General features: G+C 47.5%; 2 protein-coding genes across 2 annotated transcripts; both read right to left on the bottom strand.

Moving 5' to 3' along the window:
- Positions 1 to 13,865: 13,865 nt before the first annotated feature.
- Positions 13,866 to 17,524, bottom strand: EDN2 (endothelin 2). Its single transcript, XM_075173841.1, has 5 exons — positions 17,461 to 17,524; positions 16,924 to 17,068; positions 15,652 to 15,771; positions 14,764 to 14,868; positions 13,866 to 13,977 (listed from the first exon to the last, which is right to left on the bottom strand). The coding sequence occupies exons 1-5, from the start codon at positions 17,522 to 17,524 to the stop codon at positions 13,866 to 13,868; spliced, it is 546 nt and encodes a 181-aa protein (XP_075029942.1).
- Positions 17,525 to 60,133: 42,609 nt separating this feature from the next.
- On the bottom strand, positions 60,134 to 127,554 carry HIVEP3 (HIVEP zinc finger 3). The gene is made up of 6 exons (XM_075173727.1): positions 121,900 to 127,554; positions 117,675 to 117,820; positions 81,547 to 81,722; positions 72,847 to 72,945; positions 64,314 to 65,374; positions 60,134 to 61,441 (listed from the first exon to the last, which is right to left on the bottom strand). Exons 1-6 carry the CDS (start codon positions 127,018 to 127,020, stop codon positions 60,548 to 60,550), a joined length of 7,497 nt encoding a protein of 2,498 aa, XP_075029828.1. The 5' UTR covers positions 127,021 to 127,554; the 3' UTR covers positions 60,134 to 60,547.
- Between the last annotated feature and the right edge of the window lie 16,625 nt (positions 127,555 to 144,179).

Raw genomic sequence — 144,179 nt, 5'->3', positions numbered from 1 at the left:
TAACAGCCTTAGTCACTTTGGCTCCTCTTTTTACAAGGGGATGACACGGTCAGAGCACACCAGTGTACCCACCATCTCCAAGCAAAGCAAGGTGCATGTGAAGCAGCAGACCTTCACATACACTTCAGGCAGTGCTTAGCCCCACTTGCACTGCCATGTCTGGCCTCAGAGTTGATGCACTCCCGTGGCAACAAGGAGGGATATCTCCTCTCTGTATTTAGGACATGTAAGGGTGCTTGGTATTTGCTTAACACCTTTTACTTCAGGCTTTCACACATCATACAACACGCTGGAAAGGAACAAGTCCTGAAGGGGCAGAATCTGACTGTCCAGCCATTCACTTACAAGGCATACTCCTCTGTCCAAGGGACTTCTGCGTGCCTGTCACATCGACCTCTGCTTGTGCCTGCACCATCCCGTACGGGATGTTCTTCAGCATTTGTATGCGATCCCACAGGAAGAGCACCTGGGATATCTATTTCGGTTTACAGGCTTAATAAGAGCATCCAATCACACAGAAGCAACAGCAATGCAATCCTGTGGTCATTTAGATAGAAAGAAGGAAGGACAGACAAAGACAGCAGTAGCACGCTGAACAACCCCAGCTCTCTATCATCTCTGAGGTCTGGTGGGAGTCTTCCCCAGGTCTACATGTTGCAGGGATCCAGGGTGACTCCCTCTTTCCTCCACAGCAAGTGCAAGGTTCCCAGACCCATCTCTGAGATTCACCATTCACTGGCTCTTTGCCTCCCCTTTCTCTTGACTTGCACCCTCAGATGCCTCAGTTCCTCTGTACAAGGGAATTTGTGCAACTCCATGCAGATGCTCAGTGAAGGGCAGGTAGCCATCAAACTGTTTCGTTGTTTGTGCTGCCTTTTGGTGGTCTCCTACACGCTTGGTATCAGCTAGTGGTAACAGAGGGAGTGAAGGAGACCTGTGGCTCGACCCAAAGCCCAATTATAACGTATTTCTGAGCATTTGGAACTGGAAACAGCTGTGCACAAACTGAGTTTCTCTCCTAGGAGTGATGATGCTACAATTCAAATTTTGCCTGTCTATGCTTAGAGTGCATTGGTGGAGGGGGGCAGTTGCGTTTAGAGCTTGGACCTGTAGCTTTTTGCATCTCTACGCTCATTCCCTTGAGCATGTGTGTGCAAATATTCCCGTGCCCCCCACATGCCAAATACACAGGACACACAGAAAATTGTCCCCAGTCTCCTGCCTGGCAGTGAGAACAGACATGAAGGCAGCCAGCCTCATCGGCTTCCGAATGCTGGGCCTGGCATAGCTCCAGGTGTGAGCTGCGAGCCCTACCTATAACCATTTTCACAAGAGACCTAAGTCCTCTAATTGTTGCTTTAGCAGCTAAGAAAAATGACGATCTCCTCTCAAAATAAATAATTCAGGCAGAATGAAACATCAGCTGTTCCGCCAATAGGCAGCAGCATTCTGCCCAAAGTGTCCATGGGGGGAATGCCTGCCTGTCCTGCGACGCTGTGAGGAAGATGATGACAATGACGAAGTGAAAAACCCATATCTATCCTCAGGCTTTAAGGCTGTCAAGGGCTCTGTTTTGGTCAGTTTTCCAAAGAAACTAGGACAAAACTTTGCGGTAACAGTCCTGGCTCTGCAGCTGCTCCTTGAAATCTTCCCCCAACCCCTGTAGTCTCGGCATGTCGCCTTCTTACTCGTGCCTCTCTGTCAAGAGCCAAGAGGGATGATTGTTTGCCAATTCACTCCATCGTCTCCAAAATTTCTCTTCCATTCTCACCTGCCTTTGCAGTGACACCTGAGAGACTGTAAGGTTGGAAGGGCCCTTTTGAACCATCTGGTTTGACACCGTGTCTAGCCCAGGCTGGAGAATTGACCTTATTCCCTGTCACGGCTCCTTGCAGTGCCCTATGCTGGACCCAACACTTGTCATAAATCTTTCCCTCAAGGAGACTTTGTCAAATTCTCCTCCAGACATCTCAACGAGAAGCCCACGTCTCCAAGTCTCCTGTCCACAGCCCAGAGAGGCTGTAGCTGTGGTATGAAGTCCCTTTCCGCTGCACAGGCTCCAGTGCACAGCACACCACCCAGAGCTGGGCACGGCTGCGAGCAGACTTGGTGTCACCTTCCCCTGACTACTCAGGGGACTCCTGCTCACATGGTTCTTCCTCAGAGCATCCCTCCAATGTCGTCTTCAGCTGGTTTATACCAGCTATGTCTCTGCTGTCAGATGCATCAGATCACCCGCTCTGAAGCAAAGCAGATGTGGTTCTGGGGACAATGTGCTCCAGGGACGGCTCCCCGCAGGCAGCATGGATCAGGCTGTTCTCCATCCCCATCTCCCCCAGCAGACTGGGTGCCTACGAGCTCTCCCCTATGCCCTTCCGCTGGGTTTTAAAACACACAGCACATGTCCTAAGCATTGTGCTACAGAAACATCATGCTGTGACAAAGCCATCATTGTGACCTGAGAAACCACTACAAAACCAATAATATTTCAAAAAAGCTCAGAGGACAGCCACTCTGAGAGCTGTGTGGACCCAGGCACTGTGCCCTGGAGGAACCCCCCTGAGCAGTGGGACATGAGCTGCTCATCCCCACTGGGTCAAGGGATGAGAATCTGCCTGTGGGGTGGGTGTCCTTAGCAATATGGATGTAGATGCTGTGACAAATTCATTTCATTACTTGCCCCATAAGCGTGAGCTGACATTGAGCTTCCATTTCATGTTGCTTCTCTCTCTCTCATTGCCCAATGTCTCCTTTCTTGACATCTCTCACCCACCCCTTTTCTTGCCCTGATGTCCTCTTTTTGACTTAAATCTAAAAATTCACCTACTGTGGAAAGCAAAATAGAAGAGCAAGGAAGAGCGGAGAGGAAAAAGTGAAAGAAAAAAAATGGAACTAATCATGGTGTAGTCATAACAACAAAAAGAAAGATAAAGAAAGGGGAAGGAAAAGCAGAGCAGGGAACCATAGCCGTGGGATGGAGACAGGGAAAGATGTGCAGAGAAAGTGTGGAAAGCTTCAGTCAGGGAAATGTGGAGATAGAAGAAGAAAGGAGAAGGCCAGCCTGACTGGGGAAAGGCAGCCATCCATCAGCGAACGTAGGGGAGCACTCAACAGGGCAGTACTGCACAACACAGAAAGTGCGATGGGCTGGGACACACACCCCCTGCACACAGCAGGCACACAGCTAATGCTTCACCAACAGCAGGTGCCCAGGTGGGCACAGCAGCACAGTGAGGTCTGAAAGTTTCCTGCAGGTGAGACCAGGCTGGAGAGCATGATAGCAGCCTGCCGTGCACTGGACAGGACTTCTTAGCAGATCATTTCCCCCGTTAACTCAAACACCTTCAGCCCCACTGGCCCAGACTGGCTGATTCCTTCTTTGTTCACAATTTCCATTTGCTTTATCAGTCACTGATTTTGCTGGTCTCCTTCACATCCCGTCCCTCCGAGCTGCTTGGCTGCGCTTCCCCTCTGCTGACATGTCTAGGAGAGAAGCGCAGGGTCTCAGGCATTTCTGCTCTATCAGTCACTTCAACACCATCTCCTAGCGAGCTTCCCCAGGGACGCAGTGACAATGCAGAGCCGAACTGCTCCGGTGCAGGCAAGAGAGATGCTCAGGGACACTTCAGAGGCTGAGGACCACGCGTCCTTGCTAGGTCTTGGTGGCAGCTCTGTAGGAGCCAGGGTCTGTAGGACCTGACTTCTTACCTGCACCAGGGCTGCAGTGTGGCTCCCTGATCGCACCTCTGCTCAGGACTCTGCATCTTAGGGGCTGGACTACAAACACGGTGATGGAGCCATTCCCACCTGACATTACCCCAAGGAGGGCAGAGAGCAAAGGTGCTTTGATGACTGAAGAAGCCACATTTTTAAATTAAGTCTCCAGCCCTTTGCTTAAACTATGACACATGTGCACATCGTCGCACCGTCCCCCACGGGCTTGGAGCAGAAGTTGCCTCTTGTACCTCTCCGGCAGCTTTACTTGGGAGAAGAATGGTTAGCTAATTAGCCTGGCATGCACGCGGCCGCATCGCGGGAAGGTTTGGCGTTGGGGCTGATCCCAGCACCAGGGTGCCGATGGGAAGGCGGGCCCCACCCTTCGGACTGGGATAATATTTTTCTAATGCCTTGCAGTGGTTGGCTTTTGTTTTGCTGAGCTGTTGCTATGTACCTGAGGCTCCGCAAGGGAAGTCGGCTCTCTAGAGGAAACAACACTGGCAAAAAGTCACCAAATCATTGTTCTGGCTGCTTTCTGTGTCATGGACAAACACATGAATCTGCACTTGTTTATCGGGAGGTACAAGGGCAGGATTTTGCCGGTTATCCGCAGAGGTGATTTGTCTATTGGACCTGCTAGTCTCAGTGGCAGCAGTTAGCCCCAAAAACAAAACCAGGAAGAGACTAAGTGTTCCCATACAACTTCCAGCACAATCAGCAGCCCTCCTCGAAAGCGACTTTGAAACAAGAAATGGGAGAGGGAAAAAACAATTAGCACCAGAAACTTTACTGAAAAAAAAAAGAAAAGACAATTCTTCCATTAATCAGACACTTATCAGCAGCAAGGTGATATAAAGCCAGGGTTTAATTGGAACTGAGAAAATGTGTTTGTGCTGGTGTGGAGAGCCTTGTCTATGCGAGCAGGAATGTGGCCTGCATCCTGTTTTCTTTACCGATGGGGGAGGAATCCGCTCCGCGATTCCTTGAAAGGCTATGGCGTGTTTTCCACCAGCTCCATGCTGGGTTTGTGAATTAGGTTCCTGCTTCTTAGCATCCTGGAGAGCAGCTTTGTGCTCAAAGGGATCCCAAAACACCGGCTATGTTTTGTAGGAAAAGAGCTGCCATCCTTCCGTCGATAGCAGCAGGTGCCTCGCCTCCAGGCACCCGCTGTCCCTTCATGCTCCATCCAATTCCCCCGCTGTCTGTGGACAGACGGACAATTCCCAAAGCAGGGAGATTTAAGATCCCAGTGTTGGTTTACTCACTGCCCACTGACCCCATTATTCACTTGTGCCTTTGCAAAGGGCAAGAGAGGCAAAACTTGGTTTGTAGAGGATGTGGGGGTCAGAGAGAAAGCCCAGTGTGGGTTGTGCTCCATCCTGCAAGAGCTGAGCTCTTCCCTGGGAGTGCTGAGTGCCCTCAGGGAGATCCAGAAAAGGCAACACGCAGGGGAGGATCCTCCAGTCCCTCTGCTCCTGTATCCCGTGAGGTACCTTTGAAGGGCACTTGATCATTGCCTTCTTCATGGTAAATACTCAGGGATGGTGTTCAACCTCTGTCAGCTCCTCGGCTCCATCCCCAGTGCTAGGAAGGGTCTCTCTGATTCATCCAGGCCTTTCCCCTCTGCCAGGGGTGCTTTCTGCTTCATCACATCTGTGCCTTTTTAGCATAGCACCTCCACCACCTCATCCCATGGTGTCGTGTTAGGAGCTCCAGTCACCCACGTTTAATACCATGGCATTAAATATTAGGCTATCTTTAACACTGGGATATATAAAATTTGTAAACACCTTTTCTCCTTTTATCCCCAACCTCTCAAAAAAGGAATCGCAGCCATGCTTCCATTCTGCTTTTTGTCCGTGCATTTACTGCCAGGATGAACAGCCCCAGCCCAAATTCAACAGCCTTTTCTGCAGCAAAACTCTAGTCAGCTTGGATGGAGATGTCACCTGCCCAAACCTCTTAGGACTATCCTTGGAGCACTGGCTACACAAATATAAAGTTTGGCTTTCCTAGGCAGGATTGGGAATGTCACCCAACAGCAAGTCTGCAGAAGTGTGGCAAATTCACCCAGCACTGCAGCCCAGCATAATTAAGCAGCATTCTTATTCACGTCATCCCCTGGCTTTGGCATAGGTTTTATTATAGTCATTACAAAGACAGATATTACTTTTGGATTGACTCACTTGGTGGGTTGATCAGCACTTTATTGTAGCCTCCAGTTATAGCACTTTTTATGGCATTCAGAAGAACTTAACCATTAGCACACTATTAGGAAGAACACTGGCAGCTGATTAAGTTGCTGAAGGTCAAAGACATTTTTCTTAATTGCTCCATGTGTGCTCCCTCCTCCTCCCCCTCAATGGAGCTGGAGGGAGATCATTCTGTTTTAATAATAAAGTCACAGAGGCATACCTCGTATTTCCCATCAAATCTCCAGGGAGAGGGTTATTCACCATTTAAGATCTTGTCTAAACTGTTATGGTCTCACTGCTGAAATGAAGTCTTGGAGATTTCATGGCACGTATTGAAAACTACCAAAAACAAAAGCCATCAGGGTGACTTATCAAATTGGTTAACACGTATTGCAAATAATGTGCTATTAGGGTCATAATACAATGAATGCATGGCTATGCTGAAGGGAGGTCTCTGTCTTTGCGAGGGAAGGGAAGATGATTTTCTAGCCTCTGGTAGACTCTCACAACTCCTAGGTATATTGCCAGAACAACACCATCACAGACAAGAGATCCTGGAGTTCGTGAAAGTCTTCCTGATCAGCCTTGTCATTCTTTCCTTAGGAGTGCAGCTCTTCAGCTGTTTTCCCATTAGTTCAGAAGGGAAGGCTGCTCAGCAAGGCGTTCACACCTGTCCTCCAGACTACACCAGCTACGCACTGAGCTGTACTTCCAGCGTGCTCCAAATGCACTACAGGAATGATGATTTCCAGTGCAGACTCTTTGAGCCAGTGGCATCCTCCCTCACCTTCAACAACACAACTGGAGAAACAGAGTTTGTTTAAATCAGAAAACAAGCAATTTTCTCCTCTGTGCTCCTTGTCTGCATCCTTTGGGATCACAGAAGAAGGCGAAAGGGAGGATACCCCTCTGCTGCATTGCTTCGAAACAAATCCACACCGAGAGCCTGGGAAAGCAACCACCAGCCTGGTGCTCCTGGAGAGGGTGCACGTCCAGTGATGGGACGTGGCTCTGTCTACTGCTTGCTTTGGCTGCAGGGCAAGTTGAAGGCTTCAGCTCCTTTCTCATACAGTGTGTTTCTAAGGGTGCTCACACCTCCCATGCTTCATCAAATTCCTTGTGGGAGCCAGGGTGGGGCATGCGCTTGTATTCATTACCCAGCACAGCTAACAAATACAGCTTTAAATATGTGATTACTTAATCTGACTGTGCCCATTTAAATTTTCTGCTTCAGCTTCCACCCTCTCACAGGCCTCCTGCTATCACCTGAGATGAGAAACCAAAATCACTAGAAACCATTTCTATGGTAAATTCCACCTGCAAATGCTCGATGGTCCTGGTGGCCTCCCACATTTCAGAGTCTCAGCCAGATATTTAGCTGCTCATGGGACATCATTTTTCAGCTCCAGACTCATCTGACCCAGCTGAAGCCACTAAACCGTCAGAAACCTCCTCCCTCACTTCTCCTGAGTTGGATTTCTACCAGCTCAGTTTGCCCACCAGGGTTCAGTCTATGCTAGGGGGGAAAGGGAGTTGAGGACTGAAGAGTGTAGGGTTGACCTAAAGCAGGCTGCCGACCTTGCCAGTTCAAGAAGGCTTTCCCTCAGGGAGGTCAGTGAAGTCATCTCACCTTTGCAGGGCAACCTGATGGAGCAGTGCTTTGAAGAGGAACACACCGTTTCCTTTCGACAAGGCAGTGGCTGTAAGCTCTCCTCAAAGGTCTTACAGAAGTTAGATGGGTGAGACACCCCGTTACTCATCAGTGGGCAGGTGTGAGGTTGAGGAAAGGACTTCAAGTGGGCTAATAGGCAGTATAATGCTCCTGCTGAGTGTCAGAGGAAGGTGTGACAGATGGAGATGTGCTTCACCCAACAGTTTTACACCAGCTCTGCCTGCCTCAGCTTTCCTACCAATCCCCTCTTAAAAGAAGTGATTTTAAGGATTAAACTTGAGACCTAGTTCCCATGGGAGGGCGAACAGTACTTCACTGTTGCCTGGATCAGATAAGACAGGCTGTGGTCTGTTACTGTGATGCCTAGACTTGGTCATGACATGCAAAGAGTCCATGCCGTTCCTTGCCCCACAGCTGAAGATGTGGAAAGCTCACCAGCCTGTGGCAGAAGGCGTGAATTATGGAGCTGACATCCACTGTAGAACCACTTGTTCCTCACTCCAGCCAGCTCAAGACAACCAGTCAAGTCAATAATCTTCATACCCAAGGATACTGGAGCTAGAGACAAGTTTTGGCAACTTTAAACACAGAAGTTTAATCAAGCCCTCTATTTCCTTGGCCAGAGCTACCCATTGACACGTGCTGTATCCTGCCATAGTCGGAAGGGTGCAAGCCAAACCACAGGGCTGCACTCTGGCCATGGCCGAGATGACTGGAGAACCTCTTGGTGGTGGAGGACACTGAGAAGATCCCATTCCATTGAACTATATTATTCTAAGCTTGGCATTACAGCACAAGTGTTCACAGGAGGTATTTCCCAGAGAGAAGACCTTTTGCAGAATATCTGCCTCAGTGGCTTGTAGCTTTGGCTTTAGTTACATACAGGAGTGAAAGATTTCTGTAATAGATTGAATCCTACAGATAGAGATGCAGCTGCTGGGTAGGCCACCAGTACTGTCTGGGGGTCTATACTGCTGGTCCATATTCAACCTCCACAGAGCCACTGACCTTGTAGCTCAGGCCAGAGGTGCTGAAGCCAAAGGCATGGGGAGCAGCTGCTGACCCATGGCAAAGCATCACTCTGCACCATTCAGTGTCTCTTCCCCTCCTGTTGCACCATAGGTCTTATTTTATAAGGCCCAGCTCTTTTGCAGGGTGATCTAAACCAAAGCAGGGCAAAATTATAAAATGCCAGGCAGAAGAATCTTCTAGCAAAGCAGATATCTGCCATGGACAGCTTCTTCTTTCCATGGAAGCATCAAAGGCTGGCCTTGAAAAGGCATCCACCCAAATACCCCTCACTCAAAGCATCCTTCTATTTTTATGTCAACACATCTCCTGAGTAGAACCTATCAGTTCAACAAATGTGAGACATGAACAAAGTCCCACCAAAAAAAAATATTGCCTAACCTGATGAGGACAGAACTGTCCCACAGTACAGAAGGAGAGTTAGCTGCCTGTGGGCCATCTATAAAAGCACTTCTTCAGGAACTCCTGCTGCAGAAAAAATGCCAGAGTCACATGCAGGGCACAAGAGGTCCACTTTTATGGGAATTGTCAATCATAAAAAGCACTGCTCAATCAAAAAGTTGTAGCTTAGGAAAGATATCCTAGCACTTATACTTAGAACTAGCTTTGGAAGTTGCCTGCTTTCCTGGATCTTCCTCTTTAATAAAGTTTTGTTATTCTGTTCTTTCCTGTTACGTGTGAGAATTTATAAAATATGCCTCCTTCAACCCACTTCAGCTAATCTTTATCACTGAATTCAATAATCTCAGAATAAGCTCGTCCTCTCTTCTCCTTTTCCACCCTAATTAAGATGCTCTTAAGCATCTCCCCTCTCTTCTTCCCTTGGGTGATACCTAATTAGCTCTTGTAATTAAATCTGTAACCGAAGGGCTGGGCTTTGCACAGACGTTGGCATTGTTCCAGGCAACACCATGGGGTTGCTGCCAGGCTCAGGTTGCTCCTCAGCACTGGGTGGGACACCTGAGGGGCCTTATATAAGATCCTTGCAAGGAGGTCTTCTGAGATTTTTTGATCGGGGCCTTGGGGGACTTTTCTGGATGTCTGGTTATCCAGATATGTTGACTTCCAATATTTCCTTCTGTAGTACTCGCTGGTGAGTCCAAAGTTTCCCCAAGTGAATGTGGACAGCCTGCCCTGGAAGATTTTCCATTATTCAGCCCTACCTGCAAATTTTCCCCTGTTCATTGATCTTAGGGCCAGAAAAAAAAAAACAACCAACCCACCCACAAATGGATTAGTTTAAATTTTCTCTCTCCTTGTTTGAATGTCTTGCTTCAAGTCCACATACTGTAGCAGGGCTGGAGAGCGTTTCTTATGGTCACACCTCCAGCAAACGCGATGCTCCCCTTGTGCTATTACTCTCACAGCTGGCTGGGCCACGAGCTGCCCGAGCAGGGATTCTTTGTTCTCTGAGACCAAGGCCTGACGAAGGTCATAGTTCTTCTGTGACTTAAGAAAGACAAATAAAAGACTGGGCCCAAGGCTTGCTCAACAGACATTCCAGATGACGAGGAAATCTTTCCTGGGAAATGAATGAATTTCCAACAGCTTCCTCATTCACACCATCTGAAATCAGTCCAAGCAGGACACTGTGGAAATTACCCCCAAACAGGCAAAATTTTCAGGAACAAGGCTGAGCAGAAGAGGGGAGAATTGCACCTTAGATATTATACGTAGGAAATCTGCAGTGTTTCAGGGTACCTTTTTTTCCCTTTTACCTGTAATTCAAGGTCCTTTTTATCATAGACTGTTGTGGTTTAACGCGGCAGGCAGCTGAACACCACACAGCTGCTCGCTCATTCCCCCCCAGTGGGATGGGGGAGAGAATCGGAAGAGTAAAAATGAGAACACCTACGGGTTGAGATAAGAACAGTTTAATAATTGAAATATAATAATAATAATAATAATAAGAAGAAGAAGAAGAAGAAGAAGAAGAAGTAATGAAAAGGAAGCTAACAAAAAGAGAGAGAAATAAACCCCAAGAAAGACAAGTGATGGAAATGAAAAACAATTGCTCATCACCAACCGACCAATGCCCAGCCAGTCCCCAAGCAGTGGCCCCCTGGCCAGCTTTCCCCTAGTTTATATACTGACATGGCGCCATATGGTATGGAATATCCCATTGGCCAGTTTGGGTCAGCTGTCCTGGCTGTGCCCCCTCCCAGCTTCTTGTGTATCTCCAGCCTTCTCAGTCAGTAGAGCATGAGAAGCTGAAAAGGCCTTGACCCTGAGTAAGCACTGCTCAGCAATAACGAAAACGTCCCTGTATTATCAACACTGTTTTTAGCACAAATCCAAAACATAGCCCCATACTAGCTACTACGAACAAAATTAACTCTATCCCAGCCAAAATCAGCACATAGACCTTTATCATTAAAGTCATAGAAACTATGACTTACTGTCATAGAAACATCTGAAGGAATCTGATTTTCGCACACTCCAACACCAAGTCACAGGGTGGAGGCTTGGCCATGGGGGGTGCAGCTCAGCCAAGAAAGCCGGGCAATAGGAAAGGATGGGGCTGTACCTCTCTGAACTACTGTTCCCACGAAGAAGTGCTATGGTTTCTGGGTATGCAGCATGAACAGCGCTAGCTATTACATTAATGTTTCTTTTTTATCCCCTTCTCACAGCTGCGCCATGAGATTCACTGAGTTAACTACACCAGAATTAACTATGGTGTGGTCTTCATGCAAAGACAACCATCAAATGGATGATGAATTTTTAACTGTACTTAAAAAGAAAAATAATAAAAACAATCAGCAAAACTCCGATTTAAAAGTTAGTGGGCGCAGGAAAGGGTGTGTAGTTGCTCTGTCCCTGCGATGCTGACACCCACAGTCACAGAGCTGCTAAGAGGATTTGAGGCAAAGGACTAAACCACGGGAAAACATTAACAGGATCCCTTGGCACAAGGATTCAAACTGGTCTCAGCATCCACAGCCCTAAGCACAACAGGTTGGGGATTATTTCACATCTATGTTCCCATAGACATCTAGAAAGTAACAAGGTATTTATTTTAAGTTAAGGAATGTTTAAGTCAGCTAGATGGATTCACTTTGAACTGAAGTTCGCTCAGGACTGTTCACAAGAACTCCCCATTCTCACCCAGCTTTGCTGTCCCCCTCACTTTCACAGTGCTTTTGGCCAACTGGGCTTCTTTCGCTTCATCCACCAACACCCAGCCATCAAATAAGGAAGAAAAATGGTATTGACTTTTGCCATTATTTATTACAAATTAAATTTTGCACATTACTGTCTAAAAAAATCAATAGATTTAAATAAATATACAGATTTCAGGATGCTACATATGGCATGTGTGCACTAAGTCACTTAAAGATGAGACATTATACACACAAGGAGATATACATAGGTCTTTACAGCAGTAGTTTTATTTTAAATTACTAGGCTCACATTAAACCATGTGCAAAGTTTCCTCTGGAACAAACCCTTTCAGGATTTTTTTTAGAATAACTCAAACCTTCAGAAGGTCAAATATAAAAAAGTTTCTCTGCAGCTTTGGGGACCAAATGATTAGTTTCCTGTTTCATTTACGATACAATCAGTTGGTTTCATTTTTCCCCCCTCTAGGGCATAAAGCAAAATCAAGGAAGTATTTTGTATGTCCAATGGGACTACACTTGCAACAGCCACAGATTTTGGTCCACCACCAACTTCAAGCAGACTTTTTAAATGCTCATGTGTAATACTGGATTGGGCAGCAAGGGGGACCCAACAGTGGTTCCAGGAGAGCAATTATTTATCTGCACGAACCAGACGACAGCTGCAGCCACCATTTATAATAGAAGTTAATCTGCCCAGGCAAACAAAAGTGCATTTGTGATACAGCTCCAGAGCCTTGAGATAGTGTTTGCCTACAAGATTGGTTTCCAGGTCCTGGGCTCAGTGCTTTTTCCAAATTATTCCTTCCCTCCTCTGGGCCAGCAGCACGGTGCAGCTCCAGGCCTGGGGAAGCAGCCATGATTCTGGCATGAGTTTAAATCCAAGCCTTTCTTCTAAAGCTGTGCAGACAGTGCTGTGCTCTCTTCTCAGCGATCCCTTTCTCCACATCAATCCCACCTGGCTGCCCCTTGCCTAACGCATTCTCTATTCAGGTTACGCTTCTCATAGTGACATGCTATCCATATACTGATCATTTATTATATAAAGTCTGACTCAGAGACCTGATCTAAGCGAAGCAGCAAGCAAGCCTTTGTGTGCTATTTTCCCACCACCCATCTTCTCTGTCCCTAGCCTTTCCTTTCAGGCAGAGCTAAAAGAAAGCTGGGATTTCAGGTTAAGAGCTGGAAGTACTCTACCCCACTAAGGCTATGTCCAAGGAGATGAGACAGATTCACAGCACTGAACTCATCCAGACTAGCAGCTCGGCTCTGCCTCGGACCCCGCGGGGCTCCCTCCCCCAGGCTACGCGGGGCTGCATGCACGGGGCTCCTGCAGAATTACAGCTCCACTTCATCCTCCCCACCCCTGCTGCTGCTGTGCCTGATGGCAGGGGTCATGCTTGGATTTGATGCAAGCTCTGGTGTAAGCAAATTATCCTCCACCTAAACAAGAGCCACTTAAGGATGGCCCTTCAGTGAATTTCTCAGCCAAAGAATGCCACTGACTCCTCAGTTGGCTTTCAGGCTTCTAGATGATACATATTCTTTTAATAAAAAATCGGGAGCTGTTTTACCATGGGAGTCTCATTCATAGGCACATCGCACTGTCTGACAAGTAAGAGAAAAAAGTGCAAAGGTGGGCTCAGGCAGGTCACGCTGGAGGCAGTTTATCCCCGCCAAACCACCTCTGAATGGGGCCAAGCTGGAACCGTGCTCAAACGTGGCTCAAAGGCAGAGCAGACCAGGCCAGTGGTACGGGCTCAGTGCTGCCAGGTCCAGAACTGCACAGAGCCGTCTGGTTTGTAAGTGACTCAACCGCCCAGCGCGGGCTGACCCTCTGCCCAGGACTCCAGTGCAGAGTTTGGCTAGTACTCTACCAGCAGGACCCTTGCCTGATCCAAAAAGGCACAATTCAGCTCCACGACACATCTATGACTGTATAGAGAGACAGTTTTCCCTTTACAACAGTCTCTGGAGTGCATGCAGTACTGGTTCACGCAACAGGAGCACGGAGACTTCCACTTCTTCCCCCTTCCATGGCCTTTCCTTCAGCTCTAACTACCGACAGCGGCGTTAGTGGCACCCACAGGACTCCAAATTCTTCTGGTGAACTTGGTATGCACCTGTTTCTTATCTCTTCTTCTTCCAGATGTTTTTCTTCCAAGGCAAAACTGTTGGCTGTGCGTTCCTCTGAGAACGGTGCTGATGCTTGCCGAACCGCAGGCTGGAGACGGCAAGATCCCTGTAAACAGAAGAGACACTACCTTCATTCTCCACTCCATTTTCCTACTACTCAGCAACAGCCTGTATTATGATATTTATTTACTCCTCGCCAAGCTTTTTTCTGAGGCAGAAGACAGGAGAAGGAAGAGGGGCAATTTCTAGCTGCAGCTGCATTAAGCCACAGCGGAGATCCATCTAGCCCAATATCCCCTCTCCACCAGTGGCCAGTGGCAGAGGCTTCAAGGACTCCTGCAGCAGGGCATGACCCAAGTGATGCTTCCCCAGATCTGCCTTTCAGAAATTGTTCCCATTGCATCTGATTTAACTGCCACCAATGGACCAATCCTCCTTCAATTTGCCAACTCCCTTTAACTCATTTACACTCCCGGAGTCCACGGTTTCTTCCAGCAGTGAGTTCCACAACCCACTGATGTGATGTGAGAAAAGCTATTTTGGTCCAAAGCAGTTGCCCAATCAGTCACTTTCCTACATGATGCTGTCCCTCCGTCCCGTCTTGTACATCACCCATTTGCCTGTCCCATATCAGAGGAACTTCCCACCCCAATCAAGAATTACATTCTAGTAATATTCCTCTAGTTTTGGAAGGACACAAGCAACCCTGGTTCCCTCAGCTGTCAGCCTTCAATTCTACAGAGAGCAGAAATAGTCAAGTCTGCTCCTTTAAAGGGAGACACAAGGGGGAAGTCAGGTCAAGTCCAAGTAGCAACTGCAGTCTGGGGTCACAACCGCAGATTTTAAAGTGCGTATGAGGGCAGTTCAGAGCAGGTTTAGGTGGCATGCTCACCTGAGAGCTCTCAGCAGGCCGTGATGGGAAGGCCTCACGCCACCACTCTGCGGAGACTTCATTGATGCTCCAGAGCTCACTGGGAGCTTCAGACTCTGGAGGTACCTAAGGAGCAAGAGGAGATGCATGAAGCACTCATATCCACTGCAAGTACCAGGGGGTACTGCTCTAACGTCACCAGTGGCAGACTAAGACGGTTGAATGCATGTTTTAGAAGGGTTAATTGCAGCTATTTGAGAGCTATTTATAGCTCACTTTTACTTCTATCCTCACTTTATTCACAGTCATATTTAATCATTTGGGATTTTAACTATTGCCTTGAGATGAAATTAATGACAGATCTCTACAGTGATTTTGCTCCCCATCTCCCCACCATGTAAGCACTCCTATACCGCTGGCTGAAGCGAGACAACTGAGAGCCCACGTGCACTGTAAAAAGAGCCGGGTACAGAAGATATTTGACTTCTGAGTCCCAGCTCTCAGCAGTCCTACTCCTGCAGCCTCTCCCACCCGAGCCATGCAGGAGACACTGGTGTCCCAAAGCTTCACACCTCCGCTTGTCCCTCTCCCAGCGTGCTGCCAGCTCCTCCCTTCCCACCAGCGCACCCAGCACTTCCTCAGCCTCCTGGCAGCAGGAGGGATGGAGGTAACATTGCTTCATGTCAGCTAGTAAAGACACTATTGTACCACAAAAACACCCTAGTGACACTTTGCCAGGGCCTCTTGGGAGGGGTATGAAAGCCACTAGACAAGTTCCAGCCGTTTGCAAAGAGCTGCGCGGCCGTCCCCAGGGAGGCTGTAGAGGTATTCCAGCTCCTCAGCTTTGTCTGTCTGCTTGCACCCTCGCTGAGCACCCCCAGGGACATCCCCAGGACTCCCCCGACTTACCCAGGCTTCACCTGGCAGAAGGTGGCACAGACGTTGTCCCTCGAGTGCGAGCACTCGCACCTGCTAGGCGATCTCTTGCGCCGCCTTGGCGGGCTTCCCAAGCCATAGGGAGCGGTGTGTCTGTTAAAAACAAAAGAAATCAGCTATGCAACTAACTTTTTATTAGCCAACAGGTTTATAGCACAGTCCTGGGAGGCAGCCAAGCCAGTGCCAGGATAATAAAAGACTCATCTATGGGCATAAGGTGAAAAGGTCACTGATATGTCTAAGCCTTTAAACTCCAGCTCCTCTCCCACCTACTGTTTTCCCCACCCTACCCCTCCCAGGGAGATTGCTGTGCCAGTATGTGCTGGGTTGCAGTTGGCATCTTCTCTTCTTGCAGCAGCCCAGGCGCCCGTGCAAGGGTCGCCACATGGGCTGGGCGAGCTGGCAGTTCACCTGGGTGGCAATGCACAGGAGGAGCGTGGCTGCCCCAGTCCACCAGCCCCACCAGCAGCCAGCAGCCAGCTTCCCAAGCAAGAGATGTCAGGGCTTTCCCTCCCCCCGCGGGTTTTAACACACAGGACATAGTACAAATCAAGATGTCTTGGGGCCATAACAGGTTCTTCTGATCACAGCATGCTTTCAGAGCTGTTAGCACATTCCCACTCCATCTTTGATCGCAATCTACTCTCCCAGAGGGTTTAGGATTGGCAGTGACTGCAACTATTCTCTGAGCAAGCAGTGAGTTGTAATTGCACGTTAGCGAGCATGATTATAACCACACCTGAGTGCATGTGTTTTGCTACGGTGTGATGGCCATTGGTCTGAAACTGCTCGGAAAGCTGCTTTAGCATTCTTGAGGGCAGGACTTGGCAGCCACGGGACGTTAGCGCCAGCCCACCACTGTCTCATTAACAATACTGGCAGTCAGGGTTACAGTTTGCAAGCGGGTAGAGTAACTTTCTGACTTGCAGCTATAACATCTTGGTGTTGCTTTCGGCTTGCAAAGGTACAAATCTCCGAAAAAGATGAACCCATGAGGAGGCAGTGCCCTGTGCTTTCACCCCCCTCCCCTCTGGGTTATACTGAAACTCCTGAGCAGAAGCAGAGCTTGTCCCTTTCTAGATGTTGGAAAGGACTGGACTTGCAGTGCTCTCCGGAGCAGGTGCTACAAGAGCCTCACAGCACTGGGACCCTTTCTCACCTTCCTCTAACCTAACCCCATCCTCGATCAGAAAGTACAGTGACATCAACAGAGCCACCCCCCCCGAAAGCTACGTTCACGCTTACCCAGGTGTGTTGACCCAGATGATATCCAGGTGACAGAAGTAAATGCATTCCTTGTCCAGCCAGCTGTTGCAGGAACATCGCTTGGTCCTCGGGTGCGCAGCGCTGGCTGCGGCCAGGTGGGACTCCAGCGGAGGATGGCCCATACCTGCAGCAGAAGGAGGAAGGGATGAGTCGCAGGCTCGGTGCGGAGCGCTGGAGTGCCCGTCGGTATGTCACCTCTGCAATTACACCTCCGGTAAGGATTACGGCGATTTCAATATGCAGGCACTTTTACAGGAGGTGCAGCCTTGCCGATTAGGCTGCGGGCTCATAAAGGACTTGCATAACCCTGGCAGCTGCAGAGGCTACCCCCGGAGCAAGGGCACGGCGAAGCCACCGTGCAATGCTCCCCACCCCGCAGCCAGCCTCCGGGCAGACCCGGGGCACCCTGCGGCACCCCACGCAGCCCCGCTCCCCCAGCCGAGGGGGCGCAGGCGGGTCCCCCCGCCAGAGCGGGCACCCTCGGGGCACCGAGCCCCGCTCCAGCCCGGGGCTCACCATCTTCCAGGAGGGCGCAGAGGGCGAGCGCCAGCAGCACGGCGCCGGCGGGGTGGCTGGGCATGGCCGCGGGTCTCGCAGGCGTGGGGCTGGGATGGCTGGAGAGAGTTGGAGGCTCTTGGGGTTTTTTCCTCGTTTTTTCCTCCTTTTTTCCCCCCCGCTCCCGGCTCTCCCGCTGCTTCTGCGTGCGCTGCTTTACCCGGAGCCGCCGCGATGCGTCTGGAGCCGGCGGGCGCTGGCAGGTGCTTTATAGCCCCGCCGCCGCCGCGTCACGGCCCCGCTCCGCCCCGCCGCGTGGAGCGGCCGCGGGGGAAACAAGCGGGGCGCGGGCACGCGTGGGGGGCGGTGGCGCTCTGCGGGGCGGCCCCCCGCGGGCAGAGCTCCGCGCCACCCTACCGCCCGCTCCCAGCCCCGCCGCTCCGCGGGCTGCGCGAAACACGCGTGGGCCCCCCCGACTCCTCGCGCTGCGAGGGGCAGGGAGGCGCGGAGTGGGGGTGGGGACGGTGCGGGGAGAAGGCTGCCGGGAGGTGGCGGAGAGTGGATGCAGCGTGGGGCGGGGGGCACCGGGTGCGCGCGGGGTTTGTACCCCGGGGAGGGCCACGAGTGGGAGCTGCTCCTGCCCCCGCGGCGTGGCCGGGGTCGGGGGTCGGAGCCTGCCGGCAGCAGGTGAAGGCAGGAGGTAGTTTGCAGCCGCTGCCGGCAGATGGAGCGGGAGGGGTACAGGCAGCGCGTGCCGCCGTGGGAGCCCGCTGGCTGCCTGCCACACGCGTGGGGATTGATCCCGGCCCCAGGCGCTTCCCCGCAGAGGGTCCCCCAGGCTGCCCGCAGCCCCGCGCTGCTCCTCCGGGCATGGCAAAAAAAGGGCAATTGAAACTACGCGTCTTAGCAGGCTAACTTGGTCTGCACAGGAAAGCTGAGTTAACCTGGGTAAACCAGGTAGAATTCAAGACAAGTTAAATTTCAAGTAAAATTGTTACTCAGTTCGAGAAAATACAACTGTTAAATGAAAGTCCCTGCTTTCTCTCTCCCTCTTTTTTTCATGAAATCAGTTTAAAGCCTTTTGCTAAGTTGAGTGATTAAAATTTCTTGCAATAAAACTGTCCAACAGCTGTCTGATTTTGCTTCGAAATTAATGATGGCATTCTCAACGCTATCTGCACATTTTTAGGATACAAAGAATGTGAAATATAGAAGTCACCTCCTGGCATGCACGAAGAGACAGGCAAAGCAGCTTCATCTTGCCCATCACGTGTGTCATGCAGAAGTAGGAAACTCCAGAGAAGTGTTGGGTACTGACCACAACAGGGATGGATAACAGCTTCCAGGCACCTCGTATCCCCTGGGGTCACCACTCCAGCTCAGAGAGGCAGCTCCTGGCTTCAGAAATCTTGGGTAAATCTTGGGAGTGGAATATGCCTAGGAGCACGAGCAGGTTAGAAGAGCCAACAAAGAACAACTGCACTTGACTTTCTCAAGATGTTTTTCAAGGTTTCTTAAGGAAAGGGAGTGTATTTTTATTTGTTTACAATGAACTTTTTAGGGTTTTATTGCACTGTTGTCATGAACAGATGCAAGATGATGGCAATTACAGTGAATCAGTGTGAGGTCTCATGTAAAGTGTAACACGTGCATGGGGAATGGAAAGAGAAATAAGAAAAAGTGCAGTGAGCCGGAGTGTGGAAAACTGCTTTCATCTGAGCAATAGCTTCTGCTCACAGCATCTCATGGAAGGAAAACGGGTTACGATTGCATTCCTGCAAACAATGACAAGAGGCTTTAACATTCACTCAGACCAAGCAGCAGTGTGAATCCCTCTCCGTATTCATGCAAAATACATGCAGAAGATGTCTGCAGGGGAAAACCCATAGTGGGATCAAAAAGATATGCTCAGGGGAAATTATTGCTCTATTCACCAAACAACTCTGACTATGACAGCAGATGAGAGCACAGATACTGTCAAGACCTCCATTTACCGAGTGGGGATGAAGTGAGGGGGCACAGTAGGCCAGAGCAGATGAAAAATGTACATCTGGGAATGGAGCTAAAATTGCAGGGTAGAGGACACGTTAGGCAGAGAAAATCAGGAATAGTGAAAATTTTATTTTAAAATAATAAGAAAGCAAAGATATAACTGATAAAATAAAGCTTCAGTGTGAGAGGCAAATAAGCAGAGGGAAGTTTTTAACCTCTGTACCAATGCAACGATCATTCTAAAGAAAATAGGGAAATACAATAGCAGCATTACCTGTTACAGCCCATATTCCAGCTGTGCCAAGTTTCAGAGTTATGTCAGAGCTCGGATACTATGTGACATTCCAGATGCCAGCTCAATGATATAACAAATCTCCCTTGGCTCCAGTTTCCGTGATCCTCATTCTGGTCACTGCAGGGTGAAAGAAGATATCCTCGACGTGGGGAAGGTAACGCAGCAGTAGTCACCCACACAGAGGAAAGGCTGGGGAATAAATGACATCATTTTGCTTAAAGAAGGGGCTTGCTCTTAGAAAAGGTGCTACCAGTCGTTTGCATGAAATATGAGGCAAAGCCACAGCAATGTGGCTTTCCAGGATTCACTTACTGAAAGGATCAGCAGAGAATGTTGTTACATGAAGACCTTTCACGTCTCCAGGAAGGAAGAAGAGCCTCAAATTAACCTGAGGTTTTGGAGGTCTGGGTTCAAGCTGTTTCCTTTACCAGACTCTTTTTGTGGCCATAGCTTTGTCACTTAGCTTACATTTCCAAGCAGTGCCTGAAGCTACATGTAGCTGTCTGTAAAGATCTCTTACTGTGTTGCTAGAAGACGACAAGTGCCCAGATATCTGCTAGGTATCTGCCTTTAATGCCAAGTGCAAAAACATCTTTACAAACCAGACCTTTCATCCAAGATTTCTCACTTGTTTTCTTCATTTCTCATAAATCCCAAGAGATTTACACTGTCACAGAAAATAGAGCAAGTGTTACACCCTCTTGTTCATATATGCCTACTGAATGGAGTTTGAACTAATTTTTTTCGCCAGGAAATACCCTATTGTGTTGAGCAGGCACAAACCTGACCAGCACACGTGTGGATGTTTGGCACCAGTGTTTCAAAGACCTTAAAGGATGTGGGGCTATGGACGAAAGTCTCCATTTGTGCAGGGATGCAGGAACCCCGCAGAGAAGAGGTGGGGTTGGGATTGCATTGATCAGAACTGCTTTGAGCTGACCCTGCTCTGAGAACTTTGTCCAGAGCTACAAAATTTCTGTGTGAAAAAAACGTTTTAAAGAGTAATTTGCCTTTAGGCTTGCGAAGAAGAACTTAGGGTGAAACAGCTGTCTCAGCATCAACCATCCCCACATGGTTAGATACCGTTACTCTGGTATCTAACTCTGGGGGTTTCAAGAGTAGCTACTCATTTTAGGCTGAATGTTCAATCCCTCTTCCTGCTATGGGCTGGGGGGTTCAGCTCGGACTGGGAGCAGTGGTTCTCCTTGACCTCCTAGACACAGAGAAGCTGCACTGCTCCTGAAACTGTCCCTGTTCCCCTGATAAAGAGCAGGGGCCACTGCTTCCCAGGGCCAGCACTCCTGGCATTATCACCACGCTAAAATCACTAAGAAAAACAACAGGCTGGAGCAGAGGGACGGGTCTGTGCTACACAAACACGGCTTCCAAAGAAGGAACAAAGGCGTACACAGGGTCCTAAATGCCAAAGATGGGCTTTGCCTCCTGCAGTTATTTTTTCCCTTTTGTTTCTGACTGTAGGAATACATTGTTCACTCCATTGTGAAGAGTTCCAGGCAGACATGACGAAAGGGACAAAACAGCTCAAGAAAAGAGACGTCCCGTGCAGCATTCATGAAATGCGTTGTTTGGAAACAGGGAACGAGCAAACAGGAAAGCGCTTTAACCATTGAGAAGATGGGATCCCAGCGTGTTCTTGGCACCGGTGGGAACAATGGGGTGATGTCACGAGCCAGAATTCCCCACGGTGGATGGAAGCCCAGCAAATAATCATAATTCTTGTCCCAGGACATTAGCAAAATTTTTCCACAGTTGGTCATACCCACTGAGTCCCTGTTAGGAAGTATAGGAAAGAGACATTGTCAAGTGAAGCTTCCTCTGGGAGACTCGTCGTCCCCCCTCCCTACCCCCGGATCAACACATCAGTTATTATAAATCACTGCTTTCTGCTGACTACAAGGAATTTCAGTGGTGGTGCTGGGTGGCTGAGCACAGGGTTGCCTGAAGAATATATTTCACACAGTGAAGAAGGGTGCATACAAGGGTCTGGATACTTGTAAGGGCACAGGGGCAGAAGACTCATTAGCTATCCCGTGCTTTGAGCCTACACAGCATTGGTAGGAGCGTTGTCCTTACCGATTCAAAGATGCTGAGAATGGCAAGGAGCTTAGGAGACACAGTCTTGCACAAACAGTGGTGTTTGGAGAATTTCAACCAAGTTTAAGGCTGCTAAATGACATAAGCAATATGAGGGCATCCTCCAGATCCCAGACTCTCTTTCTTATTTTGGCTTAAAGTCAGCTCCATGGAGAGTGAGCTGAAGTTCACTTGCAGCATCCAGGCACTTTCTGAAGCACTTCTTGAATTCTTCTTTGGCTTCTTTCTTTTGACAGGGACTAGTTCCATGGGAGGACTGCGATAGCCACGCAATCCTCACAGATTGTGATGGCTTTCACTCAGTATTGGGCTACTACTGAAAATCCAGACTGCTCTCACTTCTCCTAGATTTGCTCTGCAAGACCGCAGTCAGCTTCTCTGCAGAGCACACCAACTCTGGGCTGTCACTTTCCTTTTTTTGCATGAAAGTTAGTGTTAGTACGATGGGGAGGTGGGACTGCTTGACTGAGCTGGACGTGGGATTACTCTTTCAACAGCAAAAAGACTTCAATGTGTCTAAGTTAGTCGTGAAATGGCAGCCCTAAAGAAAAGAAGCATTAAGATCTGAGTATTTGCATGGTTTACTGATAACAGATTTGTCCCTGTTCTATGTTTGTCTGTGGTTTGCATTATCAATGACTGAATATACCATGAGGGGTTGTTTGCTCTGCTCCCAGTTTCCAGATCTTTGTGCGTTTTCCCCATCCTAGGAGTTTCCAGAGAAACTCGGTGTCCCTCACAGACATGAGGAGAGGCAGCCTGGCCCCAGGCACTGGGACTGCTATTGGAAACTGCTAGAGCTGCCCTCCTGCCCCCATTTCCCCCTACCACAGACACAAGGCTTCTCTGTTGCAAAGGCAGAAATCCCACCAGGAAAGTGATGGGAAAAGGTGGGGTCAGACAGGAAGGTGAAGACCATGTCCTGCAACCCCAGGGCTTGCTGTCTCCGTCCTTTCCAGTGAGGTGGGAAGGGGGCAGGCAGCAGCAGCTGAGCTGGCCTTTGCATGGACCACCTCTCACACCTAGGAGAGCCAGCCTGGTTGTAGCATCACCCAGAAAGTGTCTGCCCCCATGGCAGTACTGACCCCTTGGCAGGCTGCTGCCCTTTGCCTACTTCGCGTGTGCCTTGAGCCAGCCTGTTATTTGCCTGGCATCAATGAATGATCTCAGATCTATACTGCATGCGGAGGAGACAAAGCCATAAGCTTTGCTCTGAGGGCATGGTAGCACTTTCTTGCTTGAGAGTTTAAATTTACAGTGGCCATGAGTGGCTATGAGACAGCAAAGGGGGAGGGCAGGCATTGAGTAAAATCATGCTCTGCTTTCTGCAGTGCTTCTCTGCTTTAACTAGAGGTCTCCAAAGTCATTTGAACACAGCAAGTTTGCTGTCACTGAGGTTATGGCAATGATGGACTGCCTTGGGATGCAGAAGGAGGCCCCTGCAATGCTGCAATTCGGGAAGCTGCTAATGAAAACTTCAGGGCAGTGAAAGAGAGGTGTGATTCTCAGGTGATTTCGAAGGGGGAAAAATGAGTTGAATGTCTCAGAGACCTTTGAAATTGAACTGTTTGTCTGTAGTCTAAGATAATTATCACCCTGTTACACCAGTGTAATTAATTTTATAGCAAAGTAACTAGTCCTTTAGTAAAATAAAAGAGGGGGGAGGCAAGATTTGCCTCTAGGACACCAGTTCGAATTAAATCCAGGAAGGGACTGAATAGTGAATATTGTGAATATATGGATGTGTGATCAGCTTTGGAAGGGACATTCAACTTCATGCATCAGGGCTCTCATTATATTAGACCTGTATGAGACCTCTAGCAGGAGCAGACCATACCTTATCCCTTACAGCAAGACTTGTCCGCCTTCTTCTTCAGCATCTTCTGCTAGTTACTGCCACAGACCACAGACCTGATCTAGTCTGGTTTTACAGTTGTTATTTTAAAGTCATAATAAATGTGCTCCTGATGACACCCTTCCATACTGCTGCAGGAGCTCTTGCAGAGAGAGGCGCTGGTAAAAACTTGCAACTCTCCCACACCAAGAAATTTGCTGAATCTTTTCAGCACAAGCTATTCTTTCAAAAATGTAGGGACTCCAAAGGCTGTGAACTCATCCTATTTCTTCCTTACTACCTGGGAAGCAAAAGCATGTTCACCCTTTTTCTGTGGATGGAAAAGTTGTGCCAAAGGGAAACATTTGCAGGTAAGAAAGTTTTTTTATACAGTTAAACTGAATGACAATTACAAATCTGTCCTGTGTGCCTGTCTGATTACATACTTTCTGTGCCCAAAGGGCAAGAAAAGCGCAGTGTGTGTTTAGACAGCCCCATGGAGACATTCCTTGTACGTTGGGTGTTCATTGGAACACTTTAATATGGCTGTCTGCATTTACTCCACCCTGATGGTTGGACTCCTTCAGATTTCCAGAATGATGAGTGACCTGGAATTTATAATTACAATAGGTGTAATGCAATTAATCACCACCTCGGAGCTGTCTTCTATCGCTAACTGCTTTATGATACCAATCCTTTGCAGCAAGTGCATGAGAACAGCTTGTGTAACATAACTATTTCCAGCTGAGACAAGTTCAGTGGGGTTCCTACCACCCGGACAGGCGCGAATACCCCTTTCTGCAACAGCTGCTTTCTGCAAATGCCAAGGTGTTCCAGGTTGCAGACACAGCAGTATTCGGTATCCAGTTCAGACACCAGCAGATGACATATATGCTTGAAGTCCCCTTTAAACAACTAGTTTTTATTTGGCCAGCAGCTTATATCCATTCCAGATTTTTCTTTCTAGGTCATTCTTTTGGGGGGCATATTTGCAGTAAGCTGCAAAGATCGGTCAGAAACAGAAATTCATACAGAGAATAAGGCAGAAGTTAAATGTAGTTTGAAGAAAACCAAGAAAAACAAAGAAAACGCAAGTCTATGCCCTTTAAACCTCAGCACTTGTACATGTGGTTAATTATTAATTATTGATATGGTTTATTGATGTATTGATGTATTGATTTGTGCCACCTAGAGGACAGATCCCATTGTTCTGAACAAATGTACAAATCCATGACAGTACCTGACGAGTTTACAAAGGTTTTCAATGAGAAGTGCTGATGCGAGAACACTGAAGAATTTGAACACTGAGAATATCTCAGTTTTCCCCCTAAAGTATGGGTAGATTAAGAAATGAAGTCCAGAGCTTTTAAATTGGGCAGTTTGTTAAATTCAGTGAAATTATTTCAGCTCTCAGTCTTGCAATTTGTTGCAAAATGATTGAATTGATTTCATTTTATTTACTCAGGGGTTCAAAATGGTATGGAAAAAAAAATTCTCCTGTCAAAACACAACATTTTAATCAGACTTGCAACTTTCAGAAACATTGTATTTTTAAAAGAAATCAGAAATACTTCATTTGAAAAAAAACCCGAAAACATTTCCAGCAAACTAAGAAGGTAATAATTTCCAACCAGCTCTATTTGCAATTTTGGTAGGAGATGAGAGGCTCCAGTCTGCAGAAGCAGATCATTTAGGGAAGGAAACAACGAAAGTTTTACAAGAAAGTTTAATTAAAGTAGGAGTAATTAGGTGCTGAGGAATCACAACACAAACTTGGCAAGGGATCAGTCTATGCTACCAGTGTCTTTTTGCTGCATGTCTCTGCCCTTGGACAGACGTAACCATAATTTCAGTTACTGGTTAACCAGCTCACCATGAAAATTCATTCTTACGGGCTGGTTTATGCTATAACTATTGGTATCTGACTGCAAGTCCAGAGGGATCAGAGCTGAGGGTAACAACCAGATTTTCTGCTTCACTAGAAATTCTGCAATTTTTTATTTCAACATAAAATGACGTAAAACTATTAGGAATTTCATGTTTTAAAAAAATAATCCCGTAAGCAATATTATCTCAGGATGCAGAAAAGTATTATTCTGAACAAACAGTTGCCATTGTTTGGTCTTTTAAAAAGAACCTTAGCATATTAAGGCAAAGGCTTCACTTTGAAAAGCAAATTTAAACAGAATAGCAAAATAATCCATTCCAATACTGTAGACACGAGACACTGCGAATCCATAACAATGCTTAATTTTGTTAGCTTTGCTGCTAATTTGTTTGTTTCAGTACATTCAGTGTATTTGTAAAGGATGTTTAACAATACTAGCTGTGTTTGTATTTCACCCAAAGTAGTTGCATTTCTAATACTCACTTTGTCTCAATTTCCCAATTCTTCAATGGTGGAGCAGAGAAGAAAGGAGGAAATCTTGTCCTTTTTCTTGCCACTGGTTGTTTTGTCTATTTATTCCACAAACTCCTTGGCTGTCTGTGATGGGTCTGAGCTCTCCGACCCCAGCTCAGAGACCAGGTCTCCAACGGGAGCTGCTGAGCAGGGAGCACAGTGTGGTCATCGAGTGGTTTTGCTCTGAAGGCCACGCATTAGTTATGTCTGACACCTCTTGGATGCCACAAACCATCTCCTTTGTTACTGGAGATAAAAGAAAGTCTAGGAGAAAACAAGGCAGATGAATAGCAGAGGAGGTGAGAGGACTTGGCTCCCTGGAGCTGTTACTATTTATACCTCAGGGATTCCTCAAAATAGCCTCCTGTTTTTATGGAGTGGTTTCTCTGGCATGAATCATGCGGAGACGCGCGTTCCTCCTGCTCAGCGTTGCCCGCAGGTCATGGGGTCTCACCGGCTGATGAGGGAGCTCAGTCCTGGGGGGAGGCTGGGGAAGAAGGGTTTCATTGTCCTGTGTGGAAGGACACCCAAAAACCTTCTTAGCCCTTCCAGGCAAACTCCTCTCCTCGACCACATCATGCTGTCAGTTGGGAGTAAGTCCAAACCTGCCACCCACCTTGATTCATCCACTGTCCACTTGCAGCCCAGCTGATACCATGTGCTGAAGCTCCTCTGATAGGAAAAGCTCAGCCCCAAACATAGACACCAGTTCTCATCAGTGCAGTCTGCAGTGATGAGCCAAGAGGTGGCTGAGTGGGCTGGTCCCAGCCCATCAAGATGGCCCAAGGGTGCTTTTTGCATCTGATCAGGATGGACACTTTGAACCCAAATGCAGCTTATAGTGCTGGATGCAGGAAACAGCCTGCTTAAATCCCATCCTCACCTCCCAAACAGGGACATAGGCTGAGGAATTCAGCAGTCCTTGGTGTGGTCACTGCCTCATTTTTTCCAGGCTCTTACTAAGGAATGGTCTGGATACCTTCACTGAAAACCAGATAACAAGACAGCAAACTGGCCTGAGCCATATCTCCACCCAGCCCTTCCATAACCCCCGTAACCTCTGCTGAGCTCTCCTCCACTTGGCCGTGGCTGCACTCCCCCATGCTCCCTCTGCAGCTGCCCACCCCACCAGGGACCCAGCAAGCCCCATCCTTCCACCACTGCTTTCCCTTCCCCTCTCAGAGAGCATCTCTGCCTCCTGCATGGCCGCAAGTCAGTCCCCCTCACCGTTTTCTCCAGTGGGCTCGGATTTAGCGTGGCTCAGCCGTAAGTCAGGTGTGCTTCTCACTGCCCTCCCACAGACCCAAATTTCCATGCCCCTTCATTTCCCGCTCTGCAATAATCCTCATCCCTCTGCCAAAGAAGTTGTTCAGCTTGCTAAATTGATGACTATAAAGTACTGCAAATCCACTACATTGGAAAACTGAGTTCAGTCCCATTTTTCTGCTGCAAGCTTCCTCCAGGGCCCTGGGAGATGCCAAAACACAGATTTTAAAATTTTAGGCATTGTTCTGCCAGCATGGCAAGACAAAGATGCTTTAGAAACATGAATTTTCAGAGGTGCTTTTGTCTCAGATGGTAAATCCACAAAGTGCTGCCATGCGTAAGGGGGAGTCAGGAGTCAGAGAAGACCCAGTTTGAGCAGAGAGCTGCCTAAATTACTGGGAAATACAAAGAAGGGAATTAGGCAGCCAGGAGGAGTATTAACTGTGAAAGATCCCCAGAAGTTCAATACGAGAACTGGTCAGGTCTTTCCCACGATAAATGAGGTCCTGGAAGAAAAAGGTCTCTCCCTCCCTTCTCACTCTATCCAGTAGCCCACTTACTTCCAAGCTTCTACTTTAGCTAGTATTTAATTAGTTGTATAAAATACAAGGAAAGATATGAAAATTCCATCCCAGATAACCCCACTGTCTCCTACCAAAAGGTCTCTGTGTTTAACAGCCACAGCATAAAACAGGTAAAGTTATTCACACTTGGCCTCTCCCACAGCCCAGGAAAGTGCTGTAACCACTGGGCTTTGAGTCTACTAGTACACACACATGTCTGAGGGCTCGTCTCTGCTGTCTTTTGTGTGGGTTTGGCAAGCTCTGCACATGCCGAATGGATCAGGTCTTGCCAAAAAAACAGCAAGTGGGGAACGCCTAGTTTAAGAGTCTCTCCAGGGCTTGTGCACAAGCAACTCACCATGTCCAAAGAGCTAAATCCAGAGGGGATTAAGTGCTCAAGCCTAGCATGTAGGCATCCTTGAGAAACCTAAAACCCGAGCTGCCACCTAACACTGTAGGTTCTCTAAGTTCCTAGGTGCTGACGTTCCTCCAAAGGAGTGCACACAAAACTGTCTACACCCCAGGCCTTTTGACACTCATATTTCTGCTGCTGCACGGCACACATCCTACACGAGGTACGTGCACATCCCCATGGCATAAACATTCTCCACCGCACTCAGACTGTTCTCCTCTTTCCTAAAACAACAGAGTTGTCCCCGTCGTTTTATGACATTTTGGAAAGGAATTCAGCAGTATATTGAAGGACACATAACAGAGCAGGGACAAACACTGATAACATTGGCAAAGTGGCAAACAGAGTGGGTGTTTGATAGCTCCCCAAATACAGACTTCCACCCGCTGCTTAATGATAGGAAAAGTGTAGACAGGATATCCCTGCAGGGTGTCTCTTCAGGAGAGTTGTTGGCAAAATGTGTGTTTCTCTATACACGGTGAGCAAAGGTGCTTTGAGCCAGAAGGATTTTTTATTGTGTAAGAGAACAAAACAAGAAAGAACAAAACTAGTTTTCATGAGAGAAGTGTGTGAGTGTGTTTGTGCGTGTGCTCCCTCTGTAATAATCTGCAATGAAGCGAGCATAAATTGGCTGCCTGTGTCTCTAAATTGAAATCTAACATCGCTGTAGACATTAGCAGTCATAATACATACAGAGCTCCATACATGATAGCACTCATTTCCTTCCAAATCCCTTAAGAAATTCTTTAGCTGAAAGAGTAGAAGGCTAGTGTTTGCAGGTGTAATGCCAGGTTGGTTGGTTGTGGAGGACAAACTTGTCCCCACAGGGTTAGAGACAGTAAGGAGAAGTCAGTCTCGTGAGGGAATGCGTGAGAAAACACAAGCAGATGCTAAGGATGAAGTTGGTGTTTGTAGAAGGCCATGCATGATTGGACTGCACATTGAAGGTAATTGGGTGTTACCACTCCTTAGAGCTGATTTCTGGAGGAAAGATGGGCACATCTTCCCCTTTGCAGTCCCACCAGAGGGTGAGAGTGTTGAAATTAAAAGCCAAGGCCTTCCACTGGAATGGCATGTGCAGGACACGTTGTTCCTGGGGTCAGCTAGAGCTTTATTGTCTGTGAAAGGAAAGGGAAAAATTGGGTGCAGAGAAGAGTGATGTGTGTTATTACTAATTGCTCTTCAGAATCCAAGATTTTTCAAGAGCCTACGTCAAAGAGGGCCTAAGAGTCTGGACGAGTCTATCCAAAAGACTATCCACAGCATTGAAATGACTGAAGAGTCTGGCTGACATTGGTTTGAGCGCCCAGAGGTGGGGAGCTAGAGGGACTTGCCTTTAGAGGGGGTCTGTCACTGCACTCCAAACCCATGTTCCTCTAAAGTACTGGACCCAAGAATCAAAACATTTGAAGTTGTCTGTTGCCTTTGAAGATCTGTCCATTGTACAAAGTTAATTTCAGAAAAGTCTTTCCAAACTCAGCTTTGATCTGGCTTGGTATGAAAAGCACAGAAGGTCAACTTTTCCTTTCACTGATAGCCCTGCAACTTCCAGCACAGCTCTGAGTGCTCTCACCATGCTCTCAGCAGGACCTAATGCTGTTACCTATGCATAGCAAGAAGGAAAGGAGTCCATCAGGAACAGCTTTTGAACCTACTGTTAACATTTGCCCTGATAAGTTATGAGCCGAGAGGGGCTGTTAAATGCTTTGGAGGCTCAGCTCTGGCTCAGTCATCCTCTGCCCTGCTTTTGCAGCTGTTCAAATCACCGTGTTTTTAGGCTCAAACCTTTGTAATTCAGTGCCAGCAAGACAGGCTGCTTTGCACAGCTAATTGCACGCAGCAGCAGATGCCTCATTGTGCTATGGTTGTCTGGACATGATATAGCAAAGCCTTGGTCTAGCTATGTCAGAGGGATGAGCAGAAATACTAGGAGGATGATCTGCCCTAGGTTAATAGCATAATGAGAGAGGTGCGAAAATTATGAGTTGTGGCAGCCCTGGGAGGCATCTTATTTATCTACGTGGTGACAGATGCCACCTAAGGAAGGGGTATATATGCTACAGACAGATGATGTAACACGAATCTTAGTTAACATTAGGCACTGTTAACAATAACTATTCAGATGACAGTTCATGGAGAGCACACATTCCTGCAGGCAGCGAAGCTGCAACCAGGAGCGTACCCCACCCAGCTCTGCAAAGCAACCCTAAGGCACAAACCTACACAGGCACAAGGGCTTGCCTGAGAAGGGCATGTTGCACCCAGCCCTTCGTTGTTTCACAGCGCTTTGTGTTCTGGGCTGTTCCAAAGGTGATTGCGACCAGAAGCCACAGGCACAATGTCGCTGTTGGAGGTACTTCCTCCATGGCCATGTCACAGCAAGAGTAGACTACATACGTGGCGAAGAAGGCAAGATGTTCTAGGGGAGCATAAAGGTGTTCTCCCTGCCAAATCAAGGGTTGAGAATGACTCTGCTCCTGAGATCATTTGTCATGACTTCTGCAGCCATGGAGATGTTACTCTGTTATATCCTGTGTCACCATTGGTTTTGACGACTGTCTTCTGGATCTAGTCATCAGCATCAGGTGTAACTAGGAGCATCTCAGCTTCTCTAACCTGCTACCCTGTGCAAGCAGAACAAGAGCTCAGGCTGAGGTACAGCACTGTTTTGTGGGATATTGGCTCACCTCAGAAATGCATCAGCACCAGCTGTAAGAGTATGATTACAAATCTTATGAAAATCTTCCTTAAAATCCTGGGCTCTGGATTCCTGTGCCGTGAGAATTTCAGCTTACATGGTTTGAAAGGAGGTTTCTTAGTCTGAGTAGCTCTAAGCTAAAACTGGAAAACATCCTAACTCAGAAAAAACTAGTTATGTGGAGGAGCTTCCTATGATTTTAGAGAAGGGGCTGGGAATGCAGCCTGGAGATGATGACCTGACTTTCTTCTGGAGGAACACCTGTGGCTGCTGTAGTGATGCTACTGAGGAATCACTGCTGCAGAAACCTCACTCTATATATTATGAAGCAGGGGTGGTTTGTGATCTGTTAGACGTGAATACCTCCCCAGCTTGCAGCCCCACTGCCGTGCTGCTGTAATACGTGCTGCCTGTCTTAATCTAGGCTAGAATTGGGCAGTCATGCAGCAGATCTTGAGCAGCCAGCTGCACGGTAGCACCATTCCAGTATGATGCTTTGCAGCATGTAGGGGTGAAAAGGGACGTGGGATGCTTTCACGCGCCACGTTCCTCAACTGTCAAGAAGCAAATAGCTCCATCTGGTCAATCCAAAAAACCTGGATTTTAATCCACTGAGATGCCAGCTTAGTTTGGCCTTGACATAAGTGCTGAGAGACGATAAAAGCTTCTGGGAGGACAGGCCAGATGGGAGGATTATCTCCACTGTTTTGGGAAAGGCTCTGACTTTACAAACATTCACTCACAGAAATGAACAAAAACATCTTTTGCGGTAAGTGCTGCCTGCACTGAGCCTTCTCCCCAGCTCGCTGATATGCAAATCTCACCACACGCAGCTGGGCTGGAGCTTTGTGGTTGGCAACCTTTCTGTACCAATTTTGGTAATAGCTTTCTACGTGACTCGGGTATGACTAAGCAGAATGGAATTAGTGGGGACTCTTTGTTCTTGAAGCTCAGCCGAAATATGAACGTGCTGGCCTGACAAAAGCCGGCTCTTTGCATAAAGAAAATAAAGAGGTCTGGAAGGTTAATGAGTGACATAATCAACTCTCTGGGAAATGTGCACAGGCAAGGAATGAAAACAATGTGCAACTGAGATAATTGATTACCCACAGTGTTGCACTCACCTGTGGCAGCATGGATTCCCCAGCATGCTGACTAAACACAGCTCACGGGGGCCCGGTGATGAGGCAAAGCCTGCAAAGGGCTTGTCTGGGATCCTCAGCACCTCTGTCATGCTCAGAGGAGGAGCTCGGAGGAGGAGGAAGGCTGGCTCTGAAGGTGGGCTTTTGCAAACGGGCTGTTGAGGTGCAAAGTCTGTAGGTAGGCGAGGTGTGCAGGAGGAGTGGGGAATGCTGTACCCTTTTCCACCCTAATTTTAACCCAGGGTGTAGTCTGCTGTTAGGGATGGAAGAGATGTGAATTCCCCTTCTGGTCACCAAGTGCTTAAGTGAGTCTTTGAAACTCTGAGTTACTTCCTAATGCTGGAAAATAGCTCTTCACAAAGTCCTGTCCAAAAGCAGCCCTTGTTCTATATTTGAAATAAATGGCGTCTGCCTAATTTCAGGGCAGAGCTGTGCCTTTGGGAAGAGGAATTTTCCTGTAGCCTTCCTGCATCCCTACGGTCAGTGAGCAGCAAGAGTTGAGACACACTCTTCCTTTCCCCAAGGGTTGTCTCTAAGCAGTCTTCAACCCCTCAGCTCCACGGCAGGAGCCAAGCACCTAAATGTTTGAGGTTACAACACTCAGTGGTCACAGTGCCTAAATACCAGCATTGACCTGCCTATGCCAGAGCCTGGAATACCCCTGTGGGGTGGCAAGGAGGTAGAAGGAAGATGACCTGGCACCGCTGTGTGCTGTGGGATGTTGGGTTATAGCATGGAGCTGTCAAGCAAGGCATGAAAAAGAACTGGCAGCTGACTTTGGTTCAACAAATTGTATCTGTGTCATCTGTCTGACATAATGCTGCTTTTGATGACCACATGAATGACTGATACATGAGCAAAGCTTCCACCTACCTGCTGAGCGAGGATATGAACTCCTGTGCATCACTCCAAAGAGGTCTGCTGAGCACAGGAAAACAGGCTGTGCTGGGCTCTGACCTCCCTGGCCAGGTCCTTACGATGATGGATGAAACCCTCTTCTTGCTTCAAGTCAGACAGCCACGTGGCACAGGGAGCCTCCCACCCCAGGCCATGGAGACTGTCAAAGATCAAGAGGTCTGTGGAAATTATTTTAGCCTAAATACTTCAAACAGAAAGTGAATGCATGGTCAGGAGCAATACCTGCTCAAAGGCCAGGATCTCAGTGGGTTGCAGAAGACACGGGCCTGTGACTGCATGAAGGACTTGCTTCCTCTGCCGTGCAATGGGCAGCACACAAGGACATGAAGAGTCATGTCCCTAGAGCAATGAGTGCCCGGGAGGCTGGAAGGCAGGACACTATTGTTATCACCCTGACTTAAAGGTTTTGTTTGCTGTTCTCACAAAGAATGAGTAACAGATCAGGCTTGTTTCCTAAAAGGGTATTAATCACTTACGGCTGTTGCCCCACAGTCTGTTCTCTGCAGTCCCTGTAAAATGAGCTTCCAGGTCTGGGAATGTACATATCTGGGTTTTATTCACAGTTATCTCTACTGACATCAGTAAAGATTTCCCAGGAAATCAGAGCACTGAGTTTCACCTCTCTGGTCTGCCACAGCGCTGCTGGAGAGTGGCTCAGCTCCCCAGCTTCAAAGAGGGGATCGTAGCACTGCCCTTTCCCACAGGGTGCAAGGGAGAGTGGTGAGGGTGTCAGATGGAAATGTAGCCAAAACAGGGATGGTCATTGGCCTGCATGTCCTTATGGGGTTTGTATCTGTTGTCTACACTGAGCTTTGATAATTAATTGACCAGTCTCAGTGTCAACAGGGACATTAGGATGCTCACCTCTCAGCTCGTGCCCCTGGAAGCCATCTGTGAACCCACTTCCATTCACACAGCCTGGAATAGCCAAAACCACCCTCCTCCCAGTGCATGCTCTCATACATGAGCGCCAATGAACATTTCTACCTCTGGTAGCAGCTTCAGCTCCGTAGTAGATGGCTCATTTATGTGAAAATATGTGCAAGAGTCTTACTTTGGGTCCTGGGAGATGAGGATCTGGAGCACAAAAGCAAAACAACCAGCAATAAACTTTCCATGATCATGCACAGCAAAAGTTTAGTGGAGGGGGGAAGGGAACGGCGATCTCCATGCCCATTTATTGATGTGGCAGGGGATCATTTTAATCATCACTGTCCAGCTTTAGCCTCGCACAGAGTGGCAAATCTCAACCTGATTCTTATTCTCATTCAGCACCTTTTCCCTATTTTGAATGCGGATAATGCCATGTACAGAAAACACCTTTGCTGTTTGCTTTTGCTGTGCCTGTTCTACCTTGGTAAGCAGTTTTCCAGGCCAGAATTCCTGTGCCCTCCTGTGCTCTCAGTCCAGCAGCAGTCATCATTATTAATGCTTCAAACTGTGACGGTCAGTTAAATTGGGTGTTATCCCCTTTAGCATGAGATCAGACCACTACCTCCGCTGAGTCCCTGTGTAGGACTCTACGTGCCTCTGAAAGGCTTTCCTCTGACCTGCCTCCACCCTCTGAAGATGTCTCCTGCACACCACTGAAGCAAAGGCTGACTAGCTTGGACATAGACATCTGATTTTCAAAAATACATGCTCAGGCAGATTAATCCCATACCCGATAACTCTCCAGGCTGGGGAGGAGAGCATTTCTGGGTTTGTGCCATAGCACAGGCAGGCTCTCTGGACATGTCAGGTTTCCTCCTTCCAGCAATCACCCCAAGATGAAAGCCATTTTCCTGCAGGTATTCCTGTCTCACATGGGCACCGTGTGGGGGCTTCCCTGGCCGCTGGAATGCAAACTGTGGGTATGAATCAGCCATGTTTTCTTGAGACACCGCTTCTCTTCAGCTCATTGAACTAGAGTAGGGGGGAATTCTTTGGAGGCTGATAAATGGGACACACTTGAGTCCAAGCCTCATTAATGCTTGGGGTCATGAGAAGCTCAGAACAGCAGCTATAGCTGAAGGAATCTCAGGAAGATAAATATCAGTCCCCAGGGGACGCCCAAAGGAGGCAGAAGCCCACTGGCAGTCTCATAAATGCATGCCCAATGTTTTCTTTGCTCCTATTTGCAGCCTGCTGTTGGGACAGTCATTGTGCCCTGGCATGTGGTCACACTTTGTTCGTCAAGCGAGCCGCCTTGCCAAGATACCGATCGGCACACTGCTCTCCTCAATCCGGTCAGTCAAGTGTGGAAGTGTGAGGGACCAGGCAGGAGGGAAAAAGTGCATGCTGCAACTAAAAACTCAAATCATCTGTCACGATCTGGGAAATGTATTGGCAAAGGGTCAGAGAAAACAACGTTCAACCCAGTGGCCTCTCCCATGGCTCCTTGGAGTGGCTCCAGCCTCACACCTTTGTTAGGCTCTGGACAGATTTCAGTTTTGTCTCTGTCAACACTTCCTTCTCTCCAGCATTGCCCTCATCGCCTCAATCGATCACCGTCGGCATCTCCTCTCACCTGTACATGGGCTGGCACCGTAACCATTCCCAAAATCAGCACCTCAGAGAAGTTATGGCCGTGTCTGTAAACAAGGTACAGGGCTTTTAGAGGGAGCACAGTTCATCCCTGGAACAGTGTTGCAGGGAAAGGTTGACTTGCCATCACTTGGCATCCACAAATGAAGCCAGAGTGGCTCCTTTGGGGTGATATGGAGCCATGGACCACTGGGGAAAACAGTAGGGTGGAAGAGTCTTCAACCTCCTACACACACAGCACGCTGCACCCACATCCTCGGCTCCAGCTAGCCTGGGCAGCTGCCTTTCAGGAGGTTAAACCACGACTTGTCTTGCGGTTGGACTGCATCGTCTTGCCTTGTCTTTCCATGCAGGAGTTGGAAAACAAGCTCTGCTTGGAGGAGATTAACCATCACAGACTCAAGGAGATCTTAATGGCATCGGCCGTGTGCCCAGCCTAGCGAGCACAGCTCTCCCTCACACGTGGTATTGATGCACAAAATGAAAGCCACACCACAGATGCTTACAAGATTAACATAGGGGGAGATCATAGCTGACCTGTCGAGAGTACTGCAACCTTTCTGCAGTATCTGTGTGTCTGAGGGGCAGTGGTGGATCTATCTTCACATACCTATGAAGGAGGGCAGGCCCAACACCTTCATTTCATAGTTGAGGAGCAAAGGCGTGACAGGTAACAGTCCAGATCCACACAAACAGGCTCCAAACTCCTATTGAAGCAACTACTTCCCCACTGAAACCAACAGGCAGTTCAGGATGGAAACCAAGGCACTCCAGGTCCTGTAGCTTCCCCACGTCCAAGCAGTGATGGGTTCCTTACAGGAGATGTCTGCCTTTCCACTGACAATCCAGTGGGGAAAGTGAGGTGCTGTCTTCCTCCGAGGATCCAGCCGGAGAGTGTTTGGGGTAACAGCCCTGTATCAAGAGCACTTCCCCAGGAAGAGGCCTTCTCTTCCTCAGGAGGTCATGCTTTCCCCGTTTGCAGTCACCCTGGTTTTGCTGAGCTGCTGGGAACTCAAGGGAAAGTGTTGGTGCAGGGGGAGAGAGCTTTGGCTGCCCGGCGGTTACAGCACTCCTCTGCATGGGGTCAGAGCTGGATCTAATCCCAGCTCCAGAGGATGTATTTACTTTGTTTATTTTTATTTCATGCAAAGGGAAAAAAAGAGCAGGCAGAAGGGCTGCAACAGCAGGTCCGTTCCCCCCAAGTGTGACTGGAGAGATGACAATGTACGAGGTGGCCAGCACCCACCCTGCTGCCCACCATCTTCAAATAGGAGCAAGGCTGGCTCCCAGGTGATGAAAACAACTGCCATTTCCAGTAGCATCCTTATATTCTCAGTGGGGAGGTGGACACTTCTGGAGTCACTTAGGCAATATGCTGTCCACAGAGAGAGGAATGCCAAAATTAGGCTTCTTGGCTCATTTTCTGCAGATTCTCCAAGGCAATGGCCTCTCCTCTGACTGACACGGTTACTCCAGGCCACCTATCTCTTCTGACCATCCCTGAGGCAAGGCATGCAAAATTTCCAGAAGGTAGCACTTGAATTAGACACCTAAATTAGGCAAACTGTACAGCTCCAAGTAACTTTGCAGTTCAGGTCCTCTGTGACTTGTCCAAAATCACGAGGACGTGTGTGGCCTGCACTATCACAGCTCCGGTATTAATTGCCTTCCTAATAGGCACAGAACCGGGAGATATCTCACATTTACCTCCTTATTGCCTTGCAAGGCAGTGGCTGCAACAATGCTGTCAGGACCTGTTGTTTTTATGTCACCAGGTTTAATCCCAGCCTTGTTCTTAAGGGTCAAAAATTATTCACATCTGATTGCTGCTCTGTAATCAGGGCATCTCAGCTTGGTCTGCCTGTCACCACTGCGGCACACGTTGAGGCTGTCACAGGCTGGTTGAACATCTTCATCTGAGCTTTCCTGCCCCAGTCAAAGCCATGACAAAGAGCCTGGAAAAACACATTGGCAGAGAGATGCCAAACCTTTGTCATACCAGACATAATACCCAGCCTGAGCCTTGCACTGACAATTCCAGAGGTCCCATGGAGGACAGGGTATGGGTGAAACTCAGGTGGGGCTATTCATTCTTACGTATCAAACATTCATTTACTACCAATCTACTGCAGAAAGCTATTATAACATATAATATTTATTATTTATACAGCAATTAAAATATTGCCATGCAGAAAATGTCCAGATGCTTAAAACGTCCCCTTTTTTGACATCGGAGAAACTTTTCAGCATTTAGTTAACGCGCAGCTTGTTGCTGGGGTTAGCTCACTGCTGGTCACCTTTACCAAGGAGCCTGTGAAGTCTGACCAGCAAAGGGAGCTCCAAAATCAAAGGTAAACGATCTTCTCCCATGCCAGCTTCTGGCTGAGCCAGAGAGGATTTGGGGGTCTTGATAATGGGTGGAAGGAGGGAGAGGCCAGATGCTGATTTTAGCAACACTAGCATGACCTTGGTTCAGCAGTTCGCCTGGAGGTAACCGAGCTGTGAATCCAGCCCTCGACGTGCATGACAGCGGGTAGTGGAGGCTGCACTAGAGGCTGTGGCTGAGAGTGACTGACTCAGATGGCAACAGGTTGGCAGTCCTTCAAAGAGGCTTTCTTTGTCTTCTTTGTGGGAGGTGTAAATGAATTGAATGGAGACGCTGAAGGCTTTCCCGTGCCAGTTATTAGCAATCTCACTTCTATATATAGCTTCTGCCTAACTTACTCTGGGTGAGCAAGCAGAGTGGCATGTGAGTTATCGCTCTTGTCACGTTCGCCTCTCTTGATTACATGTATTTGGTTTGCTTGCTCTATCGTGGTGATGTAAGGCAGGCTAAAAGAGGCTGCAATGCCACACGGCTTCAACGTGCCGGAGCTACAGGCGCTGGTCTCCAGCTAGGAGCTACCTGAAGCCTTGGCACTCCAGGGTATCACAGCCTCAGGACGGGGAGCAGAGCTCCAGGCAATTCTCCATGGAAAGTCGGGCAGTTTCCGAGCTGTTTCCCCATCTGTCTGGCCCAGCAGTGGTTCATGTGCAAGAAGAGCAGGGGGAGACTAGCAAAATTGCTGGTGGAACTTCTTCCTGTGCCCCCTGTCAAGCAAAAGCTGATTGATCAGAGGTTTTTCAGAAGTTTGGTTAATTTTCCTGTTCTTTTTCATTTCTCTGCATTCTGGACTGGCACCAGAATCAACATGACAAAGGCTGTTCAAATAGCACCATCGAGCTCACCAGATCCCAGCTCTCTCAGGGGAGACTGGAAAAAAATATCCTGTGCACAGAGCCTGCTTATACTAACCCAGTATAAACATGCCCACTTCATACAGATTAGCAACATCTATTTTCCCTCTGAGCTGCTTCGTTCCCTCAACCAGGCAGCCCTCGGATGAAGGTGCTTTCTTCCTGTGCTTTTTGAGGGGCAGCAAGTGCAGCAGCATCTGGAACTTCACACCAGTGAGCAGGGATGACTCAAGGAAGTTAATTAGAGATAGCAAATCTGGGCCCAGTGCCCCATTCCCTCATCCCTGTCTCAATTAGGAGAGATTACCAGGCAGCCTGGGGGCTGATCCTTCTCTGGGTCGTCTCTGCCAATGCAAAATGGCTGCAAAGCGCTCCTGTGCTGAGTTTAGAGTACCAGGTCCCTGTTGCACACACGTTTGCAACATTCGTTTGCACTCACAAGGTCCTGAGGATGCTGGTGTAAAAGGGCCATGGATGTTAATTAGCAGCCTTAGACGATTTCGTTCTCTGTAGGTCTGGGAGCAGCTTTCCTCAAGCAGCTGCCCCATGGGCGAGCGAAGGTTGTATGCCACCACTTGCACGGAGGCAAAGCCAACGGTGTCCCTGCTGTGATCGCTTTCTGCAGATCCCGTCTGGATGCTCTACTGTGTACAGAGTCTCCCCACGGGAGCAGACATCGGCAGCTGGTGCCAAGCAGGGCCCCTCCTGGTCCCATCATGGTCCCATCTAAGCCCTGGTGCCAGGTGCTGAGCATGCCAACAGTTCACAACATTAGCAGGACCCCGGGCAAGATTTCACGCACGCAGGCCAACACCGAGCCCCTTCGAGTGCTAGGGTGTGTGTGTGTTGGCAGAATCAATTAAAATTCTTGGATCGCCACCAATAGGTTTGACTCTGTTTGGGCCAAATTCCCAAAGGGGCCCCTCCGCTGCTTCCATGCTGGCTGTGGCCAAGGTCTCTTGAGAACAGACTGGTCCAAGTTGGAATATATTTTAGATAAACAGTGTGTCAGGTTATGGCATGTGCCCAACAGCCTGAGCCAGCCTCAAATGCAAATCCATGAGCCCAGCTCTCCTGGAGAGACAACAGTGGACCATGACGATGGCTGTGAGCCCACCATGGATGGAGTACACCAGGAAGTCCTTAATTCCAAAAGAAACCTCAGCAGCCAGGATATTTTCCCTTTGATTGTGGCATCCCACTGACCAATTGCTCCTGGGTGTAATTTTAAGAACAGGCAGGATAATTTCAGGTGATGACCTTTTAAGACGCTGCTGGCCCGTCCCAAAGCAGTGGTGGTGATAGGTTGGTGGTGACTCACACCTGCAGTACGTGGCTGCGCTCCCCTATCTGCACCGGTCCACGGTGTCGTTATCATCAGCCTCATTGAGAAGGGGAACTCACTTGGAATAAATTAAACAACTGCTCTTTTCTTCCCCTACAAGAGAAACATGAGCAGGAATTGCCTGAATGGAGCGATAGGCTGGTCCAGCGAATAAACATGGAACCTTTTCACAGTGAGGCTCCTCCAGGCACCAGGACTATCTGAGGATGAATTACAGCAAATAAGGAAGACCGTCAGCAGCCAAAAGTACGGAGACAAAAGCCAGAGCCAAGCTAAACGTTTCCAAGCCCAATGATCCCACTTGGGAATCCAAACCTCCAAGCGTTTGAGATTCAATGAAGCCTTTTTCTCTCTCTCCCTTGCATGGGGCCATCCTGGGTAGGAAGCAGAACAGTGAAACGCCACAGAGGAGACAACTCATGTTGACCTGGATTGACCCTCCAAAGCATTACCAAGCTACATCGTGGGCAACCCCTGTTGCCACACAGCCATACCTTGGGTCTGACGCTGCAGGCAGGCGTTCCTGGGTGTAGCGATGATGCAGATGTAGTCTTTTTCGGATGTCCTGACGATGAGTGTGCAAATAAAGCTAGGGAGATAACTAGGTATCTACCATTTTACATTGTCAGGGCTTTACTCAGCTAATGAGTAAAATATGATTAATGCTATGTAGAATTGTAGAACACTGAGAGAGAGACTCACTGGACCCACAAAAGGTAGCAGACACAACACCACCCTGTCAGCCCCACCTTTATCATTTTATTTTAAAAGAAAATATAAATTTAGGGTCAATTTTCAACAATAGATTTTGATAAGCTGATTATTTTTTACTGATTTTTAAGACTTCAGTCAATCAGACTATAAGCACAAAGAGGAGAAGCACCTTTTTTGCCAACTCTTACCTCTCTCAACAGCCAGAATATATCAGCCATCCACCGCACTTCTAGAATAGGCAGAATAACTCAGTCTAGCAGTTATTCTGCTATATATTTTTAAAATACCAGAAATGATACTTTATATATATGCATATATGTGTGTTCGTCTCTCTGTGTGTGTGTGATAGAAATATATGTGGTATACATATATGTATATATACCATATGTGTGTGAGTATACATATATTTAAAAATATGTACATACAGTGCTTAGACCACAATGTCCTACTTTCTATTTAATATATAAGCATACTGTAGCTGCAGTGGCATCCCCTTCTTATTCTACCACAAAAATAAATGTTTTTCAAGCCTCGGAATTTTTCAGCAAACGAAGACTCTCCCCACTGCTCTATAACATTTTGTTTCAAGAAAATATTGCATTATGTTCCTAGCACAGGTGACCTGACAACGTGGTCACTGAGATGCAGAGAACATCACCGATCACTGGTCTGGGGGCTGATCCCTGGAAGCTGCATCACTTCTCCAGCATTTCTTCAAAGGAACAGCAGACTCCACAGCTGGCAGATTCAGGCATTGGTGTCAGACCAGCTGCTGGGTGAGAAGGGCTGGAAGGATGCGTATGGTAAAGGGAGAGACAGAGGAGTCCAGTGAAATCCTGATCATAGTTTGTGTGGCCTCCAAAGGGTTAACACTCCTTTAAACCTGTCCCTGAGCACGGCACTGGCCCTTTCCAATGCCACGTCCTTTATTCTTGGTCTCTCCTTGTCTCTCTTGTTGGTCTCTATCGCTGGTCTGCCCCTTCCAGCCTTGTGATTTCCAAACAGGTCCTCTCAATGCAGCCCAGCATCTCCCATGATTCATGGGGACCTCCAAGGACACAATTAGGCTATAAAAGCACTTGAGAGGTTTTCACAGTGACCCCCCCGCTGGTCATGGAATAACTGTGAGCCCACGGGTCAGGCTTGTTCTGGTGCAAGGCTCTTGGACTTAAAGGAGGGACAGGCAGAGCAGAGCATAGACATGCTGCGAGGAGCCAAGTTCTCCCTGCGTTTCATGTGGAGTGCCACCAGCATGGAGAAACACAACTGTGTCCCTTGGAGAACCCCACGCATGTGCCTTGGGCAGGCACCCACATGTGCCTGTGCTTGCAGTGACACACTTTTTTCCAAAGAAATGCAAATGTGCAATTAAACAAGTGCGTGTGCACACACACACGCATGCACGCACACTTGCTCTCCCTCTGTCACACGTAGTCGGATGCACAGAGATGCACATATATATGCACTAATAGGTTTAGAGATGATGTACTCATTTCTGTAGGGTCTCCACAAGAGGGTCTAGATCTTACAATACTTATTCATCCTGCAGTACCACTGACCTACAGGGCCCTTTAAATACACGTGAAAACATGCAATATTTTCCTTGTGGATCCTCCACTCTAAATCAAGATTGATAACGTGCCAGAAAAATGCAGACATTATGCAAGGAAGGGAGATGCAGAAACACAATTGGAAAGGAGCTGCTGGGAGAGTGCGCGAGAGGGAAATTTTGCATTAATTAGTTTGTTGTCTCCTCTCGGACATGCATTAAACCTATGCACAACACTGTATTTTTTTAAGGAAACACAGCTTTTTTAAGGAAATACGGATGATAAAATAAAATCCCACTAGATGGCACTCCGTGGACACGCATAATTCACTTCCCAAATCACACAGAGCCCTCTGCCAAGAGTTGGCTGGCTGCAGGCTTGCCGCAGAGCTTGGCGGCCTGGCGCGGCTGATGCAACGCAAGGAGCTGGTGCACCGCGAGCGTGGTCCCGAACATCCGTGCTCGGTGCCAAAGCCTTGTTTCTGCCTCCGACCTGACATCAGGGCACGTTTGTCTCCGTGTCAATCATTCGGGGGGACCTGCTTCCCCTTATGCAGCTAAGGGTGCTGCGATTTGTGTTTCGTGGGTGGGAAACTGAGCCCCGAGGCAAGGAAGTGATTTGCTGAAATGAAGGGGGGAAGCGTCCTGGGGAGAGAAGACCTGAAACCACGACTCCTGCCCCCCTCCTCTATTCAGGGGGCTTCAGCCAGCCAGGAAGGATGGCATGGCAGAGGTCTTCCCTGTAGCGTAACCAACATCAAACAGCCTTGTGTTAGGGCAACAGAAAACTTGCTGTTACCCCTCGATCGGTAGCTCGCACCAGGGAGCTGCCCTATGGTGTGGCTGTAGGACAGAGGCAGTGCAGAGGGGAATCTTCCTCTTCCTCTCCCCTTCCCCATGGAGTCACAACCTGCTTCCCCAGCTGAGGTGACCAACGTGGGGCCCTTGGCCAGAGGAGGACCAGGATGGGCGCAGCCTGGGGTTGCTGCTGGGCTAAAGGGAGCTGGACAGGGTCCTGTTTTGCTTGGGGGAATATAATTATCAATGGCGAGAGGTCTGGGGGCTTCCTGGCTCCACGGCACAGTGCCAGGGCTGTGAACGGGGCAGGCAGGAGAACCAGACCCCACCAGGGAAACCTGCCGCACGCTGTGAAGATGTGGCTTGGGCTAGAGTAAAATCTAGCGAAACCCGAGACCCAGGCCTTTCTTCCATCTGTCCTCAAACCCTTTATTTCTCTTCGTGCCAGGCTCAGGGATGCCTGCAGGAGCAGCTGAGCCCAGGGTGATGCTCTTCATCACGGGCCCTGCTCCCGGCCCCGCTGCTGAGGGGTGGGGACACCTCCAGGCCGCCCTGCTCCCGGTGCCACCCCTGTGGGGGAAAACAGTGATCCTGGCTCCTTCATGAGCATCACGAGCACAAAATGCTCATTTGACCGAACGGCTGCTTGGCAGCAGGACTGTACCTTGCACGGCTTGACTGATAGCTTCCCGAGGCCATTTAATTAAAGAGACAAGAGGGCTCGAGAAAAATCATTAATTTCTCTTAAAGAGAACTCTTTGCCGAACACACCTGCCCAACGCGGGGCTGCGAGGAGCGGGGCTGCACTCCAGCAGTAATTGGCATGAGCACCCGCACCCGTGCTAATCCAATCTTTTCATGTTTCATTCCTGCAAGCTCATTTTAATACCATCTGTCAGCAATCCCATCCCCTCTTATCACCACTGTAAGACCATCCAGCCATCAGACAGGCAGCGATGACGGGGCCAGAGGGTACACGCAGCCACCTCTGCGCAGGCTGCAGGCGAAGAATCCTGGGAATGCCCAGGACAGCAGCAACCAGCCCCCGCTTTGAGATGACAACGGCTCCAATGCCATCGCCACTGCTCTGCAGAAACAAGGGAAAATATGTCCAGTACTGCAAGGGGTGGATGGGACACTGGTGGCACTGGGGGTGGCCATGACTGGTTTGATTTTAGCTGTTCTAAGTGCAGAGCTGGTGGGAAAATGGAATTTATTGCTAAGGTGATGCTGCTCAAGGGTTGGCTGAAAGTGGTGCTGGTGGGCCAGGTACCTCGCAGGGTTTGGGACTGAAGGGCCAAGGGCCATAGAGGGTGATTGGGTAGATCTGTGACCATCTTTAGTCAAGCAAGGAAGAGAATGAAAAGAATGAAGGAAGCTTGTGACAGGGACGCAGATCTGGGTGGGTCCCAGCTTGAGGAACCCAAGTGCAGATTCCTTTTGCCTGAGTGTCACGGCAGACTGGGGACACGACATGTCATCACGGGAAGCCACCCACTGCGTCTAGAATGACTCAAACCTGGACAGCAAGATCAGGCTGCCGCTGGATGGATGGTTTGTGGGGAACCAGCTGGGACATTCCGCCTGGCTTCTGTCTGTGGCCATGCCACTGAAACCACCACAGCTACCATGGCCTGAGGCAGGCACAGCCACGGCCGAGCGCCAAATGAAAGCAAAGGGACCGGCTATGGGAGCAGCAGCCCAAAGGGCAAAGGTGCCAGGAGTGAGCCGTGGGTGCCCAGACAGTCTCCCAAGCAGCACAGCTGATCTCCCCTAGAAAGGCTGCCCAGGCGCAGTTAAATAACCACTAATACCTCGATCATCTGCAGTAGTCTTCTTGCAATCAGCTTAAATGGTGCCCTCACTTCTGAGGCTTGATCCTCTTGTGCTGCCCTGTTCTGTCATTGCAGAGCTGGGCGTCCCACTGGCCAGGTAACTGCTGAACCTGCAGCCCCCCCTGCTCATCTCCCAGCCCATTGCTCTCAGAGAGCAATGCAGGTGGATGTCTCCAGCGTGGACAGATGGTGACAACATCCATCATGGACCAGGAGAGCTGGCAGGTGGTGCTGGTCCCTCGAGCGAGGCAGGGTGCTGGCACTGTAGGGTTTGCAGTGCTCAGCTGACAAACCTGTGTGCATTAAACCAGATGCATATTTATCTGTTTATGCACACAGAGCTGTCACACGTAGCTCCTCGCAGCCACACATCAGCCTGGGTCTCTGCAGTCAAATGCACACCCCAACAGCTCTGGCTGGGTGCACACCCCGACACGGTTACACTCGCGGGTACCCTGCAGTTAACGCTCCTCCGCACCCCGCTGCAAGGTGGCAAAGGGTGGGGACCTGTGCCAGCAAGAAAAGGGAGTCCATTAGCCACTTCCCTTCCCCTTCAGCCCCAACGTGGCCCCTGGTGCGTCCCTTCACCGCCAGCCCTCCCAGCCAGGAGGCACGCACAGAGCTGGAGGTGTTCACCTGTGGGATTTGACACTTTGCTCCATGGTTTTGCCACCCATGGGTGAAAAGCAGAGGGTCAAAAAAAGAATCAGCTCGGTGCCCATTCCAACCGCAGGCCAGGGGTTGAGGAGCTCTTTCTGAGGATGTCCTGGATTTACAAAGCACTGCTTGTGAACCCCGATCTCATCGTGGTGCCTATGGACCCCAGTGGGGCGCACAGCCCCACACCAGCGCAGTTCCTCACCCCGCCACCATGCTCAGGACTGTCAGACTGCATGCATTAGTCCCAGGCACCTTGGCTCAAGCACAGCTCAAGGTTGGTGTGGCAAGACCATAACCAGACTTGCGGCGTGCGCCACGTGCCAGAGCGCGGGCTGAGCCTGGTCCTCTCCAGACTCTGCTCTTTTTCCCCGTGCGGACAGCGCAGCCCTGCACCCCCTCCATGCCGGTGGAGCTCATCGGTGCCTCTCCCTTCAGCTCTGTGCAGAGGGGGCTGTGACTGAAGTTTCAGTTTGCTTCTGGAGCCCCAAGCACGGGCCCCTTCCTGCGCCCCAGGACCAGCGATGCTTGCACTGCTACCTAGCTTAGCCCAGCCCTGTGGCCTGGAGCCCAGGCAGGTCCCTGCCTGCCCACCTCTGAAATCAAGGTCTGGCTGCGATTGTTGCTGGCTTCAATTATCAGCAGCCCAAAATGGGAAACGCAGCCCCTTTTCATTGTGCACTGCAGTCAGGAAAACCGAGCAGCGTTTTTGCCTTGGATGCTCTCAGAGCTGTCTTTTGGGAATAGCTCATGGACCAGGAATGTGGCTCTTCGGAGCACAAGCTAGGATCACTGCTATTTTCCTACTTGAAAACAGAGGAAAATAGATCAAATGTTAATTAGCAGCAGGGGAACCTGCTGCAGGTTTATTAGGATTTTCCCCTTCTGCAGAACCGCCTGATTAATGGACAGGCTACAAAACACCGTAATACTTTCAACACTGCACGTTTGCAAAGAGCATGGCCAGTGCCCAAAGGATGAAAAAGTCAGGGGGCGGAGGGAAGGATGGTGTAAATACAGAAAAGGAGGATGTGAGTTTGCCGAAAGAGATGATGAATCCCAAGCAGCATCCCTAGTTCTGCCAGTGGCTAACAGTAAGATGCTAGCACAGTCACATCTCTGGCTTGGTGCTTTATCTGTAAAACGACCTATCCTCTGTGCTAGCTTGGGCTGTAATAAAAAGGCTAGTGGCTGGTGCGAGCTCTCACTGGTATCACAGCAACAGCGGGAACGTTTCAGAGCAAGCTCGGTTTAGCCGCAGCCTCTGAGGTTCTGGGGAACAGCTCTTTAATGTCTGCAAATGTGCTTTGAAACCCAGGGATGAGAAAAGTGGAAGGGGAAGGACGGCGGTTATTACAAACACGGTGGATTGTGCTTCAAGCATATCTGAATGCAACAGCTCAGAGAAATCGTGCCTGAAGAGTATCTCAGTGAGACAGCTCAGCTCAGATTTCTCCCGACTGATATAGCTGAGAAATATCCAAGGAAACCCAGTGAGCTGCATGACCTAAAGGATGCTTCAGGTGGGATGAAGCCAGTAAAAGCAAACGGGCAATTCTTGGTGATCCAGCAGTGCAGAAGCTGGATTAATGCAAGGACAGAAAGACCTCTTATTTATCCTGCTTGCTGGGCGGATGGAGGTTGAGAACCATAATGTGCTTTGGGCTTCCTCCCTCACACCCAGAGCTGTCTCCATGTCCCTGGAAGGATCCTGGAAACTTCCGTCCTTGATCATGCCCCAACAAAAAGTCCTCTAGACCTCTAAAAGTCACCCTCTGGGATTTATGCCTCAGCCTTGCTGGAAGGCAGAATGGGTTTTGTGGATTAACCCACGGGAAGAAACTGGGCTAGGACAAGGTCATTGCTCCCTCGTGCACATCCCTGGAAGGGGAGGCAGAGAGAGAGGAGAGCCCAAAAATGAGCCATGCTGCCTGGAGGGGATGCGCTTTGCCACCCTCAGGTGCCGTTTTGCTCGATGCAGGGGAGCAGCCCATCTTCACTGTGTGGCCAGCCACGCTTATCACCTCTCCAGGCTGCATGATACAAACCCAGAGGAGAAGATCCAGCACTGCTATTCTTCCATTTCAGCAGCGGCTGGCACATTTTGGGAATGGAGGCTGTCTGGCGATGCACAGCGCTCCAGATCTCTCATTGCCAATGGCATAAAGGGCTTAAAATGTTATAATGGGACCTCCAGTGTCCACCAAAGCAGTTCATAGGAGAGACTGTAGGATTTCACAGTTTCTTCTCCTTCCTGAAGCAGTACCCCTGGGTTATTGCACTTATTAAATTAGGAGCTGTAAAGCAACTGGGTAAATAATAAATTGCTAGAAGGAAATAAAAAAAATGTCACCCATTTCAGTTATTAGTCCAGATGAGTGAATTAGGTGTGGAAACAGCAGCTTTGAAGTTCGACTCATTAAATCACACACCAATTCAGCGCTTATTAGGTCTCCAGTCAGATATATAAAAGCACCAGGAAGATAGGTTTGCTGTTAGCAATAGCCATTACTTTTTCTGCTGTAAGCAGCCTGCGAGGCTCACGCTGTTTGCTGGGTTGTGAAAGAAGATTTTAAAGCACCAGCCTCTGGTGCCGCATGAGAGTTTGGGAATTGTGGTGTTTATTTCTGAAGAAGGAGTCCAGAAAGAGGGTGATAACTACACAAACATTCACAAAGAGTCAGGAAGGCATAGAAAATGAGCTGGGAGGAGACTTTCTGGTCTATCTCCCCGGAGGAGGGTCAACCTGTAGACACTGCAGTGTTTAGCTCAAGAAGTAGGGCTCTTCCACTCAGCAACATGGACCCACACCTCGGAGGCTTCCCTCCATACCTCCGTCCATCCATCCATCTGTGCATCCATCCTGGATGTCCTCTTCCTTGTGCATCTCCTGTGTACCTTCCCCATAACCCATAACTCGCCTCCTGTCAGCTGGCACTGTCTGAGTGATGGGCCAGCAGCCGGGATGCTCACGTGCCATCCTTGCTCAGCCACCAGCTGGGCGATACGTGCCCTAGACCAAAAGGCACTGGTATAGAGTTTGTCAAAAATATGAAAAGACCTTCCTTGAGCACAATACTTATCTTAAAACACTGCCTGATTTTTATCTAGCCTGACTCCTTTAATAAATTTGCATCCTAATGGGTTACAGAGACCTCTTCCACTGGAGCTTAGTGTTCAGACATGGCACTGTTGGCATTATGTATTGAAAACTCCTAAGTGAAGTCTTCAAAGTTACGAGGTTAAAAGCATAATACATTTTGCATTCTTCATATTTGCCTTATGTTAGGAAATATACGGTCATGATTTCCAGCTTTCTTCACAGCCACAATATTTAGAAATCTATTCTTAAAGTGAAAATTTGGATTCTCAGTTAATAACCTGATTCCAGGAGCAAAAAGCTGCAAGTGAAATACATTGCAGGACTCAACAATCCAGGGCTAGCAATGGCATGCGTGTGCCTGGGAATTCCCAGTGCTCACACATTTATAGGACCAAAGGTTTAACCAAATGTTCGGACCACAAACCCAACCCTCTCCCTGGGAGTTTAGTATTTCATCTCCTAACCCAAATATTTCAGCTGGAACGTTGCATTTTTTTAGGATTGAAGCAACTGGGCATATCTGTGGCCTAAGCTGCCTTTCAACTTGCAGCTAAAATGGGGAAAGACCTTCTGAGATAAATAATACATAGAACATGCTCTCACCCACAGCTGCCTCTTGCTGAAACCACGTCCTTTCTGTAGTTGATCTGTAATCTGAGGAAGAATAAAGCTGACTCATCTCACAGGCTTTTTGTGAGGTTTAAAGTGTTTGCTGGCTACCTGGTTAAAGGTGTGACCTAAGGGCAAGTCACTTGTGTCCTTTCAACACCGTGGCTTGGCGAGGGCAGCGGCGACAGTATGTGGTTGACTCACAGACCCCCAAGCTCCTGAGCACGGGGCTGCAGGAGCAAGGTCTGGCTGGTCTTGCCTTCACCGTAGCTTCTGAGCACCTGAACGGCCTAAACCCATTCCTCATAGGATCATAGGATAATCCGGGTTGTAAGGGAATTGAGAGCAGGGTCAGCCAGGAGGTCAGACCAGGTTACTCTGGGCTTTATCTAGTCTGGTCTTGGAAACTTTGCTTGTGCTCCCTTTAGAAAAGTCAGGGCCATATTCCTAAGGGATGTGACCAGTTCTCACAGGAAGGCAGTGACAGTCACGAATTTTGCGTGGGTGTTAATCCCTCTTGGCAAGAACACAGGGGCCACAGTTCCAAGTTTTCCTCCATAACCCAGAGGATACGTTTGTTTGCATCTTTCTAATGATGAAAGCCAAGGTTTTCACTTAATCATCTGGGTCCAGGAACCGTGGTTTTACAAAGAAGTGCACATTATGAGACACTTATTAAAATGAAAAGCACAAGCTGACACTGTGGACTTACCCTGACAGCTTCCTGCATCTCTTGATTTTATGCCGACCCCCTTTTGGGCAGAAGAGGTTGTGAGGGGGCACTGGTGACTCCAGCAGGACACAAAGTTTGTTATTAGGTGATTTTTTTATTTGTCTTGCTAACGGTCCAAGAAATGTCTGTAAGGAGAATGAAATCATGCTTCGCCTGCCAGTGCTCCCCACGAGCGATCTGCTGCAATAATCAGCAGAGTATGTTACACCAGGCATGATTTTTCCAGGTTTTGCCCGCTGCACAGGTCCCACCAGCTGCATGCACGATGCTGGCAGGGTTTAAGCTGCTGGCATGCAACATTGCAGGCGTGCCCAGACCCTTCTTGTGCACAGCGGTGTCACAAGCCACAGGAGAAGGCGCAAAGCCCAACCCCTCCTGATGCCCCATGATGGCTGCATCCCTGGGGGTGTCCTCCATCCCTGCACCGTGCGTGCTAACCCCATGCCTCTGCCTGACCCTTGCGGGCTAAGACCTTCTCCACTGCCACCCCTTTTCCTTCCCTTCCTCCCCTGCTCCGCTCTGCACACAGCAGCCTCCTCCCGTTGTCATAACAACAAGCATCAGCCCGTGGCGGCCGTGCCAGCCCTTCCAGCAAAAACACCTCCTCGGGGGAGAAAGCACCGGCTCCTGGCTCCAAACCATCTGGCTGTGGTGGGGAGGAGGCCGAGCTCCCCCCAAGCAGAGGGATGGGGGGCTGCCTCGCCCCACCCACACATTTTGCCTCGGGTCGTGTTCCCCAGCACCGGGTGTTGGGCACGCAGGCAGACATAACGAGCTGTCCCCGGGCCAGCCTCTGCAGCACAGCCTCATCTCACGGGTTGGCTTGCTGCCACCGCCCCGCTCCCTCTGCGCTTGCCGGCATCTTTCCCTCTGTCTGTCCGAGCCATAGCAAAGGGATGTGGGGCAGACGCAGAAAGGGCCATGTCCCTGCCCAGCACCCACGGCGAGGCAGTGTGTACATTTGCAGCGCGCACCCGGAATGTGCCCCAGCAATCCCTCCTCCACGCCAGCTCGCCGGAGGCCCCATATCCCTGGGGCCGGGTCCCCTGGCCCTCTCAGCCCTCGGGTCTCCTCTCCTCCCTGTATGACACAACCCGAACATGTAGCACCCTGAGGCATGGGCAGAATCATGCAAGACCAGTTCAGCACGGATTAAGAACTCCCATAGGCTCCCTGTAGCTTAGGACACAGAATCACAGAATCATAGAATAGTTTGGGTTGGAAGGGACTCTAAAGGCCATCTAGTCCAACCCCCTGCTGAGGGCAGGGACATCTTCAACCAGATCAGGTTGCTCAGAGCCCCATCCAACCTGACCTTGAATGTTCCCAGGGATGAGGGATCTACCACCTCTCTTTTCCAACGGGGACCAGGATCACAGGCACAACCAGAGCTGCTCCTGAAGGCACCGGAGGCACTGGGTATCCATCCTGTGTTCCGGAAAATCCATCAAGTCCAAGGCCTCAAAGGCATTTCTCTTTCTGGAAGCCTGTGGCCAGCCACAGATTAAAGCCTGTTCAGAGCAAGGGGATGCTGCTACACTCGGAGGTATGTAGGAAACAGAGTACCAAGATAAAGCAATGAAGATCTGAGGTTTACCTACTCCTTATTCATTCCTCACAAGCTTTGCATGACCTCCATTCAACCCAGACGAAGACCAACACCCTCCTTAGTGGCTCTCGGCCTCTCTTCCCCAGCCCTTTTCCAGCAAGCTCTGCCAGCTCCACCCCGCAGGGGAGCGTGCACGGCCCTTGGCACTGATGCTAGTGTGGAAAAGCAAAACCAGAACCAACCAAAAACTTGCTGGCAGGGCTGGATCTTGGTGCGGACAGTTGCTCATGCCCACCTCCACCCCATCCCGGCTTCAGACATCTACCTGGAGGCTTCAGTCATCTACTTCATCCCCAGACCTTGCTCCTCTGTTATTCCTCCCACACCAGCAGCTCTGTGCAAGACTGTGGAGTGATTGAGAGCAGGCAAACCGGTTTTTCGTTAAAGCCATCCTGCTCGCTCTCTACGCAAGCTCATCAGCTCTTCCCAGTGATGCTGGGCCACATCTTCCAACACGGGGCAGCTAAAACCCACCCCTTGGGGGGGTAATCTGGCTCCTTCTTCAGACAAGAGCCCTATGAGAGGTCAAGGAGTGAAGATCTCTGAAGGTGCCTTTATGCCTGTGATGCACATAAGGGCCTGGTTATAAGAGGAATTCATCTTTCCGAGTTCTCAAATCAAGCTCCCGAGCTGCTGGGAGGCCGAGGCTGAACCTGGGGAGAAGGAAAGACCGTTTCACCAGGGGACTCGGGTACTTCAGAAGCACAGCAGAAAGGTCAGCCTCCCAGAGAGAGGCACCGGTCTGAACTTCCTACAGCGTTGCCACGACCTTCCCTCCTTCACACGGAGATCGGTAACTGCATTTCCCGGGGGGTAACCAGTCTGTAACATCAGCCAAAGGATTCTTAATATTTTGATGCTACGTTTGGCTTCCCAGGGGAGGAAATGTCTGGTCTCTGTGTCTAGAAAACAAAGACTCTTCAGGGGGAAGGAATTTCTTGGGACACCTGATTAATTGGAGCCACTCTGGAGATTCGTGTAAACCAAATTGGTTCCAGGTTTGGGAGATTAGCGGGGTTTAGCTGCAGCCTTCTCCAGACAGCTCTGGCTGCCTTTAAAGCGTCTCTGTTTTTAAGCATTGGAGAAACTATTTTTTTAAAGGAAAAATCATTCCCCCGTTCAGTGGCTAAAGCACACACTGGAGGGGCTGGCAGCGTATCTGGAACAAACGTCACCATGCGGCGGCCTCCAGCCAATACTCCTTGCCTTCAACCACCATAAAGGAAAATACAAAGTGTTGTTAGGGTAGTAAAGGACCCAACCTTCCCCAAGCCTTGACTCTCACACATCTCCCCAGGCCCACAGAGGCTCTTTGGATGCACGGACTGAAATGCTGGATCCACTTCTACCGCTCCTAGGAGACTCTCGCAGCAGGGACAACAGCAAGAGGGGGAACCCCCTGGAGCAGAGGGATGCAGAGCATAGCACCCACCACCCAAAGATGTCTAAGCCTTTGCAACATGGGAGAACCCCTGAGAAGATGTCACCCAAAGCCGTGCATCTTTAGGCCTGGCTGTTGCACATGCTTTAACCACTGGAGTTTTCTCATAGCCTTATGAGAAGGCCATGATTGCTGTCTGCAGTTGGGGAAACTGAGGCATGGAGCAGGGACCTCCTTCCCCATCTGAGTGCTGGGGACGGGTACACTCTTTCCTCATCAGTGATGAATAAATGAAAGAGCAGTAATTGCTGCAAAGCCATCCAGCTCTCAGAGAGGTGGAAGGTAGAGGTTCACGACCCTGCCACCAATACCTCTCCCGCCTCTTCACGCAGAAATGCGGCTTTTGTGAGACTAAATGGAGACCAGATGATCCTCCCCACCCCTTCCCTCATGTCTCTCATCCAGCACAGCTAGCGTGCTCAGAAACCAGTGCTGGAGGAGCCATCGGGCTATGGGCTCTGATGTTTGGACAGGGAGCAGCTGGTTGTGCTGGCTGGTGCAGCCCCATCTGCATGGTCACAGATAAAATCAGATAGAGATTTCCTTCCTTGACCTATTTTGCAAGGCCTCCCTCCACCAGCCCCCCTGCTTTAGTCTCTAGACTTGTCTGTAAACCTCCGTCAAAGGCTGGTCAGACCGCTGGAGGCGAAGGGGTGAAGATGAGCGGGTGGGAAGTTGCCCAGAAGGCTTTACTGAGGCATAAAGGGAACGGATGGGCTGAAGGCAGCCTGCTTCGTTGCAAGGACAATTAACAGGGGGAAATTACAAGCTTTTCTTTTTTTTCTTTTTTTTTTTCCCCCTAATGTTGGTGCTCATTTCAGAAGCAGCGCTGGCGGTGGACCAGCCTCAGGCAGGCCTGGCTCCCGAGATGTGATGCTCGCTGCACCGAGGCTTGCAGCTTAGCTGGAGAACGTGGTCGGAAAGATGGGGGTTCGCAGGGATGCTGGAGTGCAGCAAGCCCCCAGGCTGCTCCCCACAGGCAGGGTTAACGGGCAGAGGAGGACAGGGAGGGGAGCAGATTCCCTCCCTGCTCCAAAACACCCTCTTTAGGGTTGCTTTCCCCCAGCCAGCCCCGCGGCGGGGATGCCCCAGGCAGCGCGGCGGGCAGCACCCCGCACCCTGGCACGCTGGCGGGGCAGAGGAGGGAGCACTGCTGGGGCTTGCCAAGCCTCTCCTGATCTCCCTGGCCAAGAGCTGGGGTTGGAGCGCAGCCTCGCTGGATCAGGACCTCGACGTGTTTAACTTGGCGAGGACGCGGTGGGGAGGCAGGCCCAGACGTGCCCTGGAGGGGGAAGGATGGTCTGGAGGGACGTGACAGGGAGGGAGTCAGGAAAGCGGCCTCTGCGCTCGCTGGCAGGGCTCGCTGCTTCCCCCGGCAGCAGAAAGCCCAGCAAGACCCCCATAGCGTATGCAGCCACCACGGGATGCTGTGCAGCATCCCAGATTTTGGGGAATCCAGCAAGGAAGGACACCTCTTAAAAAATCAAACCCAGTGATGCTTCCTGCAGATGGCCTCTGATCAGTGCACTGAATTCAGTCCGGCCTCTGCAGAGCCCCGTCGGAGCATCCACCACGTCGCTTTGCTTCGCTACCTCTGCCCTGCAAGGAGGAAATACTGAAAAAGCCATGTTCGTGGCATTTCTGTTACAGCAGCACTTCACATGCAACTGGGGAGTTTCAGCGGCGATTGCTTGGGAGGGGTGGCTGCAACGTAACACTGCTTTATCCGAATTTGCCTCCATCGTTTTACAACCCAGGACCCTGACTGTGCTAAATAAAATTAAAATTAAAGACTGCCAGTCATGCAAGTAGTAATATGTTGGGACTTTAAAATTTATTCCAACATGCTATTTTTTTAAAAATACGCTCAGACTGAGCAGACAATCTGAGCTGTAGTAAAGGCAATATTATACTTGTAAAAACTTCTCATTCACAGTACAGATGTCATTTACAATAAGGGTCACAAACATCAAATACTGAGTATTTTTTCTTCTTTTTGTTTTTTTTTTGTTTTGTTTTGTTTTTTTGTGTTTTTTGTTGTTTTTTTTTTTACATCAGACTGTGCTTTTACCTGCATTTTTTTTGCACTGATATAACCATACAGACATTGCAAGATGCAAGTGTAGAAACTGGAGTTAAAATAAAATTACAGGCAAAACTACCAAATTACATTGTACGCTGTACATATTTACAGTATCTTTTTTGGAATGTATTGCCATTTTAAGAACATATAGAAACTTTCTACAGACTATTCCACTTACAGAATACATACACCTTTTAGAAAAAAAGGCAAATATTTATCTTACATGAGACCATGTATATTAAATTTGCGTACACATTATTATTATTATTTTTTTTTTTACATTACATTTACTAAAGTGATCGTAAGTGCCATCATATCTCAGTAATGAAAACAGATTGGTTTTATGCCATCAGGACTGATTTTTTTAATTTTTTTTTTATTTTTTGTAAATAATTTACAATATGGTTTTATTTGTAAATACTGTGCAATAGATGGAAATATTAAAAAAAAAGAAAAAGAAAAGCACGTGATGAAACCAAGTCAGCAAATGAAAAACAATTGCAAGAACAGCAGAAAAGGGCTAGATCAAATTGTCTGGGATTTTGCATGAAAATTGGAATAATTTTAATGACTTCTGCGTGACCAAGTATATTGCTTGTTCAGGTGCTGTTTCTGTGGACTTAAAACAAAAACCAGGTAAAAGTGAAAGCTGGCTTAAGGGAAAACCATCTCTTTTGCAGATTTTTTTTTGGTGGAAGTGAAAGAAAAGCGATGCGGAGGTGGCCAGTTGTGCCCAACATCGCTCCGCGGGAGCCGATGGTCAACGACTGGAAGGCGCGTGGACGCGGTGCTCTGGAGACCGCAGGCGTCCCCTGCCGCGTCCAGCTCCAGGGCTCGGCAAGCGAGCGGGCGGTGGGACCGACCGAGCGCTCGCCGCAAACCCCGCGGCTTTGACGGGGCTCGAGCGAGCACAGGGTTTGGGTCCGGCGGTGGCTTTTATCAGCGAGCCCGAGCACTGGCCGAGGAGCGTAACTTTATAGACACCAGGGGTGAAAATGTCACCCCTTAGAAGCAGGTGATGAAATACATTTCCCAGTCATAAGCTGTAAAGTCACAGCTACTTCATCATTACTTTTAAGAGCTTCCTGCTGCAGTTCCTGGGTATCCAGCCAACAACCTGCGAATAATTAGAGCTGACAGAGATCTGCTTTCAAGGCACGGGGTTGTTTTGGGGAGCCAACTGCCCCCCTCTCCTCCTCCCATGGTCTGCTCAGTCCTGCAAGACACCGAGCTCTGTAGCCTTGATAAAAGCAGCTAAATTCATGCTTAAGCACAAAGAAGTTACTGAAACTCCAGAAATGCTTAAGCTTAAGCCAACGTACAAGTGCTTTATTAGCTCTGGATATAAGGCTTGGTACTTAACGTGACTGCTTCAAAGAGTTATTTAAGAGCATGGGCCAAGTCCTCCGTGCAGAATGATTTCTTGGATGCCAGAGCATCCATTTGCCATTGACTACCTGCATTCATGGGAGCTACACAAACAGCTTACCAGGGAAGGAAATATCAGAGTAGGGTTTTGGCTGATGAACCAGCTACGTAACAAAGAGGAGCAGCCAGTCTCTGGAGGCCGCATGCCTTCATGGACTATAAATTTAAGAACCTCTGCCATAAGAAAAGCAGGAGATTTTATTTCTACCTGCTGAAGAAAAGGAAGGCCTGGGCTTTGGTTTTTAATTTGCCTATGTGCATTATTAATACATTCTCTTGCAAATAATACTGCTAACTGCTCTGCAAAGCATCTGTACAGATACAAACTTAGCCCCCCTGCAGCCCTTGTGGAAGGTAAATTAGGATTTATCACCCCTATTTTGCAGACAGAACAGACACCCAGAGTGATATTAAAAGCTGTGACCTGCAAACAGCTTTCACCAAGTGTGACACAGGGAAGCCAACGGATGCTCCAGATAGGAAAGGCAGCCACCAGTGAGAGCTGAGTCTTCAGCCCCGCTGTAAATAACGCGCAACTCTATGAAAATCGGTGGAGCTGCACCACTGTGCTCCTTGGCTGAGTATGAGGCAGAGGGGAGACACGATTTGCACAAGGTCACACGATGATTTCACAGCAGGGCTGGGGCAGCCCCTCGGGGACGCCCGCCCTGCCCGCAGACAGAGATGCTGGTGCCGGCGCGGAGGAGGACACCCTTCCCGCGGAGCTCTGAGCTGTCAGTGTGATAATTAGCCCTTAAATATATTTTTTTTTTTTTTTGTGATCCTTTTTGCCTATCCAGTAGGCCATATTGCGCCTGTTAGGTATAGCATGAAGCACCATTTCACCCCAGCCAGAGCCTCCCCCGCCGCGCCCGCAGCCGCTCTGCTGAGAAGCCGAACCGGGTCGAGACTCAGCACAGCCTTGGGGTTTTTTTGCCCTTCTCCTGAGTTTTCAGCCCGCTCCGTGGCTGCCAGGTGGTGGGTATGGGATCCGAACATGACCTGGGGAGCACCTCGCTGCTGCACGGCCCTTTCCCAAACTCCTCTCCCTGTTTTTTTTTTGGCAGCGGGAGAAAGCATCCGGATGGTCGCACACACCGCTGCCCCACGCAGCGCCGGCTGCCAGCCTGGATGCTCTGCAGCTGAGATGCAAAAAGCTTCAACTCATCTTGAGCTGCTGGAAAAACTTTAAAAAATAATAATAATAATAATAATAATAATAAAAATAAAATAAACCAAAACAACAAAAGCAAGAAAACCAATGTAATGACTTTTGGGTTTTGTTGGGCTTTCTTTTTTTCCTCTGTCCAGAAATGACAGAGGGAGGAAAAAAAAAAAACCCATGCAAAGTATCAACAGGTCAAGGATTAAAATACAGTTACAGAACGAAGCCGAGCAAATTTGATCTAGCCCAAAGCTCATGTCAAATGCACCTAACAAAACCAGGACACTGAGTGCACAACTGCTGCATTATTTTTCTTTATGTACAATTTCTATATATATATATATATATAAAAAAAAAAATTAAATACAAAAAGCAACCTTGGAATAATGTTAAGAGTGTGACAAGGGCAAGGGGAGGAAAAGTGGCAGAAGCCAGGAAAGCCAAAACTGTTGCTGGATTTGGTGGATGGTTTCCAGGGATGCTCACACCGACCCTGGCTGAGCAGCCCACTCCGAGTCGTCCTGATATTAAGCACACGCTTAAAGCCTGAGTAGGATTTAAGCTGGTGCTTAAGAGTTTCACTGAACAGAGCTGCTACGCTGAACTGAACCCGCAGCCCCTGCTCCTGCCGTGGGATCTGGCCGGGTTTGAAAGCAGGACCAGCTTCCAGGCTTGGGGCCAAAGAGGGGGAGATGGGAAAAAGGGAAACTTGATAAAAGTGCTAATTAAGGTATAAATGGGTTCTGGACATTGTTTTGGTCAGTGTCACAGCCTTAATGTTATTTCCATGATATCTTCTTTTGTACTTAATTCCCTTTACAAGAAAAGCAAAAAAAAAAAAAATCAGAGAAGATGATTATTAAAAAATTTATATTATTTGCCCGTGAAACGGGAACAGTTCATAGCTCATCAAGTCTGGCAAGGAAATATGTTCTCATTCAGGGTTTTATTTGATTTCTTTTAATTTTTTTTATTTTTTTTTTTTTTAAAAAGTGTATTACGTACCCGATAAACTGGAACAGCTCTGAAAGAAGAAAGAACTGGTCCACTGGTTAAATATTTATATCTTTTTTTTTTTAAATAAAAAAAAAGAGGTTTGTACAGATTCCATAGACCAGAAAACCCTCTGAAATAGTAAAGAGCCTGCTGTCTGCTAGGGCAAACATGTATCGAACATTTGTATTTTAAAAATGACAGAGAGGAATGGCTCCATCGGGTCTCTCTGTATTTGGTATCGTATCTATTGGCAGTAGAGGCCATTGCTCCGCTATGGATGGTCATAGTTAAAAATTTGCTCTGGAAAAAGTTACTATGTATGCATAACAAGCTGACTGCAAACATTTACCTCTCAGCATCATAACTCTTTTCTTCCAAAACACCAAAAAAGGGCCCATCTGCACAATAAGGACTACGTTTGCGACGTTCCGCTTAAATAAATAAATAAAATTAAAATAAGAGACAGAGTCACTCGTGAGTTACAGAGCCGCAGGCGTGCAAACGACCAGAGCACGAACTACTCCTGCATCCCTGGAGCTCAACGAAGCCAAACCAGCCAGGACCGAGCGGGGATGGGGTGGAGGGAGCTTGTCCGCAACTAAACAATTACGGAGGAAAAATGGTTGCAAGGCTGAATTTACTTCCACTGTTAAACAAAGCGAGGGTGTTTACAGAGGGCTTCCAAACCCCAGAGGAGGGGGGCTCTCAGGCACAGGCATGGCTTTGCTGGGGCGGTGCGGGGGGCATCGCGGAGCGGCCGTGCGCGCGGGGAGCGGGCGCGGGGTGGAAGGATTAAAGCAAGCAGGAGGCCGGCTCGTCCAGCGAGAGACACCATTCCTGGCACCGGGTCTACATTCGATACATTCCTATGTTCTTGCAGTTAAATCTTTGAAGAAGAACCTTTTTTTTGTCCCTTTTTAGAAAAGTGCTTTGATGGGTTCTGCAGGAGGGAGGGATGCTCAAGATTCATTTTCTCTGTTGAGTGACAATTTCTCTCACTGCGAACGAACCTCCCCCTACTCAAGGAAGTGCTAGTTTCATTACAAGTTCAGGGTAAACACGTTTTTCAAATGTAAAGCAGTCTCAACTGTTTAAAGCACAACCATAGGCAATCAGAGGGATGCAAGAAAAAAAAACCAAGCACTTTGCGAGAATTAAATAAAGCATGTAATAAATACGAATCATAAACTTCTGTACACAGGAGCAAGGGTTTGGTTTTTTTTTTTTAATCATTTAATCAATATAAAAAAGTATTTCTGTTTTGTTTTTGTTTTCAGTGCATCTTCTTCCTCTTAAAATGCTTAACCCTTTCCTTTCTGCATCTCTCAGGCCCATAATAACGCACACCTAAATGGCAAAAAAGACAAGGTCTAACAAACCCCTTTCCAAAAAACTCTAAAAAAATATTCACAGCCTCAAACATTTTTGTACATTTCAAGCAACAAAAGGTATAGAAAAAGGCACAAGTAACTGCATACATGTGGAGATAATACCAGACTGGGACAAAGAAAACCAGGAATCTTCCATGGGTTTGGTCATTCACTAGAGTGCTTCTTATAGCGATGATTATACTAAAGGAAATAGTGTTGAAAATGTCTGTTGATTTTACATAGGAAGCCTAAAAGTGGAACAGATGGTGGAGGCTTAAGTACTTCCCGTGTTTTCATCCACCTTGTTTTGAGTTTGACCTAAATCTGCGTGCTCTAGCTGTGGACTGCTCTTCCTGGAGGTTCCCCCTTGGCGACGGGGCTCTCCGGAGAGGTTTCTCCTCCGGACGGAGAAGGGCTGGGCGTGCGAATGGCTCGACGGGGGCTCTGAGAGGCAGCCGGTGCTGCTGCTTCGGTCTAACGGCTGGGAGGGGAGATCTGAGATGAAAGTGCAGGATGATTCAAATGAAGTGCTCGAGCTGCCAGATTGCTTCTTGCCCGTTTTTTTCAAGGGTTCTTCCCCGCTTGTCGAAGGCTTTGGAGAGTGCTCGTCGGTTGTGCTGGGGCTGGCTGGGGATGCCGAGCAGCCTGCCTGCTCCGCGTGGCTAGACTCAGCGAACATTTTTACCCTGTATTCCTCCTGGTCTGTCTTTTGCTGAAGCTCACTAGTCCTCATTTTCTCTTCTAAGTAACCACTGCTCGTAAGCTCTGGGGACAGTGTGTATTTAGAAACCTTTGCAACAGGGGAGACGGATGCCGACGACGGCTCCCGCGGGACCTGCGGTTCCTCGTCCCTCTCGGGAGCCTGGCTGAACTCCGCGAAGCCGCTGCCGCCAGAGGCAAAGTATCCCGCTTGCAGGGACACGACTGAACTGGGCACCAAGCTGGGATGGGTGCTTGGCCTCGCCTGGACCATCTGGATGCCCCCAATGGGAATCATAGGATACGGGGTCCTTGTGAGCTGCTGCGAATGCAACGGGAGATGGCTGAAGACATTCTCCTCCCCTCGGCTGGGAGCGTGGACATGTATTTCATGAGGTGCCTGCAAGGGTCTGGAGCAGACAGGCTGCGTGACGCCAGGTGAGCATGTTGGGCTTCGTGGTTCTATCTTCTGCACCGGAGAGGGAAAAGAAACAGCTGAATCAGTGCAACGTACAATTTACAGCATTAGCATCATTAATGCTCACTCTAAGGATTGATTTTGTTAACAATTTTTTCTAATTTCAGGGAGATCAATCAACCGAGGAAGATTTGTACCCCCAAATCTTTAAGGTAAGGAACAACACAACCCACTGCTTTTGCCTCTGGGTCCAAATATGCCCACGGTCTGTTGGGGCACAGATCCAGGGTTTTGGTTCAGGCTTGGATCATTATAAAATCATAGAATAGTTGGGTTGGAAGGGACCTTTAAAGGTCATTTAGTCCAACCCCCCCCCTGCAATGAGCAGGGACATCTCCAACTAGATCGGGTTGCTCAGGGCCCCGTCCAACCTGACCTTGAATGTTCCCAGGGATGGGGCAACCTGTGCCAGTGTTTTACCACCCTCATTGTAAAAAATTTTTTCCTCATATCTCGTTTGAATCTACTCTGTTTTAGTTTAAAGCCATTACCCCTTCTCCTATTATCAGAGTTGCCTCTGAAGCCCTGGCAGAGGATGCCAGCGTTTCCTGCCATCCGAGCCGCTCTGGATCCCTTTCAGTACATGGGGTTTCTGAAAGCCCAGAATAATGTTATTTATTTTTACTGTACTTTCTTAAAGCAGGATTACATCCTTACAGCTGCTAATTGCAAGGATATTTTGGACCGAGTGCGAGAGAGCATCAACTCTCGTTTGACACAAAGTACACCCATCAGTGTGGTCCCCACCACCACCCTCATGGTGTGGTCTGTAGAAATCAAGGGTTAAGACCCTACCATTTTACCTTTTCCTCTTTCTCTCTTGGTGCTTCACATAGTTTCCTAATGTACATCATGGAGAGATATGTGGCTAAATAGAAACGGATTAATTAGTGATGAGGTTATAACTAAACCCCTAAACAGGACTCCCAAGAAGAGGAAGCAACAGAAACTGAAATCAACTTTCCATTAAGATGGGGTTAGCTATAAAATTTGAGGATTCACTGGAGGGCATATTTCTTTGTACGATTATGGACAATTGCCTGACCCTGCGAGCTGGATTCTCTATGAAGAGGCAACAGAGGAAAGCAGCAGAAGAGAACAGAAGAGAGAGAAAGCAAGAGCAAGCGAAGATAGTGTATACTTGGTCAGCAGCTACAAGCTCAAACACTTGCTAAATCTCACTTAACCACATGAAGTCTTGGCAGAATCACTATAGATGCTGGGAAACCCCCAGACAAATCATCTCAAGGGTGCAACAGCCACCAGAAGGAGAAACTACCTACTGCAAGAGCCAGTGGCAAGAGAGATGGTCACGATCAAGCCTGATGCACAGACTTGGCAGAAAGCCTTACACTGAAGCTAAGCTAAGATCATCTCCAAGTTTCTAAGCAATGCATAGGGCACCAGTTTTGAGCACAGAGCTCCGTTCAGGATCTGCTCAATCCACCTCTGATCTTTCTGTCTCTTATAGCCTTACGAGGAACACAATTTTGCAACTAAAGCCCAGCTGTCCATCTCACTAAAAAATGGACAGTTTCCCGTTCAGGTCGTTATTGTTGCTTTGGAGGCACATGAGAAAAGCAACAGTGGTGACTTTGGGTGCGTAAAAGGAGCAGGAAAATGGCGCAAAAAGGTATGAATGTGACAGCTAAGTTAAAAGGTGTGAGTGGGCAGATAAGCGGGGTTATACAATATTGTCTCCTATTGTGGACTAGGGAGCTTAGGGGATTTGCTACAAGTAGTGGCAGTGGGCACTTTTCCTGACAGAGATGCTTTAAATTTGAAGGACCGGGGTTTCCACAGCCCTGAGATTCACCACAAGAAGTTAATTGACAGGAAAGGGAAATAGCATTAAAGTAAGCAAAAGTTTGGACCTAAACCAAAGGATAGTCTCTGAGAAGGTAAGGCAAACACTCATAGTGGACAGCAGAAGGAAGGCAGCACCAAAAGACAGTATGTTATCGTAGACATGGAAGAAACGCACACTGGGCAGCGTGGCTTTTCTGGAGAAGACCTGGGTCAGCATCTGCCGTGACAGGTTCTCCAGGGGTTGTATAAAGGCCTCTCTCTTCCCAGTGCAGTCCCTAAAGGCTCGAGTGTCTCCTCACACCAGTTTCACAGCAGAGCAACTCCAGCAACTGAATCTCATGTTCATCAGCATAAATTACAGGAGAGCCAGGCACTTCAGTAGAAATGGGAAACGTTCCACCAAACCCGACGTCTAATTTGCCTGTAGCAGTGGGAGGAACATGCAATTTTCCTTTACCCATAGGATTTGATATGTCCAGCAGAGAGATTAAATAATTTTCTGGACCCAGTGGGAAACACTTCTCTGTGCTGAAGAGAGAAGCGAGATGAAATCAGAGATGTCCAAACAAACATTTCTCAGCAGTTAATCTAACAGAGTTGGCTGCGTATGTACGTAGCCCAGGAGTCAGCAATGGAGTGCAATGGCTAGTTCAGATCTGGTTCAGGTCGCTGAACAGTGAAAAATGGCCACAGCTTCACCCCAGCTTGGTGAAATCTCAGAAAAGGGTATGAAATTCCCAGCAAAAAAAGCCTCTTAGTGACAACTAGTCATTATTAAGCCGTCACCCTTACTGCTTGTCTCAGCAGGAGACTGGTTGGGTCAGGAGTGTAAATAATCCCTTGGAGAAGGGACAACTTTATTTCTCTTCAACTGAGATGAGCAGGCCCAAAATGGGTGCAAAACCCATTGCTGTCCGCTGTCACTTTTCTCTGGGTTACCTGTGACATCAGTCACAGTCAGAGTCACTGTGCACTTGTGCATTGCAACCTTCATTAAAAAACATATCAGAAAACGTACTGCAGGGGCTAGAAGGCGAGAGGGGCTTGGACTTACCAGCTTGGACTCGTAGAGCTGTACGTTTTTGCCAAAGAACCTGTGAGGTAGAGGCATCGAAGATAATATCCCATGCTGGGCTTGATATGAGCTCTGAACTTTGTCATCTGCTGCTGATTTGCTAGTACCAGGCGAGTCCTCTTTCCCGGGGGATGGATACCTAGGCGACTCTGAACAGCCTGGGGACAAAACTTTCTTCAGTGATAAATATCTGACTGATGACATCTCTCTGCTCGGCGATGAGTGCCTCACAGGGGAGACTTCTCCTTCTGGTGGAAGGTACGTTCTTGGGGACAGCTCTCTTCTGGGGGAAAGATGCCTGCTGGGTGACAGCTCAAGCCTTGGTGACACACATCTCAGTGGAGATGCCTCCCTCCTGGGAGAGACGCGCTGGCAAGGAGACAACCCTCTCCCTGGAGACAGGCACCTTAGAGAAGACAGTTCTCCAGTTGGCGAAAACCGTTTCGGTGAAGTTTCATTTTTGGTTAATAGGTGCTTTCTCGCTAGCATTGGTCTGCTGCTGCCACCACCTCTGCCAGAGTCCTGGCTCGGAGACCACCTTTTTCTTGGGGAGGTGTCTTTTGAGGTTGACAGGTCCATAACTAAGGACATCTGTGGCCTTGTGACAGACTCTCTTTCAGCAGATGCCAATTGTTCGGTGGAGGTCAAAGCTGGTCTGTGGAGACTCAAGAAGCTGTGGCACACAGCAATGTCACTGCTGTCTGCTGACCACTTTGTTTCCAGCCCTGAGGAGGAGGCCTGCTGGCCTTCACCTACTTTTTGGCTGCTGGAAACAGTTTCTTGGGCTAAGGACAATGCTATTTCGGTGCCTTCCTCTTGAGAAGATGGAGAGCCACCTGAAGAGTGCATCGGGAGGGTGGTATGTTTGCCTTCTGGCAATTTTAAAGGTGGCTCATCTTGGCTCTCCTCTTCTTCCTCATCTTCCTCATCTTCATTGTCATCATCATCGTCAGATTCCTCTAGGTCTGAAAACTGGTGTTCCTCAATTGGCTCAGATCCCTCCCGCCCCTCAGAGTCCTGGAATAGGTCTTCACTGGTTCCTGAAGGGATGGGCAAACACAAAACAAAGAGTGTAAAACACACATACAGGTACTATTTTTGTGCTAAATCTGCTCAAAAGTTCTAAGGGGACAAGAGGAGAGAGGACCCGGCTATTCCCTAGAGCTGATCATCTCATGCTTTGAAGTCTGCAGTCCTGCCCTCTGTGCCAGCTCCACTCCTGATGATCCCAGTAGATGCCAGTGAATCTCACCATCAGGACCTCCCGCTCTACCCTAATTTTGGTTCCAGCCATTGCTCTGTCAACACACGCAGCCGTTGGTCCCTGCTTCTGCTGTACACCTTCACACACCCTGCCTGCCTTTCTCTAGAAATGCAAAAAAGGCTCTTAATAGATGAGGAGAACAGCAGCACTATCATCCTTTGGTGGGCTTTTTATGACTAATTGTTGCAGTGGTGCCTACAAAATATCTACAGCTGCCAAAGTACGGGAAAGTTGCTGGGATGACTGCTCCCATCCTCACATGTTGGGCCTTCTCCTGCCTAGATTACATGACAGTTAAATATTAGCGAGACTGGACTTTTTTTTAAAGTAAACAATAGGGTTGAAAGAACCTCTGTGGATTTTCCCTTATTTTGAAAAATTCTAGCTATGATGCAGATGCTTCTTTGTGGCAAATGCTTTTGCTGTCTATCTGTGGAAGGTCTTGCACAGGGATGCTTTGTTAATAAGAGCTTGTAAACAATGACAAGTATACAGAAAGAAAATTCTAAAAGATTTGAAATATATCTGCAGGTAAAAATACAGCATCTCTCTTCTACTTTAAGAGCCAGCAGAAGCTTTCTGAGATCCCAAGCTCCCAAGCAGATCGCTGCCGGTTCACCCACTGCTCTGCTCTGCACTGAGAAAACTCTGCATTTCCCCATGCCAGATGTGCAGCTATCCTGGCAGAAATGCAAGCTCAGCCTGAAGAGGTCCATCGGGAACAGCCACTGGATGTCACTGTAGCTCAACAAAATTGCACTGTCAGGAGGCTTCCCTGCAAGTCCCCACTGCTTTGGAGGGGCTAATAAAATACCAGTTTCTCACTCGGTTTGTGCCAAGCACCAAGCCGATGGGTGTAGAGCTGCTGGGACATGCTTGGTCCCCCAGCTTCGGAAGGAGAGCACCTGGATGCTGCTTTGACACCCGCGTGAAGCCGGGTAACTAATTGCAGCACTGCTGGCCTCTTTTCCCCGTCAGTTCAGCCTAGGACACTGTTTCTCCTCTGATGAACACTGAAACGGTTTTCCATTTAGAGCTGCCATCTGTCAGCAGGACGAGCCGGAGGGAAAATTAAACGGAGCTAACGCTGAGGCTGGACCACACCTGCCTGCAGCAGGCAGGGTGGTTTTCAGAAGGGGACATGGCCACACAGTGAGAAGTCACTGTGATCTACGGATAAAAAGTCTAATTTTGTTTACTTTGAATAACAGGGCCTTACTCGTAAATGCTCATGAAGTATTTACCATTACCAGTGAAATAAGACATGTATTTTACCATGGCTGATTATCCATCCAAGAGTCAGCCTGAAATGCATCTCATTTGCTCCCCACCCCCTTTCAAAAGTATCTGTTAACTAGTCCTTAAGGCGAGACCTACTGCAGAACTCATACAGCATCGAGTCGAAGTCAGCAGCTCTCCAAGAGGCTGACTTGCGTTGTGAAATGCTTGTATAATGATGGTGTTTGCTGGACCCAGGATCCAGTGGCGAGTTGTCTGCAAACTCCCAAAGGAACTGAGTTCAGAACAAATATTATTCCAAACGACCAGTTCTCCCAGCTGTAGGGTGAACTGTGCATATTTCTTGCTTGGAAAAGGAACGCATTTCACTACCAGAGCTATGAGCTAGTCCCTGTCTCTGGTTTCGGGGTTTGACATCTGTGGGCTTCAGGATGGACAGGCAGCTACAGCCCCAGCCTCCACTGCGTGGCTCCGAGAGCCTTGTCCTGGGTGGTCTCCTTTTTTGGCCCCAGTCACACAATGGACAAGCGCTGGCCAGGACAGAGAGCAAGGACAGAAGTACGGAGTGAGGGAAATGTGAAGCCAGCTCCGCACTGGGGAGTTGTTTGCGTTTGCCACCGAGGGAAACATTTCAGTGAGTCTTGGGACAGCCCAAAGGGAATTTGCTTTAACCTCCTAACACGCTCCTTGCAGGCAGAAAGAGAGCTCAGACCTGAGCCCTGGCTTCTTGCAACTGAAATGCATTTTGCTGAGCTACTGGGCAGAGAAAGGGCAAGTCAGGAGAAGACACAGAGGGAGGGAGAGATGGAGAAGGGAAGGAGAGAGGGAGGTAGTGAAAACGTGCCCCGTCGACAGCTTTGTTTGAGGGTTGCATTTCATTACACATGTGTTCTTCTAAGGTTATTCTACCAAACTGGTGCAATCACACCAAGCAAAACCAATGCAGGAGTGACGAATTATACTCCAATCTCCTTTTATAGTAACACCCCTTACTTTCTCCTGCCCCTTAAATAGAAATAAAAACAATCAAATGAAACATAACTCTAGTTTAAAATAATCCAGGGAGTTTTAGGAACTGCTGCTCCCTCCCCGCCTGCCCCCAAAGGAAAGCATGGCAATTTTCCTGTGCTGGTTTGTGTCACATGGAAATAGTAATTTTTTTTTTTTTTTTTTTTAATTAAAATAGTCCCTGCTAGGCTCTGTTCTGAGCCTCTTTGCAAAGAAGAGAGAAGACACTCTGTGGTTACACAGAGGAAGGCTCTTTGCAATCCACTACTCTGAGAACAGGGGATGCGTGATATAGCTGTGATCTCTGATTTCTCATGCACCTTTCTGCCATTTTTACATTATTTTCTCATCCATCCAAATAGCCCCAACCATTACAGTACAAGATATGATTTTCTGACCATCTTCTTGGATGCTTTCTTTAGTATTTCCTTGGCATTTGTGAGCAATGGGCCTCCTTACTCATGAGGTAGAATATCTGAAATTTCAGCAGAAGTCCAGCGTTAGCTTTAACCAGGTGAAAAAGAAGCTGGAAGGAAAGAAAGGAAAAGTCCTCCGATACCACGCCTTCCTGTTTTCACCTTTCTGCATTCCTTCCTGGCAGACCGTCCCCTTTACACAAACACAAGTGGTCTTCATAAATGGGAGGAAATGGGGACTGTATATTTTTTGTAATACTAAAATTACAGGGATTGCTTGCATAATGCAATAAAGTCCAGACAGCGCAACACATTCCAGCGAGCAGCCGCGCAGCCAACAGCAACAACAGGAGAGGGTTCCTTCCGAAAGCTAATGGGTTCCTGTCCTCTGCAGTCCAGGTAGGGCCCTTCCTTGCTGGGCTTAGCAGGTGTCCAACCACCATGTGTTCAGCCACCAGCAGTCAGGGACCAATGGTTTAATGATGGCCAAAAAAAAGTCCCCCGGCTGATGGTCCCATCCTTTCCGCTGAGTGCTCTCCCAGCTGACCCAGGGGTGCAAGGCAGACCTTTCTTGGCCTTTTGTTTAGACCTACTCTTTCCACGAGACCAGCTCAGCCTCATCACCTGCCAGACCTCCGTTTTCGCAGGCAGAGCGGTCCCACCAGCTTACAGCCCGGACGGGCTTTCACACCGCTCGCACAACACGCTGCTGAGTGCACTACTATTAACCCTGTATGAGCCCAGGGATGAATGACTGAAGGAAATCGTGAACGAAAGCATTCCCCTGGACTGGTGAAGTGAGCCCTTGCAGTTCTGTCCTCGGAAGCCTGCAATTATGTGTAACATAAATAGGACTTCTGATTTGCAGGTTTTCAAAAGTGACACTCAATTAATATGATTCATTAGTTCTAATTGACTATAATGGAAAGGTTTAAAATAACAGTTCTTCTTTTCAGAGTCATGAAACCAACATTTCAGGAGCCACTCTCCTCTTTCCCTATCTAGCTTTGATCTGCAGAAGCATCACCAACGGGTGGTATAACAGCAGGGAGGCATTTCTGGAGACCATCAGCTAATCAATTATTTTAAGTGAGTTCCCGGGCTGAAGGAGTTCTCCAGCAATCCCACACGGGAGCAGCCTCCCCCTGCTCACACCATGCCAACACTTTTCCCTTGGGGCGGCTACTGCAGAATCCCCGGCTAGGTTTTCTTTTGGCCATGCCCTCCTTTGGAAAGGCCACGGCCAAGTACAGCATGTCTCTGCCTGATCGAAAGGTTGCTCTGAAGAGCTGGAGAAAAGCCAAGAGTTCAAGCAGATTTAAAAGGAAGAAAGCCATCCCTTGAGGCAGAGTGGCACACTGTCGGCCAGGTCAGATATCCTTAGCCTTTGTTATATGTTTATTCTGCGTGGTCTGGGAAAGCCCTTTGTCCTTCCCCGTACATGTCAGGAAAGGCACTGTGAAAGGGGGCACGGGTGTACCCTCTACGGTAACACCGCAGAGTCTTTCTTTCTCCCATGTCCTCGTCCCCTGACTGTCCAGGTGACTACACCTGGCCTGAACCAGAACCCAGGTCTGAAAAGGCATGGTACCACTGCACTGGGGGATCACTGGGGTTTGGGATTGGTTAACCAGTGGGACTTCTCAGATATCTCCTACAGGTTCTCTGCTGGCAAGCTGAGCAGTGGTCTGTTCAGATCAAAGACAGTTGCATCAGCCCTCCAAGCCATATTTGTCCCAGGACAGTGACAAGCCCTGCAGCCCCATCAGATTGCTCTGCATCTGCACCTCAGTGCCTCCAAAACAGGGCGGCCACATCCAGCCTCCTCCGCAGGAATGGTCCCAGGGCCATGCTAATTCCCAAACTGTGCTCAGCATTTTTTTGGAAGTGTGGTAGATGGCCTGAACTACAGATGTCTTGTTGATTCCTCCTGCAGTTTAAATTGAGAAGATGGCGTGCCAGCGCCTGCAAATGTCCCCAGCACTGTTTAATTAACCAGTGTGGAGATACCCCAAGGATACAGCACACTGCGGGGGACAACATTTCTGAGCTTCGATATCCAAAAACTGAGACTTAAAGCACCTCGGAGGGTCCCAGCGGCCAGGGCTGCCCGGCGGGCACAGCCTCCCCAGCCCTGTGACCCACCTGCACCGCGAGCTCCTCTGCGGCACGAAGGGCTGCAGCCTGCAGCAGAGCAAACCCCGTTCCCATGGGCTACATAGGGAAACACACTTAGGGATTTTTAATTACCTACGAAGCAGGAAGCATCTGACACTGCCCATGTCCCGGGAACCAACCCCTTTCCCAATAAAACCTCTGATGGACTTGACCTCAGCAGGGGACCGGGGTGATAAGCGCTGTTTGTTGTTCCTGCCGAGTTAACATTCCCTGGCTCACAGTGCCGTCTCCAGAACTTGCTCAGCTGATGTGCACTTTATAAAAATAACCGTGGCGCCATGTGTTTTATGAAGTTCATTTTAACCCATTGTCAACAAACTCTTGCGGGCTGTGGCAGAATGAATCCCAGGGATGGGGGAATCAAAATTGTTTGGGGTAAGACGGGGGTGAAACAGGAAACAGAGAAAAAAAATGCTAAAGACAGCCGCATGAGCTGCTTTCATACTGGGATTTCTGGGGTGGCAGCCAGGAAGGGTCAATGGTGTTATGACCAGCCTGCAACACAATGCAAACAGAAAACACCACCCTGCTCTGTGGCACTAAGTGTTTTATCCAGGAATAAACACACTGTGACAGAGACAGACCTGGGCTCCCGAGCCTCTCTTCCCTCTGGAGCTGGTATGTGCAGCGTTTCCTATAAATGCAAACGACCTGCTGAACACAAATGCAGATGACCCAAAATTTCATGAGGACTCGAGATCTGCTACCCCTAAGGCTTCTTCCCCATCATTCCTGTGCTGCGGCTCCAGCCCCGAATACTCAGGGTCTTGCTAAAGGAAACAGAATAACAATCGTAAAAACATCTAACTGTTCCCTGGAGACACATAACCTAACCCTTCACAGCTGTCGGAGCACAGCCTCCAATGATTTGGGTAAAACATCTTTTTCTAGCTCAAACAGCTAAGTATACATGAGACTTCCCCACGTTCCTTCATCTCCCAGCTTGGAGATCTTCCTCAGCTTTCCCTCAACATTTCTGATGGAGACAGGAGGGCTTATGGTCACCGCACTCCTGCCCGATGCTGCCCAGCCTCCCAGGAGGAGATCTGCTTCTCGGGATGACTTCAGGGAAATTCAGCTGCAGATACTATAAACCAGGGCGGAAATTACTGAATAAGAGAGTCATGTGTCCTTCTCAAAGAACAGACAGACTCCTGAATTTACAGAGCCTTGGACAGACTTTGTGTGCGTGTGTTTGTGCATAAGTAGATGAAAGAAATAAGCAGGGAGTCAGGGTAAATGTATCTTCTTGTAAAGCACTCAGAATAATGCCATTAAATGCCAAAGCACCATGTTATTTTACTTTTGCTGGCTCTTTCCCTACTGAGAAATCTTCCAGATCATTTCTGGCCTGGCTGATTCACCTTCATCCTACACATGGAAAAGACCCGTGAGAGTGAGGGATGAGGGAAGCAGCTGCTTCACGCCCCATCCTGGTATGCTGAGGTCTCCAGCAGTGGTGCAGGGTCCAGGCTGGGTCTGCCTGCAGAGACGGGAGCAGCTCATGCACGCACCAGTCCCTCCAGACGCAGCCCAGGTTTGCACTGGTAATTTGGAGTCTCCTTGTATCAGCCAAATACAGTAAGATGGGCAGGTCCCTAGAAGATGATCCTTATGGAGAAGCGCTTCTCTGGAGGCCCTTTCAGTAGGAAGGTATCCCCCGAGTCGCTGATACTCCTGTATTGCTGGAGTGCATTCCCTCTGCCGAGAACATCACCACAGCCTGCACGGGCCACGCACCGAAGGGTCACCCCTGCGCTCATGCTCAGCACTTCAGCTCCAGTAAAATATGCTGTCAGACCATAACCAGGGGTGCCAGGACTGATTTTTCTCCTTCACCCACCAGACTGTGCTTGCAGCAGCAAAGTGGGGGTTCACAGTCTCATGCAATGCGTCCTCAGGGGCGGGTCTCATTTTGCTGCTTCGGAGACTCCCTCTATGGCCAGGAGAGACCCAGGCTCTTCCAGAGCACGGCAGTCAGGCTCCTGAACTCCCTGCTAGAGATACCCCAAAATACCAAGGAGCGCCTTCTCACGCCACGGATCCACTATTTATTATTACGTGTACAGCCCACATGCAGAGCGCTGGGCCAAACGCAGGATGCTCCCTACCCGCCCGTTTCCTCTTGCCTCTGTCTGCAGCCAGCCCAAATACTGCAGACAAACATGCACAACCCCCAGCAGGGAGACACGGACTCGCAGACTGTCCCACGGATGCAGCCTCCCAGGACGGCCCCGTCACCCACCCCATGGAAGCAGAAATCTCCCCTTGGGTGCTGGAAGGAGCCTGGGGTGAACAAAACTGCTCCACATCTTTGAAAGGATGATCTGCGGAGCACGTCTCCTGCCTGAAGGGACACTGCCCTCTCTTAGCAGCAATAGCAGGTTTATAACGTGAAAGATTTTACCTTCTTCGGCTTCCAGATCCACCAGTGAAGATACCAACACGCCCATCTCCTGACATTTTTTGCTGTGGGCCTTTGACTTCATATGTTTAGTCAGATTCCCTGAAAAGAAGCAGAAAACATATTTTGGTGAATATGGCTCTTTTTTTTCTTTTTTTTTTTTTCTTTTTGCAAGCTCAGCAGTAACAAGTTAATAATTTGGCTCTGAACCAGACAAAGGAGGCCTCTGACTCTCCCCAAACCACTATTCATTGCAAATACCCCGTGACACAAGGCTAAGTCCTCCCTTTCGTTCCTTTGCTGCTGCACTGGGGTGGAAGCGGAGGTGCTGGCAGGTGACCTTTCAGGTGTTGTGCAACCTGAAAAAAACAGTTGGGGTACACATTTGGGTTTGGGGGGAAGAAAAGTCCTGAATTGCTTTCAGCTGTGATGGTGCAGCAAAGAAAATGGTAGGAAAGTAGGGAAGAGAAACACAACTCAATCTAGCATCACCTCCCACCTCATCCCAGCACACAGGGTCACCTGCCTGGAGGTGAGGAGCTCCTTAGCACCACGGGGCAGACTGGTACTACCAAAATGAGTGCTCGAGATGCCAGCAACAGGGAAAAAACCTACAATCACCCTCTCCCCCCAGCAAGATGGTTCAGATGCTCTGGCATGCACCGAAGTGCCAGGCAAAAGTTCACAGCTCCCTGGAGCAGGAGTCATGGATACCCTCTGAAGCTCTGTGCACCAGGGTCTGGCAGCACTGAGAAAACCTGCTGAGCACTAACGAGGCTTTCTCAGGGCTGGGATGGAAAGAGCAGCCCCTGCAAGGGGGAGTCCGGGATGTGGTGGCATTGGTTACTGCTCTGAGACAGTGTGATGGGATAACTCGTGGGCAGCCGCCCTCACAGAGCATCTCTCTAATTCTAACTCCCAAATTACAGGCAGGTTAATTAGACAGTTATTAACCCTGCTATATCCAAGGGAAACGCTAAACAAAGGGGAACCTTGGCTGAGGGGGAAAAGGTAGGTAGGTGGAACAGAGAGAAAAATAAAGGGTAGGAGAAATAAAGAAAAAAAATGTCCCATTTTTCCCTTTCCTTTCCTACACCTCTTTATGGGCTGAGCTGATAATGAGACGAAACCTGGGCCCTTGCTGAAGCTCCACCAAGGGCTGTTTAATTTCCCAGCACAGCCCAGGAGCCGGCTGAGCACTCCAAATTCACTGCAGCAATATGATGTGCCATCAGCCTTCTTGTTAGCTAACACTTGAGAGTAGTGCTGAACACAAGGCTTGTTGTTATCACCAAAAAAAAAAAAGAAAAAAAAAATTGAGGAAAAAAGGAATTCTCACACTTTATTATAACCTTCAGCTGAGGACTGAGGTCCCTCAGCTGGTATCCTGCAATCCACAGAGTCCCCTGGTCCCTGAGCTGGGTGGGAGTATAGAGGGCCTCTATCAACCTCTCCTCCCGCTGCTCCGGATAGTATAAATAAATAAGCAACTATTCATTGGAGCAGAGAATTACCCATGATGCCCGCACATCTCAGAAGAGTGCCATAACCATCTAGCTACCAAGTTAGTTTCTCTTTAGCCCATGAATTATTTATTTAGCCCATTTTATACAAAATGGAATAGCTCCAACAGGAAAGACCAAGAGAGACAAAGGCTGACTATATATCCTTGTGTATCTGGCACCCACCTAGGATGTGGCTTCAAAGGATGTTTAATAATTTAAATGCAGCAAAACAGCTCCAATAAAAGAGATTTATTATTTTAAATCTTTGTGCCTAAATACCCTTAGCCCCATGGTTAGGACACTCAGGTATGAGGATGAGGCCAGCTTGGCTCAGGTCCTTTCTCCGAATCAGACCTCTCTTTGTCCACTTTGGACCAGGAGTTTTGTTGTGGACCCAAATACACCCAGTCAGACAAGAGCGTGCTCTCATGGACGCCTCTGGTTCCAGAGAATCACCATTGTTTTCAAGTGAAAAACTGTTTCACCGAAAAGTATCCAACGGGTCCAAATTGTGGCCTCATGGAACTGGAATTTAATTTTGGACCTAACTAGCAAAAAGACAAACTGACTCTGTTGAAATCAAACCCTGCTGCTTCTGCCTGTCCATCATGGCACATCACATCTTGGCTGGCAAAAATGACCCATCTTTGCTCAGTTACCACAGCAAAATCCCTAACTGGCTTCCCTCCAATGATAATAAACACAGAAAATAAGCCCAAGTAAATGCCTGGCATGAGCAGGGGGTTGTTGGTTAAGCTATGGTCTGTGGCACCTCGGGAATTCAGCTGGGATCCCCATGGTGGGAAGAATGGGGAGGGGAGGTCCACCAGACGTTTTGGTGCTACCACATCCCCAAAACAAGCTCATAAATTCACTGGGCTACATGCATCTGGCTTTGGCTAAACCGGGAGGGCATAATATTAATTACTCGGGGGGGCTGTTGAATGCAATGTTTTGGGCAAGACTGCAGCCACCCCGTACTCAAGGGAGGGACTCTGGTCCTCAGAGGCATACAGCAGCCACCTTGGCCACTTCAGATGTCCGGAGGCTGGTTATACACACAACTCCTCCCCGCTGCCTCAGCTCCAGAGCTGTTCTCAGCGAACACACACTCTCCCTTTTGCTGCTGCAGGATCTGGGCAGACACAGGGAGCCCAGCCGGCTGCTTCTGCAGCCTGCAGCTCTCTGCCCATCACTTCATTCACCTCTGCTTTGACTCAGCTCCACCCTGAGCAATGGTTCGGGTTGACAAGCTCTGCCAGAAGCCATCAGTGTCACGTCCTTTTTTACTTTTTTTTCACTGGAGGCAACTGTCCTTGTGCAAGGCAACGCCATGGCTTCTCCTCTTCCTTCCCCACCCAGGCTGCCTGCACAGGCATAAGCTGGAAGGCACTGCACGGGCAATGCCAAAACCCCTGTGCGAATGAGTTTATGCAAAATACCAAAGGACCGATTCATAGCAAGTGTTGCTTTCTTTCCCCTTCTACTTTTTTCTACTCTGCTCTCCATCTTCCTTCATTCTGATTTGGTTAGATAAGGTAATACCCATATGCGCTGATGAACAAGATAAGCCTGCAAAGCTCTCGGTGCAAATCCCCCTGGTCTATCCATGCACAGCACCCTGCACGCACACCAAGAAGAAATTCCAACAAAATAGGGATGCTGCTATCCTTTTAGGGAAGGGAGACTCAGTGGGCCGGATTCTCATCTGACCTAAGTTTGCATCATTTTAAGGAATTTAAAAGTTCGAGGCTTATTTACACCAGCTGAGAAGCTGAGTTACCATCTTGGGAGCAATTTGGAGGACAATGGTATTTATCTTATCAGGGTTCTTCTTACAGTTTGTGTTTTTAGACCTCTTAATTAATGCTGGCAGGATTAAATGCTAAAGTCCTTCGGCAAATTTCCAGTAAAATCAACACCATGTTGCCTAAGTAAAAGCTGGACATGAATCCTACAAGGAAGGACTCACAGCTACTTGTTGCCTTACAGAGTTCTGGCTCCCAACTTAAAAAAAAAAAAACCCAAACCCACATAGCATTGCTTCCTTGGAAACAGTGGAAAAAACATATTTGAAGGAGCAAGAGGGAAACTAGCAGGCAGGGAAGCTGGATTTAAATAGCAGAACAGTTATATTGAATCCTAAGCAGGTAAGCGGTCCTCACTAAGGATTGTCTACCAAAAAGTTCCCAGATTTGAAATAAACTGGCTATATTTAAATACATTCAGGAATCAGTGGAAATTGTGACCCCCACCCCAACTATTGCTGCTTTGGAGGAGTACACACACTATCAGCACAGCGCTCTCATTACGCCTGCTTATAACTATGCATTACTGGCTGCTTAAGCTCTTCTGATGTTGTGAGGTCTTATTCTGGACTTAAAGCAGCTTAAATACTTGTGTTGTTTTGAGAAAGCTATAACTCTAGTGTTCCAAAAGCATTAAAGCAGCTTAGTAAGGACTAGAAGTGATTTCCCAGTTAAATTTAAAGAGGGGAAATTAATTTTTCAGAATATCCATTATCATATTTTAAAGGTGGCGGAGTTAAAGCAAAACGTAGGGAACAGAAACATTAAGATTTCTGGAAAAAGTATCCTGTCTGTATTGGGCATACACCACGCTTTCTATTTCTCCTATTAAATGTGAACAATTTAACAACAACAACAACAACAAAAACCCAACAAATGACCAACTGCATGATCTCAGCGTCCAAGGCGACATTGTGATACAAACATTCACAGCTTTCCAGGACTTAAGTATTATCATATTCCTCTTTTAAAATAATATGCAAGGAGAGCAACAGCTACTCTATAACTATCAGACTCTCATTTTGCTGTGAGACGCACTCACACACAGAGAACCAGCCACAGGCCAATACTCTTCGTCCCAGATAAACCCTTGAAATAGGTTTTATGTGTGACTTAAATAATGCACAGGCCTTGATTTAGGTCTCGGCATGGAGATAAAGTCCCCAACTGAGACGGAGAGAGAAGGAAAGCTTCTATGAGAAGGAAAGCTTTAATTTATATAATTTATTGGGCAAAAGATTTCAATGTTTTAAATTTTTTTTATTATCTTTTATACTTATTGACTTAAAGATTAAAGGAGAGAATTTGAACGTCTAGCCTGCCTGCCTGTATTGATACAGGCTATAAAATATTAGCCATCTTCTGGATCAAGCCTATCAGCTTGTGTTAGCCAAAAACTAATCTTCCAGAAAGGTACCCAGGCTGGATTTGTAGATTTCAAAATACAGAGAATTAGCATATTTCCCACTGAGGTTTGTGCTGAGACTTAATAGCTGCACTGTTTAAAAAAATAACAGCTAATATTTCACTTGAATTTGCCAGTCTTTTACTTCCAGCCCTCATTCCTTTTTTTTTTGACCTTTCCCTGATAAGTTAAAGCCCTTTTGCTCGCAGTGTCTCCTGTCTGGACCACTGGGTCATTTTCTGTTCCCAGCGACACATCTCACGCCACATTGCATAAGGGAGCAGGCAGCAATTCCTGAGGATAACTCTGTCCTCGTCCCATCAGGGGTTTGTGACATCCCGAGGAGCGGGGGACCAAAGCCTCCTCCCAGCAGTGGCTCCACAGGGATGCTCGGACCCTTTCCCTCTTCCCAGACGCCAGGGAAGGGCCCCAGCACACACAGGGTGCAGGGACATTTTGCAAATCTATATATCAATCTGCCCTGCTATAACAGCAGTTAATTCTTTTGGAGCTTTCCGCCAGTTGGACCTGCTCTATAGTTTCCAGAAGAGGCTTAGCAGAGCGCTGAGTCTGCTACAGCAGTAATAATAATAAACTGTGCAGCCATAACCTTGCCTTTAAGGGCTGAGGGGGTAATGCATTTAATATATTAACATGTTCAATAACCTCAGTGCCTGTCATGTGCTGATTTAAGGAACTGCAAACTAATTTATTAAAGGAAGACTATGGCTGAGGACATGAAGAAGTCTGGTGTCTGGAAACTGTGAGTGGACTAGACTATCAAATGGATATCTTCAGCCAACAGGCACCAATGTCCTTTACACAAGCACCTTTTAAATCAATATGAAGCTCCTTGTCCCTTCTGACCTCCAAGCAAAGGCAGCGGCATCGACACAGCGAGCTGCTCCATACACTTTGTCCAGAAATTTCAAGAAACCTTAAGTAATGAGGACGTGAGAGTCTGATGTGAGTCTGAACGAGAACAGAAATAGCTGTGGAAAAGGATAATGTCTGCACAGGAGGGGAATTAATGCGCCAACACTGACCCACATGCCCAAGTCAAGGAGTGAAGAAAGGGGCTGCGCTTCCCTCAAGGGTCTGGAGACGAGTGACAAGGGAAGGCTGGCGGTTCCTGTGTCCCCTCTGGGAAGGTGGTCAAGGGAAAAGCTCTCCCTGACCTTCCTGAAAGGGAAAATTGTTAGACTGCAACTTTTTCTTCATTTCCTTCCTGGTAAGAAAACAATGAAGAAGCTGCTTAACTTCTTTTAAACAACCTCTTGGAGGCCACGGTAACAAACCTCTTAGGCGGGCGCTTCTACAGTGGAGGTAGAGACACCTCATTAAAGAGGCACGTTTATATCTGGTCCAGAAACGTAAAATCAAATAAATCTTTACAAACCAAATTTCCAAGACTGCTGTTTCCATCAGCTAAGTGAGCACACAAAAATCTCATGGATTTGCTTTAAAATAATAAAAAAGAATTTTCCCTGCAGTTCTTTAACCCAAAGGAACAGCTTCGCTTACAGTGACAGAAATGCACAGAAAGCAGACAAGCAGCATAATTAGTGAAAAGGGGAAAATATTTAAAGCTCTTTCTTTTGCGAAAGTTTTCCCAGTTCTTGGAACACAAATATGGATTTTCCGGGGCGGGGGGGGAGAGGTACATTTTAACCAGATAAAGATCCTCATTAAAAATAATAATAAAAAAACATTTAACTGCTTCCAGCCTACTTGAGAGTTTAGAGCATTAGATCATGCTGCAGAGATCTACCACAGCCAAAATGAAGACAGCTCCACAGATATCCCCCGTGAGTTTACGCTGAAGGCTAAAATTAACTTTGGAAAGCTGATTTCTAAAAGAGCTTCAACTCAGCTTATATTTGCAAGTGCAGTCCGGTAGTGAGAGCTCCAGCTTCTCCATTCTGCAATTAACTGTGGTTGCGAAACTGCACACCAGGAAGGAGGATCCTAATGAATCAGGGCACAAACAAACTTATTCTAGACATCTGCAAAATAAGCTGTGAAACATCCAGTTCTGCAAACCTCCTGGAGCTCCGGTTCGCACTCCATCACCAACAGCAATGATTCTGTAACTGCACTTTAACTGATTATTTTATCAGCACACAAGGCTGATCTTTTTCTCACTCTCCAGTAACTCTTCCAAAGGTCCTTGTGTCTCCATCAGCAAAGCAAACAGCTGCAGTTATGTGGAGTATAAGCATGCCCACAGGACACAGCCAGGGTACTGACTGTCACCCCCTTCCAGCAAAGAGCCATTTTCATGCAATTCCAAGTTACCATCATGCAAATATTTGTCCTGAAATCGCTGATCCAAGGAAGTTCTGCCCCCTCATGCATCCATAGGCAAACGGATAGTTTTGCATTCAAATCCCAACACTGGGTTTGGTTTTTTTTTGAAGGAAGCATTTCCATGCTACCTTCCTCATGCAAGTTTCCTGCAAAGCTGAAGAAGGGAAGTCCCTTGGAGGCAAGTGTCTATTTGCAATGTGCAATCGGCACAGTCAGTGCTGACAGTTTGTGTGCTTCAAGGGAGCAGAGATGAAGAGCAAAGTAGCTAGAGAGATGGTGAAAAGGATGGTTTGATTGCAGCATCCTGAATAAAAGCCTAACAGAAGCATGGTGGAAAGCAAGGTGAAGTGACGGAAGAGGCTGAATGGATTCACCTCTCAAAGGAAAACCTCAGAACAAAGTAACAAAAGCAAGAGGGAAAGAGAAAGAAAATGAATCAGAAATAGCTCCAGGCTGGGAGGGAGAAGAAGAACCGTCGCTCGGATCTCCTGCATGTGTCTGACGAGAATTTGGCCTCAAATTCGGTATCGCTTCCCCATGCTCCCATACGCCTAGTGATTACCAACACGTTGTAACCCAGAAATCGCCCGCCAGCTTTACCAACAAAGCCATCAGCTCCAGGCACTGCCCACCCTGAATCACCCGGCGTCTGGGTCACTTGTCTAGCATGGACTTGCCCTCCATCGGCACTTTTGGGTAAGCACACGTGCTGCGGTGCACGCAGCACCCAGTGCCTCCTCCCCATACCCATGCTGTGCCACTTCCTTGGGTAGCACTGTTTTTTTGGGGTTGACGCTCTTCTTGAGTAAGTAACTCTCCCAGCTGTGTCATCTTCTGAGCTACAGACAATGGACATTTTATATTTATGTCAAACTACAATCAAGAAACTGAACTCGACATCTTTATTGCAAGACTTGTTGCAACCAAAGATGGAGGGGAGATTTGTCAAACCCACAGTGCCAGACTCTTATGAGAAGTTAAAGGGACCTGGGCACCTCTGGCACTTCTGAAAACTTTACCCACAGTCTCTTGGAAAAGACTTTTTTTTGCATGGTTTTGCATGTTCCCGATAGAGTTCACTCGCACACTCACTGAGGCAATGATGAAGGTCACTTGCAAAGAATATCTGGTGGTAGTGAGGTTATGGATCATTAATGACTAGATGTCCTGGAATGGAGGTCTTTAGAGAAACAATCTATTGATATGATATCGAAAATGTCGAAGCTACATGCAACTGCGAAGGATGAAAATGTGCAGCGCAAACAGATCTTGAGAGCACTAGTGCAAAAAGCCACCCAAAGACTGTCTCCAGGTGCTTGGTCAGGGATGTTTGCCCTTGCTCTCATTCTGGGGTGGTTTTGTTTATAAATCCCTGCCAGTGAAGCTGTATTTCAGGATCATTCCCTTTAAGAAGCACAAACAGGATGGTGCAGATGCTCTGCTGCAGGCTGGCACGTGCAGCCAGCGCTCTCCACTGCGACGCGCATCAGCTTAACGCAGGACTGGTCCTCTTCTGAAAATTTCAGCCAATTTAAGACTCCCTCATCCCCCTCCCTCCAACTCCTGGGGTTTTCCAGACCCTGGGAAGGCTTTCCCTTCCCCTTCGCCAGTGCCCCCAAGAAGGCTTGTAGGTCAATATACTAAGCAGAGGAGCTAGGAGCTGACTGTCTCTTACCTTTGGTTTTAAAAGCAAAGTTACAGTACTTGCAGACATATGGCCTGACGTCTGTGTGCGTGCGAATGTGTTTCTTCAGCATGCTGGGTTTCTTGCAGCGAATTCCACACTCCTCACATACATACTTCCCTCTTCCACGGCCTCGCACATACACATACTCTTCGTTTGATTTGTACCTATGAGCAACAGGTGTCATGATAAAAAAAAAAAAAAAGAAGATTCCCACCTCAAAAGTAGTCACAACTTTCCTGGATTAATTCAGCATGTTATTGACACCACCGGTCTCATTTACCATTTACTAGCTCTGGGTAATTAGGCTAAATTCAAAATATCTTCAAAAGCTTTTGCCCAGATGCCTACTTCCTCTTCTGGAATATGTTCTTATGTCCTACATCTGCTTCTCTGTACAGACAAATAGCCCAAAGTCTAGATAAGTCACAGGGTCATCCAAATGTCCTGATTTTCCCCATCCTCAAACACAAACTGAGGCACTCATAATAGTCTGAATAAGATAAGTCACAGTCCAGCCTGGCTGCCTGAATCATCTCCCTCTCAGCCTATGCTGTGTTTTTAAATATGCACAGTCTGCCGCTGTACCATGTAAACTACTGAGAAAATACATCCTAAACCTCTTGTGAGGTCCCACCCATTGGGACAACAGTAAAAGCCATTCGAGAAGACTGTGACGCCACACTGCAAGTTGTGGTCCCTGCGCAGACTCCTGCTAGAATAAGACACCCAGAATGGACACAAAGAGAAGAAAACATCAATTTTTTAAATATATTGTGCTAACACTAAATGTAAACACCACAGACTCCAGGCTCTTTTATCTTTGGCACAATATCATGACTTAGGTTTACCCCAGAGAATGAGATTGGTCATCCTTCCTTCACATTGTATATTCATTTATTTTCTGCCCATGCATTAGTGCATAGGAAAGGCTACATGATATGGGTTTGAAAAATACTTGTGAGACCGAGACAAATCATTTAGCCTCCTGCCATTTAGCAAATGGAGTCTGTAATTTCCTGTACTTGCAGCACAAGAATAAGGTAACACAAAATTGGTCCCCTCAGATTTTTAAGAGGCCAAATTTTTGAAGCGTGGTACTTCTTGCAACTCATTTTTCTATCCAGTATGAATTATGTCTGGTCTTCAGAAATCGCCAAACATCCACCTTTGAAAACCAGGCCTTCTAAAGCATCTTAATAGGGGATCTGAAGACACACACCACCATCAGTCACCTTTTAGTATCTTCCCAATAAAGCCTATTCCAAACCAGAATGGTGAGAAAACAGCAGCCAGACTGAAGAGAAAATGAATAAAACCAGCAGCACTAGGAATAGCTTGAGCACTTAAATAAGTGAAGGTATAGTAAATCCTAAAAGAACTATGTATTTATAATGCAAAAAAGAAAGATCATTTAAAACTCTGTAAAAATACACAAAGATCACGAATTCAGCCCTGAACTGATAGGATGATAATGGCATGGTCTGCACAGGATGCATCCAAGAAAATACATCCCCGTTACCCACAAGTGTGGATTTAAAAGCAGGTAAGTCACACTGCATGAACCCCTTGATCTCCCACCCAGGCAGAATACACGTGGCCTTGGCCCCATTTTGTTTCATTCATTTAGGAAGTGTACAGGTTATTTCAGTTCCATGTGGGTGTTTGGGGGACCTACTACACATGAAATCCAGAACAATCTTCCTGGGTGCCACCTGGTAGATATGAGTTCTGGACTAAACCCTTCCTCTCCTGCCAAAGCCTGGTCTCTGCCTCAAGGTCTTATCTGTAAGAGGCAGGCTGAGCCACTTCTTTGCTTCACAGGAGAGATGTGAGCAGATGCTTAAAAGATGATGAGCTGCTCATGCATTAAGGTGATGAGGTCACAGATCTCCTATGCAGGTTCAGACACAGACTAGAGAAGAGAGAGGAAAAGGGGGTTCTAGATAGCCCCAATCTAGCCTGAAATACCAGTAGCAGCAACAGCATAACCAGGTCTTGGTGTCCAACAGCTACATGTGGGGGAACAGTTTGTATTTCTGTCCTTCAGCATCAGTAAAAGTTCTCCAGACCATAACCAGGGTCATGTGGTAGCACAGATACTCTATTCTATCTCCTGTAACTGAAGCCATGGCAATGCCATCTACCCTGTGCTTTCCCTGCCCCGCCCCCCCCCAAAAAACCACCAAAACCCCTTCATCACAAGGTTCTCATTATTTGTCCAGGGGGATCTGAGCTGGTGTCTGAAGAGCACTGAAAAACACTGACTGCCACCCTCCACTCCAGTATGTCCAGCTTTCTCCGTTTAACCGTACAGATACCAGGGTACGCATAATTAATTGTTAGGGATGGCCAATGTCCCTCCTTCATTCCGTCAGTGACTTAACGCTAAAGCAGCAGAAGGAGCAAAAGGAACCAAGGAATCCTCATTTCTCTTCTGTTCAAATTTGTATTTGAATCTTCCTTCTTTCCCTACTTTCTTTCTGTCATTATGCTGGTAATCACCTTGCCATTTAAAAAATGAAATTGCTCCTTTATCAGCCTTGTATTTGCACTACCCTTAATTACACTCTCACATGGAAATCTCTAACCAAGTTCTTTGTGTCCAACACTCCCTTCGTCAGCCTCATTAAAGCTATCAGGGCTGGCTCTTCCTGGATAAAAAGGGACACGTGATTTAATCTGAAATTAGACATTGCATTTTATCTGACACTCTGTGAGACTGAGCCATCCTTCAACACAGATATTTTTCTATAGCTCCCTGAGACCATGTGTAAAACACACAGGGAAAGGAGAGAAACAGAAAAAGAAAGGTAACCTAAAGAAATACCAAACCAAACAAGAAGAAGAGAGCAAGGCAGGTGATACTGCCATAACATAGAGAAGGCTGCTGCAAATGCCATCTGTCTACATTGAAGGCTGTAATACGTTTATGGAGATAATGACTTCATATGACGCTGGTTTCTCTGTGGATCCAATACCCTCATATGATTTGTATCAGAAAGACAAATCAATGACAGCTCACTTCATGTGAAGATTTACCCTGAACAAAGGATATTCCTGCTCCGTAACGTTTGCTGTAACCAGATCCCCCTAATATCCACAGTTTAAGTTTGTGTCAGCAAATCTGGGCGTCTCTTCCAGAGCACTGCGGAATCCATAATCCTGTAGTTAGCAACTTACACCTCCTACGGTGTCACAGCTCCCATCTAATACTGAGATGATTTCAAACCCAGGAGGCTAACTGGCCATTATGAGCTGGGAGACTAATTTAGGAAATAGGTCTTTCAAACAGACACACAAAAAGATAAAAATTCAGTTATTTGATGCATTTTGAAAGGTTATTTGCTGTGTTCTGCTAGCAAATGCACATTTGTTGAATTTTGTGCAACCACTACGAACACTTTTTAGAGCAACTGGCACAGTCACAGCAGCATCAGTGCTACCACAGGCAGTAACAGATTCAGAGACTTGATGGCCATGAAACAGGCCATCACTGTCAGGAGTCACAAGAAACCCAACAATGGGAAAAAATGAACCTGGAGAAAGTTTTGTCTCAGCTCTTTCCCTTAAACCTAGTTGAAACCTAAAACCATGAAGCATTTATTCCTTTGCAGGCTTTAGGAGGCTTAGTTCTTAATATTTGCTGTTACAAATATCTGACTATCCTTTTTAGCCACAGACACTTCTTTTTTTTTTTTCTCAGCGCTGTGAGCCACGTCCAAAATCTTCATGTGGCTGAAAACCACACGATAAAACCTTGGAGAGCAGAGGGGAAGGAAGTTTGGTGGTTCACAGGCAGGAAGGGAGAGCAGGTTTCTGGGGGACTCATTGCTTCACTATGAGACACAGTTGGGCTGAATCACCCCTTCACTCCTGCTTTCTACAACCGCCAGGAATTTACCTTGCCCTGCAAAGTCTTTGCTGATGTGACCTTGCTGGTCACAGCCTCAGCACAGCTGCTGCACTTACATTATTTGGAAGTCACATGTAGGCAGCCTGATTTTGTGAATTTCCAGAATTTGAAGCTCGATAATGTATTATGGTAAAGAACACCCCTGGTTAGTTTTGCAGCAACTGAACAAGTATTTCCTCGACTGGTTTTGACATTTGTTAAACTCACTTGTTGCTTTTCGGATTTCTGGTACATAGTAACAGGAATTGGATATCTGATCCCTTTCCTGAGCTGCTGCATTTAGTTCAAATGAACCGAGTAGCTCCAGTTGTTGCCTTTGGTGTAAGTCTTCTGGTTTTATTGATGGCACATTTTATCTGTCATCAGGCTGCCCACTCATCTGGCTTGGCTAAATCCTTCGGAAGTTCCTGACAGTCTGCCCTGGTATTAACTAATCTAATTTATGTTTTATGCCACCCGCAAAATTTGCCAGATCGCTGATAAATGCGTAGCTATTATAATGTCACTAATTACTAGTAAGTTTATTGCCTTTCTCACAGCTACTAGATGATTAGACCACTTCTTCCACGGAGACACCTGCAATACCCACTCCGAAACCGCATGTGCAGCCGAAGCCCTTAGCCCTACCCGTTGCATAGCCTGGGGAAACGCAGGGTGGGAGACCCTACAAGACTGCAGCCTACGTTAAGGATCACCACACATAGAGGTGTGTCCTTAAGGCCAGACAGTTGAGATCTCCCTTAACTCAAGCCAAGCTACAGCAGAACAAACAGAAGGATTTCTTTACAAAATCCAGACCAGACAATGTCATTTCCAGGTTTCTAAAAGCATCATAAAACCTTCTAGTATCCCAATTTACCAGACAGGGATATTGCACCAAGACAAACAATGAACTTCCGAGGAATGATACAGGAAGACAGAGAAAGGGCTGGGCATGGATATGGGAGGACCTGGCACAGAAATTGCCTCTTCCCTGTCTGAAGTAATGGATCTTTTGCAAACAGCACTTGCCAATCTCCAGTGAAACCGCAGAAGACAAGAGTCTGAGCTGAATGACACCCCACCACCCAGATTGGACAAATGCGAAGAAGCCTGGTATGAAGGTGTTACTATGAACATCATCTTGCCCTTGAATTAGGTATCAGCAGCTCAAATAAAATTTAACACTGGCAGAATTACACTACCCAAGATGATCACCTCACTGGCAGCAAACCTGGGGCTCCTTCTACTTGGTAAAACATTGGGGCAGGGACTATCTTCTCCCACAGGTACAACACAGTGCCTGAAGCAATGGGACCCTCATTTTGAGTGGACTCTAATTCAGATAACAAATCAGAATTGATCCAAAGATAAGTAGCTGGCTTGGACTCGTGGGCAATCTCACAGAGGCTGAGGGTATTAACTCTTCCCTTAATCAGCAACACATGCTGCTGGCATGGGAGGAGCGGCTGGGCAGCCACTGGTCCCATCCCACGTACTGCAATGTTTCTGGTGCACAGGGCTCTTTGCCGATGCAGAGGAGACGAACGGATGTGCCCTATCAAGAGCCCTCCCTCTTACGGTTGATAGTGGACAGCAGATTAAAATATCACAAATACAGCTCCCTCTCAGGACCGCTGCTGTGATCAGCTTCCTCACACATTTCAGGTCCCTGGCTGCTTGTGGCTGCAGGATGGAAGGGCAAAGCAGAGAGACACCACGACAAACTTGCCAGCCACAGACACTCGGTGTCCGATTTGAAAACTTGCAGCTTTGATTATGTCTCTTCCGCACAAGGAGCAACAAGAAACACATGGAAAAACAGCACATCTCATCCCTGCGTTTCTGTGGCCATTCCAAGTTTGTTCACAGAATCATAGAATCATAGAATCGTTGTCCTTCAAGATCATCAAGTCCAACCGTTAACCTAGCACTGCCACTAAACCATGTCCCTAAGGGTCTCATCTACACGTCTTTTAAATACCTCCAGGGATGGGGACTCCACCACTTCCCTGGGCAGCCTGTTCCAAGGCCTGACCACCCTTTCAGTAAAGAGATTTTTCCTCATGTCCAATCTAAACCTCCCTTGGCGCAACGTGAGGCCATTTCCTCTCGTCCTACCGCTTGTTATTAGGGAGAAGAGACCAACCCCCACCTCGCTACAACCTCCTTTCAGGCAGTTGTAGAGCGCGATGAGGTCTCCCCTCACCTCCTCTTCTCCAGGCTAAACAACCCCAGTTCCCTCAGCCGCTCCCCATCAGACTTGTGCTCCAGGCCCTTCACCAGCTTCGTTGCCCTTCTCTGGACACGCTCCAGCACCTCCATGTCCTTCTTGTAGTGAGGGGCCCAACACTGAACACAGGATTCGAGGTGCGGCCTCACCAGTGCCCAGTACAGGGGCACCATCACCTCCCTGCTCCTGCTGGCCACACCAGTTCTGATACAGGCCAGGATGCCGTTGGCCTTCTTGGCCACCTGGGCACACGGCCGGCTCATGTTCAGCTGTCGACCAGCACCCCAGGTCCTTTTTCTCCGGGCACTTTCCAGCCCCTCTTCCCCAAGCCTGCAGCGTTGCCTGGGGTTGTTGTGGCCCAAGTGCAGGACCCGGCACTTGGCCTTGTTGAACCTCATACAGTTGGCCTGGGCCATCGATCCAGCCTGTCCAGGTCCCTCTGCAGAGCCTTCCCACCCTCCAGCAGATCAACACTCCCGCCCAGCTTGGTGTCACTGCAAACTGACTGAGGGAGCACTCGATCCCCTCCTCCAGATCATTGATAAAGATATTGAACAGGACCGGCCCCAGTACTGAGCCCTGGGGAACACCGCTCGTGACCGGCCGCCAGCTGGATTTAACTCCGTTCACCACAACTCTCTGGGCTCGGCCGTCCAGCCAGTTTTTTACCCAGCGAAGAGTGCACCCGTCCAAGCCATGAGCAGCCAGCTTCTCCAGGTGGACAACATCCACAGCCCTTCCCACATCCACTAAGCAGTCACCATTGCTGACTGGGCCTGATCCCCTGGTTGTCCTGTACGTGCCACGTGATGGCACTCAGGATGATTTGCTCCGTGATCTTCCCCGGCACCGAGGTCAGGCTGACCGGCCTGTAGTTCCCCGGATCCTCCTTCCGGCCCTTCTTGCAGATGGGCGTCACATCTGCTAACCTCCAGTCAACCAGGACCTCCCCGGTTAGCCAGGACTGCTGGTAAATGATTGAAAGTGGCTTGGTGAGCACTTCTGCCAGCTCCCTCAGTACCCTTTGGTGGATCCCACCTGGCCCCATAGACTTGTGTGTGTCTAAGTGGTGTCGCTAACCAATTCCCCTTGGATTATGGGGGCTTCATCCTGCTCCACGTCCCTATCTTGCAGCTCAGGGGGCTGGGTACCCCTGAGAACAAGTGGTCTTCCTATTAAAGACTGAGGCAAAGAAGGCATTAAGTACCTCAGCCTTATCCTCAGCCTTTGTCACTGTGTTTCCCGCCACATCCAGTAAAGGATGGAGATTCTCCTCAGCCCTCCTTTTGTTGCTAATGTATTTATAGAAACGTTTTTTATTGTCTTTTACAGCAGTAGCCAGATTAAGTTCTAGTTGAGCTTGGGCTTGTCAGGAGGGCAGGAGCAAGGAGACATTCCTCAATTTTTGCAAGTGCTCTGGACGATGCCTTGGCAGTGTGACAGCCCACCAGCATTGGCACCAAAGAGCAGGTCTTGCCATGCTTTCCCATTGAAACGGGACATTACATCTCTGCATAAAGTCAGCAGGATCACATTCTGTCATGGGTAGCTGTGGGGCAGTGCGTTAAAACTCGCCTGTATTTTTTTTTTTACGTAGAGATGACAGTGAGGATCATCTCTAAAACGAAGCCCTTTGGGAAGATGCCATGCCAAAAGTTCCAAGAAGAGGAACTTTTGTTCCAAGTCCGGAGCTGCTTTCCAGGCTGTAGGCTCTGTAAAACTTCTTATGACCAAGCAATGAATACTGGTAGAAATACATAGGTTGGTACCTCATTTTTGTAGATTTAATTTTACTACTTAAAGTGGGAACCTCTTCACAAACACACTTTTGTGATCTTCATCTCTGTGCTACCAGTTCTGGACTTGCTGATATTTCATATTTATGTCCCATCCACGTACAGAGCAGCGCACCAACTATTCGTCACTTATCAGGAAATATCTTTACGAAATAATTGGAAAGCATTGAAGAAGAATGCATTATTAGCATTAGATGGAAACCCCATTTGCCTATGTCAGGAGAGGTACCAGTCAAGGACATTCTGTTGCTGTTTCGAAAATCTACCAGAATTGACTAATCTTGCTTAGAGAACTGAACAGGTAAAGTTACATGAGCACCAAATACTGTTATTTCTATATTAAGTCATATCAAAAGCAGATCATACTTTTTCAAAGAAACCCTTTAAAGCATTTTGCACAGGAACTCCTTAGCCTCACCGAAGTCCAGCACCTCAAAGGGGAACATGTTGCTTATGATCATCCAGTCTTTAAGTAAAAAGAGGTGATGATCAAAGAACCGTCAGGTTTCTTGCACGTAAAACCCCTCTGTGCTGTGCGCCATGAGGTTAGCCATTGACTGGAGGACAGGCACACCGTTCGTACAGGCACTAGCACACGTAAAGCACAGGACAGCAAGTCTGCCTGCATGGAAACCAGACCACCACTCCTTGGCAGTGTTGGTGTCCCACACCCCCAAATGTCCCCTTGGCTTGACAGCAATGCTGATCACCACGACTGCAAAATGCACGTCAATTCGGCAAAAAACTCCAAAGGCAACTTCAGGAATAAACGCATCCCGCTCATTTCCTCTCTGCGGGAATCTAAGCATAGATAGGAGGAGGAAGAATTTTATGGCACTGCAAAAAAAAATGATCACACAGGACAGCTCAGGCCTAAGTTACCCTTTCTGCTTTTTATAATATCCCTGGTGGGTCCTCACAGCTCAGATTTTACCTAAGGCAATTTTCCACATTTCTTTGAATGGGAAACAATAACGTGGGTGTATCCCCACAGTGTGCTCCTTGTGATCACAGCTCTGTCAGCACGACCTCGGTGGCACTGGGGCTGCGTGGGACATGCCAGCTGCTTCAGAAGTGATGCTAGCACCATGGGTGGTCAAGGCACTGTCCAAAAGCAGATCAGTGATTCTCCAGCCTGCCTACAAAACATGAATACTGGCAGAGCCCATATATCATTGAAGAAAGCCAGAGGAGTTGCTTCCTATAGCACTGCCCTGCGACAAGGCAGCCAGACCACCAGGACGTGGGGAGGTCGGTGTAGAAACATCAAGTCAAAGGAAATCTCTCTTGATGTGACCACATCTGGGACACTGTGTCCAGGTTTTTGTGTTTCAAAATTCAAATGGTGCCAGCAAACCAGAAAAAATGGGAGGGAAACATCATCTCTGGTGAAGGGAATGGATGCAAAGATGAATCTGGGAGGAAGGCATACAAAAAGTGAATGATTCAAACACCGTACTGAACCACAGACAGTAAAAGGTCTAGGGAGAGGCTAATGATCTGGAAAGATGTACGTGATGGTCAGTATGGAGAGACATTTATTATTGACAGTTATCCTAAGAACTACAGAGTGAAACCAAGAAGTGGAAAATTTAAGCTAAATATGAAAAAAGATGGGCAATGTCTTCAAGTAGGTTTACCCTGCACAAAACCATGACGTGGATTTAAGCAGTATAATACCTCCTGCATGTTCAGCCTTTAAAGCACCTTTCACTGGACACAGTGAAATTGTGTAAATTCACTGGAAGAGCTGACAAAAATGTTGACACCTCTGTAACACACACAGAGCGGTCTCCAGAGGTAGACAAATAGCCAGAGTGAAATCAATACAAAAAATATGCATAAACAACCCAAATCCACAAAAGAAGCTTTTACTAGCATAAAAGCACAGGCCAGAGAATGACTTTCAATGTCATTTCTGCATTAGCAAAAGCAAATCCTTTTGCCAGTAGAGCCTATTTTGATTGAAGAAGTGTTGTGGGCTACAGTGACAAGAGGATTTGCGACTGCATGAGCTGGTCTGCACCAGGAGGACTGCTCCACCAACAGCTGTATCTGATCCCTGATCCTGAAGCTGGCCCTCGAGCAGCGTGGTATGTCCAAGACAGACCATGGGACTTACTTCAATTAAATTAATCCAACACAGAGCAAGCACAATACCAGCAAACGTTGTATGTGGATGTAAAACTGCAAAACCAGTGCAGTTTTATATTATTTCTCTGAATGTTATGCTTGAGTGAAAGCTTGATTGAATTTTGGGTTGTGGCATCAGACCTCTTCTAGTCTATTAGAAGTAAAATTACAGTCATACTCATTATGGCTTTTCTGTTGTTATACAACTTCATCCTCTCTATGCTTTAATCATTTAATTGTCATCGCAAACCGCTATATAAACACATCTATTTCAGAAAAAAATCAATGTAAATAGTATTATGCTGCTTTATACAAGCTGAAAACCTGGGTTTGATTATAAAATGCAATTAGAGATGAAACCAGACTGAAAAAATGAAAGTACATTCACTGCAAGGTGAAAGTATTTCAGTGGAACGTGCGTGCATCATCTCTGCCAGGTGGTCAGCTTTAGCCATCTAAGCATGAAGAAATGTGGAATTATATTGATTGTGTGCACAGGCTAATTAGTCCCTTCTGGGCTTCCCTTCCATTAAATCCAATTGCAAGAACAGAGAGGTAACGCAAAAAATTCCACAGTCTCTCACGTCTTGTTTAACAATTGGGCCATGCATCCCTACCCTCAAAAGATGCCACACAAAAGTCAAAGAGTTATTGCAGATCACGTGTAATCTAAACACCTCATCCCACCACCACAGTGGCATAGACAGAAAAGAAAAAAAAAAGTAAGTAGCTCCTGCAGTGTTTTGCAATGGCAGGGACATGATGGCAGCACCACAAAATATCACGTCTGCCTTCCACCTCTACGTGCCCATTTCCGAAGATTTCCCTATGTGTTACTAGAATAAATTAATGCTGCATGACTGCTAATGCAAGGCTGGGCTTTTTTTCCCAGCACCAGTCAGACAGGTTAGGTCACGACACAAAAGTCCGCACGGGTAAGCACGCATGCTGTTCCCAGGGCATTGCTCCAACACCGCCTTTCCCTTTTGAAGATCAAATACAAATAGAATAGAATACCAGATTAAAAAAACCAACCGCCACAAACTCATACAGCTGATTCATAAAATATTCATAGAGAAAGTCTAGCATGGAAATCCCCATAGATGACCTGTCTCAATCCCATTTCTTCTTTCTCCACCCCCATCAGAATCGATTAAACAGTTTCCGGAGAATCTGACATTAATGACTCTATCTGACTCCAAGTGACTCTCATCTGACACAGATACTTCTTGTTCTCAAAACAGCTCTTTCTGCAATTATTTTTCTAAGTGCTATGAATTCTGGGTGCCATCGCTGTTTTAATTATAGGCTGCCTTCTTGTCCTTCTGTTGCTTGTCGTGTCAAGGAGGAAGGACTGTGTTTAATGGCCTTACTCCAGTGCTTTATTTCTCAGTACTAACTGCACTCCCTGCAAAACCTATATTTTTGGAGGCATGTTAGGGTCTGTAACACTTGTTAGTCCTAAACAGATCATCAAATCCTTGAAGAAACTGTTTTGGATTGAGGTCAGTTACAACTCAGGAATTATTTCAAACTGTACTGAGGATGTTGAACAGAAATATCCAATGTAAGAAGCAAGTGCCTACATCAATACATTCTGTCCACTACTCTTGTTGCATGGTCATTAGCTCCAGGATCTATACCCCATCTCTATTTTGAAGCTGTTACCAATATACTCTAGAGTTTATCTTAATACAGTTACAAACATTTGAAGAAATTATCATTATGAGGATTTGGCTTCTGAAATGCATAAACATAAATGCATTTTGTTGGTGCATTTCTGTGTGCCTGTATAAAGAATCACCCATTTTTGACAAAAGCACGCTTTTAGGGTACACATGACACCTCGTTGTTCAGGTTGGATACCATCACATTATATCTACCTCCACATTTATTTCAAGCAGCTTTTTTTCTACACCATTTACTGAAAAGTTGTTGCTATTAATTAGCATTTTTTACATGTGCTGACTTTTTCATTTGAGAAGCAGAATTTTCAGTAGTCCAGCAGAAATCCAGTCCTTTTCAAAATCAAGTCCATTCCTTACAGTAATCTTGATTTGAGCCAGTTATTACCTACGTGGGTAAATACTACCAATATTTCAGTCTCTAATTAGTCCATTTATTAACTGCTGAAATGCACACACTACAGGATTAAGTAGGTCTGTGATGTAACAGTCGGTGGTGTCTCTTGATAGCCATATTCTGGCAAAAAAATCTGCTTTCTGGAGTGACACTTTCCTGTAACTGAAAGTTTATTCCATTTGTGGATGATTTTTCTCTGGCTTTCAATCCCCTCAACACCTCTGGGCCTGATGCATGGGCTGGTCCAGAAGATTTAATTTTTGAGGATTTCTTCCTAAAGCTGCCTGTCTGCTGGACATGGTTGTCTCCTCCTCGAGCTCTCTGCATGGTGCCTGTCCATTCTGAGGGGTTCAACGGTGCTCTGCTTGCTTCATTTTTGACCCAGGTTTAGTTTTTGCCAGATGCCATGTCATTAAGATGCAGCACAGGGGAGTGCTGTTATCAGACTGGCCCTTGACACGAGTCAAGGTGAAAAAAGCTTTATATTCCTGCCATGGGACAAGGTAGTAACCATTGACTCCAGTGACTATGTTACAGAAATGCATTTTCTCTTCTGTCACCACATCTGATACAAGCCTTCTTGTTCTCCAGCCTATTAGAAATGAATAAATATCCCATTTACAACTTACACCTCAAAGGAACACACCAGTGGGTCTTGGGGACAGGGACAGGTACAGAAAAAAATCACTGCTGCCCCTGTATGCTCTCCATTGCTACATCGCTTAGTTTTAAATTATTAAAAAGTAGAATTTCATCATTTCGCTTGAGAAACAAACTGAGCTGACACTTAACAGAAGGCTGGATTGGAAATTTTTTCTAGTATTCTGTCCAAAATTATATTTACATTGTTTCCTCCAATTATTGCTTAATCTTCTGCAAGTAATTTCTCTTGCTTTTAGAGATCACTGACCCACAAATGGAGCTGTCCCATCCACGGTCACTGGAAATACTGGTAGGCAGGCAGGAAAAAAAAGAGCCATCTACTGGCTTTTACAATAAATCTGTAGTGCAGCAGCCAATTTTGTAAGGTCTTTAACATAGAAAACATATTTTATGCTCAGCCTGAATGCTAATTGCTTTTGTGGTGAGACTTATAAAGCTGATACCTAATGAGGTTGGTTGTTTCTTTGTTAAAAAAAAAAAGCAAAAGCCCTGCTGCACGTTTTTAGACTAAAACACTGTTGTGTTACAAAAGCCAAATTTCTGCACATAACGAAAAACAGTAATTAAGACCAACACCACACAAGGGAAATTTAACTGCATTGTTCTGCTACTGCTCTGGAGCGAGGCACTCCGAGCCCGGCTCCCCTGTGTCCCGTTCCTCGTGTGACTATTTACTCCTCTGCAGTGGGAGTACGAAGGGGGTACAGCACTGCCGGATCTGAATGGTGCATTTGAAAACCACTTCATGCTTCACTAAGCGGGACAAGAAGCAGCAAAGAAACTGAGACCGAGATCAACAACATCCACTGTTAATTCATGGCTCCTAAGCTTATTTCACGTACTAGAAGTAACCTGCTTGCCAACATTACTGGAGAGCTACGAGCTACGAGCTATGAACAGACCAAGTAAATGGCAGAGAAGATCTCAGTAGTCATAGAATCATAGAATCATAGAATAATTGGGTTGGAAGGGACCTTTAAAGGTCATCTAGTCCTGGGCAGGGACATCTTCAACTAGATCAGGTTGCTCAGAGCCCCGTCCAACCTGACCTTGAATGTTCCCAGGGATGGGGCATCTACCACCTCTGGGCAACCTGTGCCAGTGTTTTACCACCCTCATTGTGAAAAATTTCTTCCTTATATCTAGTCTAAATCTACCCTCTTTTAGTTTAAAACCATTCCCCCTTGTCCTGTCACAACAGGCCCTTCTAAAAAGTTTGTCCCCATCTTTCTTATAAGCCCCCTTTAAGCACTGAAAGGCTGCAATAAGGTCTCCCTGGAGCCTTCTCCTCTCCAGGCTGAACCCCAACTCTCTCAGCCTTTCTTCACAGGAGAGGCGTTCCATCCCCCTGATCATTTTCGTGGCCCTCCTCTGGACCCACTCCAACAGGTCCATGTCTTTCCTGTGCTGAGGACCCCCGAGCTGGACGCAGCACTGCAGGGGGGTCTCACCAGAGCAGAGCAGAGGGGCAGAATCACCTCCCTCGACCTGCTGGCCACGCTGCTTTTGATGCAGCCCAGGACACGGTTGGCCTTCTGGGCTGCAAGCGCACATTGCTGGCTCATGTCCAGCTTTTCATCCGCCAGTACCCCCAAGTCCTTCTCGGCAGGGCTGCTCTCCATCCCTTCATCCCCCAGCCTGTATTGATGCCGAGGGTTGCCCTGACCCAGGTGCAGGACCTTGCACTTGGCCTTGTTGAACCTCATGAGGTTCACACGGGCCCACTTCTTGAGCTTGTCCAGGTCCCTCTGGATGGCATCCCGTCCCTCAAGCGTGTCAGCTGCACCACTCAGCTTGGTGTCATCTGCAAACTTGCTGAGGGTGCACTCGATCCCACTATGTCTATGTCATTGATGAAGATATTAAACAGTAGTGGTCCCAATACGGACCCCTGAGGGACACCACTTGTCACCGATCTCCATCTGGACATTAAGCCATTGACCACTACCCTCTGGATGCGACCATCCAACCAATTCCTCATCCACCGAACAGTCCACCCATCAAATCCATACCTCTCCAGTTTAGAGAGAAGGATGTTGTGCGGGACCGTGTCAAAGGCCTTATAGAGGTCCAGATAGACGACATCTGTAGCCCTTCCCATGCCCACTGATGTAGTCACTCTATCATAGAAGGCCACTAGGTGCATCAGGCAGGACTTGCTTGTGGTGAAGCCATGCTGGCTGTCTTGAATCAGCTCCCTGTCCTCCATGTGCCTTAGCATAGCTTCCAGGAGGATCTGTTCCATGATCTTCCCAGGCACAGAGATGAGACTGACTGGCCTGTAGTTCCCCGGGTCTTCCTTTTTTCCCTTTTCAAAAATGGGGGTTATGTTTCCCCTTTTCCAGTTAGCGGGAACTTCACCGGACTGCCACGACTTCTCAAATACAATGGATAGTGGCTTAGCAACTTCATCCGCCAGTTCTTTCAGGACCAGCAGATGGATCTCATCGGGTCCCATGGATTTGTGCACCTTCAGGTTCCTTAGATGGTCTCGAACCTGATCTTCTCCCACAGTGGGTGGCTCTTCATTCTCCCAGTCCCTGCCTTTGCCTTCTGCGGCTTGGGCGGTGAGGCTTGAGCACTTGCCAGTGAAGACCGAGGCAAAAAAGTCATTGAGTACCTCCTCCTTCTCCATTTCCCGGGTAACCAGGTCTCCCGTTTCCTTCCGGAGAGGGCCCACATTTTCCCTAGTCTTCCTTTTATCCCCGACGTACCTATAGAAGCTTATAACAAGGAACACTCAGGAGTTAAAAGAACTGAACAGGTCAAACTTATGCATCGATAGCTTTTCAGCCCTAAGTTCAAACCTTTCACCAAAAGGATGCCAGAGATCATTTTGTCTGGATCAGTAAGGTGAACACAGCCTCAACCAGCATTTCCACACTGGTGCGATGGCCTGGCCAGGGCTGTTTGCCCATGCTACTGCAGCTTTGTGCAAGTAAGTCCATCAGCCCTACCCCAAACTGGACTGATTTAATCACTCCGGACTTTAGGCACTTCTGTAGTGGGTTTCATTTCATGGCTTAGACACGTCTTGGAGATGTTAACTGCTGTTATCAAGTCCGTACACCAATCTTGCCTCAGGGCTAAAGTGTCTTGACTCCATGCCTTATGCACTATTTCTAATTTCAGTATATATTACAAATAAAAAATCTTCTTATAAATAAATCACAGAATAAAATAGAATATATTTGCACTTGAAATTGCAAATTCCATTAATTAGAAATTAGGAAATACTATATATAAGTTTGTCCACTTAACCATAAGTCTTACAGGTCTGACTACAACTTGGACGATGATCTTGTAGATTTTGTTTTTAATGTTGACAAGCTTTGGAAGAGATGTGATATGACATTTCCAAATTTTTATTATTTTTTTAACATCAATAAATGCATTTTATTATGAACATTTCTAATCACTCAAATAGGCAATGAAGAGCCTTTTGGCGTTCATTGGAGTGGATGAGACATGAACTCCAGTCAGAGCTACAGAACCTGGTATTTTAATAGCATTAGCAACTTGAAGACACTTCCACTGGCCCAGTGCCGCTGTTCGTTGCTAGCATCCTTGGTGCTGATGGCAATGGATGTCCTGTGTTACAGGATCCTTGTGTTTCCTTACTGTTTGGCCAGGCCACCTACTTAAATCCCTGGAGTACTCCAAGTGAGAGAAAGGAATTTTCAGCCATTCTTATTTGAGTAAAACTTGTAAAGTATTTCACAAGGTGAAGAAAAGGTATTTTTTGGTGCAGCTGACTCCTTCTCTCAGAGAAGGCTGCAATGTAATACAGGGATCACCGGTTACTTCCAGCTTCCCTTTAGTATCAGCCAACTTTAGTAATGCTAATCATGTTATTATTAAGATATGCACAGAGTAACAAGGACTGATGCTTCTATACAAATGAGTCACAAAAATGGCTCAGACAAAACTGTTCACTGACGGATGTCTGCTTTGTCACATCTGTTTTCCTCTTGTTGTCTCATGGGGCTTCAGCCCATCTTCCTTACATGTAATCTTATTTCTGAAAGACTTTGGCAAGGATGGTTTTACAGTGACCTCCTACATCTTCATTCCCACTGCTCAGTCAGCAATAGACTTTGGGAGCATCACAGGAGGAATCCATAAGAACAACAGGAATGGTGAAAGAAAAGAAAACTTCCTCTCAAGTTCCTCCGCCTCCATTACACACCGGAGAAGTTCTCCTTGGGGAACACAGTCTCCCTCCCTAGTTTTTATGAAGAGGCTACAGCGCTCAGCTCTCAATGTAGGTGTATGGGGACTTGGGAGGGGGGTGCTGTTCAGGAACTGTTTTTATCCCCATCATTTTGTTACTTAGCAATAGAAACCCAAACACTTCTCCTCCAAGTGCAGGCTTCCAGCAGCTCCAGCAAGAGCCCTGCAGGGACTATCGAATTTCATTCACTTCTTCACTAGTGACATGAATACCCATCCATAAACTGTTGGCACAATAAAAACTGAACGTCTAAGACCGCCTGCCATTAACAATACAGCAAACCCCATCCAAGCGGTGGCCTGGTTATGCTTTGAAATAACAGGAAGTGCCTTGATTTCAAAGAATCTTGGACGTGAACCTGATATCCTGCACATTATGGAATAACTTCTTCAAGACAAAACGCTTGATTTCCAAATGTCTTCACAAGACAGCCGAGACAACTCTATTGCCAATCCCATGTGAAGCTTCAGCAGAAGCCAGGGAGCTGGTTGGAAGCAGCAGGATGTTTTTACAGGAGAAATGTCCCCTTTGGAGTCTCAAGCCCTTCAGAAAGACTCGGGCGAGAAGGCACTATGGATGGGACTGGCATCATCCGCTGAGTCCTTCAAGGTTTCTTGCAACGTGCATTTCCCTGGGCTAACCTGTGGCTGACCCGCAGATGTTGGAGCACCTCTCCTTGCTAGCAGGACCCTGGGGGTTTCCTGCCAGCTGACTCTTCTGAGTTACGCACCTTGGCTCTGCCGACTGCCGGCTGCTGGAAGGCGGCGGGGAATAGACCGGTTCCACCGAGTCTGACACTTCCCTAAGTGAGGTCCAACTCCCCAGTGAAAGCCCTTAATAAGTAATAACAATAAATAATAATAATAGACTAGATTTATTTCTATAGCATGGAAGCCAAAAAGCCTCTGGCTATATTGAAACGTAGTAAACAAAAGCAAGTCCAGCTGCCTGGTCCCTTTTTCCCCAAAGGTAACAAAACTGTATACAAAAGCACAGTAAAGACAATCTGAGAACCACTAGTAACAAAAATACTCAGTAAGTATCACTTTCTGGTCTGTTCTTGCCCTTATCACCACTGGGTATTGATGGTTGATGAATTTCTGATCTCCAGTTATAAATACCACTGACAAAATACCCAAAGCCACTTAGGTTATTACGATATCTCGACATCCCAGAGAATCTAATGGATTTGGCTTAGATTATCACCTACAAGTAGACCATCACGTCAACCCTCATTCTGCTCTACAGGACCTAGGGGTTGTAATTATTAATGAAATTCTCTACATTATTCTGGTAGATAGAGAAATGCTTCAAGGAAACACGAACCTCAGACTCGTCCCAGGCCTTTACCCATCCTTCAAACTGGATCCGAGACAAACCAATTTGTATGAACAGATTCAATTATTTCTCATTTCCTGTGCTTTCTGTCTCCTGTCAAGGCCAAGCAAGGAAATGAGGACTAATCCCAAGGAGGCCTGAGACACCATCAGTCCAACTGGACAGCAGAAACACCAGCAACTGCATAAGAAAGTTTTGTCCTACCAAATTTCAGACCAATTCTAGATAGGTAAGAGATTCCAGATGAGCTGGAGTGAAGTGTCTTGACCCTCAGGCACTCATCTGGACTAGTGGGATGAGAAGATTTAAGCCCTACTCGTCTCTAACAATGACGAGGAATCACAGACCCGTGGGGAGGACCTGTGTTGTGAAACACCTGGAAGAGGCAGTAAGTCATCAGTCCTGATGAATCTATGAACACCAGGACGCCCTTTTAGTGTTTCTACAGCCAAAATACGGGCCCCAGTCCAACCCACCCTCAAGCCAGTGCGAGGGCCTGGACACGGGCTGTAGGCACGGTCGAGCAGAGGCTTGCTTCAGACGGCATGAACTGGCCCCACGCATCGTCAATGGATCGTTGACCAAGCGACTGAATTCTTGCCAGCTAGGCAGCCCGCTCCTCCAGCCCAGGCACTCTGAAAGCAGCTCGGTGACTACTCTTCCCACATCTGTACAAAATCACACATCCCTACGGACCATCCTCCGTCAGCCATGCAGTCTTCAGCAAAGCCGCCCCGTGGCTTTCCAGCGCCAGTCACCACAGGGTGAGGAGTGCCTCTGAAAGTGCCCCTTCCATCCTCCCCGGGGCATCTTCAGAGTCAGAATTTCTGACTTCAGCAACTGAAAAAAGTTTGCGTTTTCCCTCTTCTGCTATTGCTGCAAAAACCAAGACAGCCCAGAGAGGGGGAGCTGGATCCTGTTCTCTCTTGCACCTAATCAACGCAATGATTTAGGCAGCTCCAATCACACATGCAAAGCAATTGAAGGAAACAGGGCAGCACAAGGGTAACTGGGGGTAGAGCCTTCATTACCCATGATGATGTGTGAGGAGGTGAGCAGAGCCAAAGCTGTGCTTGCAGGACCTACAGTTCAAAACCCTCATCTTTTAACTTGGAACCAAAGCACATTAGATACCACAATTATTGAGGAAAAAATCTGGAAAACCCATAATGCTATTTTCCCAGTCATTTTTCTGCAACCGAACTTAAAAAAAAGAAACAAAAAAACCAAAAATCCTCTCTCTTAGGCATCTGCTTTTAGCTGGTGCATTAGATAATTGCTGTGCAGAAATTTCAGTGTATAATGATTATAATAATAATAAAATATACGATTATGCCAAGAGCATACTCTTCTGTAGCTTAAGAAGTATCTGTGCATACCCTAAGTAATTTCTTTTAGAAGTCCCTAAATGTTCTTCAGCCACGGATAGTCTCGCTTACATCCTGCTAGTTTTAGAAACCCTTTCCACAGACGCAGTTTTACAACTTCAGATAACAGATCTACGACACGCAAATGTTTTTGTAAGCCCCAGTAGCACAGCGGTTCTCACGGGACCATCATTCAGCACAAACGGCTGATGCAGGTCTCACCGCTCCAGCGGGGAGCTCCCACTTTTCAAGGATGCGACGCACCCCCCTGCATTCCTGCAAGGGCCGCGGGACCGCGCTGGTCCGTCTGTTCCCAGACGTTATGCCACGCTCGTGGGTGAGATCAGAGACACAAGCAGCAAATCAGCTGGGAAATGAGTAAGGCAGGGGTGCAGTCCCTCGATCGCCGGCACGGAGACACACCGGCAGCATGGATTTCTCTCCAAAGAATGCGGAGCTGGTGGGAGGAGGAGACCGGCTCCCAAGTCACTGATGGAAAATGCCGCGGGTCCGACCACCTCCCCTGTGGGTTGAAAGGGACTGTGAAATAATCCCTCCTTGGAAAGTTTCCCATGGAAATCTCGCAGAGATAACACAGAGAGAAAACGTGCCACTCTGTGTGTGTGCAAATGGCGGAAGATCATAAGGTTTGGGGGAGGGGGAAAGTGTTTAAACAGGATGAAAAATATATTAAAAAAAAAGTCCTCTGAGAGCCCCGAGGTCTGCTAATAACACTGAAGGGCTTTCACTTTGAGTCTCCAGTTCAGCATTCAGCCCAAAGCAGTAGTGGCTGAAAGCTGTCACCACACAGCAGTTTTCTGATAGCTCATAAGAGAACGAAGCTGGTAATTGCAGCTGAGCTCCTATGGATCGTGCCTCTGCACTGCAGACTGGCTGCTCTCATTAGCTTCCCTTCACGGGTCAGAACGAGTCTTCTTCAGCCCTGCCAGCCCCTCTTCGGCACACAGTGACTTTGCTCCCCAGTGCTGCAGGTCCAGTACCTTGCACACATAAAAGAGGAAAATTTTCCAAGACAGGAACCCTATTATTTGTCTTAACATGGTGTCTACAAGTCCACTACGCAAGCACTGCACACAGAATAAAAAACTGCTTTGTACCCTAAAGAGTTCCTGCCCCAAGGATGTATGTAGCCACAGCAGATGGACACAGGCGGATAGTATGGGAAAACAACAGAACAGCATTGGACAGTGTGATGTGCTGGGACGTCCTGGCACAGCAGCCTAAATGTTGTCATCATTTCTGTAGATATCTCAGAGTAGAGGTGACTCGAAGGAGGAAAAAGAAGGTTGGCAGATGTTTTCAGAAAGCTCTTTCCAGCAGGGAAGAAAGGTTGAAAACGTAATGCATGGGGAGCGGAGAGATGGCAGGAGATGACGTTTTTGTAACCAAAAAGAGACAACAGGCAGGGTGGTGCTGAGCTGTGGAGAGTCTTGTCAGTGACACCAGCTTGTGTCTGACTGATAGGGAGTGAGCAGGCAGTGTGAGGGGAAGCAAAGAAGGCTCTGTGTGGACAAAGCACTAGGGAAATTACTTTTTCCTTCCATTTTCCAAAACGGACTGAGGCAAACCCAGACTGCCACTGTTAGCACACAGAATAGGATCTAGCAGAGGAGTCAGAAGAGCATCTCTTCCATACACGGGCAGGAAAGGCTGTATTCGAGAGTTGCATATGAAGGGTTGGTAAAATGCAAACACAGTCCCGAATGTACCAGGGAAAAGCCCCGCACAGAGAGAGCTCCCCCAGGTAACAGCGGGAAGGTGCTGTTGTCGAGTACAATCACACAAAGGTGCTGAGGATGGAGAACTTGCAGAACATGTTTTTTCCAGGTTAAACTTCAGCTGATGCTTAGTTAGGGCAGGATTCCCCTCATTTCACCTCCATCACCTCCGAGCTGCCTACCCAGGCCAAATTAGTCACGCAGACAGGAATACTTCATAGGCCTGAATACTCTGGTGGCATCATCCTATTTACAGCTGCTGGTTCTGCACAAGTTCATCAGAGAAGAAAAAAGTTGGGCTGCATCACCTGCGCTGCCTTTCCGCAGAGGGATGAGTGATGTGACAACAAGGACAAGCAGCTCAAAGCCCTCTCCTGCCACTGGAGAAGCTGTTGCCCACCCGGCAGAAAGGCTGGGGCGCAGGGAGTCAGAATAAGCCCCAAGGAACAGGGAAGAGATCTCCGGTCCCTCCTTCGAAATGAGCTGCCACCTGGAATTGGATCTTGACGAGCTCAACAGCACATGGTTAATTGCAGACGAGACCCAACCTACTCAGAGGGTGTTATATCCAGGGGAGAAAAGACCATTCTTCATGTATTTCAGGAAACCTCTTTCTGCACTAACACTTCAGGATATTTCCCTTTAAAAAAAAAATTTTGAAACATCACATAAATCCCTGCCCAGAACTCTTTCTTTATATATTTTGCATGTGTGCAAGGGAGTCTGTCAAATGTACCAGTATATCATGCTCAGTTTTGCTGAGACCAAAATACATTCATTTTTCTCTCCAGAAAGTTACAAAACCAGCCAGCCTTGCTTATCTTATGATTGTGGCACTTTTCTCAAGCCAGGGGGGGACACACATCTTCATACGGGACACGTGGGCTTGCTTCCAGCTAAGACTCCCCTGGAAGACGTGCTGCTGTCTGAAGACGAGGCGACACTAAACCCTGCAAGAATCCGAGGCAACTCCTCCTCAAAACCACTCGTCTTCCCCTCTCTTAGATAAACATCGAGTGGTAGGAGGCTGCCAACAACCACCAGCGCTCGTGGGATCACCATCCAGCTGGGAGTTCCCTTGACGGGGCCATCTGCAGAGGAACTTGAAGCCATCTGATCCCAGGCACAGTTCACGAACCCACTGCTCCAGATGTGACCTCGGCTGCTGGAGGCTTCGGTGGTTCTGGTGACACGACTCACGCTTCTTAAGAGACGGCAGGAAGGCCGCAGAGACGTGTCTGTGCAAAAATAACCGGCTGCCGTTACTGCTGACACGTCCTCTGCTCTCCAGCATTTCTGGGCTGTGCAGGAAAAGGAGGACCGTGAAGTCCGCTTCTGAAGGAGGGGGAGGCAGAGTTAGAAGCTATTTTAACTCTTTGCTCTTCACTGCAAGAAATAAAAAACTCCCTAAGCTTCAGCAGAGAGACCCAAGCGTGCTTCACGCCGAGGTGCCCTGGAGAGTTTCTGTGCTGCACAACAGCCATGCACCGGGGACCAGCGGTGCAGGGTCAGAAATTACCATGACTTTCTCTGCTGGTAAAGTCGAGCTGCAGATTGCAAATGTTCACAGTACAGGACTGGCATCTCCCAGAGCTCTTCCATTTTCGTAGGCTGCTGCCACCTGCAAGTACCCTTTGCAATGTATTAGCACTTTCTTAATTTACCATCAGCGTTAATGGTGCAACCATACAGTAGGGCCACAGTTTTCCTTCTTGGATGCTGCGAGTGAGCTTAGTAAACTCATACACTGGCATCCACATAAAGGTCCAATTTGCACAGGCACAAATACACACAGTTCTTAATGACTGCAACAAGGTCTGCCCATTACTCAGCACCTCAGAAGATTAAGCCCTTTGAGTGATGAGCTCAGCTTTCAGTTCAGCAAATTTAACTCAAAATTCAACACATGAAGAGCTGAATTCATAATAAATTATTGTTATTAATGATACTTTGCAGCAAAACTAGCATGTTTCATCCCTAAAACTCGCAACCTAAAATTCACAACCTGGGTAAATAGACTAATTATCCTTTATTTGTACTATGATCCTACATTCCCACATACACAGGAGATCTCACTGCAGTTCTCAACATTATACCATTTCGGGAAAGAAGGCAAATATCCACAAACCAAGGAAATAACAGAGCCGTGCAAAAAACGACCTCCCCCCTACACTGTACAAACATTACGTGGCCTTTTTGAATTCTTGTGAAAAACTGATCAATCTTTAGCCTAAACTCCCCAAGGCTCCCCAAAAGGCTCTCCTTTATTTCTCTAGCACCACTACACCCCCATGACACCTGACAGGGACCCCGTGCAGTACGGCGTCCCTCCCCAGAGACCAACTCCAATTACCTTAGAGCCTCCAGGTCTCTCACCCCACAGCAGCTCTCCTGCCAAGCAGAGGGCTGTATTTTTAGTAATGAAGGTCTCTGCTCAGTTCACGTTTGGGAAAGGTTTTTATTTTATCAAAACCAGCTTGCAGGCTGCTCTGGCACACTTCAGACCAATGCTTTGCAGATAACCCCACACTCTTTGGTCTTGTAAGGGGACTGAAATACATACGGTTGAATCTCAGAAGAGCAGCGTAAGTGCTGAGCCTCTCGCAACCTTGAAAACCACATAATTCTGCCATCAAATAGTTTGTTTAAATAAGAATGGCAAGAAATTCACAAACATTGAAAAACCACTGGTTTAACTGCTGATCTAAAACATCTGCAAGAAATATTTGCTCTTTGAAAGCGCCGCTACTGTGCTGCTAACCCAACCAAGAGTTACACAAACCAGTTCAATCATGTCCGGGGTCTACAAGAAGCCAAAGCACCCAACAAACAGAAAGGTTTCTAAAAACTTGGCTATGCATATCTGGGTATTCCCCCATGTTTGACACACCAAGACCTGAATAAAGTTTAGAGACAAGAGCACCCAAGCATTCAGAAAGACAGGAACCTCCAAGAAACTGAACCACAGTGCACAGATGCCAGGTGAACTTCATCAGGAGAGTTAGCCAAGGCCCTGCCTGGAATCTCCCCACGGAGTACCCCTGCTTCCAATTTATAAAAATCTTGTAATTCTTCAGTCGTATCTCTACACCAGCACAAACAGCAAAACAGAGGAGCAAAAATATCTTATTAGGTCACACTGCCTTTTGTCTGAGGTTCTACACACAAAGAAGCATGCAGTTACAGTCAGTCTGGATTCATATTTTTCAACACATATGCATGAATTTCTCACATCGTTCTAAAGAGGGACACCGCATCCCATCCTCCCTTTTCTCTCAATTGATTCCGTGTAACTGCCTGAGCAGCAGCAGGTCCTTCAGGACAGGAAAATTACTTTAAACATTTGCAGTGACTAATCACAGCTTTCCCCCACTCCTCCATCCTGGAGGAACCGAGCTGGGCTGACAGCCGCCGTATAGCACTTCATGATCCAGAGATCATGGGACTCAGATTGGCTACAGGTTTGAGATGCATCTGCCTGCACCACGTCCCTAGAGAGCTCCTCCTCAAAAAAAGACTAAAACTAAAAAGCAAGTAAACAGGCTTTATCATAAAAAAAAAACTGGAAGCATAACTTCTAAATAGTGAAAAGCAACTTGGGAAGATGGAATATTAAAAAAAAAAAAAAAAAGAAGTTTATATGCAGCCCTGCCCACCACGTCCTTGCAGTTGGATCCTTGCCTCCAGCAACTCGCTGGCTTTCTGAGCTGCAGCAGACTCTGCCCATTCCCTCTGGTCCCGCTGGTCTTCTTTCCATCTGCTCCTGCCACGTCCCACAGCCTCTCAAACCTCTCCCCCCCTCGAGCAAGCCCAGCAGCATCCCATGAGGAGGAATGATCTCACCTTCCTTCCACGGCATTGCACCTCCCTCAGTTGGGCTGATGAATGATGATATTCATAACCATCAAAGATCCAGTTACATCATGGGCTATATCAGGACAAAGCACACAAGCTAAGCTGCTCTCCTTCCAGCAACAAACCGTGAAGAATTGGAAAATCTTTCTTAAATGTAGAGGCTGGCTCCCACAGCCCCACAACTTAAGGATGTAACAGCCTTTCCTCAGTTCTTACAAGCATTCTTACCATCAGTGTGACTTGTGTGCTTACTTCCAAAAAGCAAAACTTTTCCCAAAGTAAAATTTGGAATCCAAACTGGGAGCGGGGAGTGCTTAATTCCCAGTCTCAGGAACATGGCCCCTCTCTAGATGAAATACCTAGTCAGTAGACAGCTTTCATAGGATTCATGCTCTTAAATGCATGTCATTTTTTGAAAATACGGTTTAGGTGCACTTTACTCTCGGACCTCTATCGTTTCCATCATGCAGAATGTTCCCAAGAATTTCACATCCCATCTGTCATCACTGGGATTCTCTGGTAGTTGATACTAAAGAGAATTAAAAATCAACTACTACATTTGGGAAGATTAAAACAAACAAACAAACAAACAAACAGGAATCAGATTAACATCTGCCTTGAGAAGAGACCTGTCTCCTCAAAAGTAATGTTTTCATCATTAGAAAGGGACAGAAAAGGAAGTCCCAAAAAGCCAGTTCAGAATTATATTCTCAGAGTCATCTTCCTGCCGTTTACCTAGTGGAATATGGATTGAGTAATAGGTCTGGGTCTGTCTATTTGAACATCAGGTTTCTAATTGATTGCACAGTACTTGGAATCTATTAAAGGGCTTCTATAAATTACATTTCTGTATAGGACAGGCTGCCTAGATATGCAGATGTTAAAAATTGGCTAATCCTAAGTAAACCTGGTAAAAACGTTTGCCTTCTCAAATTTTCCACTGAATTAATTGTAGAGATTGTGTCACTGAATCAATAAAGTGAAAACCCTATAATCTTGATGTTTGCCACAAGCTCATAAGTAGTCTGCTAACATGGAGAGCTTATTATTCCAGACATTTGGCCCATATCAAACAGCAGCTCAGAATAAGACATTGTGTCATGCCTGCGAATCCGAGATGCAGAAGGACAGCCCAGGTGGTCACGGACTTACTTCAAGACTTCACAAGGATTCTTTTACGTTATCATTTTCAAACCCTTGACAAAGGAAAGTGTCCAGCTTGCCTTTTATTAAACTGCAAAAAAATGCTTACTCTTACAAAACTGAGGGCACAGTCAACCTTGGAAATGCACACACACGAGTGCTATTAACTTGGTACCTGCCTGCTCCCACTCCTACGAGTAAGTCATTTTCCCTATCCTGAGATCATCTCTGCCCCTCATCCTCTCTGTCTCTTCACTTCTTTGCTGGCACCAACTTGTACCATTTTTCTCTCCATCCCGCACCCTCCCTCTTTGTTGTGAGAGCTCAGATCTTCCAGCCTCACCCTCTCCTCCTTGGATAATTGCAATCTCCTACCTTCTAACCAATTTCTACCTCTCTCCATCCCTGTTCAGCTGCCAAAATTGTCTGATCAAATCACACTCTTCCTTTCCACTGGCTTTCCCTTACCTGTGTGATCAAGGCACTGTGAAATGCTCTTGTGTGTCCCTTCATCTGCTCTTGGATATCACGATTTCTCCCATCTCTCATGCACAGCTCTGCTCTGCCAGCAGCTCTGGACCTATAACACCCGCTGGCACTTTTTGCACCAAACGCTGTTTGTCCATTTTGCTTTGTAACTCTTCTGTACAAAATCTATGTTAGTGAGCTCACAGGTTACATCCTCAGACTCTCCCCACCTGGGATGACAGGGTCGTCTTCCCCGTGTTTATCTTCTCCCCCTCTCCCCATACACTTTGTGCCCTCCCCACAGAGAAGACTCTGGAGTAGCGCACACAGGGCTTCATGAGCAAACGCCAGCCCCAGAAATGAGACGAAGTTGCACATAGGTCCAGGAAAGAAGCAACGCTGCAGACTCGTGGCATGGTCTAAGCAGCCCCAAGGAGAGACATGAGGTCTAAAAACAAAATACCCACTACTGCCATCCTCCGCTTTGCCCCCATTTTTGCAAAGGGATGACTGTGACAGGGAGAGGCAAGGAGATCTCTGGCAGGGCATGGAAGAGATACCCCAAGCAAGGCAGTGCTCCCTTTCAGCCTCTTCGCTTGCAGTGACCTGAACTCATCTTTCCACTGAAGAAGGAGGGAAAATCACGCTCTGTCCCACCCCAGGAACCCACTTACTTGTTGGTCTCAGAGCCTGTAGAGCAGGGGCTGCTTCTCTTTATCTACCTGGACTGATCCTAGGATCTACAAGGCGTAATAAGCAAAGTAATTGCTAGAACGAATGCAATTATTAGTAAATTTTTAATTCATTTAGTTCTACAAGAGACGGACAAGCCTGGCAGCTGGAGCACTCTTCATTCCCCAATAAGATACAGCACAATGCCAGCAAGGCAGGTTTGCCCCAGCCAGGCCCCCCAGGCACCTGTGCAAGGCATCAAAGACATTTTCTTGCTTGGTACTGTTTATTAAGGCTGTATTTTTCATTATTTGAGCAGAAAGCAAACAGGAATTCTTGTCTTTGTGTAACACAGAGAAGATAAAAGTCATGGTGAGTGGGATAAGAGGCTGGGAAAACCCTATTGGGAATGCTGGGCTCAGGAAAAGCACCATCTTCCACCCAAGGACCACACTCAGCCTCTGCCCCACCGCAACCATGTCACACTGGGGAAGCCCATGGGCTGGCTGACTGGATGCTTACAGGGATCTTTACTTAGGAGGAAAGAAATCCCTGCAGAAAGTTGAGCATCCCACACAAGGTCAGAGAGGAAACTGGAAATAACATTTTTTAATAATTGGCTGTGGGAAATTAGCATCAAGCTGCATTATGAGCGCCTGCCAGCAGGACGTGTCAAGAAAGCGGGCTGGCTGTATAGGCAAAAATAATTTAGGAAAAATAATAAAGAAAACCAGACAACAACCTAGACTAAATCCTGTGTTTGTCAAATTTCCTGGGAAAACAGGAATAAGCTGCAGAATGAACCCAATTTGTCAAGTGAAGTGAGGAGATATTCAGGACAGGAAACATTAACAATTCCCACTGAGGAATATTAAGACATTTTAAAGGCATAATATAATCAAGCTTAGCAGTAGGTGAGTTTGTGTGTCCCCTCTCACAAACAAGGAAATTGAAGTGTAGGGAGGAGAATGACTTATCCAGGAGTCATGGTGAGTCACGAGTCCACCATCCCCAAGTCACACTTATCTGCTCTAACCACCACCACTCGCTGTCTCCAGGGTACGTTCAGGAGGCCAGGGAACAGCATGTTCAGGAACCGCTCAGCACAAACACAGCTGGTATTAAAGGAAAGCCATCTCTCGTGCTCCGAGCTGTAGGCACATGGGGACATCCTGCGTTTCGGAGCCAAGGTGGAGGTGGTGCAGGGATGGCCGCTCATCACTGCACCCAAAGCATGAAGAGAACAGGGGTCCACACGTTGCAAATATTTTTTCACCCAGCTGTATCAGGGCTAGGATGACAACTGAGAGTGGGTCCATGCTTAATTGACCGAAACACATGCAGGATTTAATGTTTTTTTTTGTACCTGCATCCCAAAGGGGAAACCAAAGGAGGTAGCAAAGAGTAGACTGAATGTGAACGATGCTGATTGCCATTGCACAGACCCTTGAGAAATGTTCAGGGAAGGTATCAACTCACAGGCTGCATGTACTGTCATAAAAGCAAGGAAAATGTAAAGCGCTTCAAGCCCTGAGCTCTGTCCTAAAGATACAACATTTGGGATCTTGCATGAAGCTTCAGTAGTGGTTATACAACCAGAAGCTGCTCCCAACAGAAATTAATAACCTGTTTTAAAGTTAATAACCCAAGGTTACTTCTATATTATACAAGGTTACTTATACAAGAGCTCTTGGCACGCAGCACCATCTGCTGAGTGGCAGGTTCGGGAACTGGCGCTGTTACAGAGCCGTCCCACACCTTCCCTCCGAAAGGAAATCTGTCAGCTCTCCCAGACACACCGGCTCTTACCTCACACATCTCAGCAGCGGCTCAAAGCCGGCAGATAGGCTGAGGTGTCCAAAACCAGAGTCCAGCAGGTTCGCTTTGCTGCTCTCTGCACTGACTCTACCTGCAAACTTCTCACTTTCCTCCTCTTCCGCGCGCTGTTTCCTGCTGTCTACCTTGCAGCTCCTGATCCAAGAAAAGATTTCCTGAACAGACCACTGAAAAGAACTGCTTTTTCAGTTTGGCTACTGCCTGGGTTACCAGGGGAAAATATTTTTTCTTAATTAAAGCCAAAATTAAAAAGAAAAAAAAATCCAATTTTTCATGGAGACATATGGGGAGAAAAAAGCATTTGCTTCAAGTCGAATTGAACCTTTTCTTCATATTAGCTTTTAAGTATATTTTAATGTAAGAATGCAATGATTTTCAAAGCAAAAAGCATATATTCCTTTCATTTTGAAAATATTCTTTCTCTAGTTGCTATTTTTCTCGGCTGCTATTCCTGAATGTATCTTTCAAGCAGCTTTTCTCACTGCCTGCAAACCTGTCTCTTCAAACAATTTCTCCTTTCATCTTGTCAGCATCGGTAAAATTCACAAATCCGTCCTTCCTTAAATTGCCACCCTGTGCCTTGTCTCCTTTGTATTGTTAGCTTTTTAAGCAGCAAATGTGCTTTGCTTGTGCTATGAAAAAAAAAAAGAGAGTGTAAACGTATGCTGCTCAAAAGAGACCTTATGTTCTTTTAACGGGCATGAGAAATTAGGCTTGTCCCTCCCCCCGTACGGAGCACGGTGCCTGGGCGCAGCCCCAGTCCCCACGAGGACGGATCCTGGCCAGCGTGAGCATCATGACCCTTGGGGCTATTCCCAAACCCCGTGGTATGGACCAGCAGAAAACCAACCTCTTAGAGGTAAATGGAGACTGGTTACTTTGGTGGGGGTTCCTGGAGAGCTGCCAGCATCTGACACGACCTGTCTTTTTTCATATGAGCATTAACAAAATCAGGGTGTGCTCTTCCCTCTTCCCAGCATCCCCAGCACAAGCTGGTTAATCGTTTTCAGATTGCCTAGGCCATAGGGCTGTCCCTGGTAGTCTAAGCTCTCCTCTCCATTTCTTCTAAAGTCCTTTCTGAAAAACAAACGAAAAATTCTGCACACAAGAAACACTTTGTTTTTTAAAGGTCCTTTACAGGATAAACACTTGTGCACAAGCTGATGCTTGAGACTTTAAAATCATGTTTCCGAGAGCAGCTTGACACATGCAGGACCAGATTTTCAGAAGGGCTGTGCAGCCACAGGGCTGCCCAAATGGAGCACAGCAATGCTTGTTCAGCACTTCTCAAGACAGGGAAAATCCAGCAACCAAACCCCACAAGATGCTCAAATTAACGCCGAGTGGTCAGTCTGGCACCACTAGCCCTAAGGGAGAAGTTTGAACACCAATTTCCCCCTTCCGGACAGTCTCAGGAAAACCCCTTTCACTTACAAATGCAAATTACAGGAATTGTTTGCTTATATCTAGGAACAGAGTACGGAGTAAAATATTACTATTTAACACCATCCCTGCTTCGCAGAGACGTATACCCATTTGAGGCACTGTCCTGGGGCTGTGAAGTGAGTTCACCTCCAGGATTCAGGCAGGTTTGCAGGTAAATGAGGGAGCACCAGCCCTTAGCTCTCAGGGGTGCATACGGCGGCTGGACGTGCTACAGACGTGAGCTTGCTCAGATTCCTCCTGTGCTGCTAACGTGCGTGCTCAGGTTAGTGTCTTTGGGATAAATGACTCCTTTCAAAATAAACACGGTGAATTCTTAGAACTCATCTAAGCAGCAAAGGAAATCCCCTGAACGAACTGGGTCTGATGCAGGGGTTTGGAGTTACACGCTGAGAAACTTTGCTTGTTTAACAGAGAGGCTTTCTCTAGGGTAATAAAACTCTCGCATTGCTGTGCCAGGGATTTTCCATTAGGTGTGTGTCAGCGGGTGGTGGGAGCTGCAGTTTCTGTAGCCGGTCATAGAAATGGAGTGAGATCACCCCGGAGAAGCCGACCACAGATCCCAGTGAGTCCACAACGGCAAGAACTGGGAAGAGAGCTGGGGGAAGGGAGGTTTGCAATACAGCTAATGGGTCCCCCAAAGGTTTTTTTTTTCCTTATGCATCCACTAATTAGCAGTCATGTTTGAGTCTGATAAAACAGTCCCAAGCCTTCTCCATTTTCCTTCAGCCCAGGGGAAAGTGTCTTGCTAGACAGGCTAAGTGAGGCAGATGTACAGCTCCATCATCTTCCTTCGTGTCTAAAATCCCATAAGCAGCCCCGCAGCATGGAGACAACGGGCAGTGCAGCGCAGCAGCCTCTGCCCCTCCAGCCCCGGGGCTCTCTAGGGAATGCAATGGTCAAACCTCATGCCATCCCCCACTTGTTTGACCATTGCATTCCATCCCCCAGTTATTTGTACTGTACTGGGCAGAAGGGGCTTCGCCCAGGCTCAAGGGAGCTGTGATTTAAGGTGGGGGTTCAGGACCCCAGTTCAGAAGATCCCATGGCTGGTGAACCTGCAGCTCTCTGTTACTTATTGGTGAGAAAAAGGAGTGAAGGAACTTGGATTCATATCTGAGTCAGAACAAACCGATGACTAGAGCAGCCTGGGTCACAAGAGCACTATGAGCATCTCTCCTAAAAGATATACTACCTTACATCACCATGGGTTCTTCTTGCTCATGTGTGGATTTGTATACATGGGATGTTGTGAAGGGGAGGTGTTTTTTAAAGTGTGAATGCAAGGATACTCGGGTTCGCAACCGTAAGGTTGCAGCCATAACCTTTTTTGCCTGAAGAGGGAAAAAAATGGAACAGTTTTCCGAAGAGAACCTTCCTTCTGACGTAGTTTTCATTTTACATGGCACTGGTTTGGGGATGTCAGATAAGGGTCGTGGTCTTTAACCTTCTGTGTCTTGGTATTGCTTTCCCTACTAGTTGCAATCAACTAGTGCAATAAGCCAACTGATGGGCCCATAAAAGCACAGAGAGTTTGGCTATGAAATAGAAGAACATATATCGACTGCAACTACCCCACTACTATCAGATTTCATCATGGTAATGCTAATGCACAGTAAACAGGCAACATTTCCCTGACAAGACCATGATACCATCACAGACCTCACTCACAAGTCAGGTCGATACCAATCTACAGTTTCATGATGTAAGATTTCAGAATGGGCCTGGTGCCTCCAAAGCACCAGAGTGGATTGATGAAGGTGACACAGAGCCACCAAGGAATCACAGCACTCCTTCTGAAGCAGTGCTGGCCAGCTTGACCTTCAAAGATTATTTTCACTGCTCAAAACCACCACAATATCCCTCAGGACAAGTCCAATGGATATTTTTATTAGCTCCTTCAGGAGTACAAACATTGACCTGGCTGCTTAATGGCATGGTTCTCCCAAACACAACCTAACGAGACTGTGCAGCGTCCAGCCTGTGCGTGGGATGTTAAACAACTCCCACCTCCTTGACTCCCATGCGGTCAAGTGCATGGGGTGTGCTCGTGGGGCAGGGGGTGAACGCTGGTTGCAATGGAGGTATATCCAGTCTTACGAAATTTCAGGACTGCAAGTAAAAAGCCACTGATGAAATTACATGTGGAGTGATCTTAAGACTTGCACTCTAAGAGGAATTTGTTCTTTAAACAGGAGGCCTAACAGAAAACTGTGTGGATCCCGTCTACAGTTAACTGTGCAAAAGTCAACGTGGAACCACACACGTTCCTCCTGCAGTCCCCAAGAAACCAGAGACACAATACAAAGGGACTACAGGTCCTCTTGCTCGCAGGAGGCCAAGGGAGGTAGATGCTGAAACGGATGGGTAACTCAACGGGAGCTGAACACCTCCACCACCCAGGTCCTCTTGACAGCCCCAGTGGCCGCTACTCCACATCCTGAGATGGCACCACAGGGGCCGACTGACATCCTTCATGGAAAGAGTGATGAGGGAAGAAACTGAGCCCGAGCACGCCCCATGCATGGCATTACTGAGCCTTGATCCTAAACCCAGGTACGAATGTACCTCAAGGCTCAAGGAATCGGCAAGCTGCTGCTTCCCAGTGGGTAAACACAAGCAAAGCAACCATCCACTTCCATAGCTAGGCAGGAGACATCTTCAAAAGAGAGAGACTTTGCAAGGGAAGCCAAGCTGTCCCACACGCTCCGAGAGCCTCTGGCGGGTTCATCAGTTCGTTCCTTAAAAATGGGCAGTGGGTATGATGAAAGTATGAAATCTGGCTTTTCTGGTCTTCTCTGAAAGCCAAGAAATATGACTCTAGCCAGCAGGCTGGACAGCAGCAGGGAAAGTAGCAGAGCTGGTCCTGGCAGTGCTATAAGGAATGTAGCAACGGGGGAAAGGCAGCTATGGGATTGGGGAAGCCAGAAGACTGTATAGAGGGAAAAGCAAGTGTTGAAAATGGCAGTGAGAAAGGCAAGAGCTCTAAAGAAATAAAAACTGAGGGGAAGAAGGAGCTAAAAGAGCCGCAGCAAGTTCACATTTTGTGAGAACACTTGAATTTCTTTATAATCTCCCTCCTTGGTTGAGGCAACAAAGCATGGGATGGCTCCAAAAGATTTGAAACCAACTGCATCCCACTGGAAGGATGGTCTAGCCAGCAGCAGACCATGTGAAAACAATAAATAAGGGGAAAAATGAGACAAGAAGGAAATTTTTATGGGGGAAAAAAAAGACGGTGAAATAACATCTTGAGGATGGATGCACTTTTTGTAAAACATTTTCAAGAGATGGCCAGGAAAGGGGTCGCTGATCCATTTAGTATCTTGCACAAAGCACTAGGCACCCTGCGGATTCATCTACAGGCTTGTTCCTTCACTGCAAGAAAATATCCTCGCAGACACAAGCTGCTGAGGCTGAACAATTCAACCCAGAAACCTTGCGGGAACTAGGCACGGACCACCAGGTATGGACCGAGCACCTCGGGAGAACAGCCTGTCCTGCCTGACCTCTTACCAGTGCGTATGCCATGTAATTTAGATATAAAATTTATTCCTGCGACCGGGTGTGTTACATTAGTGCCTGTGCTTGGCATTAAACAGCTACTATATTCTGTCTCGCATCCAGAAGGATGGCTGCCTTAAGTCAGTGCTACAGGAACTTTAAAATAAAACATAGCATACGTTCAGGATGACTAATACGTTCCCTGATGCTGGCTTACACAGAACATGTTGGAAAAGTTGCTTTATTTTGCGTCTGTCGTTTAGAAAATGTGACTCCACATCCGTTGTGCTGGGCTCGGGGACGCAGACAGCTCCCCACGTGAGCGCAGGGACGTGGAGACGCGGCTCGTTCCGGTGGGGGCAGTCGGGGAGCAGCCGGCACCGAGCACCCCCGCGTCGCTCCCCAAAAAAGCTCCGCAGAGCTGCTCTGCGAGGGTCAGGGTGATCTTCATTCGCCTTAACGCTGAGCCTCTTTAATCTAGGAAGGAGCCCGAGAGTCCCCCTGAAACGGCTCCAGCCCTGGGACAACCCGGTCGAGGGGAACGGAGGCTTCTCGTGGGCTTTAAGGAAATAAAACCCGGCGCGCAGTTAGTCCCAGGGTCCTATCTGCTACAGGAGGGTGGTGGCAACGCACCGAACCCATCGTATTTCTGTCTGTGGCTTTCTTGCCGTTCGCTGGCTCCCTCCCTAAGCCACTCCAGGTCATAAGCATTGCCTCTGCATTCACCACTCACTACCAGCACGTATCTAAACCTGAGCTGGGCTCGTCGTGCCTACGTCTGGGTGAGAGGTGAGTTGTCCTGAACAAACAAGCAGGTTTCCTTTCCCAAAGCACTATTTTACTCTTTTGGTTAGCTAGTTTGATCATCTGCTAATGAAATATTTTAAAATAAAAGCAAACTTCAACTGGTAACAGCAGAAAACCACAACCACTGACTAATTAAAGCCTTTTTCTAACGCACAAAAAACAAGACCACCCAATAGCAAGAGTAGAACTGATGAATCCTGCTAGGGATTTCTTACATCTCTTTGGCCCCCTCTGCAACAGACAGGAAGGATGATCTTGAAGTATGAACTTTAATTGTATCCCACAGACACGCTACTTATTAGCTGATTTTTTTATTTTTGAAAAGGTAAACAGTAGTATTAGACCAGTGCTGAATTACTGAGGAGTACTCTGAATTACCTGGAGCCGAGAATTAAGATATACATCAAATCTAGATCTTGCATCCATTCTGGTTTGAGCTACTTTGGTTGGGTGGGATTAAAATCATATAAATACAATCTTTCTTTTCTCCCCCACCCGAAACCCAGGCATCAGAAAAGATCTCCCCAGATCCCCCTTTTAATGGGAACAACCATTAGGAACATTATTTTCAGGAGAAGGCTCTGGAAAGATTTAGAAGACATGCAGCGCACACCCCTCACATCAGAGACAGCTGCAGGACGTGTTTGGGCTCTTCAGCCATCTTCGCTCAACCACCCGCTCAGAAAAGAGATCGAGTGCTTGCTAACTTGAAGACAACTCAAAAAAAGAAAATCAATGCAGTCCGGAGTATCTACTGATCTCAAGGGCCAGGTTTTTACAGCGGGTGTATCCAACTATATCTGGCCTTCTCCTGCTCTCCTCCACGTGGCACCTTCACTGACTTGCCGTCATGGTTATCAGTAACTCCTATACAATGTGACAGAGAGAGAGAAATAAAATGAGACACTTACCCTCCTTCAAAGATCTTGATCCTGACTGGCTCCCCTCTTTTGGTCACAAGAGCCTCTTCTTCTGATTTTCCTCTTTTATCCTCTTCCTTCTCAGCTCTAGTTATATCTTTTCGACCTTCATTAGAAAGGAGCGAAGGCAAATGAACCTATCTCCCCAAAAGAGCAAAACAATCATTGATTACACACAAAATCACTCCAAGACAGACACAGACCAAACAGCCTCAGAAAGAGCCAGCAACCTACCGCACACGCTGCTCCTGACAGCTAAGTGCAGTAATTAGGACATCCTCTTAACAAACGGGGCCTCTGCTTCTGGATTTTGAGCCCTGCTGGTTATGATGTATTTACAGTGACCGCTTACAAGTTTTTAAATCACCCCCTGCATATGGTGGCTCAATATTATCCAGCTCTTGCCAACTGGAAAACTGAGGCATAAAGAGTCTTGGCTGGGGTCACCCTGAGCGTGTGGTGCAGCCGCGGGTCTCTGTTCCCAAACCCACTGCTCTGTCCTCTAATATACACATCTGCAAAGGTCTAGAGAGGAGGCATCTGCAGAATTCATATATTTAACCTCAGCCTTTGGGTTTCCCCCACATACACACAAATTTGGACTTTAGCCATCTCAACTCGATGTAAATCACTTGACAGTCAAAGCTCTCGGTGATTTCCTTTCACCGAAACCCTGTTGCCAAGGGCACAGTACAGAGAAAGCCACAAAACCAATGGGAGAAAATAATCCTCAACCTCCCCAGATGTTCCCAGGGTGGAATTTTCTTTTTCGCTGTTAAACTTGCCACCCCTTGTTTAGACCCAGGTTCAAGTCACGCACTGACATCTCATCTAGCATGTTTAACATTATTTGTTATAGTATTCGGACCTAAACATTAGAGCTGCCTCTCTAGCTCTGTACGGTGCAAGGGGAGCTCCCCAACCTGGAATGAAATCTTGGGATGTTGCCTCCCTACAACCTAACAGTACAAATAGCAGGGGTCTCCAAAGCTCTGAAAGAGGAACGCAGATTACCTTTCACCCAGGTTACTTTTTACACAAACATAAGAATATCTTTGAAGTTCAATTGAATTATCCATATCCTCACTTTACATATAATTTATGGAAAGACTAAAGGCATTTGAGAGACCAGGGTTATTAGAGGGATTTTGGCCTGAACGTAGCCAACAAACTGGCAGAAGTCTAAAGCAGAGCTGGTCACCCTTGACTCTTTACAGTTGCTGGAAAGAGTGGCAGCTCTCAAGGGTGATTCATCTGCCCTACCTTAGACACTTATCTTAAGGGGGGAATGAATCACCCAAGAGGTGCCTCTTTGTCTCCCATGGTTATACGGGAAGCCAAGAGCAACTAGCTCAAACTGAGACATGCAAAATTCAGTGGGATGTAACCCAGCCTCCACAGCAGCACGCTGCTGGTACGACCATCAGATTTGCAGCAGGAGGAGGGATGGACTCACTAAAAAGTAGCTTTGCAAAACCGAGCTCAAACATTTCAAATTTGCCCAGTAATTTCAGGAGCTCATCTTAGCAAATTAAATGCACCTGGGACTGCTCTCTGCCCTGAGGGCCAGGTCGCACAGATTAGCCCATGCCCCCACCATCAGACCCATACACCCTTCCTAGATGCCTCCTGGGGGTGGTCGCTGTCCTGTCCTATCTCCCTAAATGTGTCCAGGAATGGCTTGGGAGAGGGCTATCAGCCCAGGACAGAACTGTGCCAGGAACCATTTTAACAATTTAACAGCAGAAAGGGTCTCGACCTGGTGTCTCTGGGCACGGAGACGTCTGTGCTTGGAGGAAATCAGTGGCAGGAGACACACTGAGCACCTTCAAAAGCTAAACCTTGGCCATTATGACTTCACCTCCTGATATGAGCTACACGCTTGTAACAATGCTAGTGATAACCTTCCCAGTTCAGGTCCTGATTTACTGAGGAATACAAAACAATTGACTTTCTAGATGTAGCATGAGGTTTATTTATTGCAACTTTTGAAAGCACAAAACATAGACAGATGAAAGGCACCATAGAGAGCTAAAATCATACAGTCACTACTATCCCCTTTTACAATCTCGTTTAATTTACAAAGTGTGCAAGCCCGATACAGTGTAATTAGCCATCCCTACATGCACGCTGGAGCCTACAGTCACTTCAGAATTGATCTGCTCAGTAAATCCCACAGGTAATTTAAAAACCAAGCCAAGTACGTAGACAGTATATACAGTACTACTGCTTGCTGGTAGCTCGCTGCATGCATAATTGTACAAAATATTAGAGCTGTTTCACATTTTCTGTTGTGTTGACTGATAACTTATAGTTACATGAAGAAGAACATATTTAAGGGAAATAGCTAGAGCGGAGTTAACCAAAGGTTGAACTTTCAACCTTTGATTGATGTTACTGCTACGCAGCTCCTGTTAATTGCATCTTCCTGAGCAACCAGCAACGCTACTTCCTAATCTGTGCCAGTCACATGTATTTTAAAAACTAAACTGAGGGTTTCACTCCCACTGATCGTCTAATCAAAAATTATTTCTCTGCTTGGCATAAGGTCAGTTTATCTCCATTGAAATTAACATAATTTCCGCAAACCCCACTCCTTCAAGCAGGAGGTATTAATATTAGATTTGGGCTACCCCATTTTCTAGGTGAATTGGGCACAACAAACTCTTACTTTTGCAAATTGTACCATGAAAACCTTGACTTTCACCACCAGTCAGCTTATAGGGTTTTGTCTAAAAAGTTTTCGAGTCTTTTGAGCAAACGCATGCAGTGAAATATGTATTTTGATGACTAAGGGCTGAACCATTCCTGTCTAGAGCTTAACCTTTAACTTCAGGGTATGAGGGTCTCGTATTTCTGAAACACACACTTGGTGTGCATTTTAGCACCATGTCAAAAAGCAAAGCTCAGAGGAGCACAGGCACTTCTATTAGAGAATGAAATCAAGGATGGTGCGACACCATTCAGATAAAATCCTTTGAAAAAGAGTGCATAAATATCAAGCATTAGTGTGGTTATTGCACTGCACAGGTAATTATCTGCCTCTATGTCCCCAGAAATTCTGTCTTTTGGATTTCTGCAGAAGAATGATGGAAATGCTGAATAGAAATAAAGATTTATTGAATCAAAGTGACTCCACTGTGTATTTTAAGACATATTTATAAGCAGCAGCTGCAGCAGTGATTATGATAAATTTAATATTCAGAGTTCATTTCATGATACAGAAATAAAATGAATAATCCATCAATATAAATTGACTTGAGATGAATATCAAATTGCAAAATCTTTAGAGCAATTCTGTTTGCTAACCTACATGAACATGATCTGGATTAAAGGGATCTGTACAGTTCAGCATTAACCAAGAAGGGAAAAGTCTGGCCTCAAAATGAGATACAAAACACTAGGCAGTTACCAGAAGTGTCTTAAAGACTTCTGTGCCCATATGGCCAATGCCTCTGGTGACCTCTGCCCCTGTGAAGCCATTTGCCTTGCTCCCCTTAACTCTAAACTCCGGTATAAAATATTCTTAGATACCTGGAAAAGCAGGTAGACAGTTAAGGACATTAACTAAATGGACTAAACACCACGGGTGTTTTAACAAGACTCCATGTCTAACCTACTGAGGCACTTTTATAAATGTCACTGCATGCCTTTACGCTTCTTTGGGCGCCTAAATACACTTGCAAATCTGCCTTTAATATTTTTAAATACTTTTAAGCATGCCTCTCCATGTTCATTAACGTAAGATCAGTAGATGCACAACCAGACAGAATCCCATTTCCCCAAGGTAATCCTTTTTCATTTATAACATGCAAAATGTAGGGAATTATAACAGCATTTATAAAAAAAAAAGTTGTAAAGCTATTTGAAATATCAAGACAAATGCAAATCAAGTCTAATCCTTTGTGCTTGAGCAGTGGCAGTTCATGGTGCGGTGCTGATTCCTACATGCTCTTTTGATTACAAGGCAAGTAGAAACTGGAGAAAAGAAATATGGCACATTGCCTTGCAGCAGGCTTGCCTTTTTTTTTTTTTTTTGGGATTACAATGGGTTTTAGCTTCTTCATTCTAAAAGTTTCACTGAGAACAAGTGCTTACCAAACTGAGAGAGGGATGAATAAACTCCTATTAAACTAAGAATAGCAATTCCCCGTCCCTCGTCCCCCTCTTCCCATGTATCCAAATGGATGAGGAGAAATATATAGGATTGCATTACCTCTGTCATTTTTGGCTTCCTGGAGCTGGACGGGACAAGCCTGCCTGCCTCTGGACGTGGAGCAGTAGCCATGGTGTAGGTTTCCTTGCTCACCTTCTGCTTGGACCTCAGGAGGGACAGGGCTGCTTTAGTGGATATACCCGGAAGGTTGGGATTATACAAACTAATACACCAGCTGGCATACACTGAAGACCGTCGATCAACTTGCTGGATATGATTTGGCTTTATGTAGTTTAAATAGCACCAACTGACATTAGTGGTTGTGTGGAGACTGGGGAACTGAAGTACCTTCTTCGTGTCTGTACCTTCTCGAGACTTCATTGCACTATGAGTGACCTCAGACAGAGGTGCAGGGCTTGGAGGGTTTGGTGGAGACTGCTCCGCCAGTTCTTTGGAGTCTTCTTTCTTCACAGGTTGCAAAGGTGCCTTGCTGAGGAACTGCTTGCCAGGTGGCTGCTTATACTCTTCCAGTGCCTCAAAACTTGGAGAACCTGAATGGGACACAGCTTGCTGCAAAGTACTCGGGATTTCCTTTGGCTCCGACTGCTCTAAGGACAAACTAGGTGGTGTTTCAACCTCGACCCTGCCTTGGCTTTCTGCAATAAAGTGAGATTTATCCTGCTTTTTCCCTTCTTCTATTGCACTGGGTGGCTTCACCACTTCCAACTTCTCTTCTGCTTCAGACACTTCCTCCTCTTTCACTCTCTTCTGCTGTTGTGTTTCCATTGTCAGCTCCAAACTACCAGCTGGAGAGAGCATCCTTTTGCTTCCACCGACCGTTGATGGGCCTCCTTCCAGTCCGAGGATGCTGTCTGACGGGGAGGTGAGTGGCATATAGCCTTTTCGTTCTGGTAAGGGCAAGGGCACTCTCAGGTACGGGCTCTGGAAAATGCTTCTTTGATCCTCTGTGATCACCTGTGCCAGATCGAAGCCTAGTCCGTGAACATCGGCGCTACAGACCAGGGTACCCTTGGGCTGGCGATCATCAAATTTTGGGAGAACGATAGAAGAGGAACTGCCCTGGGATTGAGTGACCAGAATCTGGGAAAGCGTTGTGTACATCGCACTCCCATAGGACGGCATATTTGTCTGTATGCGAACGGGGACCACAAGCGACACCATTGGGTCGGACCGCGTGGGAACAACAAGCTGAGATGCGGATATGGACACCGAAGGGCTTGTTGTGCAGGTCAAAGGATGCAACCTACTGTCTGAGCCGTATTCTGTGCACGGGGAAAGACTGGAGGTTCCTGCTGCTGGGAATAAACTGGATTTGATCTGTGGTAAATGTCCACCAGCTTCACCCGGCAACTGGAGAGCAAACTGAGACTGAAGAGGCAGAAAAAAGGCTGAAGGGATTGGTGAGGAGCCAGGGTAATGCACCGGCAGGAACGAAGGATGCTGCCTGAAGGGCACCTCAGCAGGGTGAGACATTAAGGGAGCAGCGATATGAAGCGGGCCCGGGTGGACGAGCGTTTGCGGGAGAGGCAGTGGTGGGGTCTGAAATATGGAAGGAGGAATCTGAGGCATGGTGAACTGAGCGGAGAGGATGTCAGACATAGTGTGCGCGGCAAAGAGCTCTGCAGACTGCCCTGGCTGCGGCAGGAGGTGCTGGTAGGGAAAGATAGAAACCTGCGGGGACATGAACTGCTTTTCGTGCAGCGTTAGCTGTGGTAGGGGATGGTGAAACACTTGCAGGGCTTCTGTGTACGGCTGGGTATATGCTGGCTGAGGGCTGTCTTTTGGCTGACTCTTTTCACTGGGGTAGGTACCATGAGAGGGCAAAGGGGACGAAGGCGTTGGCTGATGGGGCAAACTTGTTGAAGGAGATTTACTTGAAGAAGGAGTTGGATCTTCCGCCTCCGGCCGGCCGGTTGGGGCAGGGTCTGGCTCATGCTCTGGGTGTCTAGTGAGGGATGCCTGCCGAACTAGAAAGCATTTCCTTCTCTCCTGTGGAGCCGCGGAGGCTGAGGGGCCGGGGGTTGAGGCAGGGGTGGACGACAAGCTCCCGTAGTCAAATGATTTACTGCGGGTCTCTGACATCTGGGAAGGATGTGAGACGTTCGGCGTCTGCTCAGAGGCAGACCTCCGCATTTCCCTGGAATGATGATGGTGGCTTGGTACCATCAACATATGTGAGCCAACGCCAGGAGGCTTTGGGTGGGATTCAGAGGGCTGGCTGGTCGACTCCGACTTGCTGTGATCTTCACGATCAAACGACACGGAGTGGCTGGAGCCGTGGGATATGCTGCTCTCCTGACTCGGGCTTCGGGTGAGAGAGACCGATTCAAAACTGGACTCTCCGGAGGACTGAGCCATTTCTGCCAGCCGCAGCCTCTTCTTTTTTGGTGGGAGTTTCTCTGCAGGGAGCTGAGAAAGGGTCTGGCTCCTCTGCGGCCACTGAAACTCCTCCGTTTTCTCTGGCTCTTTCGGAGGAGGCTCTGGCTCCGTTTCTGGTCTGTCAGGCTCTTCCGTGACCAGAATCTCCGGGACCTGGATGTTGGGCTGGCGTACCAGCTTGGGCTGCAGGGAGTGAGGCGGTCGGCTGTGCTGGGGTGTTGGCTGAGACGAGTACTGCGACAAGGGTTTCTCTTCTCCTTCCAAGCTGCCCGCCTGCTCGATAGAGTCAGACTTCTCAAAGGAGCTCGTATGCTGGATGACAGAGATCTCCTTTGCGGTTGTTCTTCTCTCTTTGCCCTCCGCACTCGAAGCCGGTTTGGTATTCCTGGAGTGAAAGCTGGCACTGACCTCAGGAGGTGCGGATTTACCCGGATCTGCTGGTGACTTAACGGATTCACGGGTTAGGTTTAAAGCGATATCAGATGATGCCGGGTTTGCAAACTGAGCCCCTGGCCCAGAACTGGAGGAGGGAGTGTCAGACAGCTCGAAAGCTGGAGGCTCCTCGTCATCACCGAGACTCTTTTCCTTTCGTCTTTTTCGGAGCGGGGTGAGCTCCAGACTGCTCCCTAGCTTGTAATGCATCATCTGGGGCCACGTGTCAGGATCCGCAACGCTTTTCTCTGTCTCTGAAGAGGTATGGGAAGTGGAAGAGCGAGGCTTTGAGACCTGCAGTTCTGAACAGTAGTATTTCTTATGGGCTTCATAATTGTCCCTTTTCTTATACCGAGCACCACATATGTTACACTCGTACATGAACCCTTTAACTTTCGGACCCTTCCTTGACTTTTTGGTAAGATCGCTTTCCTTGGTTTCAGGCTCCTCAGGAGGTTTGGAAACAGTTTCTTTGTTTGCAGAGCTAACCTCCTCCGAGACGTATTCTACTCCCAAAGGTAGCTCAATAGCTGGTTGTCGTTTTAGCATTCGAGGATGGGAAGAAAACGCTTGACTGCGGCTTAAGACTTCAGGCTCCATGATGTGATCATCAAATGAATAGCTACCTCTAAAGGTGTGTGGGGAGCTTATAGTGCATGCAGCAGAAGGCATTGAGTGGCTTCTTAGGAGAGGCACTGTCTCTGTGGCACTGTGGGATTGCTGAAGTGACAACAATGATTGTTCGGGCTTAATTTTTTCACCGTGGGATGTCAACACTTTCGATGCATCCAACTGGCTACTGGAACCAGACTTGATATCAAACTGAAACGGTTCTCTATATACACCAGACTTTGGAGATTCAATGCTGCTACGTCTAGATAAAGAGCTTCTTCTAGGCTTAACGCTATCTATTTCACTGGTATCTACAACAGCTTCATTAATTGTAATTAGCTTAGTGATGTGTTCAATAACCTGTGTTCTAGGCACAGATAACGGTACCATACTAGGTTTCTCTTCGGTAGACAGGTGCGGAAACCCCTGGGTTGTGTTTGCAGCTAACGCTGCACTCCTTTGCCCAATTCTACCACATTTCCCAAAAATAATTTCTGCGTAAGACTTTGCGTTAGTATTTGGTGGGCTGATCTGCTGCTCTGCACTTTCTGATCTTGAGAAGTAGCCTGACTCGGTACTCCCTTTGCTCCCGGGGCTCAGGAAGGCTTGTTCATCTATGACCTTCTTCCGTTCGCTTAAGCGGAGTGCAAGCTTCTGCTTTATAGTATGGGTATCTTCAGATTTATGGCTCAGAGCATGGTCTGACGATGGCTCCACAAACTGGGTGCTGTCCTCAAGAGACTGAGACATGCTGGAATGAGACAACGAACACCGGTCGTGGCTGGAGCCTTGGCTCCCTCCGCTCAGCAAACTACCGGACAACAGGGAGTGCTTCCGCCTGGGTGAGAGCTCCACCGAATGGCCCGACATCGCGCCCGTTTCCTCCTCCGAATCTGTGCTTTCTCCTTCTGTTGGCTCTTCGAAGTCCTCCCCGCCAATCCTTTCCATTTCCAGGCTCGACGGGTACATCTCCGCTCCGATCCCTGAGGCCAGCCCAGCTTTTATTCGATGAGCATGAGATTTCCTATGTTTATACAAATTGCTCTTAGTCTTAAAAGAAAAGCCACATGGAATGCAAGGGTACGGCCTCTCACCCGTGTGTGACCTGATATGTTTTTGGAGCACACTTGGCTTCGCACAAGGCCTGCTGCAGTACTGGCAAATATATTTGCCTGGCTTCTGAGGTTTCTTTTCCTTCTTGTGCACTTCCTCAGCTTGTTTTAAGGAAACCTGCGAAGGGCGAGGGATATAGACCTTTTGAACGGACGGCATGTCCTCTCCAGGAATGATCGGTGAATGGGAAGGTAAGAGCTGGCCGTGGTGAGAGTGAAGCCCGGGTGATGAAAAGGAGCCAGAGGGACCTGGTCGTACTGGATCAACTAGCTGCCATGTGGGACCTTCAAGGACATGCTCTGGTTTCCCAGGAGACATAAATGCTGGTGAGAGTGGGTGCTGCTGAAGCTGCGAAACGTGGGGAGGGTGTTCAAAAGAGGAAGGCTTAGGTTGCTTCTGATGTCCAGTCTTCTCCTGAGACTCCTCTCTTGGAATCGGCAAAGAACCAGAAAAGTGCTGCTGCGATACGATATCTCGGAGAGGGGTTCCTTGCGAAGAAGCAGAGCTGCCCTGGTACGTAGCTGCGGATGAAATACTGGCTTGGAAAGCCTCTCCTTTGGGAAGCCTCTTTCTTGGACTTTCCTCAGCCTTTTTTGTGCTCTTCTGGCTTTGTTCAGGATCCATGACCTTAAAAGGGTCTTTGAATGCTATTTTGGGAAGGTTTTGGCAGGCTTCATTTACAAATAATAAAGGTCTCTTCTGTAGATTCCCTGTTTTGCCTGCATTTGCTACGAAGCTGGAGCCGCCAGGAGATGGTTGTTGATTTAAGATTTTACTAAAGTGTCACTAGTTGCTATTTGATTCAAAAAAAAAATGTTTCAAGGTCAATAAAGTTCACATTGGTAACACATGACAAACTACTTCAAAGAGAGAAAACTTTCCAAAACTTTTAGTCCAAATATTTTCCTTGTGAACTTGGTTAAGGCTTTAAACCTTGCCATTTTATTTCAGTTGACAGTGGCAAGCCTTCAAAGTCAAGATGCAACCCACAATGTGTCTCTTGTTTGTTATGCAAACCTTTGAAAACTTGAGACTTTAGTGCTCATCTCATAATGATCTTTTTTTCTTGTGCAAGGAAAATAACACTGAACGGTGTATGTCCCCCTGTCTTCCTTCTGTTCCACTTTTGAGTTCAAAAGCCTTGGAAAAGTATTTCCCACATTTCTGTAATTACATCCAAAAGAAAACAAACAGAAAAAAATTACTTCAGTATTTGTATTTAAGTAATTGAATGCTGCTACTTTTATAGAGGATGACAGTAAATATTTTGCACAAAAGAAATTCAGAATAACTGATTGAATGTCTACCATTCATGAGACATTACTTTTAATGGTAATCTAAACATAAATTGTACTAAGTCAAACCTCAGGGACTCATGCTCAGTTTAATGCACACATAACCTGGCACTGTAGCAGTAACCAAAGACAGTAACTTGAAACACAGACAGTTTTGAAAAATGTATTAAAATGGTTTCAAACTTGAATTCCTTTTAATCTCCTGCAAACATTTATGGTTTTACAATTTTTATAATTATATTTCTCTTCCAAACAGGCTACACAGTAAAGCTGACTAAATACAAAGCACTGCCTAATGTAGCACATACATTCACTGACAAATAAAAAGCAAATCTTTTCTGCATAAAAAGAGCTCTTAAGCTTGCAATAATCTTCAGTGTCACTTACAACAATAGCAGGTAAAGAGAAAGCACACACACTCTTTTAATGAAATGTTGCCTCTTTAATTTCCTGCCTTTTGCTACCGAACAATGGTGCAAACCCAACTTCTATAGCATGCACATCTTTCGTACGGGATGTTGAAATTGGCTGTCTATAAAGGGGAACCCTTCTCACAATGAATTTGAATGGGAGGCTCTATTAAACCTACCACTTTTGTCAGCAAATACAGCTATTAATGAGACACTCGGGGAGGAAATGCTCTGATTCCACTGAAATAAGACAGGATCACCAAGAGATGGAATAGAAAATGGGTGGAGTATTCCTAAGGAAAATAAGGATGGTGCTTTTTAAGTGAAGCAAATTGATACATGTAATTTACAATGAGAAAAGAAATCTCTTCCTTCTGTACGAAGCTATTATCTGCCTTAAGGTGCAGTGCCTTGCTATGACAGAATTGCATTGGTTTAATTATGGGAAATTGCTCAAAGCCCTGCTGCTTTGATCCTGCCCCATGCAGGGGGAGGGTGTGTGAATGAGGCTGAAGTGTAAACCCAGCAAAACAGGGAATCAGGGGACTGAGATTTTAGCTGCACTATGGCCCAACTTTATCTTGAGGAGCAACAGTGAAGAGCCAGCAGAAGAGGTTGGTTGTGCTCAACATGAAGTCCTCCAAGGACTACCCACTCCTTATTCATTCCTGCAACCCTGTGGACGCTCCCCATTCAAAGAGAATAGAGAAAAGAAAGACGTGGAGTGTAAGGTAACTCAGTTTAATTTAGCAGAGTCTAAAGATATGGTAACACCCTAGGATACATCATGACCAACTAGACTTTACAAAAGCGGTTAAAAACTGGCTATTCTTTGGGCAGGATTGATTTCACCTAACCTTACACGGCCAAAAGTCAGGGTTCAAGTCCTTAGACTTTACTATCACTGAGAGAGGCAGGAGCCAATGAGGGACCCAATGGGGTCAATGCATCCCACAGTAAGGTCTCAGTTCGGTGAGATTGATTGCCTTGAGATGTCATGTCTTATTGACTGAATTAGTGGCTTGCTTACTTCACCTCCCTTTTCCCCCAATATAGGTTCTGATCCCCTCCAGCATGAGCTTTGCATCTTCCCAGGGCCTGCAGAGCACCTGCACTTGCCCCAACTTGCTAAGAAAGGTGCCTCATGTTTATGGGCTCATTGCTGTGAGGAGTAATTAATTACATTTTGAAACCCCTTTTTAGAGAGTGCTGGCTCCTCGATGCTGACTAACGCTGACCGTGGTCTAGGCTAGACTTAGAGCACTGTACTTACAGCACAGGACTCAAGATCAAAGACAGCTGTGGAGCTGATTTATCGTGTTGATTTTTGCCCAAGATGCTGTTCTTTGCCCCACTCATGACAGACAGAGCATATTAACTTGGTAGAAGTGGATTTAAGCAGAGACCTTTTCAGCAAGCGCAAGGTGAACACTGCCTCCCACAAGCTCAAGCACTCACATTTAAGAACTGCCAACTCAAGAATGCCTGAAAAACATTTTAATACTGTGTTTTCTGCTATAGGTTCCATATCCACTCTTAAGTGTATAATAATTAGGGTTGTGAGGAAGCTTCCTGAGATGATTCAATATCATCCCAAATGTTCAGACCATCCTCAGCCTCCTCTGATGAACACATGGGCCCCAGATGATTTTGTTAGGAACTCTGCACGCATGTTAACATTTAAAGAATTGGTCAACAAACAAGCACACCTGCTGCCTACAGCAGCGAGCACAGACATTCTGGGGCAATTCAGGCTACTTTCTACATTTTTTTTCCATTACTGGAAATGGCCCCTGGAATGGCAATGGCAAAAGATAATTCTCCTAGCTGGATGCAGTTACTTCAGATTGATACCTCTCCAAGGAAAATTCAACAGTGCAAAATAAAGTGGCAGAAAAAATGAAGTCCACCCAGCTAAAAATTGTAGGAGGGTTTCTCTGCTAAGAACTTAAAGGCATGGTAGAGGAAGGGAATGAGAGCTTCCAAAAAGCTGGTTGCAGATGCCTAACACTGCTCCGCCCACCTCAGATACAACCTAGCGTGGCTAAGGAGCGTCTCGCTGCATTACATCAGATAAGAGATCCTGTTCCCGCTGCTCTCTTCTGCCTGATGCATCCCTCCAGCTGGCAGAGACGAGGGGCTGGCGCGGGTCAGCCCTCCGCAGAGCTGCTCTGCACACAGACAGTTTCCTGCTGGCTCCTTCTGGAAATGCAATGGGACTAACGGGTGGGAAAACCTACTTTTTTCTTTTTCTTCCTCATTTTCCTTCCCGTTTCTATGCTCTTTACTTTGGTCAAAATCTATCTTCAGACTTCAGCCTTTTAATATTCACTATACTTTCCCAATTCTCCCATTTTTTCTCAGAAAAGGCACATCTTTTGCTTTTACTTTCATCTCCTCCTCCTCCTGACCCGAGTAGCTGCTTCTCTCTGTCATGTGTTATGCCTCTACTATTTTTGCTTATCACTTTCACTTAGCATGTGTTCTGCACTGCGCTCTCTGTAGAACAGCACAACAGCAGCTAACGCACAGCAAGGCAGTGCATGGCATTGGCACAACATCAGCAAATCTTGAAGAAAAAAATCACATGGATTTTACAGCACATGGTTTCCAGCTGCTAACATTGCATGTCTGTGGCCAAATCCAAAGTACAGGCACTAAAACTGGGGATTCCAGCTATTATTTCTATTCAAACATAATTTCTTAGGGCTTCACTTGAAATGCAATGGAATGAACATGAACAGAAATGCCTGTTTCATTCGCAATGATGGAAACAAAGATGCCACCCTGATGAAAGAAATCAATGACAAAATTCCTCTGATTTTAATAGGACCAGAATTTTACCCTAAAGCCTGAGATAAAATGCTTAGAAATGCTTTTTTAGAAAGTCACAGTTGTTGGTATTTTGAACCACCTTATTATAACTGAAATGAATTCCTGCAAAGAGGCCCAGGCACACAGTCTCTCCTAATCCTAAACCTCACCTAAGTCCTCCTAAAGGGTTTGAGGAAGAGCTAACCAGAGTCAAGCCTTAGGCTGGTCCCTCTGTGCCTGGGACTATCACCACGTATATGCAGCCATGCACCCAAACAAGGTCTTCACCGTTGGATTTGGGATTGAGACCCCCCGTAAGTGGGAAAAGAAATGCTGCAGGCTGCACCTGACACCTGAGCTCCAGGTGGGAACATCACTGAAAAGACATCTGAAGGCATCAGGCCTTTCTCTACATTGTGGTTGGCCTCCAGAATTAATTCCTTTCGAGTGACATGTGGGCAACTGCAGTGCTTGGCTTTCTGTCACTTGCCTTTTGTTTCCAGGACACCGAAACATCTCGTTACAGCGGATCCTGAAAACCCTGTTGGTGGCAAAACTCTGCTGTTTGCAATACTCAAGCAGATGGAAGGATTTTCTCTGCTGTTTGGTCCTGTCCCAGCCAGATCAAGATCCAGTGTGATTAGTGGGAAGCTATTACAACTCTGCCTTTTCTATACTATTCCAACCATAACAGCATTTTCTTCTATACACCAAATTTTAGCCTGTTTTTAAGGATGCCAGGCTTATGTAAGAATGCCTGGTGTGCTATTAGAAAATAGGCCTGTTTACTCCTCATGATAACTTTTAAGCCATTTGGCCAATTTTAACCAAATTTAATCAATGACCAACATATTTGATGTATGTTAAATATATTTTAAAATCTTACAAGTTTTGTGACAGTGAGTGAACTAGGCAAAGCACAAGTTCCTATTTCTGCTCCACTGAGGGACAGGTACAGCTCCCGTCTTACTGGCAGCCACTAGAATGTCCTGTTTACAGAAAAGCCACATTCATAGAATCACAGAATCATTAAGGTTGGAAAAGACCTCTAAGATCACTGAGTCCAGCCATCAACCCAACACCACCATGACCACTACACCATGTCCCTAAGCGCCTCATCTACACGTCTTTTAAATACTTCCAGGGATGGGGACTCAACCACTTCCCTGGGCAGCCTGAAAAATTCAGCATTTACCCCTTTTTAATCTACAGACAAATCCATCTGGAGAGACAGATCTGTGGGAAACCAGATCCCTTTTTTCACAATGTTCCTCAGTTCTTACAAAAAAACTGCAAGTCCACACTTTATAAAAGCAGATAAGGTGATGGGCAAAGCATAGGGTGGTAGGGCATTCTGCTACCTGGAGATCATGGTCTTTGCAACTAGATCCAACTGTGGCTTTGAACAAAACGGCAGATGCCACCTTAGACATTCAAAGTGATTTATGACGAGAGGGATTTACAATGCAAACAGCGGGCAGCAGTAGTAGATCTCCTGTCATTACCTCTTGTAAGTAGACTCAGTAATATAAAATGCTACTGCAGCACTGGGAGGACTTGCCAGGCAAAAGTTTCTCAAATATACTGAAGAAAAAGCGAAGTAAACCAGACAAACAGAAAAGCAAGTCCTGTTCCCAGGTTGAGTCCACTGCAAAGGGCAGTGCACACATCCAGGATAAGTCACTAGGGAAAAAACAAAGATTACTTACAGTGGACTTGGTAGTCTGTAATTTTGACGGTGTCTCTCTTTTGTTTGCCCACGATTTAATTCAGTCTGTAAAAGAAACAGCATGTTGGAACTGTAACACGCGTACATTAAAATGCCATCTCAGCAGTGAGCACGCAGGACTTACATCAGGTGCCCTGATGGAGAGGATTGCTTGGTAACCGAAACAGTACACAAACTCAGTCCCAACAGCTGGAGAAGTCCTTGGTGACCGCATTCACCTCCTTCAGCACGTTTGCCCTGACGGTGACGTGCGCGCTCGTAGAAAACACATCGCACATTCCTGCTCCTGGACAAGGCTGCAAGGGAAACCGCAGCCTGGCTGGTGTCAGCCGCGGGCAGATGCAGTGCAGACAAGACAAAAGCTCCACACCCTGGCATGGATTTCAGGTCTGCTCAGGTATTGAGTATTCAGATCAGCAGGCAGGTGCTGCAGCCCTTCCTCCAAAGCTTGTATTTAGTCCCGAGTTTTGCATTTAGACCACCTTTAGTTTTAAGTAAACCATTCAGTCCCTCCATACTGACCTTCCACAAAGCTCCTAACACAACTGAATTGATCTGCACAAGGGTCAGGTTTAGATGAAGGAAAGCAACATTCCAAATGAAGATACGCTTTAAAAAATTACCCTGAGTACGGACCGTGCTCCAAGTATACTTCACATGCAAAGAAAAACACATTTCCTTCACAGACAACAAGCACTGCAATTCCACAGGAGAATGCATGGTTCCTGAAGCTGATGTCCCCATCACAAATCCTGTCCAGAGGCACCTGTGCAACCCACTCTGCAGCAGAGGGGTTTGATCCTGCCACCAGAGCCCAGCTCAGAGAATAACACAATCAGGACTAAACACCTCTGTCCTCCTTTCCTACATGGTCACAGCATTTCTGAACAGAACAAAGGGTGGCAGCTTACTAAAGCACCTCCAGAACACAATTCTGATTGCACAGAAACCCTGGTTTTCATAAGCAGTTTAAGGTCTCTCAGGCTTTGCGATGAATTTATGAAGTTCAAGGGACTTCATGTTCAGAGACAGTAATTCCTCCCACAACTGGCTGCTGCAGGACAATCTCTGACTTTACGGCTCACGTGCCCAAATATTCCCAAAGTTTTGAGCTTCACTCCTGCCACCTTCTTCAACCTGCCTTCAACCCCAGCTTGCTGCCACCTTGCCTTTTCATCATATTGTGCAATTCCGGACTGCACCTTCCTTATCGCTCCAACCTCCTGCTACCACAGACCTCATCACCTAGTCAGATTTCCACCTCCCCATCCTTTTCCTCCCCCCAAAAACGCAGCGCTGCAACCCCAGTGCCACCTCCTTGTGCCAATACCAGCTGTGTAAAGATGGGATTGCAGTGGGAAGCCATCTCACCAGCCCTTCTCCAGACAGCAGAACCCCTGGCACGTGCCAGGACATCCCGATGGACACGTGCACCTCTGTACACAGGCACCAATTCTGTCCAGGCAGATAGGGACATACAAACATCTAAAGAAGAATGAGTTTGGAAACCCAACACTTTGGCAAGCAGCCTCCTCTCACCTGAGGAGCGTGCCCAACCACAGCCATGAGAAAAAGGTCATTTTTTCACCATTTAGGTTTTCATTCCAGTTTTGCCATCCAGACTCCCAGAAGCTGTAAGTTCAGGAAGAACAAAGCAGCAGATGGGTGGCACTGCAGTGCCCGAACGCAGCCCTGTCCCCTCCCAAATCCCAAGCTCAAAGTGGAAACAAGGTCGGTGAAGTGTCATAAACTCCATTTGAACCTCGCAGCCACCACAAACCCTGGCACAAGGCGCACTTCTTTGGCTGTGAAAAGGGCTGAAATTCCACCTCAACTGGGGCCATGCCTCCTAAAATCCAGCCAAGTCTCGGACAACAACTCAAACCACTGAAATCCTGTTGGTATCTGACATCAGCTGGTGCCTCCATGCTGTGTTATGAACGCAGCACCCATAAGAGAAGAGCTGCCCCCCGCACCGCCGTGAAGCACGTGGTGATGAAATGCACGACTTGACTCTCCTGCCCCATAGGAAGCTGGATCCCACGTCCCATGTCCCAAGTCACTGTCCCAGCCCCATCACCAGCGTGGCGTGTTTTGTCTTTCCAGATAGGGCTGGCCCAGCCTGCAGCCAGGAGCACAGCGGTCACGAGTCAAAGAGAGGAGAAACAAGTGGGACCTTCACTCTGCAGCTCTGCGTGACGGTGGAGAGAGGAGCACGCCCTGGGTCCTGCTCCCACCGTCAGCCCAGCACTCGGAGTTGTGCTCTCTGGGTGAAGAGCCATGAGCTGGACAGACTCATTGCTGAACCTCGTGCACCAAGAGACCACGGGGTCACACAGGTATTTCTTGCTCCAGGGTTGATGAAGGGTTTGGACGTAGCAATCAGCTATTTCCACAAGCCACAATTTACCCATCTGTGAGTCCCAGTGATGCGCTCAGTGTCACATACCACAGAAAATAGCTGCCACGAGCAGCTTACACACGAAGAGAGGAAAGAGGGGATGCGCTCACAGGCGGAGGCGAGATGGATGTGAGCAAAGCAGGGCAGATGCACATGGGCAGCGCTGCAGGAAGAGACGAACAGCAGCAGCTAATGCTGATGGGCTCTGCAAATCATAGAATCATTAAGGTTGGAAAAGACCTCTAAGATCATCGAGTCCAACCACCAACCCAACACCACCATGACCACTAAACCATGTCCCTAAGCGCCACATCTACACGTCTTTTAAATACTTCCAGGGACGGTGACTCAATCCCTTCCCTGGGCAGCCTGTTCCAAGGCCTGACCACCCTTTCAGTAAAGAAATTTCTCCTCATGTCCAATCTAAACCTCCCCTGGCGCAACTCGAGGCCATTTCCTCTCGGAAATGCAGATGGGCTCTGCAAAAGCTCCTAATGTCCCCTTGCCCATCTCGAGTCCATAGAGCATCGTCACGTCCATGGTGCCTGCTCCGGACAGCCAGTCCTCAGGCCACCCCCGGAGTAAGAAACTCCCCAAACCACTGCCAACAATGGCATCGTGCCAATTACGAGAGCAGTTTCTAGACCGAAGGGGGTAAGAAGTTGTGGGGCTCCTTAATCCTCCTCCCCTCTTCCCCAAGGGGCCACGAACAAGCAGTGCTCCTCTTTCCTCTCCAACATCTGCTTCTGCTGGAGAAAGGAGGGCTTTGCTCTAACGGGAGCTGAAGCTCTTCTGAGCGGGCAAGCACAGCCCCGAGCACGGGGGCAAGGGGACCTCCCCGCTGACCCCCAGCTCACCTTCCCCCCATGCTGGGGGGCAAATGCTGCTTCCCTAAGTGGGTACAGCTGACTGAAAAAGCAGTGACAGAAAGAAAAAGCGCATCCTCCGTTGCTCAGAGCAACACTTGGGATTGGCAAAAGATCGCTCCTCCGGCTCGATGATAAAACGAGTGTATCCGTATGAAGTCTGAGCGTCACTCAGGTGGTTCGCCTCCACCCGCGGCCCCCTCCCCTCTAACCAACGCCGTGCCCACCCCACCGCGTGCCCCCCGTCCGCTGGCAGAGCGGGGCGAGGGGGCAGCGGGAAAGGCAAATCGGGAGGGGAAGGGACGAGAGCCGCGGGGGGAAAGGCTGCAGGCGCGAAAGGGCTGCCCAGCGCTTCGGTGGGGACGGAGCGTACGACCACAAAGGTACGGGATGGCCGTCCCGGGGAGGGACCCGCCACGGCGCAGGCCAGCAGGACGGGCAGCGCAGCGGGAGGCTGGACGTGCGCCCCGGGGGAAGCCGCTTGCTCCACGCGTCTGAACTTCGCCGCTGCCTGACCCGCTCGGCACATCCAAACCCTGCCCGGCTGAAAGGCACCTGCCAGATCTCCCGTCTATCCAGATGCACAAAGCAAGTTTTATTCTTTCTCAGTGGCAGCTGATTGTTAGAAAATAAATAACTTAAAAAAAAAAAAAAAGGATTTTTCTTCTTTTTTTTTTTTTTAGGAAGCAGCAGCTTTTTGTTTTAAAGCAACAAACTCAGGCATCTACCAACATGATTCACGTGTTTAATTCTTAATCCACTTTCACACATGCAACATCTGCCGAGTTGCTGTGGACTTGCCGAGGGGAGAAGGCAATCCAGTGCCAAGCTCAAGTGACTTGGGTTCAATTCCCACTCCGGTGACACATTTCCTGTGTGAAACCGGGCAAGTCATATCATCTACGGTCCGCATTAGTCCCCATTTCTAAACCGGGGATACTTCCTTGTTTCACAGATGTGTTGTGAGTCATCCTTTAATGTCTGTGAGGCCCTCGGATACTATGGGAAGGGAGAGACCCACAGAGATAAACAGGGATCTGTATAACTAGAAACAGACGGGAAGACATCCAGGAGACTTTCTCTGCTCGTTAAAAAGTCTAGGATTGAACGCTGTGCTTACTTTTACTTATACCCCACATGGTTTCAGCAACTTTCCTTCTCACCTTTCCAGGCAGCAAAGGGCACCAGTACCTGCACCACAAGGAAAGCAGACAAACAAAAGCAACTCGTTTTGCCAGCAAGGCATATGCAAAGGGTTAATCTATTTTCATAACTTAAAACAGTTTTTCCAGAAAAGTATTTGAGTCAGAACAGAGTAATTATTGCAAAATCTGCATATTTCAGAGCTAAATATTCCCAGAAATATCGCCATTGAAACTAGAAGAAAAAAAAAGCAACCAGCCCTGTGCAGCCTGGCGAGCACCACCACCACCACCAGAAAGCCAGAGATGGAGCAAGGCTCTCTGCACCATGAACCCAGATACGGCAAACAGCAGCTGAGAGCTCCCTTCCTCCTGGCCACACTCGCAAAAAGCAGAAGACACGGCAGTTTCATCCTACCTTAGAGGCCAATACTCAGCTCTGCCCCATCCAATGCAAACCTTTGGTACAGTTTTAAGGCAGACCCAGCTCTTGCACACCTCGCGTGTGCTGCCTGGGCCAGCTCACGGCTGCTCCATTTCCATCACTAAGTGCAACTGGGATTTGAAGTCAGGCTCCTGCAGACAGGAAGGGCATGCCAATATATCACTCTCATATTCCAGAGGGTTTGTTGGGGTTTTTTTACATTTGTAATGAAACTAATCCTGTTTTCTTGCAAACAAAACTCAAGAAAACCAAGTTCTCTTGCAATGTTGAAGATGACCTTCAAGAACCATTCAACACTTGTGACTGTGAAGAGGGATTACGTGCATCACCGTCACATCTCCAGAGGATTGTAAAAATCTCTGCTGCTTTCACTTCTCACACACTCATTGGTGCAAGAAAGTAATTAGTAAACTAATATTTTGAAACTACTGCTGCGTAATGATTCTTTCAAAATCCATCTGAATTGAACGCTCCAGATCTGCCAAACCAAGAGTGGGAAGCCAGCTATTGGCGAGATGGTGATTCTTTCCAAGGTAATGTGTCTTGCACACAGCTAAAGCAGTAATTGCCTTTCCCCGATAATATGTTCCCCCTGCTGAGACTTATGGTTAAACTCATGTATTGAGAAACCTTCCAAAACGTTTCTACATAGTTTCAAACCACAGGAGTGAAAAAAAAGAAAGGGACAACTACAGTTCAGATGGAGTTTATGATTTCTGCTCAATCCCATAATTGCAGGGTGAATCAGTGGGGAATGAGGTTTTAGTCAATACCACAGTCCCTGGTCTCATGGCCAGTAAGCTCTGTAGAGATCAGCTGAAAATGGTTTCCCTTGACCCTCTCCTGACTTATCGATGATCCTTGCCTCAGAGGCTGCCCTGTCTTTCTCCCATGGATGCACCCAGCCGTGTCTGGACAGTCTTGCTGAGCGCAAGTGTCATGCACACTGGCTGCTCACTTCTCCATCCGCCTTGTGCAAAAGTCAACCGGCCGATGGAGCTATAATGCAAAACCCAGGCAGATATAGGGAGCGTCCCAGATTGTTTTGCTGTGAGAAGCAGAATCTTGCTTCAAGATGAAGCTCGCCCTTCTGCAGAGAGCACACGCAAAGCCTAGACACTGAGATGGAGCGAGGTCCTTCCATGTCACTGGCCCAGGGTTGGAAAACTGATCCTGGCTCCTTTTATTTACTGGTATAAGAGTAGCTTCAGTTGCTCCGAAGTTGGAGGGTGGAGGTTTGTATCTGCAGCTAGTCACTACCCTGCTTCTCCCGCCCCGAGGAACTGACTGCTCTCGCTGTCTGGTGAACTCAAGGGTTGGGACGGAGCAGGAGGAAGTGCGCTATGGGAAGTTGAACAAGGACAGATGAACCACGATGGAGGTCAGGCTGCCAAAATGTTAAGAAACAGAAAAGAGGCCAACTTTCAGACATCATACTCAATGCTGTCACATAGCACAGGGCTCCAGTTTGAAAAGACCTGCAAGCAGCCGCTGGAACGAGGAGGGGGTCCCAGCCAGACCCATTGCACCCTTGCAGCCAGGCTGGTCTGCAGACCTGCAGCAAGTCAGATAGAGCACAGGTCACGAAGTTGCCGTTTTGCATGCGTAGGAGTCTGGGTTCACTGCACACATCTTGTCAAGCCCTATGCAAATACATTCCAGACCCAGAACCCCGCCGCGCTGCAGGCGGAATGCATCATCTGCATTTGAGAACCAAAATTAATATCGCAGTAACACAGCAGTGATTTTAGCACTCAATGTGAAAAATGGACCCCAAAGCAACTATCAAAATGGAAACAAGTTTGTCCCAGCACTTTTCATATTTCGTTTTACCCTGCAATGATACACAGCAAGTCCCAGGTCCTGGCTCCTACTCACACATCTGGACTGTGCTGTCCATAAGGGACCAATTTGGAACCTCTTTTCTCATTGACTTCAGGAGAACAATTAATGGAGTAAGGGGTTACCCAGCAGGCAAGCCTGCAGCTACGTAAATTAGATGGTCAGTTAATCACTATGCAAAACAGTACTGAATGACAGAAAAGAGGCAGCAGCAGCAAGGAAGTCATGACTGTGTGTCATAATGGGATTAATTCCCACTCTTTGCAAAGTATTCTCCAGTGTTTTATACACACAGATTTTACCACCCGTGATTTAGACGCCATGCCAGACTATGTAACTCCTATAAGGTTTTGCTTCATAAGGACACAGAGAAAGCTCTGCGAAAAGGTTGCAACTGTGCTCTTTTCGGATTGGAGCTAGTAATAACTCGTTCAGCCTTCCACAGCTCTCCACAGCAGGGGTAACGCCAGGCACAAGCCTGCATGTCCTAGCTTCTTGCATGATGCTCACCAGCTGAATTAATATAATTTCCTTTCCAGTTTATTTTGCATTTCATGGGCTTCCTGAGAGTAGTATTCCCCTCAGGCTTCACTAAAGAAAAAAAATTGGGAAAAAAAAGCAACAAGTGTCATGGGCTTGTTAGCTGTATTGTTTAACTGGTTTTCTGACAGTTGGTTACTGCAGGAGTTGAAGCCATTCCACAATGGGGAAAATGAGGAATTCTGGTGTATTTCATAAATATAAGCAGAGAGGGCTACTTGTGGCCGATTGCAGAGGCGGCCAGAAACGAAGGACTGCCGGAGCGTTCAGGCAGCGAGGCGCTGCCTTGACCAAGTGCGAGTATGGGCTGCGTACCGTCCTGCCCCACGGAGAACCCATCCTTCTGCCCCGGTCCAGACGAGTTTGCCCTAAGGAGGTACTTGCAGGACACAGACGGGTCAGTGATGTTGCCTGCAGGGCACAGCAGGTTTGTAGGACTGAACAAAACCAAATGAGGAATTTGAAGACAATGAAAACAATAAAAAGAAACTTCTAACATGCAAATTCTATCTCTGCTCCTTGATAATTTTACTCTGCAAGCTATTACACAAACTGCTTTTTGTCTCATTAACAATAAAGCAGAAGCAATTAAGCAAAATGCAATAAAACTTAAGCAAAATAAAATTAAAACAGACTCCAAGATTATTGTATAACCTCACTAAAATGACAAAGTGATCTTTCAAGCTGACATCACTAAAAGCTTCCAGTTTGCTTTGAATACAGAAGCGAGGAGAAGAAACGCTACAGAAAACACCTCTACACAAACAACACTTCTGATTGGGAGTGGAGGTTGCCGGTGGCTGCGAGCTGCATTATCATTTACCCCGTGCAGAATTACAGTCCAAGCCCACAATAAGGCTCCCTCTCTTTATACAGGCACAGCAAAATGGGGCAATGAAGCATCCGCTCCTGAATGCCTTTGCACCGTTGTGTATACCTACATACACATCAAACTATGCAACAACACACAATGCTCAATCAACTCACTGCTTTAATGGGCAAAACAGAAACACTCCTAACGTTTCACCTGTTTTGGTTTGCCACCCTTCCGATGCCAGCACATACATACACCCAAACTGACGGCCCTTTTCTCCAATGACTTAATTTTTTTTCCTGATGACTTCATTTGTGCAAGATTACACAGAGGTTTCAGTTTTCTGCCCTTCAGATACATAACTAGGACTGAAAACCCAGGTATTCTTTATGCAACATCTTCATGAGATGGTAGAGCTGGGCTCCAAACACTGCCTTGCAAAGGTGGCAGCCTGCAAGGTGGCAAACAGAAACCCTGACCTAACACCTGAAGACAACGCGATGGTCTGCCTCGTGACCCACCCTCCACCCACCCTCACCCTCACCGCACGTTTCCAAGACCCTGCGGTCGGAAGGGCATCTTGCCTTGGTTTCTGTAACCCACTGCTGTTAGCGGGTGAAGATGCTCTGACAGCCGCTACCAGCTGACAGACGGGAAGCAAACCAGAAACCAGCCGAGCTGGAGCGGGAGCAGCTACTGCCCGAGCCAAGGCTGCGCGCTGGCAGATGCAGCATCTCGCATCCTGCCTGGATGGCACGGAGGGGACCTCCGCCGTGATTCACCAACGGGTGGCAGGTTCATTTCTGTAATATATTACTGACAGCCCAACTCCGGTGTTCATACTCGGTTTTGGCTAGCCCATACACAGTTACTTTTTTTTTTCCTTTTAATGTCTTCTGGTTTATACTTCAAAAAAAAAAAATCGTTAAATATCTATGGGTTTTTGTCATTTCCCTCTCTGAGAAAACAAAGTAAATTTACAGGGTTTTAGCAAATTCTTGGGATGTGCCAAGGGTTGTGTCCTTCCAGAGTTTAAATGCCAGTCACTGGTAAAGGTGAGAGGCGTTTGAAAGGCAGCCAGGAAAATCTGGAGTATCATATTCGACATGTACAACACTGAAATAAGTCAAAAGCACGCAGGCCACAACCTCCAGAGCTCCTCGCAGAGGCGACTGACTGGCCTGCTCACCACAGCGTTCCCCCACAGCTTCAGCAAAACTAACACATGCTCAGCAGAAAGTTTCCACAGAAAACATGAAAAGCTTTGCCCTCTCAGCTTGCTGATTTTTTTTCTCCCCCCTCAAGCAAAGAAGGGAGGGATCAAGGCTGATAAAGTCCCCCTGCCATGAAGCTTGCCATTGCTCTGGCTTTAGAAAACGGTGCTGACACAGGACCAAAGCTGCGGGGCTTGTTGCCGAATCAGCCCCGCAGCCCTGCCTTGCTACGCCGTCGCCCCAGGGAGCTGCGAGCGCAGAAGGGAGGAGACAGGAGGAAGGCACTGATCACACACGGAGGGAGCAGAAAGAAGTCACTTTTACCCAATAAACTGCAATATCACGGCACGTGGGAATGAACCCATCTGGCCTTAATTCTAGCCCCCTCCCCTCAGAAAAACCCAAACACCAAAGCCACCGCAAAATAGAGCAAACGCGCAGCCACACCGCGCGCCCGCACGACGTCCCTGGTGGTGGGAAGCAGGCGGCAGTGGGCAACCTCCGCTGCCTGCCCGGCTTCAGCAGCGGCTGCGTGCTGCTGCACCCAGCAAAAGGGCTGAGTTACGGCCCGCTGAGCACAAGCGCCAGGCAGAGCCAAGGGATCCGAGTTTTGCCTTGCAGGCTCTTGCTATCCATTGCTATCGTAACTCTGGCAGGAGCCCCCTCGGAGCAGACCCGTTTCTCACGCCACCCCGGAGTCGTGCTACTTCCACGCTACCCAGGACTGAGTTACTCCGTCTGTGTAACTGCAGTTCGCCCAGAGGCGCGGAGCCAGAGGAAAGCAGCTTTCTTCTCCACGCCGCAGAAAGCGAGCTCATATATTTGCCTCGCTTCCCCAGATCACGGCGTGCCCGCTGGGTGATCCATGCGGCTGTGAGAAGTTTGCATCGCTTCAGGTCACGACCTCACCAGATCGCACTGGCTGCACCAGGATCTGGAAGACGTTGGTATTTTGCAAGGAGGTCTGCAGGGAAATCCAGGCGGAGATTCAGCAGACGGCTGCCCTACCCGCGAGGAGCGGCTACATCAAGTGCCCTCAGGCTGGGAGGTGGATGGAAGTTTGTGATTGAAATCCGAGGACCGATCATTAAAGAGCCCATAAGCCCTCCTGGGCGACCACAGCCTGAAATTCCCACACTCCCTTGGACAGGAGGTTTTTCTTTCCTTGCTGCACGCTCTCGCCCAGCTGCCCCCTCCCCATGCACAGTATTCCAGCATCGGAAGCGATGCATTGAGTTAACCTAAGTGCCCTAATATCCAGTAAGGATGGAAGATACTACAGAAACACAAATACGTTATTTTTTGAATTAGGACAATGCAAAAGCAGGATGTAGATAGGGGAATTACTGCATGCGTCTGCAGCCCCTGTCAAGGAAAAAAAATAATCGGTAGAGAGCTCTTCCAAAGTAGTGCGTTACTTTCTGGACACATCGATACACAACACTGTATTATGCCAGTCTGTATCTTATTTAACCAAACACAAAGAGGAGATGCTGAAAGATTTCTGTTCAAGTGACAGTGAAAAAAACCCTGGAATCTCAGTGGAAATAATTCAACAAGGAAACTTCCCCCACCGATTCACGACCAAAGACAATGGGGCTTTTCCTATCCTCAATGAAAAGAAAGTCAGAAAGAGAAGAAAATGGTCCTTTTATTCCCTACAGGCAAAAACAGAGCTTCTGATCCTATCACCAGGCTGGCAACCTCCTATTTACAGAAACAGTCTTGACTCGTTGGGAGCATACATTGAAATTCATTTATATTTTGTCACATACAGAAATGGTGAAAAAAAAAAACAGAAATCCATATTACACAGACTTAGCAAGTGCCTGCTTGTCCCCAATGCCACCCTCATCTTGAAAAGCTTCCTTGATAAAGACTTTGCTGTGTTTTCGTTACGTGGCAGGGGAATTGGTAGAACAGTCAGTTTAATTAACACAACTTTTCTCAAGATAAATATTTTCTCAGACAACGCGGAGCTGCTGAAACGCCGTGCATTGGCAGCTGGGCAGATGGAAGCAGATATACCAACAAACTCAGAACCAGCTGCAATAGATGGTGCAGCTCGTTCAATTTCTCCTCCCCAGCAACGCGCCTCAAACCTCACTTTGAAAGGATAATATATATACTGCAGATGTCTGTGCACACACACACACATATACGTACATCAGTGATTCCAAATTACAAGCCGCACAGCTCTTTGCAAACAGCTACGAAGGGTGTGAAGACACGTCACCGTTGGAAGACCCTGGTGTTCCTCACACCAACAGC

The sequence above is a fragment of the Calonectris borealis genome, chromosome 25 (assembly GCF_964195595.1).
Source record: "Calonectris borealis chromosome 25, bCalBor7.hap1.2, whole genome shotgun sequence".
Classification (NCBI taxonomy): Eukaryota; Metazoa; Chordata; class Aves; order Procellariiformes; family Procellariidae; genus Calonectris; species Calonectris borealis.
The sequence above is the reverse complement of the archived record's forward strand: the minus strand, read 5'-3'. Positions and strand labels throughout refer to the sequence as shown.

Bases quoted from the DNA above. Each gene is read 5' to 3' on its own strand.
- EDN2 (XM_075173841.1), bottom strand. From the start codon at position 17,524: ATGCCCAGCCACCCCGCCGGCGCCGTGCTGCTGGCGCTCGCCCTCTGC. The intron at 17,069-17,460 runs GTGAGCCCCGGG...CTTCTGCTGCAG, and splicing joins CTGCGCCCTCCTGGAAGATG to GTATGGGCCATCCTCCGCTG. The intron at 15,772-16,923 runs GTAAGCGTGAAC...TGTTTTTAACAG, and splicing joins ATCTGGGTCAACACACCTGG to ACACACCGCTCCCTATGGCT.
- HIVEP3 (XM_075173727.1), bottom strand. From the start codon at position 127,020: ATGGATCCTGAACAAAGCCAGAAGAGCACAAAAAAGGCTGAGGAAAGT. The intron at 81,723-117,674 runs GTAAGTGTCTCA...TGTTGCTCATAG, and splicing joins ATCAAGATCTTTGAAGGAGG to GTACAAATCAAACGAAGAGT. The intron at 61,442-64,313 runs GTAAGTCCAAGC...TCTCCGGTGCAG, and splicing joins AGCTCTACGAGTCCAAGCTG to AAGATAGAACCACGAAGCCC.